At 44.8% G+C, this 143,687-nt stretch overlaps 3 protein-coding genes and 1 long non-coding RNA gene across 7 annotated transcripts; 3 read left to right on the top strand and 1 right to left on the bottom strand.

The window, feature by feature from the left end:
* The first annotated feature begins 1,536 nt into the window (after positions 1-1,536).
* On the top strand, positions 1,537-50,533 carry LOC308475115 (glutamate carboxypeptidase 2-like). 2 transcript variants are annotated; one of them, XM_081002037.1, is made up of 19 exons: positions 1,537-1,746; positions 3,407-3,515; positions 8,511-8,697; positions 10,383-10,484; positions 13,591-13,716; positions 16,002-16,188; positions 18,198-18,291; positions 25,039-25,137; positions 26,617-26,702; positions 27,871-27,990; positions 32,540-32,622; positions 33,626-33,689; positions 37,352-37,419; positions 40,424-40,515; positions 41,892-41,982; positions 44,567-44,831; positions 47,808-47,889; positions 48,168-48,260; positions 49,118-50,533. In XM_081002037.1, exons 1-19 carry the CDS (start codon positions 1,629-1,631, stop codon positions 49,305-49,307), a joined length of 2,256 nt encoding a protein of 751 aa, XP_080858163.1. In that variant the 5' UTR covers positions 1,537-1,628; the 3' UTR covers positions 49,308-50,533. The 2 variants fall into 2 exon arrangements, with proteins under 2 accessions (XP_080858163.1, XP_080858164.1); XM_081002038.1 differs by having other exon boundaries at positions 1,683-1,751.
* Positions 50,534-55,110: 4,577 nt separating this feature from the next.
* Positions 55,111-88,250, top strand: NAALAD2 (N-acetylated alpha-linked acidic dipeptidase 2). The gene is made up of 19 exons (XM_081002043.1): positions 55,111-55,295; positions 60,205-60,316; positions 63,694-63,880; positions 65,707-65,808; positions 68,035-68,160; positions 70,439-70,625; positions 71,129-71,222; positions 71,886-71,984; positions 73,084-73,169; positions 74,480-74,599; positions 75,956-76,038; positions 77,764-77,827; positions 79,071-79,138; positions 79,601-79,692; positions 81,482-81,572; positions 82,410-82,674; positions 84,109-84,190; positions 85,612-85,704; positions 87,133-88,250. The coding sequence occupies exons 1-19, from the start codon at positions 55,214-55,216 to the stop codon at positions 87,320-87,322; spliced, it is 2,223 nt and encodes a 740-aa protein (XP_080858169.1). The 5' UTR covers positions 55,111-55,213; the 3' UTR covers positions 87,323-88,250.
* Positions 88,251-88,454: 204 nt separating this feature from the next.
* Positions 88,455-103,929, bottom strand: CHORDC1 (cysteine and histidine rich domain containing 1). Its single transcript, XM_081002326.1, has 11 exons — positions 103,786-103,929; positions 97,719-97,768; positions 97,110-97,166; positions 95,698-95,858; positions 93,905-94,005; positions 93,563-93,621; positions 92,272-92,342; positions 92,048-92,153; positions 90,969-91,088; positions 90,505-90,567; positions 88,455-89,640 (listed from the first exon to the last, which is right to left on the bottom strand). The coding sequence occupies exons 1-11, from the start codon at positions 103,847-103,849 to the stop codon at positions 89,488-89,490; spliced, it is 1,005 nt and encodes a 334-aa protein (XP_080858452.1). The 5' UTR covers positions 103,850-103,929; the 3' UTR covers positions 88,455-89,487.
* Positions 103,930-104,133: 204 nt separating this feature from the next.
* LOC308475474 lies at positions 104,134-117,023 on the top strand. Of its 3 annotated transcripts, none has more exons than XR_013985237.1 (5): positions 104,134-104,286; positions 111,574-112,909; positions 113,328-113,516; positions 114,206-114,398; positions 116,739-117,023. It is a non-coding gene; the product is annotated as an uncharacterized lncRNA (long non-coding RNA). The 3 variants fall into 3 exon arrangements; XR_013985238.1 differs by having other exon boundaries at positions 111,574-111,904; positions 116,739-117,021; XR_013985239.1 differs by lacking the exon at positions 111,574-112,909 and having other exon boundaries at positions 104,179-104,286; positions 116,739-117,018.
* Positions 117,024-143,687: the final 26,664 nt, after the last annotated feature.

A 143,687-nucleotide genomic window follows, 5' to 3' on the forward strand; every position in this document is an offset into this window, starting at 1 on the left:
TTTCTGACTTGGAAAATGGGCTCTGCAAAACACCCATTATTATAATTACTTTATACCACATAATGCCAAAATAGGATTCTAAACAGCTCAGGACCACAGTGCCTCAAGGGCTGCCTCTCCCCATGTGAACCAATCCAGACTCTGAGATCATCTTCTGAGGCCCTTTTCCGTGTGTCTCCTCCATGAGAGGTCCAAAGGGTGGCAACACGAGAACGGGGCCTTTTCTGCAGTGGCTTCCCATTTGTGCAATGCTCTCCCTAGGGACAGATCCTGAAGCTGAAGCTCCAATACTTTGGCCACCTTATGAGAAGAGAAGACTCCCTGGAAAAGACCCTGAGGTTGGGAAAGATGGAGGGCACAAGGAGAAGCGGACGACAGAGGACGAGATGGTTGGACAGTGTTCTCGAAGCTATGAACATGAATTTGACCAAACTGTGGGAGGCAGAGGAAGACAGGAGTGCCTGGCATGCTCTGGTCCATGAGGTCACAAAGAGTCGGACACAACTAAACAACAACTCCCTAGGGAAAATACAAAACACAATTGTATAGAAAAGAAAAAGAGCAAAAGTAATAGAAAAAGTGTAACTTAAAAGACTCTCTGTCATATTTATATTTATATTGTATATATCTTATCATTTATCCACACATAGAAAGGCAGACTCCCTTCCTGTCTATGTCCTCTTTGATCCATCAGAAAGGAATACATCCCTCACTATTAGCCATAGGTAAAGGTAAAGGGACCCCTGACCATTAGGTCCAGTCGTGGCTGACTGTGGGGTTGTGGTGCTCATCTTGCTTTATTGGCCGAGGGAGCCAGCATACAGCTTCCGGGTCATGTGGCCAGCATGACTAAGCCGCTTCTGGCAAACTAGAGCAGTGCACAGAAACGCCGTTTACCTTCCCGCTGGAGCGGTACCTATTTATCTACTTGCACTTTGAGGTGCTTTCGAACTGCTAGGTGGGCAGGAGCAGGGACCGAGCAACGGGAGCTAACCCCGTCGCGGGGATTCGAACCACCGACCTTCTGATCGGCAAGTCCTAGGCTCTGTGGTTGAACCCACAGCGCCACCCGCATCCCTCTTAGCCATACTGGCTGGTAAAGATGAGAATTGGAGTCTGCCCACATCTGGGTTGCCACCGTTTCCCCATCCCTGTATTTATGACGGCCAACACCTTTGCCTGTTTGTGCGATTCATTTATTCATGAAGGGCGCCTCTCATTAATTGACAACGGATGCTGCCAAAACCGAGGCTGCCAAACCAGCCCAGCCCTTCCACAGCATCCCCAGTGGGACAGCGGTGGCCTCAGTCTGAGAAGACACCTGTTCCTGGCTTTGCTCTCCTCCTGAGCGAAGGAATGGCAGTGCCAGGCCGCAGACCTTGGCAGCGATACAACACTTGGAGCCTGGTTTGCAGAGGATCCTTCTCGCCTCTGCCTGCCCTCTTCGCAGCCTGCAGGAGGAGTCGAGATCTGTGCGCAGAAGAAAAGTGTGAGGACTTTGCCCCCTTGTACAGAGTCTCTCTCTCTCTCTCTCTCTCTCTCTCTCTCTCTCTATATATGTGGCAGGGGACTGGAAGAGGTCAGGCGCAATCCAGAGCCTGGGAAAGCTTTCTTTTGCAACAGGAAGGATGTGGAGCTCCCTGCATGCTGCCACCGAGCCCACCTACGCAAGGGGCAACAGGAGCCGTTCCTGGGTGCTGGCCGTGGGGGTGGCAGTTGGCGTGTTCCTCCTCGGATTCCTCATTGGTATGGTGCGGGCTGAGCCAAGAGTCTCGTTTTATCTGCAAAAGGGCTGGGAGAAGAGTTGCTGGAGGTCGAATTGCATGCGCTGCTGCTCTGTCACTCATTAGGGGAGGGAAATAATTGCCTTCGCATTCCAGGGAGCGAGTTCTCCTCCTGGAACTTGTTAGGAGGGGAAGAAGAAAGTTTAAGAGGGAAAAAAAGTTGTTTTAGTCTGCAAGCAAGAAGCTTTGTTTCTTTAGAGATTTGAACAGATGAGGGTTTTAAAGAAGGCATGGAAAGCTCTCGCCTTCCTCTCTTGCAGCTACTAAGAACAGACAAAGTGGATTTGCGGTATTCGCTCAGCAGCATAAGTCAGTGGCTTTTAAAAAACGGAAAGATTCACGGAGGGCAAAGTCAACAGTGACAAGTTGTGATCATTCAAGAGCAGCAAAATACCTTTGAGTGCTGGTTGCTAAGGACAGAGTGCTGTTTTTGTGTCTTGCTTGTGGGTTTGGCGGGGTTGGTTTGGTTGTGGTTGCACTTTACCTGCTGAGAGTAAGCCCCCTTGAATGCTGAAGGGACTTACTTCTGAGTAAACATGCAGGTGGACTGGACTGCAGGTGGATCTTTGATCTGATGTGCCAAGGCATTGCTTGTCTGTCTGTTCTCTTGCCCGTTAAAGGCACATTTGCTTTGCTTTAAACAGAACAGAACAAAAACAAAATTCAATTTCTGCGTGTTAAAATCATTTCAAACTTCTCTACTCCATCCCTTTGCGTCTTCAAGGGGAGACTCTCATTGCTTATGGAGCCTAATGGCCCCACATACATACACTCAGTATCATCAGGCTTTGGGGACAAAAAAACCCTGTGGGGCACCTCAGAAACAAACCCATGAGAACTGGACATGCTCAGTGGGTTCCTTGTGTTTTGGATTCCTGAATGGAAGCACTTCACACTGCAACGTTTTGTTGCAGGGTCCCGCTTGCTATTTATTTACACTAGAACCAATGCACATAAATAAACCCTTTACAAAGGCTGTATGCACACAATTTAAATCTCATGTCTTATCCCCCAAAATCCTGGGTATTGTGGCTTGTTAAGGGTGCTGGGAAATGTAGCTTCATGAGGGGTGAACTACAGCCCTTAGGGTTTTTTTGTGGGGGGGGGGTTGTGCTTTAACTGTGCTTCAAATGTCTGGTGGACATTAACCCTAGGTGAACAAACCAAAATGGTATGCCTTCGCCCCAAAGGAGCTTACAATTTATTTATTTATTTAAAAATAAAGACTATAGAAGGAGAGGACAAAGAAACAAATTAGTAGGGCAAAATGTTTCTCTCCCCAGCCTTCCCAGTTTTTGAAATTTTAGCAATCAGTAAAAATGAATGGATTTCCTCTGGCATTTTTTCATATTCCATGAAGGTGAATGCATGGTTAACATTATGAACCTCAACGGTTGTATGGATAAAACTCACTCTGTAACAAGCAAATGGCCTTTAAGCCATGTCTGTCTAGGATTTGGGTCTTCAGTCAATGAGTTGACACTGCCACCGCCATGTTGGATTCCATGTTTTTAAGCAGACGGGTGGACTAGAAGACCCTTGGGGTTTCTTGCAAACGTACAATTCTGTGATTCTGTGATGACAGGTGCAGTTGTTGCAGCTCTCTCTGGTCTATCTTGCAGGTTGGCTGAGCAAACCTGAAGGTCAATTGCCTGCAACAGGTTCTCACGAGAAGATGAAGAAGGCGTTTATGAAAGAAATGAAAGCTGCAAATATCAAGCAATTTTTATAGTAAGCAAAGTGCACTGCGTTGATTTGTGTGTGTGCCTTTAAATTGACCCAGAAACCACTTTTTGCGACTCTTTTGGAACAAGGTGGTTTTAGCAAATGACAATAAGCTCAGTCACCAGAGATCTATCAGTAATGGTAGATTTCTGATCTCTGATTCTGGTTGTACAGGATTATTTATTTGTTTGGAATCTTTACTTTTCCCATCCCAAGAAAAAAACAAAAGACAGGGCAAAAGAGAATTAGATCAATGCCTAAATTCACCCCCCAAGCTGGTGATATATAATAGCTTTTTTGAGAGTTAGAAGTGGCAAGATAAGGGGTTCATTGTCCGTGATGTGCACACTCATTTCTTTTGTCTGGCTATCATCCCTGATCAAACACTAGAAAAAAAAGAAAAAGACTGATGCACAGTCCTGAACTTGTGGCACTGAACTGAAAAATAACAACCCTGTATTTGAATAACAGAAACAAGAAGGCAGATATGGGTAACTGCTCTAGCCATGCATCTCTATGGTGCAAATATTCCTGGTATATGCTGCCATTTTTAGAGACTGCCTTAAATTAGATACCTCAAGCACATTGCAGCAAGGAGCCCTTAAGTCAGGGGTAGCTAACCTCCAGGAGGAAAAAAAGAAGAAAAATTAAAAGTAGATTGGGTGCCGAGACCATATAACACTGGTCTTGAAAGACCTACACTGGCTCCCAGTACATTTCTGAGCACAATTCAAAGTGTTGGTGCTGACCTTTAAATCCCTAAACAGCCTCGTTCCAGTATACCTGAAGGAGCATCTCCACCTCCATCGTTCTGTCCGGACACTGAGGTCCAGCGCCGAGGGCCTTCTGCCGGTTCCCTCACTGCGAGAAGCCAAGTTACAGGGAACCAGGCAGAGGGCCTTCTCAGTAGTGGCACCCGCCCTGTGGAATGCCCTCCCACCAGATGTCAAAGAGAAAAACAACTACCAAACTTTTAGAAGACATCTGAAGGTAGCCCTTTTAGGGAGGCTTTTAATGTTTAATAATTATTGTATTTTAGTGTTCTGTTGGAAGCCACCCAGAGTGGCTGGGGAAACCCAGCCAGATGGCCGGGGTATAAATAATAAATTAGTAGTAGTAGTAGTAGTAGTAGTAGTAGTAGTAGTAGTAGTGTTAGTATTAGCATTAGTATTAGAATTATAAGCCAACCAGACCCATGTAGCTTTCCTATGTAGAAGAAGCTGGTGTAAATTTACATCAGATGTAAACCCTGATCAGCAGCAGGGCTGTCGCTCTTCCTATGCCTGGTAGAGGGAAAGCAAGCCTTTAAAATAGTGTTCTTTGCCAAGCGGGCAGGTGAAATGTTCTGGCCTTGCCTCAGCCAGATTCAGCTCAGCTGGTTGAGCCACAGGTGAGCCAGGATGAACAAGCTACACTGAAGTACCTTTGATGGTGCCAGGACTGCAGGCTAAAATATATTTTTCAGTTTGGTGGCATTTCCTGAGATTAACTTAGCGGCATACATTTGTAATTACAGTGTTTTTAGTCCATGGCAAGCGTTTAGTAATCAAAAAGCTGGCACGCAGAGCACGTTTTCAAGTAGGAAAGAAAACTATCGCTCAGACTTATTTAGCAAATGAGTCAGTGTTCCAGTTATAAATGCTAATATGTTGACGTTTGTCCACCCAGCGCCAGCTCAGTGTGTTTTGTGATTGTTAAGCAGTGTTAAAGAGGAACATTTCCCTCCTTTTATTCATACTTGTTCATGAGGGTGTGTTAAACATTTTAGATGCCTACAAAATGGATGCAGGGTGAATGAATGAATGAATGAATGAATCTTTATTTGCGTCAGCCAGCGGCCATAGCAATAAACCAACAATACAATATACAATGCCACTTAAAGGCCAAAAGAATAAGCATGTAGGTTTGAATTGCTTAGTCAATCACAGCTTTTATTTAAGCACATAAGAACCTTAGACAAGCCTGTTGGATCAGGCCAATGGTCCATCTAAGTCCAGCATCATGTTCTCAAAGTGGCCAGGCCAGATGTCTGTGAGAAACCCGCATTGAGGATCCAAAAAAAAGAGCATTTTCCCTCCTGTGGTTTCCAGCAACTGGTGAATTCCTGCCTCCAACCGGAGCTTTACATCTCCAGAATTGCTTTTGGCCAAGTTGTAGATCTATCCTTAGAGATGCAGAGAGGTTCTCATTCACTTCTTGCCCATCGTGCAACAAATCCGAGTTAAACAGAAAGCATAGCTTGTATATAATAATAATTTATTATTCATACCCCACCCATCTGGCTGGGTTTCCCCAGCCACTCTGGGCGGCTTCCAGCAAAAAATTAAAATACAAGAATTCATCAAATACTAAAAGCTTCCCTTAACAGGGCTGCCTTCAGATGTCTTCTAAAAGTCAGATAGTTGTTTATTTCTTTGACATCTGGTGGGAGGACGTTCCACAGGGCAGGAGCCACCCCTGAGAAGACCCTCTGCCTGATTCCCTCCAACCTCACTTCTCGCAGTGAGGGAACCACCAGAAGCCCCTCAGAGCTGGACCTCAGTGTCCGGGCTGAACAATGGGGGTGGAGAAACTCCCTCGGGTATACTGGGCCGAGGCTGTTTAGGGCTTTAGCAAGCATGCCAACTGGCCAAACCAACCAACCAACACACTTGGGGTACATTTCAGAACATTCTCAAGACGAGGTAACCCCATGCCATCAAAGGCCCATGGGCAACACCTAAAAACGATCAAGGTGGAGCCCGCAAGGTGGAGACGGATTTAGTGCTGAGCCGGTAATAGTCTGGAAGCGCATCCTGTGTATTTTATCTTATCTTAAACTTCTTGTACACTGAGTTGCTAACTTTTTTTTTTTTGCCGCAAAGCAGTTGAGAAACCTGTGAGTGAAAAATAATTAACGATTTGTTTAATCAAATCTTTCCTCCGCCCCAGCCGGCATGGTAGCAGGGCTGACATAGATGGGAAATGTGCAGTAGTTCAAATCAGCCAGAGGGCACCAGGTTGCGGAAGGCTGCCTTAAACAAAGAAACAGAAATAGTGGTGGTGCGAGCTGAGTGACTGAAGAGGTAACAGGGCCCAGGGATTGAGGAGTGTCCAGAATCTGGGCAGAAGCTGATGAAGGAGAGGAAGGATGGTGAGAGGCAGAGATGGGTCAGGCTTGTGAAGAAGCCTTGTGAAGAAGAACCAGTGAAGGCGGTGAAGGTCCTGTGTGAGTGCCTGGAGGCAGTTGGAGGATGGATGGCAGCTAACAGATTGAGGTTGAATCCTGACAAGACAGAAGTACTGTTTTGGGGAACAGGGGGCGGGCAGGTGTGGGGGACTCCCTGGTCATTTTGGACTCACAGCTGTCCATGGAGGCTCAGGGGTCAATTCTGTGTCCAGGGCGGCTGTCCACCAGTTCCATCTGGTACGCAGGCTGAGACCCTTCCTGACCACAGACTATCTTGCCAGAGTGGTGCATGCTCTAGTTATCTCCCACTTAGACTACTGCAATGCACTTTACATGGGGCTACCTTTGAAGGTGACTTGGAAACTGCAATTAATCCAGAACGCAGCAGCCAGACTGGTGACTGGGAACGGCCGCCGAGACCACATAACACCGGTCCTCAAAGAACTTCATTGGCTCCCAATATGTTTCCGAGCACAATTTAAAGCCCTAAACGGCCTTGGTCCTGTACACCTGAAGGAGCGTCTCCACCCCCATCATCCAGCCCGGACACTGAGGTCCAGCGCCGAGGGCCCTCTGGCAGTTTCCTCGCTGCGAGAAGTGAGGTTACAGTGAACCAGGCAGAGAGCCTTCTCAGTAGTGGCCCCTGCCCTGTGGAATGCCCTCCCAGCAGATGTCAAGGCAATAAACAACTATTTTACTTTTAAAAGACAACTGAAGGCGGCCCTGTTTAGGGACGTTTTTAATGTCTGATGCTGTATTGTTTTTAATATTCAATTGGAAGCTGCCCAGAATGGCTGGGGAAATAATAAATTATTATTAATATTATTATGGTGTCTCCCCATCCTGATGTGATAAGCTGTCTTCCTGTTTGGTCTCCCAGAACCAGGAGAGGCATGTAGCGGGAGAAGCAAAGAGAGACACACCGGTGCAGTCTCTGATTGCTTGCGGGGGGGGGGGGAGCTGGAGAGGAGGAGACATACCTGGCTGTGGGAAGTTGTGGATCTTTAGTCTCAGCAATTTGATTCATGGGGGCAAGACAAGGGCATAGCCGGGGGGGGGCAAGGGGGCAACTCCCCCCCCCCCAAATCAAGTAAAACATTCTAAAGAAGAATGGCAACTTAAACTGATGGAATAAGCGCAGCTTGCGGACCTAACATATAGAATAAGAGAACAAGGAGAACATACGTTTAAAGAAGATTGGAAAATGTTTATTGAATATATAGGGGGAGATTGTGTACACTTGAAAACGTTGGCAGCATTAAGATAAATTCAACAGTGTAAATAAGTTTTGATGGATGTAATAATGGAATAGTGAATGGTTTCGCTTATGTAAAATATGCAGGGATTTATGATATGCAAAGTGAAGCATAGAAAGAGAAGAAGGGAAGTTATTGGTATCTTAAGGTTGTTTTATATTCTAAATTGCGAAACAGAATATGTATATGTATATGTATGTGTGTGTGTGTGTGTGTGTGTGTATAAATACTTAACTAACTGATGAGTCACATCAGTTTTGCCCCCCTAACAAAGTCCTGCCCCCCCCAAAAAAAATCCTGGCTACATCCATGGAGCAAAACCTCAGTTTCTGTGCACATTAGGCCTGACACTCTTTTAGACATCCTGTTTTGCTATTAAAGAGTTAACTCCTGCTGGATTGGTGTGATTTGCTGCTGGCTCGCTCCTGTCAGTGACCCACCTTTGGCCAAGATGGTCACCTGGCTGCGATTTGTGCAACTTGCACAGCGAGGACCGACGTCCAACAGCAGCAGCAAGCCCAATGAAAAAATAAATAAATGTGATTTCATTCATTATACCCTTCTCCTCTTTTGCAGTAATTTCACTCGGCTGCCTCACTTGGCAGGCACACCAGAGAACCTGCGCCTGGCCAAACAAATACAAGCCCAGTGGAAGGAATTTGGCCTGGATTCGGTTCAGCTGGCTGCCTACGACGTTCTGCTGTCCTACCCAAATGAAACAAATCCCAACTACATCTCAATTGTGGATGACCAAGGGCATGAGGTAAAGGGGAGAGGGAGAGAAAATGGATTTCCCCATCTGGCTTTAGCGTTTTTTTAAGTCAACCATCCCTGTCCCTTTCAGAACATTCAGTTTAACAGATAACGATGCAGTTATGAGAGGTAAATTCTGCTGAGCTTTGAAAAGAGCAAAACACCTGGAAGAGATCTTTTCTCCAGGTGAACCTGCCCACACTTTGAGGTGACGATTCCTTAAATGCCAGTGTGGTGTAGTGGTTAAGAGCGGTGGACTCGTAATCTGGTGAACCGGGTTCGATTCCCCGCTCCTCCACATGCAGCTGTTGGGTAACCTTAAGTTAGTCACACTTCTCTGAAGTCTCTCAGCCTCACTCATCTCACAGAGTGTTTGTTGTGGGGGAGGAAGGGAAAGGAGAATGTTAGCCACTTTGAGACTCCTTTGGGTAGTGATACAGTGGGAGATCAAATCCAAACTCTTCTTAAATGGCTTTCCCACCTTCCCCCAAAAGGAGTTCACACCAGCAGTGGAACAAAGCGAATAGAATAAAATGAAAACATATTTTATAGCTTTTAAAGTTACAGGGAACCAGGCAGAGGGCCTTCTCGGTAGTGGCGCCCTCCCTGTGGAACGCCCTCCCACCAGATGTCAAAGAGAACAACAACTACCAGACTTTTAGAATACATCTGAAGGCAGCCCTGTTTAGGGAAGCTTTTAATGTTTGATGTATCACAGTATTTTAATGTTCTTTTGGAAGCCGCCCAGAGTGGCTGGGGAAACCCAGCCAGATGGGCGGGGTATAAATAATAAATTATTATTATTATTATTATTATTATTATTATTATTATTATTATTTCAGTCACATACCCTCACAGGTAATAATTTCAAGGATGCCAGGGTAGTATCTTTCAGCCGTCAAATGCCTGGGTGAATAGTACTGTTTTTCCATTCCTTCTGAATGTTAATAATGAGGAAGACAGGCACATCTCTCCAGAGAGAGCCTTCTTTGTCACAGAATCCCAACCTTTCCTCAGATATATATGCCCAGTGCCTACTTTCTGTGTGCATTGTGGAGGGAGGGACTGACCACATTTTCTTTTCTCAAGCTTTTAGCAACATCTTCTCTCATTCTGCTAGGTTGTTTGCTTACAGTTGTGATACCCCAAGTTGATTTTGGGGCCTGGTCATAGATGCCACCTGCAGCCCTAACATGAATGCAATGCGGGACGTTAACTGCGATTCCTGCATTGCAGACAGTTGGACCAGAGGGAAACCCTTTGGATCCTTTCCAACTCCACAATTCTATGAAATTTAACAAATGGACTGACAATATGATAGCGCTCGCAACCTATGAACGGACTGCTTACAGACGTTGACTTGGATCAATATGGCAATATTTGGAATGAGCTTCTATGAAATGTAGTAGGCTATTAATATTTGCATATGTCTTAGGATAAGAGTATCAATTTCATATAAGAATGTATGGGCTAGGGTGTTTTCCATATATTGTATATATTCATATACTGCTTCTTTCTATGTGTGTTTGAGCCTTTTTATTTTTTATTTTATTTTTCCACATACATCACTTTATTTCTTTATATTCGAAACCTTTGCAATTAAAATATTAATACTGGGGAAAACAATTATATGAAATTAGTCTAAACCTGACCTTAATATTCTGCCTCCTCCTCTGCTCCCTCTTAACTGCCCAGATTTTCAACACCTCATTATCTGAGCCTCTCCCTCCGGGGTATACACACATTGAAGATGTTGTTCCACCCTACAGTGCTTTCTCTGCTCAGGGCATGCCAGAGGTAAGGACTGATGTGGGGTAACAGGCTGTGTGAATGTGCCCTTTGGTTATGCGAATGACCCTCTCTCTCTGGATCAGGAGTGGTGATCACTTTTCAGATCCAGTGTCTCTTTCCCTTGTGTGCAACCTTCTGGGGACCACGTACCAGAGGTGGGCGGGGCCAGAGGCAAGAGTAGGCGGAGCATCCGATGCAAATTTTTTACTTTAGTGCAGCAGTAAGCTAGTTTCCACACATACACACACTCTGCCCTCCACCCAGACAAGCAGGAGGCATGGTCAGATCTTAAGGACATATTCCAAGTAGGCAGATACTCTCAAGGGGTGTGTGCATCCAAGGCAGCAAGGGGTGTGGTCTCGGGAAGATTCAGGGGCCAGATAGAGAGACCTCGGGAGCCACATGGGGTCCTCCTAACCTGAGTGTCAGTGGCTGGTCTGAATTGGAAGATTGGGGAATGGAGTCACAGGGAGATCAGCTCCTAACAGAAGAGGAGGAAGACTATTTGCCTCCCCTGCTTCCAGCGTTTCCAGAAACAGAGAGACAGGTAGACACAGCAGCTGCTCAGTTGAGAGGAGCTACCCAGCTATGAGATAGTAGCTAAGCAACCAGAAGGGAGGGAGCAGCTGGGTGATACATCAATAGAGAGTGGGGGAACCCCCTCCCCCCCTGAACTCAGAGGTCCAAGCATGTCAAAGAACAGAGGAGACGCAGAGGGGGAGGAACTTCCCGTTGGCACGCTTCTTGCTGTGGAAGTGGGGAGGAGTCAGAGTAAGGCAGTATGGTGTAGTGGTTAAGAGCAGCAGACTTGTAATCTGGTGAACCGGGTTCGCTTCCCCGCTCCTCCACATGGAGCTGCTGGGTGATCTTGGGCCAGTCACACTTCTCTGAAGTCTCTCAGCCCCCCTCACCTCACAGAGTGTTTGTTGTGGGGGAGGAAGGGAAAGGAGATTGCTAGCCGCTTTGAGACTCCTTAGGGTAGTGATATAGCAGGATATCAAATCCAAACTCTTCTTCTATCCTTGCGGAGGGTTGCCTGCTTGTGCTTGCATCATAATGCTGTAATAAAAGGCCTATAAATCTACCAAATGCTCGTTAATTCTTATCATTGAGCTCCCAGAAGACAGAGGGGAACTTGAGTACCTGACACTGAGGTTCTCCACCCCTGCTCTAGGTTTTTATATCTCCCAAGTTTGTTGCTATACAATAGGATTGTGACTAAACTTGATGGCCAGCAAGAATTTCAAGCTACTAGGTTTCTGCCTCACCTCTCCTGCCTAGGTGGGAGCTAAAATAAGCCAGTTCCTAAATTTGGGTATCTGGGCTGGATCTACACTGACCTGTTTAACATTATTTTTCCCCATTAGACTAATAATAGATATATCATTCTGAAACATCATAGGCTATACTTGTTGATTAAAAGGTTTACTACCTTGGTTTGTTGGTTTGGCAAATGAAAGTTATACCCGGCCACACTGTTTTCCAAAACACTGTTTCTTTCCCTGCTGATGATTTCTGGTTGCTCTGCTCTGCCCTCCAGTATCACATTTTAATTCTCCCTCCCTCCATTTTTAAATAAAATTTATTTAATCATTTTTTCAGTACAAACAACAACGGCAAAAGGCACATACAACAAAAACCACAATAACACCAATAACACAATTTGACAATTCAGATTTGAATACACTGATATACCTATGACTACACCTTTTTAACAATATTTTCCCACCTCTCTCTCCTCCCCCTACTTCCCACCACTATCTGCCTTATTGCTTAAATATTCCTTCCAGATTTCTTCATATTTATCCATTCTTAATTTGCGTCGACATGCAATTCGTTCATATGTAGCTACTCTGTCCATATTATAAATCCATGTGCTCAATGGAATCTTTTTGCCACAAAATTCTCGCTCCCTCTGTGTCCTTTGTTATCTGCACATGCCACCACCCCTCAAATTCCACTGGAGGGCGGTCAGCGTTTGAATGCAGTGGAACATTACATAGGGACATATATAGAAGCATAAGACACAGGGACCAATATAGCAGCATAAAACTATTAAAAACTAAGCGATAAAAAAGGCAAGCTGATAAAGCATTATGAACATAAAAAGTAGGATGGCATGTGCCCATCTACATTATCAAAACCCTGCCTTAAACCTTCCTTAACGTTAAAAACCATGAGTGTAGATCTGTCCCTCATCAGAGAAATATATTTTTGAAAAAGATATGAGGGTTCTTTTGGCGCTCCCTAGGAAGAAGCAGCCCCCCAGAACTGCAAAGGCATACAGCTGATATTGGGGAAACTGCTGTTGGCTGAAAGACTCTGGGCACCACAAACTGATGTTTGCATTGCGTTAGCATTATACAGAGCAAACAGCAAACCCGACTGCTGTTTATCCGATTCAGTGCTAAACCACAGGTTTTCCCAGGGGAAGTGGCAGGGCAAACTGGCGTGGATGAACCCTTGATCTTGACACAAGAATAGCGCATTGTTGGTAGATTTATTCTGCTCTAGTTTGTATTCTGCTGCTTCTCCAATGCCATCATATTGGGTGCATTCACACAGAAGCATATTCTATTTTCCCTCCGTTGTTTTCTGCTATTCTCTGCATTTGAGCTTTCAGATGCCACAAAAACCACTTCTGGAAATATAGCAGAATATAACTTAGTGCAAGTTTAGCACTCATATCTGTGTTCTGTGCAAGTAAAGGTATGGTAAAGTAAAGGACCCCTGGACGGTTAAGTCCAGTCAAATGTGACTATGGGGCTGTCGCTTTTCAGGCTGAGCAAGCCGGCCTTTGTCCACAGACCGCTTTCCGGGTCATGTGGCCAGCAGAACTAAACCACTTCTGGCACAATGGGACACTGTGCCGAGTGCCAGAGCGCACAGAAACGCTGTTTACCTTCCTGCCACAGTGGTACCTATTTATCTACTTGCGCCGGTGTGCTTTCGAACTGCTAAGTGCAGAAGCTGGGACAGAGCAACAGGAGCTCACTCCGTTGCGGGGATTTGAACCACTGTCCTTCTGATCTGTGCAAGTAATACAGAATTCAGCACTAAACTTCTTCTATCGAGCAGGCTCTTCTTACATTCTGGTGTTCTTATACCCCAGGGAGATCTGGTTTACGTGAACTATGGAAGCATAGAAGATTTCCAAAGGTTAGAACGAGAGCTCGGAATTAATTGCTCTGGGAAAATTGTGATTGTCAGATATGGGAAAATCTTCAGAGGAAACAAGGTAATAATGATTCTATCCCATCTCAGTGTGTAGGGGATGCTTTGACACACAGACGGAATTTGCCCAAATGTGAGAGCTGCTTTTATATTGTTAAAACAACAACTACGAAGGCAGAAACTTACGGAGAGTAACTTAATACTGATGTGTGATATTTGGATATTTTTTCAGGTGAACATAACAACAGTGAAGGAGGGATCTGAGCATAGAGGAGGGCCTGGGGGCACTTTGATCATGCCCCCCCAACATACCCATTTCACAGAAGGAAAATGGGCAATTCTCAAAATGCACACACTTCAAAACCAGTAGAACAAGTACAGTGGTACCTTGCTTCTCAAACTCAATCCATTCCGGGAGTCTGTTTGACTTCTGAAACCATTTGAAAACCAAGGCACAGCTTCCCATTGGCTGCAGGAGCTTCCTGCACTCAAGCGGAAGCCGTGTCGGACATTTGGCTTCTGAAAAACATTCGCATACTGGAACAGCTACTTCCGGGTTTGCGGCATTTGGGAGCTGATTTGTTCTGCAGCTGAGCCGTTTGGGAACCAAGGTACCCCTGTACAACAAAAACCTTGCACCCCTTTGAACAGAACCAGAACCCACAAAGCATTCCCACAACAAGCAAACAAAAAACACCTCCCAAACATTAATGTGTAAGAGACAGCCAGGGAACCTTTGGAGGCAGCAAGGATGCTATGGTGCCCACCAGCACCACAATGGGGACTCCAGGTTTAGTGGGCAATCCTATGTCCTGACTCCCCATGATAAATAGTTTAGGATGCAGCCGATTTCCAGCTCAGGCAGCTGATTCCTGGCTCTGCCAGCATTAAGTCTCCAACCTCAGTTCAACCAATGACACGCCGGTGTAGCTTGCTGATCCCAGCTCAGCCAGGGCTCAGACAGCTAAGCCAAAGCTCGCTGAACAAAGGCCAGTGTCAGTCCCCAAAAAGAGGTGTTCTGGCGGAGCTATGTGGATGGGACCAGCGAGGGCAGGGGCTGAGGCTGTATCCTGGCAACTCAGCACAGAATACTAATTTAAAAGGCTTGTTTTCTGACTGCCAGGCTTTGGCAGAGCAGCAACCTGCTGCTGAACAGGGTTTGGACGTGCTGTAATTTTACAAGAGCCTAACTTATGCCGGCATCTCACACATAGAATTGCTTCTTTAGTGTTGGAGCTCATGATTTCCATTTGCACATAACAAAATATGTATTTTATCAAAGTAATTGTTGAACTGAAATTAATCTGGAATGGATTAATCTGTTTTGCATTACTTTCTATGGGAAAGTGCGGCTTGGTTTTGGAACGCTTTGGGTTTGGAACAGACTTCCAAAATGGATTAAGTCTGAGAACCAAGGTACCAGTGTATATAGAAATGAGCAAACCAGTGATATTTTAGGGAGCAGGCTAGCAGGCGGAGCTCATTACTTACATCATAGGAGTCTACACAACACAAAACACTGTTGCTGTATGTAGGTTTTATTTTATTTGTTTTTTATCTTATATTTTGGAAATGTACATCCAGGTTCTTTTCCTTTCAATTTTTTTTTTTTTTTTTTTGTGGCTCCCAAGAGAGTGCAGCCTTAAGCTATAGCTTGTTTAGGTTATGCATAAATCTGGCACTGCAAGTGGTTCAGCAGTGGAATCTTATTTGAGCACTGGGATCTGGTGGGGATGGGGTAGAAATCCCATTAGGTTAGGATTTCAATGCAAACCTACCTGCTTTGCACTGCCTAAAACTGTATGCAAAAATGAAACACAGTGGTCTGAATTTTGTGATGCAGTTCTCCAGCCAAATAATGTGTACAAAAATGTTATATTGGGGAGGGGGGATGTGTGCATAAAAACATATGAAAATATATTTTAAAAAATAGCATGAACTGCATAGTTTTACGGTAAATTGCTTGCAAAAAAAAGCCCTAACATGTTGATGAATTTTCATGAGCTTTTTTTAAAAAAAGAAACAAACTGATCCAGAACAGTAGAGAACTAACATAAGACTGGAAACTGGGATAAATTGGAAGCAATAGATTCATCCATCCCTAGAGACTGCTGACACCATCAAACTTTGAAGGCAGCATATTAGGGAATGTCGTACGCAAACTGGGGGGGGGGCAAACTGGGGGGGGGGGAATGTCCCCATTGGCTGCTATGGTGTCTGGCTGTGTCCACAGATAAAGACTTGGCCATCTCTGGCAACTACCAGGCTGTGCCATATGGAGGCAGCCTCTCACCTTTGCAAGAAGGAACAAACTAACAGCAGCATCAATGTGATTCCCACCCCCACCAGGTGAAGAATGCTGCTGCTGCTGGAGCCAAAGGGGTCATTTTATACTCCGACCCAGCTGACTCTTGTGCCCCTGGAGTAGAGCCTTACCCAGCAGGGTGGAATCTTCCCGAAGGTGGAGCTCAGCGTGGGAATGTCCTGATTCTGGATGGTGCTGGGGACCCCCTCACGCCAGGGTATCCCGCCAAAGGTGAATGAGACTGAAAATCACACTGCTTTATTTTGCATTCCCCCATTGCATTAGAGGGATACATTCTGAAATGTGGTTAACCGGGGATTGGGAAAAATGGCAAGACAATGCCATAAGGTGATATATGTTTGAAAGGATAGTGGAGATTGCGAATTATAATCGCAGTTCTGTATCCCAGATTTAGGGACACGGGTGGCGCTGTGGGTTAAACCACAGAGCCTAGGACTTGCCAATCAGAAGGCTGGTGGTTTGAATCCCCACAACGGGGTGAGCTCCCGTTGCTCAGTCGCTGCTCCTGCCCACCTAGCAGTTTGAAAGCACGTCAAAGTGCAAGTAGATAAATAGGTACCGCTCCGGTGGGAAGGTAAACGGCGTTTCCGTGCGCTGCTCTGGTTCGCCAGAAGCGGCTTAGTCATGCTGGCCACATGACCCAGAAGCTGTATGCCGGCTCCCTCGGCCAATAAAGCGAGATGAGCGCCACAACCCCAGAGTCAGTAACAACTGGACCTAGTGGTCAGGGGTCCCTTTACCTTTATCCCAGATTTAAACTGGATTTGCAGTGTTTCCTCTGCTCGGGAAAATCTGGGAATGTATTTTTTTTTTTTCATTCCTCAGAAAAGTTTATTTGTGTATGCCACTACTGCAGCCCATGTTTTGTTAGCCCCAAAATGGAAAATTAGCAAGGTCCTAACTAAAGAAGAATGGCAATTTAAGCTGACAGAATATGTGCAGCTTGCAGATTTGCCGTATAGAATAAAAGAACAAGAAGAATGCGCGTTTAGAGAAGGTTGGAAAACGTTTATTGACTATATGGAGGGAAATTGTTTACACTTGGAAACGTTGGCAGCATCAAGATGAATTCAGCAGTGTAAATAAGCTTTGATAGATGTAATAATGGAATGCTGAATGGTTTAGTTTATGCAAAATATGCAGGGGGTTATGATATACAAAATGAACCATGGAAAGAGAAGAAGGGAAGTCATTGATATTTTAACGATGTTTAAATGAGTATTCTAAATTGTAAAACAGAAAAATTAATAAAAATTAGAGAGAGAGAGAGAGAGAGAGAGAGAGAGAGAGGAAGCCAGGGCTCTCTAGAAGGATGGGGAAGAGGTAGCCCACCAGATACACCAGCAGTTGCCCCTCCTTTTCCTTTCCCATCAGGCACCAGCTTCAGTACGGAGATCTTTTCTTATGGGGCATTTTATGCAGATCAGGAAGCGCAAGGAACAGGCTAGACTGCAGAATGCTGGAGAAATATTTTTAGTGGGAACAAAAACGCATGCGCTCCCCATGACCACCTCACTTTGATAAGATAAGCCCAAGCCTGCACCCACTGAAACTCTAAAGGGCTCTGAGAAAGAGGCAGAAACAGTGGGAATGTCTTTCACAGGGGTAAAGGGGGTTTGAGAAGTTGGAGCACAGTAAGCAAACAATATTGACAGTACCAAACCATCTGCCAATGAGTGGTTCCTTTTATATGACAAACCTGCAGGCAAGGTTTCTTGCTTTTAACTTGGCTGGCAAGGAGTTTGAAGCCCTTCGTAATTAAGCAATATTGTAATTAAATACCTGGGGTGATACTCCAAAACATTTCTCTTCAAAGGAACTGCTAATGGTTTCTGGTAGCTGCCAGACTTTCTATTGCACACAAAAAATGGAAGAACTTAAATGATGTGCCTCTTGACCATTGTGGCATAAGAACTTATGAAACCTCGGAATTGCTGAAAAGATAACTCACGGGTTTCATGTGGTGGAAGGCAAAGAACCAGCAGAACAATTTTATGCAACTTGGTGGGACTTTTTCATCCTTACCTGCACCTAAAAAAAGAAATACGGTCCTCCAAAATTATGCTTTTGTTTAATGTATGTATGCTTACCGTTGTTGCATAAGCAACTTTCTGGTGACTTTCTGCATACTTGTGTTGGAAACTTAATTAATTTATTAATAAGCGAGCAATGTTGTAATTATTAATTTCAATATTTCCCCACCCCACCCCTTGACCCAGAGTACACCTACCGCTACGATGAAGCCCAGGCGACAGCCCGGTTGAACATTCCTGTCCACCCTATCGGTTACCATGATGCTGAGATGTTGCTAAGGTAAGCACACCTGGTGGTTAACATTTACAGGTTTAGTCGATTCCACAATCGGCTTGTGGGCCGGCATGGCGGGTTTCATTCACCTTGCTCCCACCCAGTCCGGGACCAACAGATGCGCAACACCACTGGTGTTTACTCCCAAAGCCTATATAAAAAATGGCAAAGGACTGTACAGTCTATTTACAATTGTTTCTCTCCCCCCCCCCCGCCCTAATATTGCTTTCAGGTAGGCAAGGTTATTGCCCTTCCACAGTGGTGAAACATATCTGATACATAAACCACTGAGCCTCTTGGGCTTGCCCATCGGAAGGTCGGCGGTTTGAATCCCGCAATGGAGTGAGCTTCCATTGCTCTGTCCCAGCTCCTGCCAACCTAGCAATTCGAAAGCACACCAGTGCAAGTAGATAAATAGGTACTGCTGTGGTGGGAAGGTAAATGGCGTTTCCATGCGCTCTGGTTTCTGTCACAGGGTTCCGTTGTGCCAGAGCAGTTTAGTCATGCTGGCCACATGACCCGGAAAGCTGTCTATGGGCAAACACCGGCTCCCTCGGCCTGAAAGCAAGATGAGCGCCGCAACCTCATAGTCACCTTTGACTGGACTTAACCGTCCAGGGGTCCTTTACCTTTACCTCCGTATCAAACTCCTTTCCTATGTGATGTTTGCCCTAATGCATGGCTGTGTTTTGTCTTGACTCAATCAACTGTGATTTCTGTACTTGCCTTGCCAATTATGGGATTGTTCGTCTGCTTGCAGAGCCTGATTTCTGTGTAAGGGTAAGATCTGCAGTGCTGTGAAAGCATAAATATGCAGGCTAGCAAAGCTTTCCATTTCTCAACAGACTGTCATTTTTCCCCAGCACTACAAAAAGGGTCAGGCTAGTCAGTTAAACAAACACCGCACCCTTGATTCACTGAGAAGCCCTGCATTCGTCACTGAACAAGGTAGAACCCACATATACCCAAGTGACTTGTTTATTTTTGAAAGGGCTCAGAGCAGAGCCATTGAGCGTTCCAGAGCATGGCTTAGCTCCAAGATGTCAATCTTGAGTAAGCTAATGCCAGTTCAAATCCTAAATGTCCAGTTTTGAGCAAAAGGTTACCTTGTGCGTCTACCCACAGTGACTGACAAAGCCAGCTGGGGTTACAGTTCCCAGGCCGAGACTTGTTCCTTGACGCTGGAGGAGTCCGTCTGAGGATATGTGGGGCAACAAATAATGACAAATTATAGGAAAATTAATAGGGGGGGAGGAGGATGGACAGAAAACAGGGAAATGGCTTTCAAAAAAACTATTTCACTTCAAGAATCAAGGAAGCTGATGGAAAAGAGACTTATCTGCACTATACTTAAAGAGTCCTTGTATTAGAACAATTAGTTATAAGAGAGATCATTCTTTTTCAAAAAAAACATTAAGAGAACACTCTGTGCTGGTACATGTTTTTCAGCCTTTCCCCACTTTTCCTTGTCTTACAAAGGCAGAAACCTTGAGCCAAAAAGAGAAAAGTCAAGGGGTGGGAGAGGAAACCAGGGCTTAATATAGCGAACAAAAAGGTCATAGAATCATAGAATTGTAGACCCCAAGAGTCATGATTTTAAGATTAAAGTCTCATGCTTTACCGACTGAGCTGTCCTAGCAGCTTGGGAGATGAAGTTCTCAAATATATTTTCAAAGAACACATTCCCCTCTTTTCCTAAATGGATCGTGAACTTTATTATCACTGTGGCAAGTCTGGGGTTCTTGAAGTATGTGGTTCATTGTGTAACTCCCAGTCCCTTTTCTGCAACTCCATCCTAGGCACTGCCCCCTGCCCCAGTTTAAGCTATAATGCTAAACCTGCTTATTAGGAAGCAAACCACATTGACCACAGTGGGATTTCTTTCTCACTTAGACATGCATTGGGTTATGTTATTATAATAATAATAATAATAATAATAGTAGTAGTAATAGTAATAGTAATAGTAATAGTAATAATAATAATATTTTATTTATACCCCGCCCTTCTCGGTTCAAAAACCAGGCTCAGGGCGGCTAGCAACAAATTTAAAACACTTAATTATAAAAGCAGCATAAAATACAGTATAAAAACATGAATAACAATAAAATTCAAAAATCAATTTAGGGGAAATAAGCATTAGATAATCCCCAGGGCTAGCTGGCTGAATTGGTCCTACTTGGGCCAGTGAGGAGGCCAGGGGAGAATTAGCTGTGGGGTCTCAGAGCGGGTGATCTTCATAAAAGGGGAGGGAAGAGAAGGGAAATAAATGATCAGGCTGAATTCAAATTAAAGGCCAGGTGGAATAGCTCTGTCTTAGAGACCTGACGGAAGGAGGTTAAATCCTGCAGGGCCCTAGTCTCATGGGACAGAGCATTCCACCAGGTTGGAGCCATCACTGAAAAGGCCCTGGCCCTGGTGGAGGATAGTCTAACTTCCTTAGGGCCCGGGACCTCTAAACTACGGTTATTCATGGACCTTAAGGTCCTCTGCAGGGCATACCAGGAGAGGCGGCCCCATAGATACGTTATGTTGCCATAGAATCCTAGTTGGAAGGAACCTGAAGATCATCTAGTTCAACCCCCTGGGATTCAGCAATCTTTCACCAAATGTGGGGCTTGAATCCACAACCCCCTAGGTTAAGAGTCTCATGCTCTACCAACTGAGCCATGAGTGATCTTGTCAATGTATGTCTACATGGTTCTCAGCCACATTATTGCACTAGGAAGATTTTTGCTTGCAGTCTTCCCACAGAGATTTGGTTGGCTGCTAGTGGGAAGTAAAAGACGAGCTTGTCAAAACCTCAATGACACACTGGGCAATAGATATAGGTCATGATATAGATTTTAACCTCTGGGAGGGGGGACTCTGGAAAAGCGATTTGAAGTTCACAGCATGTTACTCTTTGGAGGAGAACTACTTGAAAATGATTTACAGATGGTGTTGAACTCCGAGTAGGCTTGCTAATACGTATAAGGCTGAATCAGATAAGTGCTGGAGATGTAATGAGTTTGAGGGAACGAGAGCCAGTGTGGTGTAGTGGTTAAGAGCAGTAGACTCGTAATCTGGGGAACCGGGTTCGATTCCCTGCTCCTCCACATGCAGCTGCTGGGTGACCTTGGGCTAGTCACACTTCTCTGAAGTCTCTCAGCCCCACTCACCTCACAGACTGTTTGTTGTGGGGGAGGAAGGGAAAGGAAAATGTTAGCCACTTTGAGACTCCTTCAGGTAGTGATAAAGCGGGATATCAAATCCAAACTCTTCTTCTTCTTCTTCTTCTTCTTCTTCTTCTTCTTCTTCTTCTTCTTTCACATGTGGTAGACTTGTAAAAGGGTAAAAGAGTACAGTGGACGCTCGGGTTGCGAACGTGATCCAAACGGGATGCACGTTCACAACCCGCAGTGTTCACAACCCATGTCTGTGCGTCTGCGCAGGCGCGGGTTGCAATTTGGCGCTTCTGCGCATGCGCAACCACCGAAACCTGGAAGTAACCCGAAAAAACGCAAATTGAAGCGTCTGTAATCCAAGGTGTGACTGTACTGGGGAATGATCCATAATGAATTGAAAAAATGTTTAAAAGTACTCCCCCCCCCCTCCAAAAAAACAGAGTCCTTTCTTTTGGGGATAATTCAGACTGAAATCCCCAGGTGTCAAAAAACGTTATTTATGTATGCCACTACTGCAGCCCGTGTTTTGTTAGCCCCAAAATGGAAAATGAGCGAGGTCCCAACCAAAGAAGAATGGCAACTTAAGTTGACAGAATATGCGCAGCTTGCAGCCTTAACATATAGAATAAGAGAACAAGAAGAACATACGTTTAGAGAAGATTGGAAAACATTTATTGAATATATGGGAAATAACTGTATAACTTAATGCTGACAGATTAAGATAAGATCAACAGTGTAAATAAGGTATGATGGATGTAATAATGGAATGCTGAATGGTATAGTTTCTGTAAAATAGGCAATGATTTATGATATGTAAAATGAACCATGGAAAGAGAAGAAGGGGAGTCATTGATATTTTAAGGATGTAAAAATGAGTTCTTTAAATTGTAAAAAAGAAATTTTTTAAAAATATTATATACAAACATTTGGTTGGTTGCTGTGAAAACAGGATATTGGACTAGATGGGCAAAATACCTTATCCAGAAGGCTCTTTTTTATGTTCTGATGTTGCTTATGGCACAGAAGGGCATAAACAGGGAGGGCAATTTATCCCTTTTAGGGAGAACTCGACATCTGAGTGGCACCACAGCAGTAAAGGCCCTACTCTGTGCCTTAGCAGTTCTGACATTGGAACACTACTAAATTTGGATCAAGACCTTATTTGATGGTGTGAGGATATAGGGAGGTGAAAGAGAGAAGTTTCCCCCCTTAGATGTGAAGATCCCGAGCCATTAAAGAGAGGGGGAAGTTGCTTGGTCTGGGTGTTAATAGGGAAGGAGTGCAAATATTTTAAAACTGGTGAGACATGTTCTTTGTGAAGCCAACTCCATTCTGTGATGCGCCATTCTGTGCTAGCAGAATTTTCTTAAGGGAATGTATAAAATTATGGCATTATCAGAAGTATACACACAGCCCTTAATAAAATAAATGGAAGTGGGATTTTGGAGGGAGGATTTCTGATGAGACATGGAAATGAGTTTGGTGGCTGGTCCCTTCCAAAATTCCACGTCTTTATCATGAAAAAAGCTTCTACAAAGCTCTTGTTGAGTTGTTATCTTAAAGAATGAGCTACCTATTTCCAGAAGTTGAAGATAAATATTGGGTATATTGAGGCGTAAGAGCTGACTTTGTACTTATTTTGAGGAAGTGTGCTGGTATTTTTATTTTTATATTTTTAAAAAAGAAGCAAGGTCAAGAAAATGAAAGGATATTGATTAACTCCTGTTCTGATAGTTATCTTGTTTGGCAATCTTAAAAGTGAAGTATTGGATGGAGATGGATAAATGATTGCTGCGCTGGCCAACTGCTGTACATAGATAAGCAATCAGCCATAAGTGCAGACAAAAAGTACCCTCTATTAATCAGAGATCCATTGAGCAGGATATAGGCCGTGAAAGCAGGATTTATGTTGAAAATGACTGACAGTATTAAATATAGAGAAGGCAGGCAAAGGAAGTAAAAGTTTCATTGGGAAAATGGCCAGTGGTTATTATTGTACTGGAACAGATAAAGTGCAACCATATAGCTTATTTTGGTGTGCTGTAATCCTATGTTATTTTCTTCGTTTTCTCCTCCTCCTTTATATGGAAACTGTATATATACAGGAATCGTAAAGTTACTTTTTCATTTCAGGTTTCTTTCTTTCTTTTTCTTTTGCCTTGCTCGTTTCTGCATTACAGACTTTTGCATTCCAGATTTTCCTTCAAAAAGTAATAAGGGGAAAACGATGCACTGTTCTGCATTGGTATTCTATGGCTTGGGAACTATCTTCCAAGGGGAGATCCACAAGGAGTACATTGTAGTAATCTGTGTTGGAGGTTCCTAAGGTCTTGTTTCTCGGGTCATAACACAGAGGGCCTTCTCGGTAGTGGCACCTGCCCTGTGGAACGCCCTCCCTTCAGATGTGAAGGAAATAAGCAGCTATCTTATCTTTAAAAGGCATCTGAAGGCAGCCCTGTTTAGGGAAGTTTTTAATATTTAACGCTGTATTTTTAAACACTTGATTGGAAGCAGCCCAGAGTGGCTGGGTAAACTCAGCCAGATGGGTGGGGGTATAAATAATAAATTATTATTATTGTATGGTGTCCCTGTGCCAAAAACAATAGTGTCCAGTGGAACCATCCCATGCCTCCAAAACTGCCTCCTTTCACTCCTCCAAGAAGTACTGATGGTCACCAACTTAGGTGGTTTTGTAAGAGGGTTAGACAATTTCCTGTGGCTACTTCCCATGCTGACTGTGTTTCACATCCTCTGTTGGAAGCAGTAGGTCTCTGAATACCAGTTGCTGGAAACAGTGGCGGAGGAAGGATGAACCGCCCGGTGACGCATGCGCGGCAGCCTGTACGCAAGCGGCAGCCCATACGGACACTAAGTGGATACGCCCTGAATGGCACCCACACTGACTGTATGTGCACCCTCCACCGCTCTACAGCTGGGGGGAGGCAGCGGGCCATCTTGTCACCCCTCCCCAGCACGGTGCCCGGGGTGAACCACCCCCTCCGCCCCCCACTTCGTACACCCCTGGCTGGAAATCACAAATAGGGTGAATTTAGGTCCTGCTTGCAGACTCCCCATAGACATTTGGTCAGTCGCTGTGAGAACATGATTCTGGACTGGATAGGGATTTGTATTGATCCAGGAAGTCTCCTCTTAAGTTCTTGTGTTCCTTATGGTCGCTGGTAAGATTGGGTTTTCCTCTTCTCTCTTGATCCTTCTGCAGAAGATGGGTCTTCCTAGTGGATCACCCATCTCTAGCCGAAGGCATTCTAGGAAACAAGGTCTTCCACCCTGTGGCACTCAGCTGGCAAGTGATCTTCCAGACAAAACAACCCACAACCAAGTTTGAAAGCTTGGTTATGCCTGAAGTCTTTTCACCTTCCGGTTTTTATTTGCCAATCATCACCCTATGGGGTTTCGCAGCTACAAAATGGAAGCGCCAAAAGAGGGACCTGGGGGGGGGGGGGAATATTCTGGAAGCCTACATGCCAGAAGTTTCTTCAGTTTTGGAATTTTTGTAAGGAGGATCACACAATTGCTCCTACTTCTTTCTGGGATGGATGTCAACTGTAATGTTATCTTTTTCCAACAGGGACATGGGAGGACCACCCCCGCCAGATGACAGCTGGAAGGGAAACCTCTCTGTGCCTTACAACGTTGGGCCAGGCTTCATAGGAAGTTCTTCAAAAAGGTGGGAGGAGAATATAATCTTGTGATGTTGAGTAAATGGTCAATAGGAAAATGGAGCCACAGAACCTGCACTGAATAAGAAAGGTTTAGTTGGTTAGGGTAGTGTAGGCTGTCTGTCTGTCAATCCTCCTTGTTTGGGATCAAACAAAGATCCCACCTTATTGTACTTGTATGAGCCTACCTGAACTTTATTTATTTACTTATATGCCACCTTTTCCCTGACGGGACTCAAGGCAGCTTACATATAAACTCAAGAACCACTAAAAACATGGAAAAATCAATCATTAAAATACAATTACATATTGATGGGATTAAAATGATGTGCATATATAAAACTTGTTCAAAACATACCAATAATTACAATAAAAAAACAGCACGGCACCAGCCCTTTAATGGAAAGCATTCAGTTCCCAAAATCCTGTTGGAACAAAAAAATATTCACTTGCTGGAAGAACAATAAGGAGGGAGCAAATCAATAACTTCTCTAAGGAGGGAGTTTCAAAGTCTGGGAGCAGCCACTGAGAAGATCATTGTTTGTACTCCTGCTTTCTGGCTGACTGGTAGAAAGGTAAAGGTAAAGGACCCCTGGATGGTTAAGTCCAGTCAAAGGAGGCTGTGGGGTTGCGGTGCTCATCTCGCTTTCAGGCCGAGGGAGCCAGTGTCATGTGGGTCACATGGCCAGCAGGACTAAACTGCTTCTGGCAGAATGGAACGCCATGACGGAAGCCAGAGCACACAGAAACGCCGTTTACCTTCCCACCACAGTGGTACCTATTTATCTACTTGTACTGGCGTGCTTTTGAACTGCTAGGGTGGCAGGAGCTGGGACAGAGCAATGGGAGCTCACTCCATTGCGGGGATTCGAACCACTGACCTTCTGATCGGCAAGCCCAAGAGGCTCAGTGGTTTAGACCACAGCGGCACCCTTTACCTTTTTAACCCATAGAAGATGCTAGAGTAGCAGATGCATAAACAGGGTCTTCTCGGTGGTGGCCCCTCAACTTTGGAATTCCCTCACTAAGGAAATATATATGACCTCATTGCTGCTGGTTTTGCATATGACCTCATCATTGCTGGGACTTCCGCTTTCTTTCTTCCCTCTGCAGCCCACAGCACCCCCTTCCCCTCAGATCTGCTTCAAATGGTCGCCTCAAACCCTTCAAAGCACTTTGGGTGGGGCGGGATGGGGGGACTGCAGAGGGAAGGGGAATCCATTCTGCCAACAATTTCTGTTTCGCTGATGGATGCTTACATGTTGGACTCCATCTAGAAAGATGAGCACACAGGTTCAAAAAAAAAAAGTGGCTCTCATCTGGTGTTAAAACTAAGTCCACCTTCTGAAAATGATATTTTGTAATTTATACAGGACTATAACTGTGCAGAATTTCAGCCTTAATCCGTTCTGACCTTAAAGTCTAAAACATGCATTTATTTCTTAACCTGACACTTGATTTTTTTATATATATTGCACTTGCATTAGCAAAGTCAAAATGCATGTCCACAGCATCAAAGAAGTAAGAAGAATTTACAATGTGATCGGTACTCTCCAAGGTGCAATAGAGCCAGGTAAAGCCATTCCCTTGCTCACGTTCTTTGTGGGATCAAGCCAGCAGAAGGGTTGTAGTTCAGAGGTAGAATGCATGGTTTGTATGATAAATGCCCCTGGCATTCCTGTGTAGAGTTAAGAAAGGCTTTCACCTGAAATCTAGGAAGTCCTTTAAATTTAGACAGTCCTCCAGACCAGATGGACCAATGATCTGACTCCTGATTTAATAATAATGCTATATTTTCCTAATACAGTTGTACCTTGGTTCTTGAACGGAATCTGTTCCAGAAGCCCATTAGACTTCCGAAAACGTTCGGAAACCAAGGCACAGCTTCTGATTGGCTGCAGGAGCTTCCTGCACTCAATGCCATGCAATAACCTATAAAATAAATCCAGTGAAACAACAGTAAAAACTTCAGTGGCAAAAAAGTACTATCATAGACACCATAATTGTCATAATCCATCAGATGCTTGCTAGAAGATGCTGAAGGAAATTAATGATGGTGCCTGGTTGGTGCCTTTTTGGGGACAGCATTAGACATGCAGGGAGCCACAACTGAAAAGGCCCCCTCGCTTTAAACTTCCCTCAGAGGCGGAAGAGGGACCTCAGATTGAAGGGTCTAGGTAGGTATGTTCTGAAGATATGTTCTGAAAGATATCGAGGTCTTGAGTCATGCAAGGCTGTCTAGTCAAAATCACTTCTATTTTTTTGTTTTTATCCTGCTATTCCTCTTTTCATCATGGAACCAAAGTTTAGCCATCCTTCAAAATTCACACGTCTCCAAATTGAAGCGCACTTCTCCAGCTACAGAAAAATGTGCTACAGAAAAAAGGCACATACTGGCGTGAAGTGTGCATTTAAATACATTTAACATAGCCTATAAAAATGCAATTTATTAGGGGGAATGTCTCTGCAAAAATGTAGATCAGACAAAACGGCATATAAAAACGTACACTAGGGGAAAGTGAAACTAAAACGCTGGTGAATTTTCATGAGGACTTTTTAAATCAAATTGCAAACCGATGTGGGAACGGAACGAAAGATTGGAAGGATGAGAAAGGGAAACCAAAATGGTCAGATCCTCTCATCTCTAGCTCCAGATTTTCCTCAGAGGGGCCCTCAAGTAGAACTCTCGCTGTGATTTATTGCGCCCATTTAAAAATTAATCCTCATTTCCATTGATCCAGACAGGTACGTTATCCTAGGTGGTCACCGAGACTCTTGGGTATTTGGTGGGATTGACCCGCAGAGCGGAGCGGCTGTTGTTCATGAGATTGTCCGAAGCTTTGGAAAGCTGAAGCAGCAAGGTGAGACAAGAAGAATGCAGAACCTAAAAATCTGTCAGTTCGAGGATCCATCCATCCATCCAACATCTCGTCTTCCTGTGTGCTGTTCTACAGGTTCTTCTACCCCCTATTCTGAGGCATTTTTGAGGGGTGCACAGGGAGGAGGAGATGGAGGGGAAAGCCTAGGCTTCTACTAGCAGAACTTGGTACTTGAGTCCAGCCCAGTCATAGGTGCCAATTCCCTGGGGCACCCACACAATTCCCGAGCACCCACAAAATTCCCCATGAAGGGGCTGGGTTGTCGTGCATGAAGGGGGAGCAGGAAAAAACTTAAACACGTAGCAGGGTTTCCCTAAAAAATAGACCAGAGGCAATTGTACTTCATCCCACAGAGCTTTACTTGCTACTGAAGGTGAGTAGCTGTGCCAAAATGCCGGAGGAGCCTGGGCCCATAACCTGTCGTCCATGAAGGGGAAGCAGGAAAAAACTTAAACACATAGCATTTTCTGTACGTCCCCTGTACGGACGACACTGCAACACACATCCAGTGGAGCTGTGTGCATGCTTTAGCAGAGTTCTGCAAGTAGCCAGGTGGTGAAGAAATGTGGCATCACGATTTTATTATTTACAGCAAATTAAAACAACAAAACATGGCTGGTGTGAACAGCATCTCTCACACACGTCTTCTCTGTCGGAGAGCAGAGAACAAAAAGCAAAGACAAAAAGCACAAAGAATGGAACTTCTCTAGTCTGAGTTCCGTTCCCATACTTACAGCAGTATGGAATGTAAACATGGAATCATATGACCCAGCAATGGGAGAATGAATTACAGTCATGCCTCATGTTACATCCGCTTCATGTTACGTTCTTTCAGGTTACGGCCCACGGCGACCCAGTAGTACCGGAAAGGGTTACTTCTGGGTTTCGCCGCTCGCGCATGCGCAGAAGTGCAAAATGACGTCATGCGCATGCGCAGAAGTGGCGAATCGCAACCCACGCGTGCGCAGACACGGCGCTGCGGGTTGGTTTCTTTTCATGTTGCGAACGGGCCTCCAGAATGGATCCCGTTCGCAACCAGAGGTACCACTGTACTGACATCCATGGGCACCTATGGCACCCACAGCCCTGAGCACCCATGGTCGCGGGACCAAGCTGCCACTCCTGAGCCCCATTGTTTATGAGCCCAGCTTCTTCAAATAAACCATAGGTAACAGCTGACCATAGTTCCTGGTTTGGACATAACAAAAACCCACAGCTGAAAGTGGAAATGGTTGCTTCCACCTCCCGGAGCCAAGTGCGAAATACTGGCATGGGGGGGGATGCAAGACATTCAGCCATGCAGCCAATCACCTTTTGGACCCTATAATCCATACACTGGGATGTTCTGATATATGATTCTACATCTGGGATAGTAAAGATTGGGCGTCTAATGTAAGGTTGGGGAAAAGGTTCCTCTTTTTATTCTCGTATGATCTACATCTTCCCTGCCACCCCCTGGTGTAAACACTGTGTAACAAAATAGGTTTAACTGTTTAATTAGTTTATCACTTTGTAAAATGAGTTCTGTAGGACAGCTGTTCAAATTCTGCACGCGGGGGGGGGGGGGGGACGGACCTGAATTCTGCAACCTGAATAATTGATGACAATAGAACACATTAGGGCAATATCCCCCTATTTAGACATAATTTATTCTGGTTTGGGCTATCTTGGGGATGTGATTTTGGGTACAGATTTTTTATGTATTTTTTTACTTTATTGTGTGCGTCTTTCGATCTGTCTAATATGCAATGCAATGTAGCAACATGCAGAACCTTTGTAAGGAAAGGCCACAGCTCAGCAGCAGAGCAGAAGGTCCTGGGTTCAAATCACAGCATCTCTAGGTAGGGCTGGGAGATACTCCTGCCTGAAATCCCGCAGAGATGCTGCCAGTCAGTGCAGACAATGCTGGGGTAGATGGAGCAATGGTCTGCCTTGGTATAAGGCAGCTTCTTAAAATCCAAAACGAAACAAAAATTGAAGCAAAAATCCTTGCAGTCCAGAGGGTTCCAGACTTTTTTCATTATTTCCTGGAACAGCGGCAATCCTGCATGCACTGAGATTGCTCAGGTCTGATTGAAATCAATGGGATTTAAGCAGCCACAAGGACTGACAAGCAGAAAAGAACAGTGCATGTAAATGTCTTGCCTTTGAATTGTTTTATTGATGATGGAGAGGCTTTAAGGAACAATGGCTTGTTGTTGTTGTTGTTAAATGACCAAGTCAGAACTGCAAAGGACTTGCTCGGTTTGGTGTGAATAACATTTTGCAGAATAATACGGCATCTTAATGGGTAAAGAAGCACGATACAAACCACTCCAGTCGATAGCAAGCTCAAGGTGTGAGTGCTGATAGGAATGTAGCCAAAATGGGACACTGACAACATGGCCCTTTTATAATATGTTGGGGGGAGGTTATTGGGTTGTTGTTATTGTTGTTTCGATTATGTATTTTGTGGTTTTATATTCTGATTTTATCCCGTGAACTGCGCTGAAACCTACGGTTATATGACGGTATAATAATAATAATAATAGGAGGAGGAGGAGGAGGAGGAGGAGGAGGAGGAGGAGGAGGAGGAGGAATCAACATTCCTGAGGGACCCTGAGATTGGCAGTAGTACAAAAAATCTGCAAAAGGCACTTCAGAAAGGCAAAACTTCCCCTCCGAAAAAAATATGCCTTAGCCCACTGAAACTGAGCCTGTTCAGTAGCCACAAAACGCTGACTGTCAGTTGGAGAGGAAAACAAGCAAACCCAAAGAAGAAGAAGAAGAAGAGGAGGAGGAGGAGGAGGAGGAGGAGGAGGAGTTTGGATTTGATATCCCGCCTTTCACTCCCTTTAAGGAGTCTCAAAGCGGCTAACATTCTCCTTTCCCTTCCTCCCCCACAACAAACACTCTGTGAGGTGAGTGGGGCTGAGAGACTTCAGAGAAGTGTGACTGGCCCAAGGTCACCCAGCAGCTGCATGTGGAGGAGCGGAGACGCGAACCCGGTTCCCCAGATTAGGAGTCTACCACTCTTAACCACTACACCACACTGGCTTCACAGTGCCACTACCGCTCTTAACCACTACACCACACTGGCTCTTAACCACTACACCACCACAGGGGATGGGATGGTGGAAAGCTCTGCTTGAAGTCCTTGCAGCTTGTAGCATCCTGGATGAAGGCACGGTTGGTAGACACGCAACCCTGAATGGAATTCCCTCTTACAACAGATCAAGGAGTGTACATTGAAACATTCTCTTGCAGGTCCCTCTTGTTAAATTCTGGTCCTGATCCCACTCAGAAAAAGGCCTACCTCAAGGTTTTTTTCACCACTAGCTTCATCCTCTGATGAGCTGTGTGTGTGTGTGTGTGTGTGTGTGTGAGAGAGAGAGAGAGAGAGAGAGAGAGAGAGAGAGCGCTGGCACAGAATGCAGTGGCCAGACTGTTGTCTGAGACCATGGGTAGGCAAACTAAGGCATGGGGGCCGGATCTGGCCCAATCACCTTCTCAATCTGGCCCATGGACAGTCCAGGAATCAGCATGTTTTTACATGAGTAGAATTTGTCCTTTTATTTAAAATGCATCTCTGGGTTATTTGTGGGGCATAGGAATTCGTTCATTCCCCCCCCCCCAAAATATAGTCCATCCCCCCACAAGGTCTGAGGGACAGTGGACCAGCCCCTTGCTGAAAAAGTTTGCTGACCCCTGACCTAGACACACACATATTGCACCTGTGCCACGTTTTTCCTGGCTTTTGACCAGCTGTCAAGGTCTTCTAGTTGACATATAATTTCCTTAAGAACTCAAGACCAGGTGACTTGAAAGACCACTTGCCCCTGTATAGACCTGTGAGATCATTTCCGGGGAAATTATATTCATGGTGTCGCACCCTATAGAATCTCACACCGCAGTGAACCCCAAGAATGGCCATTTTTTTTGCTGTTGTCCCTATATATTGGTACCTCGGGTTAAGAACTTAATTCGTTCCGGAGGTCCGTTCTTAACCTGAAACTGTTCTTAACCTGAAGCATCACTTTAGCTAATGGGGCCTCCTGCTGCCACCGCACCGCTGGAGCCCGATTTCTGTTCTTATCCTGAAGCAAAGTTCTTAACCTGAAGCACTATTTCTGGGTTAGCAGAGTGTGTAACCTGAAGCGTATGTAACATGAAGTGTATGTAACCCGAGGTACCACTGTACTGTGGAATTCCCTTTCAGAATGTCTTCCCTCTGCCGTACACAACACAGCAACTGTTCATTGCTTCAAACGTCTTGTAAAGCCTTCTTCTTTTGTCTAGGCCATCTCTGACCCATAAGATGGGACCCTGTGTTTCATGTATGAATCCCCTGAATTTCTGTTTTAGGTGCTTTTTATTTTAGTTTTATCTTATTCGTTTCCGTTTGTATTTTTGTTTTCATCAATGGTGGCTTTTATATCTCACGTGGCATGCGCTGCTGAGGAAGTTTTTGAAATGCTAAGTGGTTTAGAAACAGTTTTTAATAAACAAATATATTGTGTTTGTAATGATGCTCTCAATATCTCAACTGCAGGATGGAGGCCTAGGAGAACGGTGATATTTGCCAGCTGGGATGCTGAGGAGTTTGGCTTGATAGGATCTACAGAGTGGGCTGAGGTAAATCAATAGGAAGGACATTTCCAGGTGGTCACTGTCTCTGAGTAGATTCCATTCACATACAGTGACACCTTGCTTCTCAAATGCCTTGGTACTCAAACAACTTGGAACCCAAACACTGCAAACCTGGAAGTAAGTGTTCTGGTTTGCGAACTTTTTCCAGAAGCCGAACATGCTCCATTTTTAGTGTTACGCTTCTGTTTTGAGTGCCACACTTCCGTATTGAGTGTTACGCTGAGGTCTGTCTGTTTTTGCTATTTATTTTGCTTTTTTGCGGCTCTTTTTGTTTTGTTTTTCTGACTGTGTGAAACTCAGTTCAGCTACTGATTGATTAATTGATTGTGTGGCTGAAGTACATTTTATGGATCAATGGTCTTGTTAGATAGAAAAATTCACGTTAAATTGCTGTTTTAGGGCTTGTTTTTAAAAGTCTGAAACGGGTTAATCCATTTTGCATTACTTTCTATGGGAAAGCGCACCTTGGTTTTGGAACGCTTTGGTTTTGGAACAGACTTGTGGAACGGATTAAGTTTGAGAACCAAGGTACCACTGTAGTGCCCAGTTCAGGCTGCATAGTTACAGCCGATTTGGAACTCTTGTACAACAAATGCACGTCCTAAAAAGATCAGATTTTTTTGTGGTAAGTAAAATGCTGAGGAAATTGGGCTAATACTATTCTTGCTGCAGTTGTCACATATAAAAAATTTTTTTAATCATGCTTGTGAATCTCTGTATCTACTATACCAAGTAAAAGGGTTTCTGGTTTTTTTACAAATGTATATTTCAACATTTTAAAAATCTCATTATAAATCATTTCCCAGAAGTCTTTTATTTTCTTACATTCCCACCACATATGATAAAAAGTACCTTCTTTTCCCTTACATTTCCAGCATTTATTATTTGTTTTGTACATTTTAGCTAATTTCATCTGTACTTCATTTTCACCATGGAGAAATATTTTAGGCATGAACATGAACAAACATTTTCTTCATTTCCATTGTAGGAAAATGTCAAAATACTGCAGGAGCGTGGCGTGGCCTATATCAATGCTGATTCCTCCATAGAAGGTAAAATATATGCAAGTTTTAATAGAGAATGAGAGGGGTGTGGTCACTGAGTTGTCTTTTGGGGTTAAACTTCATAAACATGTAATCCTTGGGTTGGGGAACAGGTTTTGTTTGCATTTGCTTGTTTGGGCAGAATTTGGGAAATGATAATAATAATAATAATAATAATAATAATAATAATAATATATTATTTATACCCCGCCCATCTGGCTGGGCTTCCCCAGCCACTCTGAGCGGCTTCCAACAAAACACTAAAATACAATAACCTATTAAACATTAAAAGCTTCCCTAAACAGGGCTGCCTTCAGATGTCTTCTAAAAGTTTGGTAGTTATTTTTCGCTTTGACATCTGGTGGGAGGGTGTTCCACAGGGCGGGTGCCACTACTGAGAAGGCCCTCTGCCTGCTTCCCTGTTACTTGGCTTCTCGCAGCGAGGTAACCGCCAGAAGGCCCTCGGCGCTGGATCTCAGTGTCCGGGCAGAACGATGGAGGTAGAGACGCTCCTTCAGGTATATTGGACCGAAGCCGTTTAGGGCTTTAAAGGTCAGCACCAACACTTTGAATTGTGCTCAGAAACGTACTGGAAGCCAGTGTTGGTCTTTCAAGACCGGTGTTATATGGTCTCGGCAGCCGCTCCCAGTCACCAGTCTAGCTGCCGCATTCTGGATTAGTTGTAGTTTCTGGGTCACCTTCAAAGGTAGCCCCACGTAGAGCGCATTGCAGTAGTCCAAGCGGGAGATAACCAGAGCATGCACCACTCTGGCGAGACAGTATGTGGGTAGGTAGGGTCTCAGCCTGCATACCAGATGAAGCTGATAAACAGCTGCCCTGGACACAGAATTGACCTGTGCCTTCGTGGACAGCTGTGAGTCCAGAACGACCCCAGGCTGTGCACCTGATCGTTCAGGGGCACAGTTACCCCATTCAGGACCAGGGAGTGCTTGACACCCGCCCGCCTCCTGTCCCCCAGAAACAGTACTTCTGTCTTGTCAGGATTCAACCTCAATCTGTTAGCCGCCATCCTCCAACCGCCTCCAGACACTCACACAGGACCTTCACCGCCTTCACTGGTTCTGATTTAAAAGAGAGGTAGAGCTGGGTATCATCCGCATACTGATGAACACCCAGCCCAAACCCCCTGATGATCTCTCCCAGCGTCTGTATGTAGATGTTGAAAAGCATGGGGGAGAGGACAGAACCCTGAGGCACCCCACAAGTGAGAGCCCAGGGGTCTGAACACTCATCCCCCCCACCACTTTCTGAACACGGCCCAGGAGAAAGGAGCGGAACCACTGTATGACAGTGCCCCCAGCTCCCAGCCCCTCTAGATGGTCCAGAAGGATGTTATGGTTGATGGTATCAAACGCCACTGAGAGATCCAGCAGAACTAGGAAACAGCTCTCACCTTTGTCCCTAGCCCGTCAGAGATCATCAACCAGTGCAACCAAGGCAGTTTCAGTCCCATGGTGAGGCCTGAATCCCAACTGGGGATCCTGACATAAAATGAGCTGTGCTGAATCTGGCACAATGTTGTGGTGTATTCAAACATGGGGATTACTGTCTCAGTTTTCCTGGTTGTAAAAAGCTAGTGCTTCTCTCCTGGTTTCTAATGTCCCTTTTACAATGCATTTTATGGAACTGTGGATTTTTTTAAAAAAAAATCAATATAACACCATGACATACTAAATTTCATTCCCACCAGTGGGTGTAATGTGATGCAACAGCGACCTCATTTGCACTTCTGTTCCTCCACTAAAATGAATATTCGGTCCATTAATTTCATGGCGGTAGATCTAGACACAGGGGGGAAACCGCTGTAAATAAGTCGGAAATTAGATGGTTATGACAAAAGAAAGAAATCTCTATGGAAAGCCGCGTTTTAAAATTTCCTGCTCTCTGGCGCCATCGGGTGTTCCGTATTCATAGTGCATTCAAATCGCTGTATCTTTGCTAATGTAGCTAAGCCCTGGGTTTGATCTGAATAAAACTTAGTTGAATACCACCCAATAAAGCATTCAGGCCAGCAAGCATCAGAAAATGCAACATCATGCAGTGAAACTCAAAAGAGAAAAAGATAGTAAATTGAAGAAGTTAATTTTATTAGAAAAATGAACTTGGAGAACTGTTACAATGTGATATAATGAAATTCAGTTAGGGAGGATTTGAGGAAGTCAGTAAACAATGAAAGTTAAATTAGGTCTTAGAAGTAATAAGTGTTTTTATTATTTTTTCTTCAGTATTGTAATATGTTTCTCTTATGTTTTGTATGTTATTTCTGTTATAAATGTGGAAAATTAATTGAAAAAAAAGAAAAAAAAGAAAGAAACTCAAACCAGAAATTTAAAAAGATGGGTTGTATCCTCTGCTCTTTGATCTAGTGGGGGATTCTGGGATTGGGAGAAAAGAGGTCTTAAATTTCTGTTGCCTCCCACAGTTCCAAATGGCTCCCAACCCTATAGAACAGTTTAAGGTGGTACAGGGATTGCAGATACATAGCTGTCAACGTTTCCCTTTTTTTAAGGGAAATTCCCTTATTCCGAATAGGATTCCTCACAAGAAAAGGGAAAAGTTGGCAGCTAGAATCCCCTCCTTTCCCTTCTGTTTATGGAAGCTGTCCCTTTGATTAAAGAGCCTTCCATTTGTTGAGTTTGGTGCATGCTCTGCCACTGGTTGCACACATACGCATGCTGTTGTTTAGTCGTTTAGTCGTGTCCGACTCTTCATGACCCCATGGACCAGAGCACACCAGGCACTCCTGTCTTCCACTGCCTCCCGCAGTTTGGTCAAACTCATGCTGGTAGCTTCGACAACACTGACCAACAATCTCGTCCTCTGTCGTCCCCTTCTCCTTGTGCCCTCCATCTTTCCCAACATCAGGGTCTTTTCCAGGGAGTCTTCTCTTCTCATGAGGTGGCCAAAGTATTGGAGCCTCAGATTCATGATCTGTCCTTCCAGTGAGCACTCAGGGCTAATTTCCTTAAGAATGGATACGTTTGAATCTTCTTGCAGTCCATGGGACTCTCAAGAGTCTCCTCCAGCACCATAATTCAAAAGCATCAATTCTTCGGCTTTTCAGCCTTCTTTATGGTCCAGCTCTCACTTCCACACATCACTACTGGACAAATGTGCATATGAATCTTCCAGCTCTATGATTCTATTCCATGACTATTAAATGGGGCCTGAATATGAAAATCATGAAGTTGTTTTAAAGGTCTATATACAAATGCGCATATAGACCTTTAAAACAACTTCATGATTTTCATATTCAGGCCCCATTTAATAGTCATGGAATAGAATCATAGAGTTGGAAGATTCTTCCAGCCCAACCTTCTGCAATACAGGACCCTCTTGCCCAACATGGGGCTCAAACCCATGACCCTAAGATTCAGTCTCGTGCTCTACCAACTGAGCTATCTAAAAGACAGTAGAGTGGCAACTAACCATGTGGCATAGTGGTTAGGGTGACGGACTATGATCCAGGAGACCAGGGTTCTAATTCCCACCCTGTTGTGAAGATTGCTGGGCAACTTTGATCGAGTCACTGCCTCTCCACCCAACCCACCTCACAGGGTTGTTGTGAGGATAAAGCGGGGAGGAGAGCTTGACCGTCCCAGAAAAAGGTGTGATACAAATGCAGTTAATTGATATTACTTCTCTTTCAGGCAACTACACCCTTCGAGTTGACTGCACCCCGCTGATGTATAGCCTGGTATACAATCTGACTAAAGAGGTAAAATAAAAGAAGCAGAGGGGGGGAAATGAACTTTAAGAAGAAACATAATAGATTTATTCATTTGTTATAGATCTATCCCACGCTTCCTTTTTGGGGAGCCTTGTCCGATAGATTTATTGCTTTATTGTTTGGCGCCCAGCCACACTTCCCCTGCGGGCCTCTGCAGCTTCTGTTTACGCAGTGTAGCTTGAGAGCGCTCGTAAAGCAATTAGCAGAATTACACAGCGTCTGTGTGTCGAAAGGGCAGTAAATAAGTCCAGACGTTTCTTCTATCCTAATATCTCTTTATTGGAAACAAAATAGCGTATTTACAGTCCATAACAGCCACCAGAGTGTAGCTGCATTTTCTGCCTCCTCTCTCTCTCCTTGCAGCGGCTGAACTGAATGCTTTCGATTTCCACTCAGTTCACAGCATACCAAGCTGTTTACATCACGTCCTGGCTTACTTCCCTTGTAAGCCCGTCCCCTCAAACACGAGACATAGAAGGCTTAACCCTTCACTACACCCAACGAGCCTCACCTGAGACCTTCAACCTCCTCCCATACATGCAGTGATCAGTATCCCATTGGGTTGGCTTCAATGACAATTTTTTAAAAAAATGGGTTTATTTGGTTTTTCAGATTAACATTTTATAGTCCAACATACAACATAAAAACAAGATTCCAAGGAATCTCTTGGTCTTCCCTCCTCCCCTTTGTGGGTCCTATTATTAATCATTTCCTCCTGTATCTTTTATAATAATCCAAATCTCTCCACTGTATCCAAAATTCACCATTAAACTGCAAGTCATATTCCAATCCTTCTAACAATTTTAACTGATACAATGGTCTGTAAGATAAGTTATAAATTTTCCCCATTCCTTATTAAAATTTTGGTCTTTGGTTTCTGGTTCTTCCGGTCATTTTAGCCATTTCAGCATAATCCAGCAACTTGATCTGCCCTTCTTCTCTGGTAGGGACTTTATCTTCTTTCCATCTCTGGGCCAATAACATCTGCGCAGTCGCGATTGCAAACATAAATAGTCCTTTCTGCTCTCTTCGGATTCCGGCACCTAGAGTTCCTAAAAGGAAAGCTTCAGGTTTTCTAGAAAAGGTTATTTAAAACATTTTTTTCAACTCATTATATATCATTTCCCGAAATTAGTCGACACATTAGTCTTAGAGAATCACATGCCACTTCTCTGCTTACTAAGAGCTCCTCCGCAATTCCACCTGGCAAGCATGGGTCTGAGCCGTTTTTGCCTTTGTCCCATCACTTTACCCTGGAAAATCCTCTCTTTAGCGCTCAACTGGAACAAACAGCAGTCCGAAGGAAACTCGACTGCCGTTTGGTATAAAGGTAAAGGTAAAGGTACCCCTGCCCGTACGGGCCAGTCGTGTCCGACTCTAGGGTTGTGCGCCCATCTCACTTAAGAGGTCGGGGGCCAGCGCTGTCCGGAGACACTTCCGGGTCACGTGGCCAGCGTGACGAAGCTGCTCTGGTGAGCCGGCACCAGCGCAGCACACGGAAACGCCGTTTACCTTCCCGCTATAAAGCGGTACCTATTTATCTACTTGAACTTAGGGGTGCTTTCGAACTGCTAGGTGGGCAGGAGCTGGGACCGAACAACGGGAGCTCACCCCGCCGCGGGGATTCGAACCGCCGACCATGCGATCGGCAAGCCCTAGGCGCTGAGGTTTTACTCACAGCGCCACCCGCGTCCCTAAGCTGTTTGGTATATAATGCCCTTAACACTTGGAACCAGTTGATCTACAAAATGGCCTGCAGCCACATGACCACTTCGACTGGTGGAAATGGCAGTGCTACAGGTGCGACATAATAACCTGCTCTGCATTTGTGAGAACGCTGTCGTTTTGTGTGGCAGAGCCTCCACGTTGGAACTCCCTGCCTATTGAAATCAAACAGTCCCCTTCTCGGTACTCTCTTCGGCGCCAGCTAAAAACATTCTCGTTTAGACCAGCCTATCCAGAGGTTTGGAAACTGGAGGTCATTTTAATCTGTTTTAGTGTTTTTAACTTTTGCATGTTTTAAAGCAGGGTTGTAAATCATAGGTAAAGGTAAAGGGACCCCTGACCATTAGGTCCAGTCGTGGCCGACTCTGGGGTTGTGGCGCTCATCTTGCTTTATTGGCCAAGGGAGCCGGCGTACAGCTTCCGGGTCATGTGGCCATCATGACTAAGCTGCTTCTGGCAAACCAGAGCAGCTCACAGAAACGCCGTTTACCTTCCCGCCGGAGTGGTACCTATTTATCTACTTGCACTTTGACGTGCTTTCGAACTGCTAGGTTGGCAGGAGCAGGGACCGAGCAATGGGAGCTCACCCCGTCATGGGGATTCGAACCACTGACCTTCTGATAGGCAAGTCCTAGACTCTGTGGTTTAACCCACAGCATCACCAGAATTGTAGAGCTGAAGGGACCACAAGGGTTGTCTACTCCAACCCCCTGCAATGCAGGAATCTTTTTGAGCAATGTGGGGCTCAGACCCACAGCCCTGAGATTAAGAGTCTCACGCGTTACCGATATTTCTTTATTTTACTGTTTTATCTTTCGTAAACCGCTTTGAGGTTACTTACAATCAAGCAGTGTAAAAATTTTAGGAAATGAATGAATGAATGAACACATTTATGGAACTCCCAGCTGGGCAAAAAAACCTCATCTGCCTCTAGCAGTGCAAACTGAAAACTTTTTTAATTGCTTTGAGATATAGCCATTGTTGTCTCTGACTTTGTTGCTGTTCTGTCTTTGATTGGCAGGTGCTAATGTGGTGGTTGTTTTTCAAATTACTGTTTTGTGATTGCATTCCTGTTCTTTTATATCACTACCTGCTCTGTGGTCCTTTGGGAATGGGGTGGGGGAAGGCAAGCAATAAAACTGATGGGGGGGGGAGGAGGTTCTTTCTGCCTCCTGCCTCTTGTTTCCCATGGAATAGGAAGAGGGCAGCTTGTTTGTTGCCCATCACTTTCGTTTTCATGTTTGCAAAACTTACTATGTTTTAATAGATACCAAGCCCCGATGAAGGTTTTGAAGGCAGATCTCTTTATGAAAGCTGGCATGAGAAAAACCCCTCAACGGAGCAGGAAGGTGTGCCCAGGTAAATTCCAGGGGGGTTGGGATGGAGAGGGGATGAAGGAGAAAACCACTGTGGTTCCTTCCAGAAGTAGGGTTTCTTAATTTAGTGTTGTGTCACAAAGACCAAAGTGCAAAACAAGCAGGGCAGAAGTGGGACAGCTGTGCCTCATTGACCTTCACTGGATCTCCCTAGAGAGACAGTGTGGTGTAGTGGTTAGAGTGTAGGACTAGGAACTGGGACACTAGAGTTCAAATCCCTGCCTGGCCATGAAACCTCACTAGTGTTGTTGGACCAGTCAGCCTACTGCACTAGGTTGTTGTGAGGATAAAATGAGAACAGAGATAGCCAAGTACACCACTGTGAGCTGTTTGGAAAAAAGATGGGTTATGCATTTGTTACTATTATTTCAATTTATTAGTCACTTACTATGTAAGACAAGGGACGCAGGTGGCGCTGTGGTCTAAACCACAGAGCATAGGGCTTGCTGATCAGAATGTCAGCCTTTCGAACCCCTGTGACGGGGTGAGCTCCCATTGCTCGGTCCCTGCTCGTGCTAACCTAGCAGTTCAAAAGCACATCAAAAATGCAAGTAGATAAATAGGTACCACTCTGGCGGGAAGGTAAACAGTGTTTCTGTGCGCTGCTCTGGTTCTCCAGAAGTGGCTTAGTCATGCTGGCCACATGACCCGGAAGCTGTCGCCAGCCTTACCGTCAGGGGTCCCTTTACCTTTACCTTTATGTAAAACAAAATAAAAAAATTCCTTCCAATAGCACCTTCAAGACCAACTAAGTTAGTTATTGGTATGAGCTTTCGTGTGCATGCACACTTTTCCAGATACTTTTAACTCTTTACTATGTAAAGAGTCTCTAAGTGACAACCCAGACAGATGGACGGAGTATTATTATTATTATTATTATTATTAGCAGTAATATTTATTACTACTACTAAATCACCCTCCCTTGTGGAGTGTTCCCTCAGCCTCCTCTCTTCTCCCCTCTCCTTGGGAGTCCTCTGGGCAGCCACAGCTGACACCTCTGGTCTCTGAGATGCCCCCCCTATCTACCCCAAAGAGAGGGTCCTCTTCACACTGCCCCACAGAAGCCTGGGAAGCACCCCCTGGCCAGCCCCAGAGGCACCATTCACCTGGGGAGCTTGTAGCCAGGACTGCTTCTGCAACAGACAGCCATGCAAGCCTTTGGGAGGCAGAGACAATAGCAGAATTTTAAAAGCATAACATAAAATTAGGAAAAAAAGAGCAATGTGTTACAATGAAAGCTAGACAATAACCCATAAAAAAGATCAGTGTGTACACTGAGTTGCTTTGAAAACAATAATTTTATGGCAACGTTTACCGAGTTTGCCCTCTGTCCTGTCTCTCTTTTTCATTTCACCAAAGGATTAACAAGCTGGGCTCCGGCAATGATTTTGAAGTCTTTTTCCAGAGGTTGGGCATCGCTTCCGGAAGAGCTCGATACACGAAAAACTGGGTAAGCATGTTCTGTTACTTCTACAGCATCTTGAAATAAGCATCCTGGGGGATTTGGATATAAATCCCTTTAAAAGCTCACTGTGGTTTATTGTTTTTGGCATATGTCTATCTGGGAAGACGATGGAGGAGTTCGCCATTTGGGGGTGAAGTCAAACTGTTGGAAGCTTGCAGCGCCTGCTGTGGCTGCCGAGACCGATATGGGAGAGACATGTTTTGTTGTAGCTGGGGCAGATGAAAGCGTCTGGTTTTGCTGCTGCAGATGCACCGTGACATTTCATCTCTCTGTACTCCTCCCTGCCGTCATTCCTTCTCTGGTCGGTACTGTGGATTCACAACCTGACTGTCTGTCTCCAGCATAGGAGACAATTCCTAGGGGCCGAGGTCCCTTCAGCCCCCCCCCCCCCGTAAAATATTTGAGGGGCTGGTGAGCACTGCCATTTGAATAGTGTGCATCTTGTGAGTGATTACGTGCCCCCTCCTTCAATATTTTATTCAATCTGGCACCCCTGGTTTCCAGGCACTGCGGATTTATTGTAGACACCAAGTTAATGTAACAAAATTCACTGGAAGCGAAAGGCTGTGGAGTTCTGTAAGACTAAAACCGACTCCAAAGATTATTTAAGACCAGTGGAGCCTGGCACTCATTCAGATTCACAGGGCGGAAGCCACTGACAGGTTGTTGTTGTTTTGTTGTTTAGTCGTTTAGTCGTGACCGACTCTTTGTGACCCCATGGACGCCAGGCACTTCTGTCTTCCACTGCCTCCTGCAGTTTGGTCAAACTCATGCTGGTAGCTTCGAGAACACTGTCCAACCATCTCGTCCTCTGTCGTCCCCTTCTCCTTGTGCCCTCCATCTTTCCCAACATCAGGGTCTTTTCCAGGGAGTCTTCTCTTCTCATGAGGTGGCCAAAGTATTGGAGCCTCAGCTTCACGATCTGTCCTTCCAGTGAGCACTCAGGGCTGATTTCCTTCAGAATGGAGAGGTTTGATCTTCTTGCAGTCCATGGAACTCTCAAGAGTCTCCTCCAGCACCATAATTCAAAAGCACTGACAGGTAGAGGAAAGCTATTCTGCTTTTGCCTCTGTCCTCCTCCCAAATCTATAAAGGCAACACTAAGGAGGAGATCCTATGACAAGATGCATCAGGATGAGCAATTTAGGATTCATTACATCTTTGGCTCAACCAGCCAATCCCTGGCTCAGCTCGGCTCAGCCAGAGAGTTAAGCTAGTTGCTGACCTTGGGGTCAAATCCTGCTTGTAGGTTTCTGGTTGGCCACTGTGAAAACAGGATGCTGGACTAGATGGGCCATTGACCTGACCCAGCAGGGATGTTCTTACATTCTTAAGAATGTAACCAACCCCAACTCGGCATAATTTCCTCACTGCAGCTCAGATGGGGCTCGGCCGGCTGAGCTGAGGCCAGTGAGGTTCCCCCAAAAGGGGTGTTCTGGAGGCATTGCACAGCAAGACCAAAGACAGGGAGACATAGCCTGGATCCTAACTATGTCCAGTTGGGTCATGCAACTTGGAAACCCTGAATTCCATACCTGAATGTGCAGGCAGGCAGGAAGTTGACCAGCAGAATATTTACCAGCAGAGCCCAAGCATGACATTCTAAGAGTGAGTGTCAGGCTTCAGGGAATCTGACCCCTCTCCCTCAAGGCAGGCTGCCAGTCATAGATAAACAAGAAGCTCTTACCAAAGTCTTTATTCAGTATTCAGCTCTTGGGGTAATGGCACTGCTCCGAGTAATCTCCTTCCCCCTTCCCTTCTCAGTCGTCAACAGTGCCACCCATTTTACGGTGTCTGCTTAAGGCCAATTGCCTCTTAGCCCTTTGTTCGCCTACTTTCACTGCTCACCGTGTTCTGGTAGAAGGTGGGTCTGGAATGCTCTTAAGTAGGTACCGGTGTTGGTCTGACGCAGTCGAAATATATAAAAAAATAAAAAATTGTCCAGTAGCACCTTAGAGACCAACTAAGTTTGTTCTTGGCATAAGTGTTCGTGTGCATGTATCTGAAGAAGTGTGCATGCACACGAAAGCTTATACCAAGAATGAACTTAGTTGGTCTCTAAGGTGCTACTGGACAATTTTTTAATATATAGTGATAATGTGTCATCCAGCTGTTCCTGCTCTGCTTCTCCCATTATTTCCCAGCTCTGCCCCTCTTCTATCTCTGAGCTATGACCCTCCTCAAACCACTGTTCTAAATCTATACTGTCCTCTTCTTGGGAAGGTTCAGGAAGAGGGGGAGGCGGTCTCCAACTTTCCTCCTCCGATGTCCAGTCCCTGACAGTGAGGCAAGGCTGAGCTGACCCATATCCACCGGATGCTGAGCTGATCTCACAGCCAGTGCTGGCCAGCATGGGGCCTGATCTATCTCCCACCACAGCACCTCCTGATCCTGCCATGAGTGACCAGGCAGCTGATGTGGCAGTGACTGCCAAGACTTTGCAAAGTCTGGGTGGCTGCACATTTCACCCAACCCAACTTGTAGGGTTGTTGTTGTTGTTTTTTGCAGTGCATAAAAACCCATGAGATGTGAAAACGCAATCTGAGTGTGCCCACTTCTTATTTTTCAGAGGGTGGACAAATACAGTAGCTACCCTGTTTATCACAGCGTCTATGAGACCTACGAGATCGTGGAGCAGTTTTATGACCCCACTTTTAAGAACCACCTTGCTGTGGCTCAGGTGCGTGGAGGAATGGTGTTTGAACTGGCCGATTCCGTCGTCCTTCCTTTTGACTGCCGGGATTACGCCAAGGCCCTCAGCGGTTACGCAAACGTCATTCACAACATGACCCTGAAACACCAGGAAGCCCTGGAGACGTACAACGTGTCGTTAGGTATGTGCTGTCAGGCATAAGACAAGAATCAGAGAACAGCAGAGTTGGAAGCAATCTTGGAGGTCATTTGTTCCAGGGATAGCTAACAACTAGATGTTTGGGACTACATATCCCATCAGTTCCGGCCAGCATGGACCAATGGATGGTCAGGGATGATGGAAGGTGGAGCCCAACAAAACCCTTAGCAAACCATATTATTATCATGTTAGCTATCCGTACTTTCCTCCTACCAGAACCCCAAGAGGCTAAAGACATTCCGTTAGAATTTTATTTTATTTTCTCATTTAACAACATTTGTATACTAACTTGATTGTAATAAGACCTCTAAGAGTGGCTGCCGAAACCCAGCCAGATGGGTGAAGTATTAATAATAATAATAATAATAATAATAATAATAATAATAATAATATCATCATCATCAAAGCAGGTTTGGGGGGGACCCACAAACAATTAAAATTATAAATAAAAGACATTTAAAACAGGCTGTTGAAAACATTCAGAAATAATTAAAATCAACACTGAGCAAAAAGGTTAAAACACCTGTCAGTAGTCTGCATGACTGGATAAAGGTAAAGGGACCCCTGACCATTAGGTCCAGTTGTGACCGACTCTGGGGTTGCGGCGCTCATCTTGCTTTATTGGCTGAGGGAGCCGGCGTACAGCTTCCAGGTCATGTGGCCAGCATGACTAAGCCACTTCTGGCGAACCAGATCAGCGCACGGAAATGCCGTTTACCTTCCCGCCGGAGCGGTACCTATTTATCTACTTGCACTTTGACATGCTTTCGAACTGTGAAGTGGGCAGGAGCAGGGACTGAGCAACGGGAGCTCACCCCGTCGCAGGGATTTGAACCGCCAAGCTTCTGATCGGCAAGCCTTATGCTCTGTGGTTTAACCCACAGCGCCACCCGTGTCCCTTACATGATTGGATAGGCTTGCCTAAATAAAACGTTTTTAAACAGGCATCCAAAAGTGTACAAGGAAACCCCCCTCATATATCAATAGGCAGGGAGTTCCAAAGTGTTGTCACAGAGGGATTTATTTCAAGTGCAGAACAGTGTATGGTGTGCATCTGTAACTGTGCCAGTTCCACAGATCAAAGGGGTTCAGAGAACATGGATGGGGTAAGGACATCCTGCCGTCAAAATGGTCCCAAGCTGTTATGGTCCTTACATGCTAATAGTAACATTTTGTACTTGTCCCGGAAACAAATCAGCACCCAGAATTAATGAACCGGGTGGCACTGAGCACACTCTGAGCCTAGGGATTTGTTTTCATTACCCTAACTGAACCGAACTTGCAGTCCTCTCACACGCCCTGGTTACTTTACTTTATTTCAGCAGCCTGATTTAGATGGGGAAAGTACTTTTGTTTATTGCCGTGGTCAAAATCCATTGCTGACCACTGCAAAATCACCCAAGGATCTACCAGGTAAACCTTCTGCCCACCTTTGCCTTGCTGCAATGCAGGAATCTTGCAGCAAAGACTCATAGAGGGACCTTGGAAAGTCTCAAGAGGAAGGTTGCAAAGTGGGACTCCTAAAAAAATGAACAGTTCCCCAGTGACTCTGTTAATCCTATGCAGATCCCACTGGTGTTAGATCAGTACCCTACCTGTGCATGAGTGCATCACGATCCCCTTTGTGGGCTCTTTTCCTTGCTACGCTGGTTGTGTCCAGGTCTTATGAACAAGCCCTGATTTTCCCCTGGTCAGCAACTAGGCTTCCCATTGCTTAGGAGAGAAACCACAAACCAGTGGCAGAGCACATCTTTCACGTGCAGAAGGTCTCTCTTTAGTTTTTTTAATTCATTTTCACTTTTACCATTTAACATCATATATAAATCATAATCATTTTACAAATAGGATTTTCAGAATCCCTGAACTTCCCTCCACCCCTCCTCGGTTTCACCAGATGTTCTTTTCAAACTGCATCGTATGATATTCTCCATATTTTCCTAAAGCTCCATTTTTATCATAATTCTCACTTCATTGCAAGTGTTTTTAAAATCCTGCCAATGTTTTCAGTTGTTTACAGTGTTCTTTCAAGTAACTTAAAAAATTTCCCCATTCTTTATTAAATTTATTGTCCTCTTGATCTCTGATTTTCCCAGCCATTTTCGCCAATTTGGCATGCTCCATCATCCTTATCAACCATTCTTCTTTCATAGGTGGATTGTCCTCCTTCCATCTTTGGGCAAGTAGCATCTGCTCAGCTGTTGTAGCATACATAGATAGTCTCTTCTGATCACATGCAGAAGGTTTCAGTTTGCCCAGACGTCTCCAGATAAAGCACTTTAGCTGATGCGGTTGAAAATTACCTCCCTTTGACATGCTGCAGAACCACTGCCCATCAGAGCAGTCGGTGTGGAGCTAGGCGAGACCTTGGGGCTATAGTGGATTTTTCAATGAAGTTGCTGACCCAGTTTGCAGAAGCAGTGAAAAAGGCAAATTCAATTATAGGGATCATTAGGAAACTTAAAACCAAATCACCAGCATACTAGGCATATACAATGTCTGTTTGTCTGCGTTGTTATATATAAATTGTTTTGGAATAAAGTTAAAATTAAAATAATAAATAAATAAATAAATAATAAAATTTATTTATACCCTGCCCTCCCCAGCCAAGACCGGGCTCAGGGCAGCTAACAGCCAATATAAAAGCAAATTGATTAAAATACAACATTAAAACATTAAAATACAGCCTCATTTCAGTGGAAACTCAAATCAAAAACTTTTTTGGGGATGGAAACGTCAAGTCTTCACCAAGGCTAACTATCCAGACTGGGCCAGAAAAAAGCCAGGGAAGTCCCCAAATAGGAGTTCCATCACAGGAGGAGAAAGGAAAAAAGATGAGGGGGATGGAATCAAATTGATTAATAAACATTTACTAGGAGTGTTCACACTATATCTCTGTGGATTCAGCAGACAAGATTCACGAAATCCAATGACGAGCTTTCCCCCCTCTTTGCTGTCCTAGGTTCTCTCCTGGATGCAGTGGGGAAGTTTTCAGAATCTGCCAGTGACTTTCACAAGAGATCACAACTACTGGACACCAATAAGTAAGTCGCCTAGATTATTGGACATCTGGCCTGTTCTGCCCAGGGGCAGAATTCTTCAGGCTGAGGTCTGTTGATAAATGCATGCTAAAGAGAGACGTCCCCTCAGTGGACTGGGAGGGTCTAGCTAGGAAAGTCCAGCGCTCAACTTCCAAGAAGCTGTTGAATAGACCTGTGTGCATTTGAGAATATCGGCTTTTGTGTTGGCTCCCAAAGGGAGCAGCTCTGTTGGAGCAGCTTTGATGCTTTTTTTTGTTTTGTTCCTGTGGTCTAATTTGCAGCCCTATTGCCGTGAGATCTTGGAACGATCAGCTGATGTTTCTGGAAAGAGCATTTATCGATCCCCTTGGATTACCTGGCAGGCCATTCTATAGGTAAGAAAACATATGCTCTTTGTAGCTCAGTTGGTAGAGCATGAGAGTCTAAATCTCCGGGTTCTAGGATCCACTTTCAGCAAAAGATTACTGCATTGCAGGATGTTGGACTAGATGACCCTTGGGATCCTTTCCAAGTCTACAATTCTATGATTTATCACCTCTACATTCCCTTCCCTTCCTTAAAAATCTTTAGATTCTCCACCCCTTTCATTACCAAAAAAAAACAACCTCTGAGTTGGATGCAGTTTGTCTCACATACAGAGACATTTATCTCGTGGTTTTAAAGTGTTTAACAAGTGCTGGGGAGCCTCAAACACCAACCTATGTTACAATGGACTGTAAATAACCCAAATGCCAAAAACAAATCATAATTGGGAAACGGCTCATTTGATTTCCAAGCATTTCTAAATGTGACCTGAGCTTCTGCCCCCAAACCCCTCAACTCCCTTCCTCCTACCTATCCTAATCCGTCCCCTTTTCCCTTCAAACCTCACTTACTGGGGCCAGCAATGGGAGTGATGGTTCTCCAACCACCTTGAGAAGGAAAAACAAGTGGTCTTTCCACCCTTCCTTCTTTGGCCGATGTTGGAGTCAGACCTAATATACACCACCTTCCTGTCTTCCTAAGTGTGACGTGCATCTATCAGAGACAAGAAAAACACTTTTGCCTCTGGTACATGGCAGAAAGAAATTCCCCGCTTCTGACAAAGAGGAGCAAAGGGATGGATGTTGAAAGATAGGACTTGAGTCCCTGAAAAATTTCAGTAGGGTTGGTTAAGGTTCCTCCCCAGGCACAACCTCCCCAGATGTTATCATGAGCTCTGCTTTTTAAATATGGTTGCTTGTGTTTCCAGACACATCATCTTTGCTCCGAACAGCCACAACAAGTATGCTGGAGTGTCCTTTCCTGGTATCTACGATGCCCTGTTTGACATTACCCATGCAGAGGACCACCACAAGGCCTGGGAGGAAGTCAAGAGACAGATCTCCATTGCAGCCTTCACAGTCACTGCCGCAGCTGGGACTCTGAAAGAAACAGCGTGAATCCCTAGAGGGTCCAAGGAGCTGGCTCTACTTGCCAAAGTCCTGCTGAGTTTGGAACCTGGTGGCCGGAGAAACTTTCCTTGGGGAGGCTTGTTCACATGTTGCACTGAACACAGCTACAAGTTGCCTTTACCCATGTACAAGTGATTGTACAAGTGCGCCCTTGTTGATTTGTTCACCTCAACCATTGTGCACACAGGCAACACAGGCATTGAACATTACTGTGCACATAGGTACACAGGTTGTACACTCATAAATCCCAGGGATTTCAGTGGGCACTTAATCATGGATATAGGTTTTCAGCTCAGAGGACTTAACACAGAAAGAGAAATCCAAGCTATTCACACCATCACAACCCAATCTTGACAGGCGTGTCTTTCATTGCCTTCCCTGCATTGAGGTTTTGAGGGCCATCAAAGCCAATTTATTGATGGAAAACCAAACAAACAAGTAGTTCAAATGGTGCGGACCTTGATGCAAAAGAATGCCCACCTTCCAGATCCCCAAGGATGTGATCTGATGGCACACCAATGTGTTGATGGATCTCAGTTCCCTTGAAGGCATGAGGGGTGTTCACACATTATATTCAATATGAGTCACTTTGCAAAGGATTTAAATTTGGGCTTTATTTTAAAACTTACTTTTAAATTCCATGGCTTTATTATCTACTTGCACCCCAAAGTTTTGGGTGCATCTTTACAAACTTGTACACAACCAAAAACAAAAACAAACGAAAGTTCTATGGAAAGGAGGGTGAATGAGCTACTGAACTTTTGGATATCTAAGTTTAGAACTTAGAAGCTGAAAAGTCCCATCACGGTTGGGATTCTCACTGGTGGTGAGCACATACTAGATGCCATTTTAAATTTCCCACAATGCCACAGAACAAGTCTACATTGGCTATTCTGGGGCACTGTGTGAAACCTAAATGCTGGAAATTTAAATAAAATTAAGTTCTGGTACTACCTGGAGTGCCGCCACCATAGATGTCCATGTGGGGAGAGGACCATTGGGCATAGGAGTGGCCCCACAGACAGATGTGGCCCTGGGGGGCCCTATTGGCTTTGAAAAGCAAATGATCCCAAGCTCAATACCTTCTGGAACATACACTGAAAAACCACAGATGAAGTTGCTGTACTCAGTTTCCCCATCAATAGAACCTCCCTTTAGAAATCGGTTTTGCTTTTGTGCCTTTAAAAATAAAACTAAAGTTCCCTCTAAAAAGACTGTTGAGTGTGGCATATTGTTCTCCCAGGATGTTGGTTTACAGAGCAAATGCTTTAAACTTAAACCTGACCTGTTACAGGATGAGAAGGTTGCTGATCCATTGATGAGAAAATAATTACTATTATTAATATGAAACACACCTTACCACCTTTGGGAAGAGCAATGAGATGACCTCTGCTAGCTACTGATGGGCAACTGCAAGGCCCTGGAGCTCTCCTTTGCAGTACTCTGTCTTTAATAATAATTATAGCACCAGTCTTGAAAGACCTACACTGGCTCCCAGTACGTTTCCGAGCACAATTCAAAGTGTTGGTGCTGACCTTTAAAGCCCTAAATGGCCTCAGTCCAGTATACCTGAAGGAGCGTCTCCACCTCCATCGTTCTGCCCGGACACCGAGGTCCAGTGCTGAGGGCCTTCTGGTGGTTCCCTCGCTACGAGAAGCCAAGTTACAGGGAACCAGGCAGAGGGCCTTCTCGGTAGTGGCACCCGCCCTGTGGAATGCCCTCCCACCAGATGTCAAAGAGAAAAATAACTACCAAACTTTTAGAAGACATCTGAAGGCAGCCCTCTTTAGGGAAGCTTTTAATGTTTAATAGGTTATTGTATTTTAGTGTTCTGTTGGAAGCTGCCCAGATGGGTGGGGTATAAATAATAAATTATTATTATTAGCCAGATGGGCGGGGTATAAATAATTTATTATTATTGTTGTTGTTGTTGTTGTTGTTGTTGTTAATACCCTGCCCATCTGGCTGGGTTTCCCCAGCCACTCTGGGCAGCTTCCAACAGAATATTAAAATACAATAGTCTATTAAACATTGAAAGCTTCAACCATACAAGACTTCAGATAGAGTTAGTTCATGCTGTGACTGACTCAAGGTCACCCAGTAAGAGTAGTGGATTTGAACCCTGGTCTCCCAAGTCCTGTTCTAATTCTCTAACCACTACACTCCACCAGCTGCAGAAACAGTCAAAGAGATGAACAAGGACAGACTGACCAAGGCACTTGCCAAAAAGCTTTCTGCTATCCTGTCATTTTCTCATCCCTCACCCTTGAAGTATGGATCCTGAGCCCCAACTCTGATATAACATTTATGGCTACGCATCTTCTGCTTTTCGTGGAGTGAAGCTTTCCTAACATCACCACCTAAAGGCTTACATAACACTGCTAATAATACATGTTGCTTTCACAGCTATGGTTTGTGGAGGTGGCATCCCCTCTGGTTAGACGTATCTTTGGCGAGATTTGTTGAAGCTGGGGCACCTCGGATTTGTCCGTGTTTTGACGAGAGCGTCACAAGAGGCCCTCAAAGGGCATAATGACAAACCTCAAGGACAGCTAGGTTTTGAGAAATCAGTAGGATAGCTGAAAGCAACTGATACAACAAGAACTGCAGCAGAATCACATCCAAGGAGCATCAAGCAAAGTCTCAGCTGCCTTATGTTGAGTCGGGCCATTAGCTGACTGGCAGTGGCTCTGTAGCAGGATTGAAAGCAAGCCTGGACATAGCCATCCCTATTCAATGGGGATGCTTAATGGAAAGGACATGTGGAGAAGTTCATCTGCAACATGACTTAAAGCTGTAACTGGGCATCCAAAATACCTGATTCAGCTAGTACAAAAAGTAACTAAAGGAAGCAGCAGAAGATATTTATTTGCTGTGGCTACAAAGAGGACAGCTTTTAAAACAAGAGCAGCAAATGGGACACCTACACAATTTGCCCCTGGGGGTGGGAGGAACATATGTTTTAGACATTTTGGAAGAGTATTATTCATATTTTCTTGATAGTATTTTCTTGGCATATGGGTGTTAGGAAAGAAATACACGCCACTTTCATGAGGCTTTTTCTTTCTGTTCTTTCTTGCACAGATTAATCTTTGTCTCCAGGCAAACTACATATGGCACAGGAAATCCGATTGGCTCTCCCAATCTCTCTTTTTAACTCTTATCTGCAGTCGTGGTGTTGGGAGGGGAAGGGTTTAATGTTTCTCCCCACGTACTCCCCACTGCAAAGCTCCTAGAAGAGGGGGAATGTTATGTACTGAGTTGAATAGGATCCAAAAGGCAACAGTCTGATTGGTCCTAGAACAATAGGATCCAGAATGCAGCAGTCTGATTGGTCCTAGAACAATAGGATTCAGAATGCAGCAGTCTGATTGGTCCTAGAACAATAGGATCCAGAATGCAGCAGTCTGATTGGTCTACAAGAGCCACCCAATCCAGCTCCAGGTGGAAGTGAATCCGCAACCTGATTGGCCTACAGGAGAATCCTGGAATTAGCCAATCATGTGGGGCCCATTGTATAAATAATGTATATAAAGCAGACATTCTGGGGGAACTTCCATTCCTCCTCACCACTATGAGCTGAATAAAGAGCATGAAATCCACTCTCAACTCCGAGTATATTTCAGGGAAACAGGTACAAGTGGCCGTTGCTTCTTGGTCCTGTCACAGCGACTGTTAAAGGCTAATAATATATCTCAAGAGATTTCATTTTCCACATCAGATGTGACTTGTCCAATGCCTGTCTTTGCCTGCCTCATACCTGATATTGTTTCCAACATCAGGTATAGGGCGGGTGGGCATAGCTTGGATAAAAAGACCTCACAGGTCAAACAGAGAAATGGTAGAACACAGAGATCAAGGCCCATCTGCACTATACATTTAAAGCGGTATCACCCCACTTTAAACAGCCATGGCTGCCCCCCACCCCAAAGAATCCTGAGAAAGTATAGCTTGCTAAAGCTGCCGAGAGTAGTTAGGAGACCCTTGCTCCCCTCGCAAAGTTACAATTCCCAGAGTACCTCAAGAAGAGAACTTGACTGTTAAACCACTATAGGAAGGGTATCTATGGGAAGGGAACAGAGCCTCCTTCAAAAACTAAAATTTGTACATGCTTGGCCTTGACAGGGATAGAACCTGGGACCACGGCTGGTCCAAAACATCTTGGAACCTGAGGCAGAACCTAAAGTGGTGTCAGGGAAGAAGGGACAAAGGAAGACCTAGTTCTTGTAACTCAAAGCCATGGGTTCAAGTCCTACCCTCCGGAGCAGGAGAAAACAAGCTTTCTCCATCTTCCACGTGACAGCCCTTAAGACAGGCTTCTCAAACTCGGCCCTCCAGATGTTTTTGGCCTACAACTCCCATGATCCCTAGCTAGCAGGACCAGTGGTCAAGGATGATGGGAATTGTAGTCTCAAAACACTTGGAGGGCCGAGTTTGAGGGAGCCTGCTGTGGGTTACTCAAGAGGGGAGGTCCAAGTCCGGTCTGTGGTCAAAGGTGCAATGTGGAGGCAGTCCGTAGTAGCTGGAGCTGGGTGCAGGGCAGGGAGTCGGGTGAAGTCAGCAACAGGCAAGCAAGCAGGGAGCTAGGGCGGGTCAGGAGCTCTGGCAGAAAAACAGGACAGGGTTCAGGCAGGAACTAGCAACCAACAATGTTGCTCCCGCAACTTGGGACTGGGGCTGGCTGGCTTTTATCTGCCCTGAGGCATAGGGTGGCCCCGATCCTCTGATGACTCACCTCTCCTGGCCTGGAGGCGAGCACTCCTCCTGTGGGAACTTAGTTCCCTCCACCTCTCTGCCCTGAGCCTCTGTAGCTCAGGAGAGGCTGGAGGGTTACTGGACCCAGACACAACCTCAGCTTCCTCTGACAGGGCTGAGAGTGGAGCACCTGCAGGCAATGGGTCCTCCATCACCTCAGGAGCCAGAGCGGATTCAGCTGGTGCCTGCACCTGAGGATCCAGCACAGGCGAGGACCCTTCAGGCTCATGCCCCAGCCCCGGCTCAGCTGGATCTGGAGGCGGGGAATCCTGTGCAGACTGGGATCCCTCAGGTTCAGCATCCGAGTCCGAATCCCAGGCCATCACACCTGCCTTAAGATTTTTGAAGATGGCCATCATTATCTCCCCTCCAGTCTCCTTTTTTCCAGGCCAAACATACCCAACTCCCTCAACTGTTCCTCATAAGGCTTTGTTTCCAGTTAATGGTGGTTTGCCCCTTGCAGGCCAGCTGTCCTCCATCTTGTATTTCTGCAGCTGGTTCTTCCTGCCTGAGTGCAGAACCTGACATTTGTCCCTGTTGGAAGTTTCCTTCCAAAGGGAGAGAGAGTTGCAGGAAGCCCCACACTCAAGCGGTGCAACGGAAAGGCACTTTGCACATGCTTGGGGACCCTCTCTCCCTGATTATCCGCCCCAGATGTCCCAGGCCCAGCCACTACAAAACAAACTCTAAACTCCCTCAAAACAAGCCCTGCTTTGCAAGTGCCGAGTCTGAGAGTAATCATTAAGGCAAACCACAACCCTCTAATTATTATTTATCTGATTCCTAAACTGCCCTTTATCCAAAGATCCCAGGGCAGTGTAATTAAGTACAGAGGGGGGGTGGAAAAGAGAAAAACATCTTGATCTTTCCTTGTTTTCTTTTTTAATGGCAGTTTTGCAAACTTCTGGAGGAGGGAACCTTTGCGTCTTGCCGGCAGGAGACGTCCAGTGCCCACACAGGGGCCCCCTCCTGGCCTGGAGCGCCCCTCCAGCAACCTCGGCTCAACTCTCCCCTGCCCCCTTTCTCTCGACGTGAGAAAGATCTCACAGTGGGAGGAGGGACGGCTCGGATCCTCTCCCAAGAGGGTTGCGAAAGCCCGTCCCGTCCTGAGCAAGCCTCCTTTCGTTCCGGGACGCGCCATGGCCAGGAGGAAGGTGGCTATCTGCAGCTGGCTGGGCTTCGTGGCTCTCCTGGCGATCTTCCTGCTGGGGCTCTTGGTGGGTGAGTCGAGTGAGGATCCTGGCTTGTGGGCTCCGGGAAAGGGGGCAGCCCCCTACTTGGAACAGGGCGCGCGAGGTGGGGTGGGCGAGGCGGAAATCAGAGCTGGGCTTCGCGCGCGTCAAAGCAGCCAGACAGGCTTCCCTGAGCGCACGGATAAGGGAGGTCTTCGGGGGAAGGGCTACGGCTCAGTGGTTAGAGCAAGAAGGTCGCGGGTTCGATCCCCGGCATCTCCAGGGAGGGTCGGGAGAGAAACCTGTCTGAAATCCTGATTTGCTGCTGCCACTCCTGAGCTGGGCGCAGCGCACAGTGAGAGGAGAGGTGGCGGTGGGGTGGTCAGGTAGCAACAGAAGAGGGAAATCTCTGCTGTCTGACACTTCGGGGGGGTGTGGGACAAATAGTTCCGACCTAGTTAAAGGCAGCTTCCTGTGCACCCACGCTGCATGGGACAAGCGCTTTGCACATGCTCCGAGGCGCTCTTGTTGCTCCTGCTTTGCGCATGCTCCAAGGTTGAGCGCAGGCATTCCAAACGTACTCTGCCATTCGCTGGAAGTCCCAGCGAACCCCAATAACGTTTTGTATTCCGTTTCTGATAAACCTTGTCACAGGCCCCTTTGGATTCGGAACCTCTCCCCACCAAGGCACAAGGTTTTTGGCAAACCTGCTGTTATTGAGGAAGCCCATCCCTTAAATCTTCCATGCCCATGGTGATGCTTGGATAATCAGATGCCCTTTATTCTTCCAAAGCGGCACAACCAATTACAAAGGAAGGACATCCATTTTATCATCTAGTACCTAGATAATAACAGAGTAATCAATATGTTTCTGGCACCACGTTCTCAAATTTCCCATTTCTAACGTATTTATAGGGCGTCAGAAAGCAAGCCTCATGTAAAGCCTCATGGCTTAAAAAAAAAAAAGGTTGACAGGTGACGAGTGTGACCTGCAACAGAGTGTTGCAGCGCATCTTCCCTCTGAAGAGGAGTGCTCCTGTTGAGAGCAGCCATTCATTCCAAACAGGTTATTCCAATCCTCCCAAATCCTGGTTTTCTGTTTGTTTGTTTTCCAACTGATAGTCAATAGTCTGTGGATATTGAGCATGCAGAGTAGTCTCCTCTTTTGTGTGTGACCCTTGAGGTTTTGCACTTCCGCAAGCTTCAGGAGATGCCTTGAATATGCTGGATAACTCTGTTTTGGCTCCAGTCCTGTCAGCACCTGAGTTCACTGTTAGAAGGACTAATGAGAAAGACCTGAGACCTTGGGGAACTGCTACCAGCCAGAGCAGACAATATTGGCCTAGATGAATTGGCCAGAATGATAAGCCGGGCTCCCTGTGTTCTGTAGCAGTGAGACTGTTTCGGCTCAATGCATCTTTATGCTTTTTTTTGACGCTCCTCTTTATGGGGGAGGATAGAGGTGAAGCTTTGAAACAGCCCAACTCTTAAGACAGGCAGGCCTTTTGCTGAGACTGAACACTTACATAACCCTTCCCGGTAAAGGAAGCAAGTCTGTCAAGGCAAGATTGTTGCAATTGTTGTTTTTTTCCCCTTCCGTCTGCTCACAAATACACAAAAGGAGTAATTTGGAAAGCTCTGTGTTATGTTTGATAAGCTGACAGTGGGGGCTTTTATTTCTTTAGCAAAGACATCATGTCATGCTGGTTCCTCACCCCCCAATCCACCCCATCACCCAAAACTTCTGTTTTTGCTGTAAGCTGCTGAGGGTTTTTCTAAAGGAGGCAGACATCTGTAGCTTTCTAGCAGTGGTGCTCTCTGAACAGGACTTTGTGGCAGATGCCCCAGGCTCCACTCAGCAGAAGGAGCAGCCCCAGCATTGGCTTATCACATTTTGAAACCAGTGCAAGTAATGTATGGGGTGTTAGTGGAGGCGTCGCATTTCTGGTGGGGACACATCATGCTCCTTCTGTGGTAATTTGTCTACCTTTGGGTCCCAACCTGCATTCAGCTCTCACCTGTGGTGACAGTACAGTGGTACCTCGGGTTAAGAACTTAATTCATTCCGGAGGTCCGTTCTTAACCTGAAACTGTTCTTAACCTGAAGCACCACTTTAGCTAATGGGGCCTCCCACTACTGCTGCGCCACCGGAGCACGATTTCTGTTCTCATCCTGAAGCAAAGTTCTTAACCCAAGGTACTATTTCTGGGTTAGAGGAGTCTGTAACCTGAAGCATCTGTAACCCCAGGTACCACTGTAGTCACAACCTGGGGAACAGCTTCCCCTGGCCAGCTAAACCAGGTAATGGTAGCTGGTGGGTTTCAAACTAGCCTACTGCACAGTGGTAAAATGTGCATTCATTGCCCCACCAATAATAATAAAATAATAATAATAATAACAACTTATTACTTACTCCCCAACCATTCTGGGCAGCTTCCAACAAGATATTAAAAACACAATAAAACATCAAACACGGAAAACTTCCCTAAACTGGGCTGCCTTCAGATGCTTTTTAAAAGTCAGGTACAGTAGTTGTTTATTTCCTTGACATCTGATGGGAGGATGTTCCACAAGGTGGGCACCACTACCAAGAAGGCCCTCTGCCTGGTTCCCTGTAACCTCACTTCTTGCAGGGAGGGAACTGCCAGGAGGCCCTCGGAGCTGGACCTCAGTGAACTATGGGGGTGGAGACGCTCCTTCAGGTATTCTGGGCCGAGGCTGTTTAGGGCTTTAAAGGTCAACACCGCTTTGAATTGTGCTCGGAAATGTACTGGGAGCCAATGTAGGTCTTTCAGGACTGGTGTTATATGGTCTCGGCAGCCACTCCCAGTCACTGGCTCTGCCCACTCCAGCATGTGGCCCCCAGAAAGTTGCCCCAAAGAGAATGTGGCCCTCAGACTGAAAAATATTTCCCACCCCTCACTCTAGAGTGGATTCATTTTCCTCCTGCAGCTCCTCTTGCTGACAACTCTCCTTTGCGATCCCTGAGCGAGGGAAGGCATCCGAGCAATGCCACCGAACCAGCCGAAGCTCTGCTCATCTCTTTATTAGGCAGCCCAAGGGAGCAGTGACTCAGATAGCTCTTGCTCAGCTCAAGGGCTTTCTAATTTTATTTTTAATAAACAGAACGAAACAGAAATGTGGGCTGCTTACCGGTTTAGCTCCAAACTTGCCTGAATATATATACAAGATTCTTTCCTGCGTCTTGGCAGCTTGTTTCGTTTAGCCTGGTGTTGCCAACTTTTGAAGTGGCTCCTATAGCTGTCTGTTTGCTCGCTAGAGTACATGGGGAGGAGTTAACCCTTCCATCCCCAGCTGCGAGCCTTCCCCAAAGATGTCCCATATAGCTGCTGGACTGAATACAATCTTCCATTGGCTCTAATCGGAGGCCAATTCCAAGCCTAACTGCCGCACCAGGTTACAGATAGGTAGCCGTGTTGGTCTGCCATAATCAAAATAAAAATAATAATAATAATAAAAAAATAAATAATAATAATAAAAAAAAAATTCCCACCACCCTTCTGAGTAATACCCCTCCCCACCTTCTCACTATATAGAAGGATCTGGCAACTTCTGTTTCAGTGTATCTGAAGAAGTGTGCTTGCACACGAAAGCTCATACCAAGAACTAACTTAGTTGGTCTTAAAGGTGCTACTGGAAGAATTTTTTTTATTTTGATTATGCCGCACCAGGGAAATCGTAGAATTGGAGAGCTGGAAAAGAACCCAAGGGCCATCTAGCCCAACGTCCTGCAGTGCAGGAATCGCAACACATGGTTCCCCATCCAGTTTGAAACCATCCCGGACCCTGCTTAGCTTTGCAAACGTGCTAGCAGATTTTCTGCTGCGCCACTCCTCACAGGGTTGTTGTGAGGATGAAATTGAGAGGAGGGTGGGGGGAGATCCATGTTGGCCACCTTGAGCTCCTTTGAGAAAACACAGGGTGATTTATAATGGAAGCTGTATACTTCATTATGAATCACCCTGTAATAAGACCTAAATATATCTACGCAGTATATACCGTACCTGAGGTGTGAGGACACATGGGGGGCAGGGAGAGAGGGAGGCTATTATAACCATTACATTACACTGCCTTGCATGACCTTGGGCCAGTATGGTGGTACCTCTGGTTGCGAATGGGATCCGTTCCGGAGGCCCGTTCACAACATGAAAAGAATGCAACCCACAGTGGCGCATCTGCGCACGTGCAGGTTGTGATTCGCCGCTTCTGCGCATGCGCTTGACGTCATTTTGCGCTTCTGCGCATGCATGAGCGGTGAAACCCGGAAGTAACCCTTTCCGGTACTTCCGGGTTGCTGTGGGACATAACCTGAAAGAACGTAACATGAAGAGGACGTAACATGAGGTATGACTGTAACTCCCTCTCAGCCTAGCCGACCTCATGGGGTTGTTTTGTGGGTGAAATCAAGGGGGGGGGACGACATCTGGGTAAGCCCCCATGAGCTCCTTGGGAAAAACAGAACACACACACAAAAAACTGGGGGATGAGGACAGAAGGAGAGGGAGGGAGGGAGGGAGCGAGGGAGGGAGAGAGAGAGAGAGAGAGAGAGAGTGCTCTAACTACTGTGCCCCACTCCCTTGCATGACCTTGGGCCAGTCACTGTCTCTCCCTCTCTCTCTCAGCCTGAAGCCAGAAGAGGAGGCCACTGCGGTTACATATGGCCCATGGAGCAAAGATTCATCACCCCTCCTTTAACAGATGCAGAACTTGCCAAGGATAGTGTTTTGTTCCATAGTATGAGAAGCCTACTGATTTCTCTGGTCACATCCACACGGCACATTTAAAGCACACATCTTCCCTGCAAATAATCCCATCACACTGGATGATGGGCAAGTGAAAGGAACCTTGATAGCTTGGCTGATGCAATCCCATAATAGTAGTGCTTGGAAGGACAAGGGGGACAGAACTGACGGTTGTCATTGCGATGGCATTGCAGGATGGTGTGTGAAATCGTCGAACAAGCCAGCTGGCACGACACACGTCTTTCGAAATGCAAGAAGGCAACTTTTTGCAGAACTGAAGGCGGAAAACATTCGGGAATTTCTGCGGTGAGTTCTGCTGCTTTCTTTGGTGACTAACTGTTTTAAAAGTTGTAAAAATGCAGAGCAAGCTCCAGACGCTTCTCCCCAGATGATATCAACAGACTGCCAGGTGAAAGGCAGTGGCAGCCAAAACAGGATCAGGCCCCTGCTTTGGTCTGTTATAGGAAAAAATGGGGTTGGCATATGCAGCCCAACTCCCCATCGAGGGACTCTGTGTCCTCTAAATCCATTATGAGTCAGAGAAGAATGGATGGAGGCAAAATCCAGTGAAATCAAGGCAGATATTTATTTCTCTGTTGCAAGAGAGTTCCCTCCCCACCCCACCCCCACTGCAAGGAGGTGAGGACCCAGAACAAAGGTGTGCAAGAACTTTTAAAGGCTTTAGAAATTGCCCGGTCCCTTAGCCAAAAAACACCCAAAAAGCATCACACGTAACATCACAGAAAGAGGCAGTCTACAACAGAAATTAGAGTGTATGGCTGAGGGCCATATTTCCTTCTGGGCAGTCTTCCAAGTATCCACACGTCAGTGGTGGGTGGGGCCCCAAGCAGAAGTGGGTAGAGCAATAAATGTGAATTTTACTTTTGTGCAGGAGGCTAGCTTCTGCACATGCTCACACACCCTTCTCTATGTGGTGGAACGCTCTGTCACAAGAGACTAGGGCCCTGCGGGACTTGACATCTTTCCGCAGGGCCTGCAAGACAGAGCTGTTCGTCCTGGCCTTTGGTTTGGACTCGGTCTGACCCTTATGTTTCCCTCCCCTCATGGTCTTGATTTATCAGCTGCTTTAAAATGAGGCTGCATTTTAAATTGCATTTTAACCTGCATTTTAATTTGGTCCCCCCCCCCTTTCCCCCCTATTATGTTTTTACTGTGATTTTATTGGTGTTAGCCGCCCTGAGCATGGCTCTGGCCGGGGAGGGCGGGGTATAAATAAATTTATGATGATGATGATGATGATATTGCATTCCCATGAGCAAAAGGTGCCATCAAAGGTCAGGCAGAAATGCTCCGGGTACAAGGCAGGGGGTGGGTGGGCAAGGGGGATTTCCAAGGCTCAGAGAGAGAAGCTTGGAGGGCCACATTTGACCCCCAGGCCTGAGGGTTCCCCCACCTCTGTCCTAGAGGGTGACAGGGGTGGTGCTTAGCATTCTTTCCCCCTGCTCTTGCTGCTCAAAAGTTGAACATCTGGGGAGAGATAAAGGAGGTACAGATTGGAAACCTTCTCAGATGCAGAGCATCACATGAAGAACACTCAGCTGACTAACCATCAGAGTTGCAGACGTTGATTAATCATTGAACCACAATGTCTGCCTTTGGAGAGGAGGCAGTCATGTGCCTCCATCCTATCTAACCTGGTTTTCTTTTATCCTTCACCACCCCCACACATATTCCGCATACCCTACTGACCACAACCCTGCAATTTCACATATAGACATAGCACTCATTTAAACTTTAACCCACTTGAGAATCCACTCTTGGAAAATACCCTGAAAAGGATGCATTTCAGTTGGAATTTTTCCAGTTTGCCACATATCTGCTCTGCTTAAGGCAGCAGTTAATCATTCTTGCCCCTTGCCAAATGATGACTACTTAATTTGTTTGCTTTTGGACACGGCAGTACAGACTTGCGGAACTGTAAGCATTATCTTACTATATATAAAGAAAAGTAAGGCTGTCGTCACGCTGCAGTTTTCATGGCCAGAAGCAGGCGGCCCAGGCAAGCTGTAGAATAAAGAATCATAGAGGGAGGAAGATACTTCACAGATGGTTTGGCTGGACTAGATAGGCTTCTGGTCTGATGCAGCAGGATCTTAGGTTCAGAGTCGTACAATAGTTCGCTAGATGGACTGATGAATTTTCTTAAATAAGGGGTCGGCAACTGCTTTTCTTAAATAAGGGGTCGGTATCTGCCCCTCAGAAGGGAAACCTTCTGAGGGGCAGATACCCAGGGCAGAAAGGATCAGAGGCAAAGTGGGCAGAGCAATTGTTGTAAATAAAAATATGCCCTTTTCCCTTATGGGGTATCCAAGAGCCCATATAGAGTCCTTACATAGGTTCCCTATTGGTAGGAGAAAATAACAGAGGCCAACCAGAGAATATTGAGAAGCAAAGCAGCTAGTAAGCTTGATCTTTATTGATCTGTTGCAACAGGGTACTCCCCTCACACGCAGGAGAGGAAGAGGACCCAGAACAATGGCCTGCAAGGCCTTATAAAGACTTTTGAAATTCCCATTCTCTAGATCAGGACCACCCCCAGAAACATTATGCATACATCACAGAAGGGGTGTAACCTAAGACCACCCCTCAGATACATCCCCCTACATCACAGAAATTTAAATATTGTTTTTCTCCTGTTGTTGTTTATCTCCTGTCTAGCAGGTTACTTGATTGGATTTCCTGGGGAGCCTGGCCATTCTTTTGTAGTGGTAAAATACTTATTTCCTGGGCCAGGTCACAGGCTCACACCTTATTCAAACAGACATATCCTTGAGACAGGATTTGTGAGGAAAGAGACAATGGGGAGGCTTTTTCAGGTTAACCTTGCAGAGAAAGGATTTGGTCAGTTTAGGAATCAAAATGGTTCCAGGTTGGCTTTCCTGTGCTGATCTATGTATGTGCAGTTATGAACATTACTATATATCTAAGACCATAAAATTCCTATCACACAATGCATGCAAATAGTGCCTTTACACAGCAGGCTAGTCACGCTCAAACACCCCATTCTATCTTTCATCCAGGAAAACAAGAAACATCCTAGAATCATAGAATTGTAGAGTTTGGAAGTGACCATGAGGGTCATCTAGTCCAACCCCCTGCAATGCAGGAATCTTCTACCGAATGTGGGGCTTGAACCCACAACTCTGAGATTGAGAGTCTTGTGCTCTACTGGCTGAGCTATCTCAGCAGAGTTCAGGCCAGAGCTCAGCCAGGCAAATAAACCCAAGGCCCAAAGTAAGGGCCAGTGAGAACAGTGGCCCCTGAGGAGAGTTTTGAGGGCCACATTCAGAGGGCCACATTCAAGCCCCTGGACCAGTCCCTCCCCAGCTGTTGTTGGACCACAGTTCCCATCACCCCTAGCTAGCAGGACCAGTGGTCAGGAATGATGGGAGTTGTAGTCTCACAACAGCTGGGGAACTACGCTTGAGAATAAAACTGCCCTGGACTGTCTTAAACCCCCACACCCATTTTTTAACACAAAGATGCATCCTTTGTGGGAGGGGCAGAGATGATATGGAATAGAATTATTTGGGAATCACCTACCTTGGCTATTCTAAACCATTTTGGAAAAGGTTTGCCTGCTTTGCCCTTTGGGGAACAGGAGATCCCAGCGCTTATCCTCTCTCTTTTTTTAAAAAACCAACCTCTGTGGTTCATTTCAGCTCTTTCACGAAGCTCCCTCATGTGGCAGGAACAGAACAAAATCTTCACCTGGCAAGACGGATACAAGCCCAGTGGAAGGAATTTGGCTTGGATACAGCCGAGCTGGTTCATTACGATGTCCTACTTTCCTACCCAAATCAAAACACCCCCAACTATGTTGCCATTACCGATGATCATGGAAACGAGGTAAAGAGGGCAGAATGTTCCCTCTGCTGCATGCGAGCTGAAAGAAAAGAAAGAATCGCATTCAGGAGGGCTAAACTGTGTCAGATCTCGGAATCAAATTTGAAAGCGGGTGGCTTTTGTATTCCAGGCGCTGCCAATCTTTCTTGGGGGGGAGGGGTTTCCACGGGGACATTTGGATTTTTGAGAGGGTGCCAAGAGTACCGCCTCTTCAGGTTGCTTCTCTCCCCTGCCCTGGAAGACACACAGAAAGAGAGGAACCACACACATGTGTGTGCAAACACAGAGAGTGTCTTTACTGGGTAAAAAATGGATCCGGTAGAATGAAGATGGATTCGCATTAGTTTGCATGATTTCATATGATGTCCTCTCCAAAAAACAAACAAACACCCCACTATCAAATCAAACCTTTGTAGGGCACTGCAAAGTAAGAAGAGCAGTGCGGGGTCAGGCCCAAGGTCCATCTTGTCCAGCACTCTGTTCTCACAGTGGCCAGTCTTATGGGAAGTCCATAAACAGAACCTGTGAAAAAATCACAGATCTAGTGTGTTTGCCAGAGCCAGAAAAACATTGGAATGCTTCTGCAAGGTCAAGGCACAACACTGGAACCAGTGCTGTGAAGAACTGGACCAGTGTAATAGTTAGTGTCAGACTAGGACCCGGGAGACCAGGGATCAAGTCCCCGCTTAGTCAGGGAGCTCCCTGAGTGACCTTAGGTCCGGCACAGCCTCTTACTATAACCTACCCCAATAATAATAATAATAATAATAATTTATTATTTATACCCCGCCCATCTGGCTGGGCTTCCCCAGCCACTCTGGGTGGCTTCCAACAAAATATTAAAATACATTAATGCATCAAACATTAAAAGCTTCCCTAAACAGGGCTGCCTTCAGATATCTTCTAAAAGTCAGGTAGTTGTTTTTCCTCTTTGACATCTGGTGGGAGGGCGTTCCACAGGGTGGGTGCCACTACCAAGAAGGCCCTCTGCCTGGTTCCCTGTAACTTGGCTTCTCGCAGTGAGGGAACCGCCAGAAGGCCTTCGGTGCTGGACCTCAGCATCCAGGCAGAACGATGGGGATGGAGACGCTCCTTCAGATATACTGGACCGGGGCCATTTATACTACCTCAGAGGGTTGTTGGGTGGATTCAATGAGGAGAGGGAGAACCATACCCACCACCTTGAACTAGCAAGTGAAAAAGGTGGTGTATAAACCAACAAACTTCCCTTCCCTCTCCTCTCCCTGAACAGATTTTTTTTGGGGGGGGGGGGTAACAGGAAAGGGAAGGGAAATTCTGTTGGACAGCCAAAATTCCCTGCATTAGTGGAAGCATATTGTTGGATGTTGCCTAATAACCGAAGGCACACGTCATCAAGTCTTCAATATTTTTTTAAACAGTGTGACCAACAAATTATGCCACACATCATGGGCCAAAATGTTTGGTGACCCCTGTTTTAGCTGCTCAGGTACCAACCTGAGCCCTGAGAAGAACACAGAGTTAGGAGAGGAGTTGGGAAAGGCAGTACTCTCCCAATTCCCTCCTTTAATTCTGTGTGTTTTTCAAGAGGGGTAGCCATGCTCACCACCTCGTCCTGAAGGGGCAGTGAGCAAGGTCGTTGAAGGACTTGGAGAGTTTGTGGACACCAGCGAGGTCCTCAAACCATGGGCACCTAGCTGGTAGCCCAGCTCTTTCCAGAAACAACAACAACAATAGAGGCTATTTGGTATTCAAAATATCAAATTCCAATTCTTAATGAGTACAAACTTTTTCTGAATGTATGTGACATGCTACTCCAGCTCTCTAATAGTGTCTCTTCTTCCGAACAGATTTTCAACACGTCACTCTTTGAGCTTCCTCCTCCAGGATATGAAAACGTCTCAGAGGTGCTGCCACCATATAACGCTTTTTCGGCGCAAGGCACACCAACGGTAAGGAGTGGGAAAACACAAATCCAGCCCTTGGAAGTCAGTGTGGGAAGGAGAGTGAAAAGTTCGCAAGCTAGGCAAGAAGACAATAATGGTATTGACATTGAGTATCTCCACGTTGTGCCTCTGAGCATGGGCGAAGTGTAAAGGGAGGGTTTGGGGTTGGCGAGCGATATAAGCAGGCACGCCAAGCCCTAGTAAGTCAATAGAGTTCTTTGGACTACAAAACCTCAGGGGCCCTCACCAATGATGGTACTTTTCTTACCTCAGTCCTGCAGATCATAAACCACAAGTTTCATAAACATTTAGTCTTGGTGCCTGGCTCTGGACACTCTTATTATGGGGTGCAGAGCTGACAAGAGAGTGAGTTAGGGTATTGTTGCCCCTTGCACATCTCTCTACATCTCCCATACGTCTTCCTGACATGTGTGGACTTACAGTCTTTCCAGCTTGCGCATCACTGGTTTTAGAGTCATTGAGCACCCCAAATGTGCTGTTCTTCTATCTTCTTTCTCCTTTCCTCCATATCGACAGGACCTTGAAAATAACACTTATCTCAGCCTCCTTGCTTCAGCTTCCTAAAACAAACCCATCCAGGCATTCTGTGACTTCATTGTGATAAGGTTCAAGTTGCTACAGCTAATAGTGTGGCAGAAAGCAGGTGTTAACTTCAACTGTAACCTAACTTCAAGGTTTTAAGGGTTTAACTGCAGGCTGCAATTTGATTTATTTATTTTTGTAGGGTAATTTTTTCTTAAAAGATTTCTGTTACATATATTCACCATTTATACAATAGCCAATAAAACAAAACATCAATCAGTTACGTATTGTTTGTGGAATGAAAGCAACAGCAGTAAATACCAAACATATTCGCTGATATGATTTCCATTCTGGACATGAGACGAACAAATGAAAGACAGTAATTTCTGCTTCTGTTTTTCCTGGGATATCCCAAAATCTCTAGCCAGTACCCTGTTAGCAACATTGGTATCTCTTCCTCTATAACAGGGGTCAGCAAGCTTTTTCAGCAGGGGGCCGGTCCACTGTCCCTCAGGCCTTGCGGGGGGCCAGACTATATTTCTTTCGGGGGGGGAGGGGGATGAACAAATTCCTATGCCCCACAAATAACCCAGAGATGCATTTTAAATAAAAGCACACGTTCTACTCATGTGAAAACACGCTGATTCCCGGACCATCCGCAGCCAGATTTAGAAGGCGATTGGGCCGAATCCAGCCCCCGGGCCTTAGTTTGCCTACCCATGCTCTATAATATTGAACTCAAGTAGTCAGTATCCACAGCTGTGGGGTCAAAATTGAGAAACAAGAGGGAGATATCAATATGTTCAAACTTACTGTGGAAGAAGGAACCCCTCCCCCCACCAAAGCAGGCAAAAAAACCATTGTTTCTTGAGTTTCAAATGGTAAAGAAAAAAGGAAAATTGGTTGTAGGACACAACGGAGTGTCCTGGAAGAAGGCATTGCTGGAATCCTGAACAAGGAATATTTTACCAGGAGCTAAGAGCACAATACAACATTTTGTAGCGGGTCTTACTTATTCATTTTCTGGCCCATCCCCAAGGGCAGCCCCCTAGATAATGTATCACAGTAGTCTAGATGCGAGTTGACCATTGCAAGGCTCCCCAAGTTCATGCGTTTTGATATAGGTGTTTTAAAGTGTACCACAAGTACAGTGGTACCTCGGGTTACATATGCTTCAGGTTACATACGCTTCAGGTTACAGACTCCGCTAACCCAGAAATAGTACCTCAGGTTAAGAACTTTGCTTCAGAATAAGAACAGAAATCGTGCTCCGGCGGCGTGGCAGCAGCAGGAGGCCCCATTAGCTAAAATGGTGCTTCAGGTTAAGAACAATTTCAGGTTAAGAACGGACCTCCAGAACGAATTAAGTACTTAACCCGAGGTACCACTGTACAGTGGAACCTCGGTTTTCAAACGTAATCCATTCCCGAAAACCGTTTGACTTTCGAAACGTTCAAAAACTGAGGCACAAAGGGCTGAGAAAATTGAAAAACATGCAGCGGGAGCCATTCGACTTCTGAGGCACGTTCAAAAACGGAAGCATTTCCTTCCGGGTTTTGGGCGTTCGGGTTCTGAAACGTTTGTCAACAGAGACGTTCAAGAACCGATGTTCCACTGTATAAGAGATTCCCAATGTAACCATGGACAGTGACATCAAATGTAATATTTTTTCCCCCACCCCACAAAAAGGCAGATCTGGTGTATGTGAATTACGGCCGCACTGAAGACTTTTTCAAACTAGAGCGTGAGATGGGAATCAACTGTACAGGAAAGATTGTCATTGCCCGATATGGGAAAATATTCCGAGGAAACAAAGTAAGTTGATGATATCTCTGCTGCTGCTGCTGCATTCTCTTTCCTTCTTCCCCCCATTCCCTTCCCTAATAATAAATCTTTTCCGAGGCTGCTTTTCAGGTTTCTGTGTAGAAATACATCAGGTGGGAATGAGGGAGCAAACTCCCCAGGTGAGGGGGGGTTAGGGTGGATCATACCACTTCAGTTTGCAGGTAGAGATCCCATTTTTTAGTTCTGCCTGCTATAAAAACACCTCCCCACAAGTAGAAACCTGCATAGCATAAAGCAAATTATGCCAGAAGCAATATTCCTAATATTACTGCGGTTTGTTTTTACCTGAAAAGCTTTGTTTCGTTGCTAATGCCAGGGAGTGTTTGAATATGTTATGTTCCCCTATAGTCTGCAGTGGTGTGTTCCATTTCATCATATAGTTGTATGACAGACTCTCCCATTAAAGGTGGCAGATGGGTAGCCAGTGTTCTGGGTGTTTAAAAGAGAACTCTCCCTCTTAGCTGTAATTGAGATGTCTGTTTTAACTGTTTGTTGTAAGGTTCCTTTATTAAAGAGCAGCCGGGTATTTTGTTCATGTGAAGAATGCCTTGTGTCCACTTATATCCCACCCAGAGGGCATAGCTGTCAACTTTTCCCTTTTCTTGTGAGGAATCCTATTCGGAATAAGGGAATTTCACTTAAAAAAAGGAAAAAGTTGACAGCTGTGCCAGAGGGTAACATTAAAGAGGAGGCACTTCTGAAACAAAACTATATATTTTTAATTTATTTACACTCAATGAGGGTTATGGTTTATTCATGTGAGGCGCAATCCTTAGCTTCAGGCAAATGCTCTTTACAGAGAACTTCAAAAGCTTATTCAGCTTATTTAAACATAGGGTGGATCTGCACACAGGGAAAAAACTGTTATAAATAAGTCAGAAATTAAATTGTTATAACGAAAGGAAAAATGTTATGGAAATTGCTTAATTTTTTATTATTTTTTAGCTCACTGGTGCCATCTGGTGTTGCATGTTTATAACGCATCCCAAACGTTGTTTCTCAGCTAATGTAGCTGAGTCCCTAGTCTCAGGATAGACTCTTTCCACCTATTAATATTACCACACCAGGAACACTCTCACTGTCCCTTCTAGGAATTTGACTTGGAATGAAACTGAGTTGTGCTGCCTAGCTAACCCCAGATCCCTATCCGGGCAGATCCTTCTGTTCCCCAGAGGCGAGGGGGTGTCAGGGGAGACAAAAACTTGGCCCCCACTGGAGAGGAGCCGCGGGATGCAGCCAGAGGGGCTCCCCCAATTTCAGCAGGGTGGGCAGCTCTTCTCTGCCTCCTCCTCCTCCCTGCTGCTCCAAAGCCACCTCAGAGTAGACCACTTTGAACTTCTCCTCCTGCAGGTCCCACTGCAGCAGGAGGCACAAATTTTGTCCTTGCTCCAGGCACCATATTACCAAAGTCCACCTCGATAGTAGCTGGGGGTTCAAGCACATCTAAAATGGCCACAGGTTCTCCAGTCACATAATAATAATAATAATAATAATAATAATAATAATAATAATAATTTTTATTTATACCCTGCCCTCCCCAGCCAAGACCTGGCTCAGGGAAGCCAACACCAGGTATAAAACAATTGATAAAATACAACTTAAAAACAAGATTAAAATACAACATTAAAATGCAGCCTCATTTCAGTAAAGGTAAAGGGACCCCTGACCATTAGGTCCAGTCGTGGCCGACTCTTATTGGCCGAGGGAGCCGGCGTACAGCTTCCGGGTCATGTGGCCAGCATGACTAAGCTGCTTCTGGCGAACCAGAGCAGCGCACAAAACCGCCGGAGCAGTACCTATTTATCTACTTGCACTTTGGCGTGCTTTTGAACTGCTAGGTTGGCAGGAGTAGGGACCAAGCAATGGGAGCTCACCCCGTCATGGGGATTCGAACCGCCGACCTTCTGATCAGCAAGTCCTAGGCTCTGTGGTTTAACCCACAGCGCCACCCGCACAGAAACTCAAATCAAAAACTTTTGGGGGGTGAAAACGTCAAATCTTCACCAAGGCCAACTATCCAGACTGGTCTTACGTGGGCCAGAAAAAAAGCCAAGGAAGTCCCCAAATAGGAGTTCCATCACAGAAGGAGAAAGGAAAAAGGATAGAGGGGAAGGGGATCAAGTTGATTCCAAGCCAAAGGCCAGCCTTAATCCAGTGGCAACAAGACAAGGAACAAATGCCACTGATTTCTTGGGCTATGGTGACGCACCTTTTGAAAACCACTTCTTAATGTTTGGCTGCTCTGTAGGTTAAAAATGCCATGTTAGCTGGAGCTAAAGGGATTATCCTTTACTCAGACTCTGCGGATTACTGTGCCCCTGGAATCAAGCCCTATCCGCATGGGTGGAATCTCCCTGGAGGAGGAGTGCAGCGCGGGAATGTCTTAAACCTCAACGGTGCAGGAGATCCCCTTACCCCGGGGTATCCAGCCAAAGGTTAGTGATGTACCCAGCACAGTCTTACACTTGGGAAGTAAGTTTAACTATTTGCTTCACGGGGTGAGTTTCAAGGTTTCCTGCCTGTTCAGGATTCACCCAGATTTGCTTGCACAAAGCTTAAAGGTAAAGGTAAAGGGACCCCTAAAGGGTTGCGGCGCTCATCTCGCTTTATTGGCCAAGGGAGCTGGTGTACAGCTTCCGGGTCATGTGGCCAGCATGACTAAGCCGCTTCTGGCAAACCAGAGCAGCGCACAGAAACGCCGTTGTCCTTCCCGCCGGAGCGGTACCTATTTATCTACTTGCACTTTGACATGCTTTCGAACTGCTAGGTGGGCAGGAGCAGGGACCGAGCAACGGGAGCTCACCCCGTCGCGGAGATTCGAACCGCCAACCTTCTGATCAGCAAGTCCTGGGCTCTGTGGTTTTACCCACAGCGCCACCTGCATCCCTTGCACAAAGCTTACACAGTGGTTATCTCGAAACTCTTCTTGGTTCCTCAGAATATACCTTCAGATACGGAGTTGACGATGGAGTAGGGATTCCCAGAATCCCAGTTCATCCCATTGGCTACCACGATGCTGAAATTTTATTACGGTATGTAGATTTCAGTCATCTTTGGTGTTTGCAGAAAGCAGGGTGAGCTCATACAGTTATTCTAGCAATATTAAAATATCGTTGTCCCCCCCCCCCCCCGTTTTTATTGATATGGAAAAAGAACTGGCATGACACCGTATTTATCTTGGAAATATGAGCTTGGCTCCTAATCTCACACTGCTTAAACTAAGATTTAGGCTCAAATCTCCATTTAGCCATGAAGGTCACTGGATGGGTCAGCCTAGTTTATTTTTAGCCTAACTAAATTTCAACGTATCTGTGAGGACAACATTGTGAGGTGGGCATGCTTTATATGCTCTCCTGAGCTCCTTGGAGGAAGGATTGGATTGAAAACATTATAAGTAAAGAAAATAAGTTAAAATGGATGTTTCCTCTGAAAGGGACAGTGAAACAGAATCATTTTGACATAGTAGGACCGCTACCTGCAATACAGCAATTCACAAGGGGCAGCTGCATGCATATCCAGAAGCCCTGACCCTAAAACAGAAAACATATCACCTATTAATCTGATGACAAGCCCTAAAGCCACTAAATGGTGGGCCCCCTTCATACTTGCCATTTGGGAATCACTGTGTTAAGGAGATGATGGCTGCTAATTCAACAACCTTGCCAAGATCTGTCTGTCTGCTTTCGCTCCTGCAGGTCCATGGGAGGTCCTCCACCTCCAGATGAGAGTTGGAAGGGAAATCTCAATGTGTCCTATAACATTGGGCCCGGATTTTCCGGCACCTACTCCAGAAGGTCAGTTTGAACACTTCTACCATCCAGCTGCCATTCCAAACCCTATGAAACAGCCTATGAAATATGAGAGTTGCTGCCATTTCCTGGAAGGTCTTCTGTGTCTTTCACGTAGCATATTGCCTACACAAATGGCATATCCCATTGGGACTGGCAAGGCAGAAGGTATGGAGGCCAACAGTAGGTGGCGCCAAAGCCAGGGACGGGCAGAGCCAACTCATTCTGTTTTTGTCCTTGTTCTCCCTGCAGAGTTCAACAAGGAGAAAACTTGAGACTAAGGAGAAATAGAAGAACATAGGAAGTGGACTTATATCAAGGCAAACCATCGGGTCTCTCTAGCTTTGCTACTAAGCTATGGCCCTTTCCCCCAATCAGGGCCAGCCCTATCATTAGGCAGAAGGACGTGACCATCTCAGGTGGTGGATGCTGGAGTGCTGGGAGTGGTGGTGAGGTGTTGTGGGACACATGACCTGTTTTGCACCTCCCTCAGCTACTGCAATGGAAGATGCCGTTCTGTCACCAGTGTCAATGTTTCTACTGCCAGTTGAGTCAACTTTGAGTGGTGGCGGCAGGTTCCATGTTGCCTTTTGCCTCAGTCGGCAAAATCTCTTGCGCTGACCCAGTTCATGAATTCACCCTTTGCTCCCAGAAAGAGGTTGCATGAGCCAGAGCAGGAGTACCTGAAGGCTTGATCCAGGGCAGCTTCTCGCAGTACCAAAGCCTTGTTTTCTTGTATAGTCGTACCTTGGAAGCCGAACACCTTGGCTCTTGAACAATCGAAACCCAGAAGTGCTTGTTCTGGTTTCCGAATGATTTTTGGAAACCGAACGTCCGGCGTGGCTTCCGATTGGCTGCAGGACGTTCCTGCAGCCAATCGGAAGCCAAGCTTTGGTTTTTGAATGGTTCCGGGAGTCGAACGGACTCCCGAAACGCATCCTGTTTGAGAACGAAGGTATGACTGTACAATCAAGAGATGAGCTTCGCTCTTTGGCACCAGGAGCAGACCCCCAATGCTAATTCATCCCCTCACTGTTGATCTGGCAAGTCTTAGTTTGGTTGACACTACTATGCTCTCACAGAATACTGTGTTTTTATTTTACAGGAAAGTCAGAATGCACGTTCACACAATCAATAAAATCACGCGAATATACAACGTTATTGGGACCATCAAAGGAGCCGTGGAACCTGGTGAGCTGTTTCTGGCCTAACAGCTATTGGTTTTAGAATGTTCCTAGAGTGAAAGGAAATTAAAAGACGCCTGCTCCTTGGGAGAAAGGCGAGGGCAAACCTAAGACAGCATCTTAAAAAGCAGAGACATCACTTTGCCAACAAAGGTCCGTTAGAGTTAAAGCCATGGTTTTCCCAGTAGTGATGTATAGAAGTGACAGCTGGACCATAAAGAAGGCTGATCGCCGAAGAATTGATGCTTTTGAATTATGGTGCTGGAGGAGACTCTTGAGAGTCCCATGGACTGCAAGAAGATCAAACGTATCCATTCTTAAGGAAATCAGCCCTGAGTGCTCACTGGAAGGACAGATCGTGAAGCTGAGGCTCCAATACTTTGGCCACCTCATGAGAAGAGAAGACTCCCTGGAAAAGACCCTGACGTTGTGAAAGATTGAGGGCACAAGGAGAAGGGGACGACAGAGAACGAGATGGTTGGACAGTGTTCTCGAAGCCACTAACACGAGTTTGACCAAACTGCTGGTGGCAGTGGAAGACAGGAGTGCCTGGCGTGCTCTGGTCCATGGGGTCAGGAAGAGTCGGACACGACTAAACAACAACAACAGAGTGAAAGGTCCACCCAGAGGCCCATTTTGCCATCTTGTCCCTCCTTGAGATGGAGTTGTTTTTTTTTTACATGGTAGCGCAAGCTCAGGCCCCATAAAGCGATTTGCAGATATTGGGGTTCCTTCTGTCCTGCTGATTTATACAGCCCCTTGGAAACCCGGCTTGGAAGAGTTTGTTGGGAGAGATGGTATAAGGGGCTGCTGTTAGAAAGGGGGGAGATCAGTAAATAAATGCCGCTCCTTCTTGGACTGCAGCAGGAGCCTCTGTCAGACCCCAGCTCCTTCTGCTTTATTCTGCTGAATGGGGCTCTAGGATTCTGCCCCCGAGCCTTAGCCCTGCCAACGCCACTGTGGGGAGCTGCAAACACAGCTAGCAAACCCAATCCTTCATAGATCACTTCGGCTCAACCCTGGTTTTGAGCCTGTTAGTGCTCTGCAGTCATTTCTTTTGCAGAAGCTTCAGAGGTAACCGGAATTTGAGAATCTGAAAGAGCACTTTTTGCAGCATCGCTGAATGGAATGAATTGGGTTTCCTCTTATTCTTCCTCTGAAAAATTCTATTCTTCTCCCACCCCACTAGCCCCTTTGCGGGGGGAAAGTCTGATCAGAATAAGGAAAGAAAAATCTGCCAAGTATATTTTGAGTTAGATCCAGTTCTTTGTAACATTTCTCTCATATTTTTGTTTTGTTTTTGCTCCCTCTCCCTAGATAGGTATGTAATTTTGGGAGGCCACAGAGATTCTTGGGTCTTTGGCGGCATCGATCCAACCACTGGGGCAGCTGTCCTTCAAGAGGTGGCTCGGAGTTTTGGCAAGTTGGTGAAGAAAGGTAATGAACTGCGCAAATAGAAAATAAAACATGAAGCATGCTGCCCAGGCTATCTGTTTCTAGACCCAATTCATCGTAATAGTGATTCACTTTACAGCTATATCCTGTTCTTAGAAATAAGTCTTGGCAAGTCTAGCGCCACTTTCATAAAGTTAAATGGGTACAGGATTGCAGACTTATATAAGCCTAAGGCAGCTTTTTAAAGTTGTTGGACTTTAGCTACCATCAGTCCCTCCCAGAATGGCCAGGGGACATGAATTATGGGAGTTGTAGTCCAACAATAATTTGGTTGGTTAATTTTGGTTGGTTTATAAATTGTAGTCCAACAATAATTTCCAACAATTTGGAAAAAGTGCATTTCTGAGGTTTGATGGCTCATAATACCATTTTATTTTGATAGTAATACCATCAAATTGCATATCAATGGAAAGATAATTTAATGAGGAATGTAATGCAACAAATTTTGTTCAGTTATCTGTATTCTATTAAAAGTTATAGCCAAATAACCAGAAAAAGGAAGCACAACTTGCTTAGGTTGATATGCAGTAAGTTTCCTTCATTTGAATGTAGCCAATGAGCAAGAGTGTTTAGAGAGCCAATCAGGTGTTATGAGCCATCAGACCTTGGAAATACACTTTTCCCAAAAGATTTCCATAATTTTGGCCACTAGTGTATGGAGGTCACCAGGTTGGGGAAGCTGGTTTAGACCCTCAAGTCCATTCTGAGCCCACAAAGTATTTCTTCCTAAGCCCTAAGATCTGGAGATGATTTGGGTCCCAACACTTAGGTTTCATGTACACTTCCATGGGGCATGAGAATTTCTTTGGTGGAACAGTTTCCCCAAAGATGCTTATTAGTCTTATCATCATCATCATCATCATGTTTCAAAGGCATTTCTAAAACCCGATTCCATTTTTGTAATGGCATTGCCTTTTCAATTTTGATTGCTCTCGTTGATCAGAGTTGAAATTTTAAATGATTTTTTTTTTAAGAGGCTGTAAGGCTGCTTGGTCCTTTGCTTAAGGAATATAATTGTTGGCGGATGGAATGAAAAGCAACGAATAAAACAAAATCCTGATCCCAAACTAAGGCAATCAGAAACAGATCCTTATTTTATAGAGGTTACTGAAGCATGGTTTTTAACTGCCCTGGGGGCTGTGTTTAAAAAGCAGGCATGGGAAAAGCTTTGGTCCTCCAGGTGTTGCTAGACTACAACTTCTATCCTCCCTGGCCATTGGCCATGCTAGCTGAGGCTGATGGGAGTTGTAGTCCAATCCAGCTGGAAACCCACAGATTCCTCAGCCTTGTTATAAGTTGAGCCACCCAGAGAGATGATTACCTTTTCAATGCCAACAGGTTGGAAGCCTAGGAGAACAATAATTTTTGCCAGCTGGGATGCGGAAGAATTTGGGCTGTTGGGTTCCACCGAATGGGCAGAGGTAGGTGGTGAGCCCGGTTCCAGAATATTTTGCTGATACTTGCAGGAACTCTCTATTTCTTTACTCAGAACAGACCCATGGAAGTTAAGGATCTAACCTAGTCCTGTTCATTGATTGCAATGTGCCCCTCCAGACAGCAAGAATACACTGGTCTGGAGGGGCCCTGAGTTTTCCCACAAACAGCACAAACATCTTTTAAACCATGGGTTATGAGCAGATTTGGGGGTCTGCCCCAGTAAATCCCATTAGCAGTGATGTGATGACCCCATGGAGGAGCCCCCCCTTCTATTGTCTTCATTTCACTCTGCCCCCAATCCTGCTCTACGTGGTGATTATCATTATCATTAATTAAAGGAGCGTCTCCACCCCCATCGTTCAGCCCAGACACTGAGATCCAGCGCCGAGGGCCTTCTGGCGGTTCCCTCATTGCGAGAAGTGAGGTTGCAGGGAACCAAACAGAGGGCCTTCTTGGTAGTGGCACCCGCCCTGTGGAACGCCCTCCCACCAGATGTCAAGGAAATAAGCAGCTATCATATCTTTAGAAGACATTTGAAGGCAGCCCTGTTTCGGGAAGTCTTTACTATTGTATGCTGTATTGTTTTTAACACTCGATTGGGAGCCGCCCAGAGTGGCTGGGGAAACTCAGCCAGATGGGCGGGGTATAAATAAATTATTATTAGTATTAGTATTAGTATTAGTATTAGTATTAGTATTGTTATATTTCTATATCACCCTTCATCCAAAGATCACAGGGCAGCTTATAATCAAACAACAACACAGAAATACATACAGTAAGAAAAGACTAAACATTTGGAAAAACCTTCTGGTGGTAAGAGCTGTTCCACAGTGGAACAGACTCCCTTGGACAGTGAGGGAGTCTCCTTCCTTGGAGGTTTTTAAACAGAGGTTGGGTGGCCATCTGTCCGGGATGCTTTAGCTGTGATTCCTGCATTGCAGGGGACTGGCTGGACTAGCTGACGCTTGGGGTGCCTTTGAACTCTAAAGTTCATTCATATATATATATATATATAATTTGACATATCATTTTCATCAATCATTTAACCTAATTTCATATCTTATACCATTTTTTTTTACTTCTATCAATCACATCTGAGAATTTTCCAATCTTTTTCACTTAATTTACATTTCTTAATTTCACTATTACTTTCAATTATCTTAACTAATAACTCTCTTCATAATCTTCTCTGCAATGTTTCGCAAAATCCTCCTTACAAAACTTCTTGTAGTCCTACTAGCGTGATCTGTTTATTACAGTTGCTTTTCAAATAGTTTGAATATTTGCTCCAGTCTTCTGTGCATCTCTGGTCCCGCAGGTTTCGAATCCTTCCTGTCATCTTATCTAATTCTGCATAGTCCATTAATTTCATCTGCCATTCGTCTTTCGTCGGTAGTTCTTCTTGTTTCCATTTCTGGGCCAACAATACTCTTGGCTGCTGTTATTGCATATAAAAACAGTTTGTTGTCCTGTCTGTCAATATCCTCACTTACAATACCAAGTAAAAATGCTTCTGGTTTTTTTACTCTAAAGTTCTATTGTTCTATCCCTGCGGCAACTGGAGAAATGTGCATAGCTATCACAGTTCATACATGTGATTGCACTTGCATGTCCATTTTATATGCAACTGCTGCTGTTGCTGTTGTGAAAAACAACCCAGTTAACTTTGTCATACACCTGGCGGTGCTTGTATCCTTTTGTAACTGCAGGAGAATACCAAAATTCTTCAAGCACGGGCTGTGGCTTACATCAACTCAGACTCTTCTATAGAAGGTGAGCATCGTTTGACCATCTTCAGTTCTGTGCCCTTTTACATTCAGAGAGATAAAGGTAAAAGTAAAGGGACCCCTGACCGTTAGGTCCAGTTGTGGCCGACTCTGGGGTTGCGGCGCTCATCTCGCTTTATTGGCCGAGGGAGCCGGCGTACAGCTTCCGGGTCATGTGGCCAGCATGACTAAGCCGCTTCTGGCGAACCAGAGCAACGCACAGAAATGCCGTTTACCTTCCCGCCAGAGCGGTACCTATTTATCTACTTGAACTTTGACGTGCTTTCGAACTGCTAGATTGGCAGGAGCAGGGACCGAGCAATGGGAGCTCACCCCATCGCGGGGATTCGAACCGCCAACCTTCTGATCGGCAAGTCCTAGGCTCTGTAGTTTAACAGAGATACTGGTGCTTAAATAGCCAAAACTGAAAGACGGCACTCGAATAGCCAATGCCGAGAGAGGTAGATTTAGATTTGATGAGGCCCTAAGCTACTGAAGGTAATGGGGCCCTTGATATGTCCAGCTGTCCTTTGTCAACAACAAATTGTTGCTGTTTTTCGTGTTGAATGTATGATGTATGGTAATTTATGGACCTAATAAGCAGTGGCATAGCGTGGGGGTGCAAGGGGGGCGGCCGCACTGGGCGCAACATCTGGGGGGGCGCGCTCGCATTCGGGGGGCGCGCTCGCTAAAATCCACGGGTTAGGGGGCGCAAATTACTTGCCTTGCCCCGGGTGCTGACAACCCACGCTACGCCACTGCTAATAAGTATCTAAAGCCATTTTATTTGTTTTTTATCTTATATTTTGGAAATGTACATCCAGGTGTTTTTTTACCTTTTATTTTTTGGGGAGCCCCAAGAGAGTGGGTCTCTAAGTTATAGCTTGTTTAGCTTATACAGTGGTACCTCTGGTTGCGAACGGGATCCCTTCCGGAGGCCTGTTCGCAACATGAAAAGCCCGCAACCTGAAGTGCTATATTTGCGCAGGTGCGCGGCACGATTTGGCGCTTGTGCGCATGCACAAGCGGCGAAACCCAGAAGTAACCCTTTCTGGTACTTCCGGGTCGCCACGGGACGCAACCTGAAAAAACGTAACATGAAGCAAACGTAACATGAGATATGACTGTACATAAATCTGGTACTGTCTGTTATGACGTAGCCTATTATAATTTTTTTAAGTCAAATTTTATTTTTTGAAGAGTGTCCCATTAGTATTAATACAAATGTCTATATATACTTTGGTTTTCAGGCAACTACACATTAAGAGTAGACTGTACTCCTCTTCTCAATCGATTGGTGTATGATCTGACAAAAGAGGTACAAATCATCTCATTTTTCTGGGTCCCCCCCCCCTTTCCTTCTCCTAGTTTCATCTGGCAGGGATCCTCGGTGCAGGGAATGCTTCTTAAGGAATCACAGTTTTTTTAAAATAAAAAAATTCAACTTTCTAGACCTCATGGTTCTGAGGACAGGTGCAAATGCAGGTCTTGCGTTTGTGCACCATTTCGTGCTGAATCAACATTCCAAAGGAGGCAGGGTTCCCACAGTTCCCTGGGAAGTGGGATTGACTGTTAAACCACTCAGAATTTTGGCTTTCCAGGGAGAATAGGGGTTTTCTGAGAACTCTCAGCACCCTTAAAAAAACTGCAGTTCCCAGAGTTCTTTGGGGAAACTGGCTGTTTAAAGTGAAAGGATACTGCTTTAAACATATAGGGCAGGTGGCGCCACTCTTATAATGCTGAAATCGTCATATTCAGACACATTGTTTTCCTTCCCTAGATAGCAAGCCCTGATGATGGATATGAAAGCAAAACCCTCTATGAAAGCTGGCTTGAGAAAGACCCATCCCCAGAAAGTAAGACTCTGCCAAGGTAAGAGAATCCCTTGCTTAATCCACACATGCAAGTCCATTACTTTTTATTTTTAATTAAAAGTTTATTGGCATAAACTAGGATTGCCCTTTTGGGGGGGGGGGGTTGTTGAGCTTTTTTTGCAAAGGGTCACAAAAAAAGAAGTTTTGAGCTATTTTTAAGGAAATTCACCAAAATCTACACTTCCAACGTGAACATGGATTGCCATGTGTCTGGATTTTCCCAGACAATTTCCGCCCTGACGCTGTTTGCGAGGGCCGAATCCCAGCTATGTCTGGGAAATTCCGGACGTATGGCAGCCCTAGCAGGAACATCCATTACTTAAATAATTGCAGGTACGAGTGTGCCATCAAAATTCCCACACAAAGGGCAGGTAGAGCTTTCATATCCCTGTTTCATTCATTTAGTGCAGGCATAGACAACCTCGGCCCTCCAGATGTTTTGGGACTACAACTCCCATGATCCCTAGCTAACAGGGCCAGTGGTCAGGGATGATGGGAGTTGTAGTCCCAAAACATCTAAAGGGCCGAGGTTGCCTATGCCTGATTTAGTGTCACCAGCCCTTTACTGCAGAACACTCTTCCAACAGGGATTTGGCAGGCACCCTCGCTTTCTATTTTCAGAAGTTCCGTGAACAACTATTCATGCCAGCAGACATTTCTGCGCTTTCATTTTCATCTTAATTAGCCAGTCACCTTAATAATTATTTGTGGAATGCCCTCCCCAGGGAGGCTTGCCTGGTGCCTTCATTACACCAGGCAAAAAAAACACGTTTCTCTTCAACCAGGAGTTCGTCTATGGCTTTTAAAATGCGTCTATGGGAAGTGGGTCATTGGTTTGCTTTGGTTTTATTATGTATCTTATTTTTGTATCTTTTGTATCTTATGTTTCACTTGTCAGCTGCCCTGAGATCTTTGGATGAAGGGTGGTATACAAATTTTAATAAATAATAATAATAAATGATGGTTGGACAGTGTTCTCGAAGCTACCAGCATGAGTTTGACCAAACTGGGGGAGGCAGTGGAAGACAGGAGTGCCAGGCGTGCTCTGGTCCATGGGCTCACGAGGAGGTCGGACACGACTAAACAAGCTGTAGTCCAAAAACAGCTGGAGGGCCGAGTTTGAATATGGCTGATATAACTAGTACTTTTTTTCTAAAAAAACTATGTTTAGGGGTACTCTCATTTTCCTTCTCATATTGAAACACTGCCCCTCAAGGCCAAACTTAGATTCACAAAATGTTTAGGGGTATGCGTCCCCCCAGAAAAAAAAGCACTGGATCTAACTACAGTGGTGCCTCGCAAGACGAAAAGAATCCGTTCCGCAAGTCTCTTCGTCTTGCGGATTTTTTCGTCTTGCGAAGCAAGCCCATAAGAGGTTTAGCGCTTAGCGCTACAGTATTAGCTGATAAGCGGCTTAGTATCAGCTGTTAAGCGGCTTAAAGATCAGCTGATAAGCGGCTTAGCATCAGCTGTTAAGCGGCTTAAAGATCAGCTGATAAGCGGCTTAGCATCAGCTGTTAAGCGGCTTAAAGATCAGCTGATAAGCGGCTTAGCCATCAGCTGATAAGCGGTTTAGCAGCTTGGGAAAAAGGGGGGGGGGGAAGGAAAAAACCCTGCAGGAACTCGCAAGACATTTTCGTCTTGCGAAGCAAGCACATAGGAAATTCGTTTTGCGAAGCACCTCCAAAACGGAAAACCCTTTCGTCTAGCGGGTTTTCCGTCTTGCGAGGCATTCGTCTTGCGGGGCACCACTGTATTGCAACGTCTTCCTCTCTCTCTCTGGGCAGGATCAGCAAGCTCGGATCAGGCAGCGATTTCGAAGCTTTCTTCCAGCGGTTGGGGATCGTGTCCGGCAGAGCCCGGTACACTAAGAATAGGGTAAGCCGGACAGCCTGTCCGAAAGATGACACCCTTCTGTTTATTTCTGGACAGCTGTGATCACATCACAACAGTTGGGTCTCCTTTTTTATTTTTGGGAAAGCTCCCACTGGGGAAAAAATGGACAGGGAAGCACCAATCCAGTTTTCTGCAAAAAAATGTAAAAGAATAAAGCAGCAGTCCATTGCACACTTACATGGGATAAGTCATAAGCCCCGCTGAGTGGCAGAGCTTTTGAAAAAGGTCTCAGTTTCCATCTCCCTGCTTGAAATACTGGGGTGCTGCTGACAGTCAGTGTAGACATTATGGAGGTAGATGTACCAATCAATCTGACTCTGTATAAGACAGCTCCCTATATCCCTGTGCCCAATTTGCCCCTTAGTGCTTGAACTTGCCTTCACCAAACTGACAGTGAGCCGAGTTGGACTGGGCCTGTGATGTGGGGAAACTTTAATACAGTGGTACCTTGGTTCTCAAACTTAATCCATTCTGGGAGTCCGTTCCAATCCCGAAACCGTTCGAAAACCAAGGCGCAGCTTCCGATTGGCTGTGGGAGCTTCCTAAACTCAGACAGAAGCCGCGTCAGACGTTCGGCTCCGGAAAACGTTCACAAACCAGAACACTTACTTCCGGGTTTGCAGTGTTTGGGAGCAGATTTGTTCGGCAACTAAGCCATTTGAGAACCAAGGTATGACTGTAATTGAGTTTCCACCTTTCTTAGGATCATAGAACTGTAGTTTGAAGGAACCCCGACGGTCACCCCCTTCAATGCAGGAATCTACACTAAAGGGTCCAGGACAGGCACATTTGACCCATTTTTTTGCTCTCCTTTCCCAGAAAGTAGACAAATTCAGTAACTACCCTCTCTACCACACCACGTACGAGACCTTTGAATTAGTCGAGCGGTTTTACGACCCCGCGTTCAGGAAGCAGCTTGCCGTTGCTCACCTCCGGGCAGGCTTGGTCTACGAACTGGCCGATTCCCAGGTCCTTCCTCTCCATTGCCTAGATTATGCAGAAGCGTTGAGGACCTACGCCGACGGAATCTACAATGTGGCCAAGGGTCACAAAGCGCAGCTGGGAACCTACCAAGTATCGTTTGGTGAGCCTGATGCAAAAGGGGTACAAAGTCCGTACAGATGTGCTTCCTGTTGCTACGGGCCTCTGTTAGCGACAGATATGGGTCACACCCATACGTTTAAAGCACATAGCTCCCCCCCCCCAGGAGCATCCTGGGAGCTGTAGTTTGTTATTTGAAAGACCGTATTCCCTCCTGTGAACTTGCCCGGGTTCTGAGATCTTCAGAAGATCTCTCGGTCCCACCACCCTCACTGGGACGCTTGGTGCAGGAGAAGGCCTTCTCGGTGGTTGCCCCCAAACAACTGTGAAACTCCTTCCCTGGAGGAGCCAGACTGGCTCCATTATTGTGGTCCTCCCACCAGCAGGTGAACACCTTCTTGTTCCAACAAACTTTGGGAAACTCACTGCTTTTAATGAAAGGGCTGGTACTGTGCTATTTTTATGGTAGTTATTAGTACGTTTATACATGTGTATCTATAATTACTTTAATTCTATTAATGTTTCATTATTTTTCTTTAATGGCATTTTCCCCAATGTTTTTAGTTGTTCCTATTTTATTTGTCCACCACTCCATTTGGAAGTTGTTCGGCTTTAGAACAGCTCTTACCTTCCAAGATTTCCCCCTAATGCTCAGCCAACAAACTACTCTTCTGTGATTTAATACAAGAATGTAAGACAAGCCTGTTGGATCAGACCAATGACCTATCTAGTCCAGAATCCTGTTTTCACAGTGGCTGAACAGATACCTGTGGGAAGCCTGAAAGTTGGGCATGAGCGCAAGAGCACTCTGGCCACCTGTGATTTCCCTGCAACTAGCATTTAGAAGTGTAATGCTTCTTTCAGTGGAGATGGAACATAGAACATAGTACTCACTGATAGCCCAATTCTCTATGGTAAAAAGGTAAAGGACCCCTGGATGGTTATGTCCAGTCAAAGGCAACTATGGGGTTGCGGCGCTCATCTCGCTTTCAGGCCAAGGGAGCCGGCGTTTGTCCACAGACAGCTTTCCAGGTCATGTGGCCAGCAGGACTAAACCGCCTCTAGTGCAATGGGACACTGTAATGGAAACCAGAGCACACAGAAATGCAGTTTACCTTCCTGCTGCAGTGGTACCTATTTATCTACTTGCACTGGTGTGCTTTTGAACTGCTAGGTTGGCAATAGCTGGGACAGAGCAATGGGAGCGCACTACATTGTGGGGTTTCGAACCGCTGACCAGCAAGCCCAAGAGGCTCTGTGGTTTAGACTACAGCGCCATCCTCTATGACCCATTTGAAACCACCACTCATCAGCATAGTCAATACTGAACTAGATCTGATCGGCCACCTTAAGGCAGCTTCCTGTTTGTTTGGAACTGGAGGTGACCAGGATTTAAGCCTGGGACCCCCTGACACTGAACTGTGAGCTTTGCTCTTTTCTAAATTAGGAAATTTACTTATTAACTCTGTATTTGCAGATCCTCTCTTTTCTGCTGTGGCTAATTTCACGGAGGCAGCTGCTGATTTTCACCATAGATTATCACAGCTTGATCAGGACGAGTGAGTATGTGTTTGCAAAACTGGTTTTTCTTTTTTTAAAAAAAAAAACAGACGGAATGCGCTGCTGTTCAGCATTTTTCAAATACTCTATTTTTAAGAAATTTATGTAACAGAGATGGAGATCAATGTTGAGTCGCATGACAAATGCAAGGCACATTTAAAAGCAATAAGCAACTAAAAAATAAAAATAAATGGTTTGGGGTTAATAAAGAGCCTGGCAAACTTCAGTCCATATCCCTGATTTGCAAACCACAGTTTACTTGGAACCAGCATTGCATTTTCATCGGACCCAAGATTCCTACACGGTTGCTGAAACGAGAATGCATTTATGCAACCTAAGTAAAGCTCCAGGTGCAGCTACCATCACTTGTATTCTTCTTCTCTTCTTTGGCGATCACTCATAGCCAAGTAAGATTGTCTTCCATAAACACGGTTTTAACAATGAGTCTGTAAGTGACCGTGGAGGCAAATTCTGGAACGACAAGTCCTTCCACAGTGGGGACATTGCTTTCCGGGCGGGAGTTCATCACGGTGTGGATTTGCCAAGCGTGCCTTCCTCTTAGTATGTTTTTCCCTTTTGTCCTGAGTTTGAATTCTTCAAAGCCCATGACACCTTTGGTAAAGGCTGTTCTCCAATTAGAGCACTCGCAGGCCAGTGTTTCCCAGTCGTCCGTGTTTACACTACATAATTTTTTTTTAGATTTGCCTTGAGACAGTCTTTGAACCTCTTTTGTTGACCACCAGCATTACGCTTTCCATTTTTAAGTTCAGAATAGAGTAGTTGCTTTGGAAGATGATAATCAGGCATCCGAACAACATGACCAGTCCAACGAAGCTGATGTTGAAGAATCATTGCTTCAACAGTAGTGCGGCTCGATAAATTTATATATGGAAACAAAGCCACAGAGACCGCTTCTGTATGTCACAGGCTCTGTTGACAACAGATGGAAAGCAGGTGAGCAGCTGAGTGGGTGAATGAAAAAGCAAGGAAAGGCAAAACAGCCTGGATCTTCTAAGCAACATGATTGCTAAAAATACATTAACTTCAAAGCTGGTTGGAATGTAGTATCACACACTTTAGGAGAGAGCCTATGGAAAGCAGAACATTAGGCTAAAGCGCCTTCCATCTGCCCATAATCATCCGATGTCATACAAACTTACAGATCTAAGAAAGGACCGGACAAACTCATCGAGGATAAGGCTAGCATTGGAGGTAGCATATAGCCTGGAGACTGTAATGGGCATAATTTTTGTCTTCTACCTCCAGGCTGTGTACTTCTGAAGACCCATCATTGGGTTATTGTCCTCTTGTTGTGCTTGTGGGCTTTCCCAGAGGCATGCTTGACCATTGGAAGAAACGGTCATTGGTGTGATCCAACAGGGCTTTCCTATGTTCTTATGATGTCTCTCTCACTTTATAGCCCCATTGCTGTGCGGATGGCGAATGATCAGCTGATGCTTCTGGAGAGAGCGTTCATTGATCCCCTTGGGTTGCCAGGCAGGCGGTTTTACAGGTAAGCCATCATAACACAGAGAGGGGTTGTTTGCAGGGCATAGGGCAGTAGACCTGTTTCCCTGCTCTCTCAGACAAATGGATTACAGCTGTGGTTCCCCGCTTCTGACACCCAACAGACCACTCAAAATTTGCTAATGGCCTTGAGGAAGGGAGGTGGGAACTTAATAGTCTTTTCTGCCTTTTGTAGCAATTGTAATGTTCTGGGAAAGACACTTCATCATTTTTAAATTTTATTTTTTGTTGCTTCTTTTATTTCAACGATGCTGTATTTCGTTGTATTACAACCTGAATTCCATGGAACTCAGTACAATAAATAGCAATGTAAGAAAAGAAGCGATAAAAGTGCTATAAAAAATCAGCATGTATATTTAATACAGTCATGCAGCAGAACATCTGAATGAAGCTCACGGACCATTGGTGGTCTGGGAAACCTTGATTGAAGGTACCCATTTTCCCTACACACTCAATGCCCATAGTTACCCCAATAGGAGGACAAGTTGGGTAGCTTCTAAAAGCAATGTTTTCTGTGATAACAGTTGAGCAGATGGATGTGGAACCATAATTAATGCCAGCAAGGAAAAAGAGGAAGCACCCATTCCAGAGACAGAATTTATTATTATTATTATTTATATACCACTCTTTATCAAAGGAAACTCAGGCTGGAAAGTAGGGAGTTGGGAATATGCATTCCTAGACCTGCAGATTTCCAAACCAAAAATTAAATGCCTTTGCATAGTCCAAGTGAGGTTGACCCCTCATATGAGCAATGGGCACCTTCACTGACCACAACCCAGGCGACTAAACACCTAGCATTGGGACAGGTCTTTGCCAACCTATCTTGCCAGTAATGTCTTGCACAATTTCTAAGCCAGGTGCTGCTTAACTCAACTCATAAAACCCTATATGGCTTTGGGCCCAAATGCCTGACAGGTTTGCTGCATTTACTGGGCTATACATTAAGGTCATCAGAAGTGGTCCATTCCAGGGATGGGAGGCAGTGCTGTAAGAGGAGAGGGAGTATTCTCAATTGTAGTGTCCTTGTTTGCACAGCTCATCCCCAAGAAGGTTCATATAGCAGCTATGCCATTATCATTTGTGTCAGGAAAGATGTATTTTAATTATTTCAGGCTTCTAAAATGCTCACACTTGCGCTGCTTTAGTGTAATGCTCTCCCTGAACTGTAGCTTCCAATGTTTTATTGCTTTGGAAAATGGCCCTGGGAACCCTATAAAGGTCCAGCAACAGAAATAAAGACTTTGGCGGGTTGTAGTCAGCTGTTTTACTCGAGTAGACCCACTGAAATTAATGAAACAAATTAGGTCCATTAATTTTAATAGGTCTACACTGACTTTTAGTCAGTTGGCTAACTTCCTGCCAGAGTTTGCTTGCTTTATTTTTTTAAAAAATGTGTTCCCTTGCCCCACAGACACATCATCTTTGCTCCAAGCAGCCGCAACAAGTATGCAGGTGTGTCGTTCCCTGGAATCTATGATGCCATGTTCGATATTGACAGCAGGACAGATCAACGCAAAGCTTGGGAGGAAGCCAAGAGGCAAATCTCTATTGCAACTTTCGCGGTTCAGGCTGCTGCAGGAACACTGAAAACTGCGTTGTAGGATAGTTGGGAGCAGCAGGAACGAGAACAGAAACAATCTATTTGCATTGCATGCCCAGAAAGCTGATTCTTCTCAACACAGACATAATATTCAAACTGCAGCACATAATATTCAAACGGCTACTTCCCTTGTCATGTTCAGTGCGCATGATCAGAAAGACCCATCAGAAAGTTTGACCGGAGGGGATGGAAAGTTAGACTGCCCCCCCCCAAGGACCTTGGAAGAAGGGGTGGGATAAACACCATTAAAAAATGGACTTAGCAAGAGATCTTCTTTGCTGCTCATCTACACTTTCAACCCAGACTGATGACAATAATACTTTTTAATCAGACAGTGCTACTTCTCACAGTTTTAAGCATTCACTCACATGCCATTTCTAAGCTGTCCTAAGCCAGCTCTAAAGCTCTCGTTTACAGCATGGGCCAATGGGCTAAGACTGAGCACATTTCCAGCAAAGTGTGTAGTTGCCAGTGATTTTGATAGCCACAGTGGAAGAATTATATGTTTTCAGCACCAGCCACCACTTAACCTTGCCTGGAACAGTATTTCACTCAGAAGCCCAGCTGAATCCATTTCACCTTGCATTCATTTTACTCTACTCACTAGTTCATATAATTCCACTCCTCCTTCCCTGTTTGCAGTTTCCACCTCTATTCTACAACAGTGATATATGGATTGCATGAAACACAAAAGACTGCAGCTGGGCTACCATAGAATAAATCCTCAACAATCGTAACTCAGATGCTACTGGAAAGAGGGTTTCCCTTCAAAGCTGAGTAGAAGAAGCACCTGGATGTAGAACAAAAATGAAGAGTGAAATGACTTTAAAATTCTATTAAATGTTCAGTGTCGTTGTGACTATACCCATTTAAAGAAGCACTATGTCTAACCGCTCTTAAAATAAAATAAAAAATATCAGTGTACCTTCTACATCGTTTTACCACCGTAAAGAAAGCCATTAAGTTGTGCAAGGAATGTTTTCTGACTGGGGTAGGCAGAACAGAAGGCAGGATGTTAGACCAAAAGAAATATTTACTGAATTTGTTTAATTGAACTCCTAATACATAACCAAAACTTGTTCAAACACTCATTCTGCTCACACTGTAGAAATCAGAAACTGAATGAAACCAGCTCCAGGTTAACTGTTTATTCCATAAATTTATAAAAAGGTCTGAAGGGATGAGACCTTTAACAAATGTTCTTCATCAACAAAAATTAAACACACATCCATGCAGAGAAAAAAACACTAGGAAAAGAAGTTGGTTTTTGTTTTTGTTTAAAAAAGAACCTTAATTATTTTTTTTAGGTGTTCCAGACACCTACTTTTTCCAGTTTCCCTATACAAATGAAATTAACGGCCACAATATGGAAAAACTCATTTAACTTAACCATTGTTGTATATATATCTTTTTAATCCTCATGCTATAATTTAAAGCGAGTAGTTGCATTATTACACAGAATCAATTCTTTTCAAGGCAAAACAATTAAAAAGCACAGGCCGCTGAAGTGGTGACTTGGCTGAGTAACATTTCAAGCACTGAGTAAATCTTAACACAGTGTGGACCACAATATGAACGTATGTTGATGCTGAACCAGGATGCACGTACAGCTTTGGAATTCTAAAATTAAAAGTCGTGGTCCAGGGTTGATTGCTGCAGCAGCTGCCAAAACTGACAGCTGTATTAGGTCATGAACATTGAGCCTGGCCCTACGCACTGCCAGTAAGCACCCCTGACAGAGTACATACAATATAACACAGCCTTAAGCAAATGAACGGTTGCATAACACTGCCCTACAATAGGGAGGAATAAACAAACAACTTCCTCAGCCCTTTTCTGGTGTTAAAAACAGGGACTTGCCAGGGGGAGAGAATCAGCGAGCAACGGCAGCGCTGAGAAGGTGGCAAAGGGCATCTTCCTCAGGTGCCTGTGGCTATTGGTTCCAACTGCTGCTGCTCACACCCACAACACTTCCATAAGCACCAGCCTTAACCGTCTGGGGAAGATCCAGTACAACAAACAAAACAAACATTGCGCTACTGAAAAGCCTAGAACTACACCCAATCTGGAATGCAACTTTTTTTGTGATTATGCAGAAAATTAAGTTACATTAAAACAGCAAAGTCACCACTTCACCAGGGGCAAAAACTGGCCTCTTCTCAGATTTCAAGCTTGCGCCGCAATTTCTTGCTGCTCTTTTGGTTTTACTTTGGATACTGGGAGTTCCAAGCCTGCCCATAGCATGGGCTCAGCTTTCCTCATTGTGAGCTCAATCTTTGTAGCCGTCATATTTACGTAACTCCTTTTCACATCAATCACCTGGAAGAAGACATGTACATTTCAGTTTACTACTTAACTGCATGCCTGATTAACACTACAGAATTGAGTTTTTTCAGCTTGCTGCTATAAAGTAACTGCTTTTAAAAACAAAGAAGCAAAACCCAGAAAAAATATTGTAACTATTCGTAAGAGAAAATTTAAACATTGCCCTGTGTAACGTAGGACTAGAAAAATTAGCCTAAGTGTAAGGTCTAATGAATACAGATAAACAAATAAGTGCTTCCCCGTTGACACATGTTCCAAGATACAAGTTGCCTCCTATGTTGAACACACACCCCTGACTGTTTTGCGCACAGATTATGCTGCTATCGAGGAAAGAGTGAATTGTTTAAGGGCTGGCATTTACTTAAGAGCATTTTGCTCTAAACCAGATACTTACTAATTCAGTCAAAACTGAAAAGCAGAAAGTTATGTTCAGGAAACTAAGCATAGAACTACAGCAAGACTGAGGAGCAGGAACAGCTTTAATATTACTCATCACAATGCCAGGATTTTTATTTTTACACAAAAGGAGACTATTTTAAATGCCTCAGGTTTGCAATAAATCAGAATACAAAAGGAACAAGGAAAGTGTAGATTTTATGATTTGTATCTTCAACTGCATTGAGATTAGTAGACTATTGAATGAGAGGTATTCTGTAGTTAGCATCTACTTATCCAACTAAGTTATACTCAGAAGTTAGTCATGTCCATTAATTTCAATGGATGAACTCTGAGCAGGACAAATGCAAGATATACATATCTTGTAGTACTTAATCTTGTCACTTAATCCTTCTACAAGTGCCTGGCCGTGATTTTGAACCTGCCTGAAGTTTACTTGAATGCAAATACATATGTACTTACACCCCATAGATTCAGATTCTGATTAAATTCCTTATCACCTTCGAAGACAATATGGATATTTAACTGGAAGAGAAGTAAAAGTTTATGCAGTAGCAGTAGCAGCTAAACATGCAGTATTCATTTCAGCTTGCAATGCTAGAAAGCAGAGAGTTTTCATTCATTCATTCACTCACTCATTCCATAAAATTTATACATTGCTTTATTGTGAAAAAGAAAGAAAAAACAGTAAAATCAAGAAATATTTACAACCCTGCTTTAAAACATACAAGTGGTAAAATGCTAAAACAGGTTAAAATTACCTAAACTTTCTAGGCAACTGAGTAGGCTCGTCTAAACAGGAATGTTTTTAGCAGGCACCGACAAGAGTACAGTGAAGTTTCAAAATGCAGGTGCCACCACACTAAACAATCAATTTGAATTTGGAGTTAAAACGGGAACAATACAGGCCTATTAGGGTAACTCACCACCGTGCTATTTGCTTCTACGTGACTAAGTTCAGGAATGGAATTCTTGGCATAAATAGAAATTGTTACTTCACCTCCAGTTTGATGCCAATCATGCCTGCATGGAACCACTTTTTTCTCCTGTAGGTGATTAAGAGTTAAAGACACAAATCATGGTTTCAACCCATTTGCAAATACTTTCCTTGCTACTTATCTTTTTCCAAAGTACACTGGGCTCTATGGAGGCATAGCCTAAGACTCTTTCCATACCGATTCTTAACAATTCCTTCAATGTCATTGTTATTGCACACCCCCCCCCCCAATGTTCTATGGCTGAAGCCAGAAGCTCACTTTAACAGGATGGAAAGCGAGTCAATGTTTCAGCATTTGTCATCATTGTACAGTATATAGCCTAGGTAAAAGAAAACAAAAACAGAGAAACTGACAGAACCACGTTTCTGAAGAGATCTTTAATTAACTGAGGCACAACTTCTATGTTATAGTTCTATCTGGTTAGTTGCTCCACTAAACTTTGTGCCCTCTGTTTTATTCTGCAAAGTCCAAATACAGTGGTGCCCCGCAAGACGAAATTAATTCGTTCCGCGAGTTTTGTCATCTTGCGATTTTTTTCGTCTTGCGAAGCACGGTGTCGGGAAAGTTTTGGAAAAGCTTCAAAAATCACCAAAGTCTTTAAAAACCTCAAAAAAGGCTACCACACCGCGTTCTATGAGTTGCTCCTCGAAGTCAAGTCGCAACTGTATTAACGGTGTTAAGAAAAAGGAAACAAACTTGCAAGACGTTTCCGTCTTGCGAAGCAAGCCCATAGGGAAAATCGTCTTGCGAAGCAGCTCAAAAAACAAAAAACCCTTTCGTCTAGCGAGTTTTTTTGTCTTGCGAGGCATTCGTCTTGCGAGGTACCACTGTATTGTCATCTCACTGCATTCAAGTCGTTGTTGTAAAGTACAAGTTGATTGACCAATGATGGAAAAAGAAATATTCAAAGTTTCATACACAAGTCAGTCTATCCAAGCAGGTGTATTAATGTTTAGCAACACAGGTAAGAATAGTAAGCTATTAATAACACAGCCCTTGCTACTTACAGCATCCTTCTTAATCCATGCATGTATTCCTGTTGCACAACCCTCTTGAGACAAGAAAGTATTGAAGTCTGATGTTTTCCTCTTGCAGCAACTCCAGTATTTCATCCTGTGTATTAAGATTTAAAGACTCATATAAACAACTGCAACAAAACTAATCTCAAGTTTCATTGTGCCTAGCTAGCGGATGGTTAACAGAGAAGTCGAGGAAGACACATACTACTAACCCTTCATGGAATATAGGGACACCTGCGTGGTATGTACATGTTTCTTCCATGCTGTGTGGTCCTTCAAATGTCTAAGGGAAATAATAATAACAGACAAATAACGTTTTACTAGTCATTGCATTAGATTATCGCTTTACAGCTTCCACCCAACAGCTGAGGTAGCCGCTTACAGTGCAATCCCAAGCACATCTGCTCAAAAAGTCTATAGAATTCAATGGAGCTTACTCCCAGGTAGGTAAATTTAGGACTGCGGTTGTATCAAGTAGAAGCTCGGTTTCCTCCGGTTGACTGGTCCAATCAGTGCCAAAGCATTCATTTGGGGATCTAAGTAGAAACTTGTAACAATGCCCCCCACCTCCCACGTGACCCATAACATGACCCATCCCATCCATGCAACCTTTTGAGTCATGAAAGAGATTTCTCCTTTAATTCTAAAATTACGCTTTTAACATTTCTGAAACTACACCATGGCACCATAGCCCACAATGGGACTCTTCTGCCATGCTCTCAACTCCCTCTATTTTTGTGCTATTTTTGTTTTAACATCTAAGCCTGAAGAATATAGTCTTACAACGCTTGCTGACTATTTCGTAACTTTTTAATTGGACCTAGGAAAATCTCTAATATTAATATGCCTGGGGTTTCCTTTCCTATCCTAAAAGGTTGTACTGTGTTATGATTGTTTTTAAATTGATTAAATTTTTTTTGCATGCTGTTAATTTTGTTGAAAGTTGCCAGGAGGCTGACTGATGTTACATGACTAAACTAAATTAATAATAAATGATTTTCTGAACAGTCTCTGAAAGCCATAAATGTTTACATGTGCCAGTGCTGACCAAACACATCACAAAATTCTGATGGAAGTGTAACGCAGAAGCTTACACAATACTTTATAACTGTAAAAGAAATGAGTAACAGCTCACATTCTTGGCAGTGCAAAAACACGTGCCCATACAAATATCCCTCACCTGTATTCAAGAACTATATGCTACAATAATTACTGGTGCGTGCCAAGAGACATCATGCAATATTGGGTGATGTGATCTGTACAGAAGTGACAGCTTACTGATTGGTTTTATTTGTAAAGATATTTTTATACCGCTATACATAAAATAAATCAAAGGAACTAACAACATACATACATACATATATACAATAAATCTAAAATCCAAGACCACCTAATTCCCTGCATAAGCTTGGCAGCAAAGAAAAGTTCTCAGAAACTTACAAAAGGATGGGGAACTAAGGGGGTTTGAAGTGTGGCACATTTCCATAACATTGAGAAATTTACCTTTTTACAGCCTGCATTTTTACATGGAGTCCCAATCTTTATCTCATCACTATCATCCTCTGTAAAACAGGAATAGTTTGCTTTATAAGTCTGAAGAATTCACTTTTCTTCTAAAGAAATGAGCAGAACTCAAGCATATAGGAGAATACAAATGACATTTTCTACCCAAGATGTTTATCTTTCAGGAACCGTCTGCTATACAGACAGGATACTTCCATGTTCAGTGCTCTGAACTCCAAGGAGGGGTTCAATAATAATAGCAATAGATTCACTGAACCTATCTAGCACTGAGCTACAACACACTCAATTAGGTAAAAACATGAACCCTATCAAGCTATATACCTTTTTTTATTTCATTTCCCGATGACAGCTTTAGCTTCTCTAATGCTTGCTTCAAGGAAGCAGATACTTTCAGCTCCAAGCAACTCATCGGCTCATCTGGGCTAAAGAAAGCAGAGGCAATAAGTTGGGTTACTTTTTAACGTGACAAAAGCAATTCGTTTCAAAATACTTATGAAGTCTTCTAGAACACTGGTATTTTACAGGTGCATTAGGACAGATAAATAGGCTGCAGCCTGACCCAAGGTAGTTTGCACCAGCATGCGCACATAAGTGGTGTATAAATACAGTGGTACCTTGACTAAAGTCCAGTCTATTCTAAGTCCGTTTTGGACTAAGTCCAATTGCAACCCAGAAATGAGTACTCCGGGTTCAGTCATTTTTTTGATATAAGTCGGGCCCGGCTGCTGTTTAAGGGGTCGCTTTTCAATGTCTGGTTCCTGTTGAGTGTGTTTCGTTTGTTAATTGAGTCCCTCGCTGCTAATCAGAGGCTTCCTCTTGAGTCGGCCAGCTGTTGAGTCTTGAGCATCCACGCAACACAGAGATGATACTTGGAGGTTTAGTTTTTCCTTTTTCCTTTTTTGCATTTTGGTTTGTGCGGCTTTTTCGGTTTTTTGACTGCGACTTCGTTTTATGGGACTGACCTGTGACTGTGGCTTGTGATTTCGTTTTTGTGACTTGTTTTTGTGACTGTGGGGAACCCAGTTCAGCTACTGGCTGATTGTGTGACTGCAGAAATGGATAAAAGTCCCCCATTCAAACAATGACTATCGTCAGTGCACGTAAGGAAAAAAATTAATGTTAATTTTTTTCCATCTACAATACTGTGTTATTTATTTTACAGTACAGTACATTATTATTGCCTTTTATGGATCAATGGTCCAGTTAGACAGTAAAATTTGTGTTAAATTGCTGGGTTGTTGGGGTTTTTTTGGGGGGGGGGGTTCATTGTCTAGAACAGATCAATCCATTTTCAATTACTTTCTATGGGAAAGCACACCTTGTTTTAAGTCCGCTTTGTTTTAAGACCGGACTTCCGGAACTGATTACGGTCTTAAATCAAGTTACCACTGTAAATGAAAAAACAGGAATTATAATTTGGATCTGACTAAAGGTGTACCCAGGGTCTGAAAAGGTTGAAAAGTACTTTTCTGGAATTTTCATTGAGAACTTTCATATGAACACAGTAAGCTACCTTATAGCAGCTTGTATGACTGGCCCCTCAAGCCCAATACTGTCTAGCCTGACAAGGAGTGGCTCTCCAGTACCTTTCGCACTCTTGCCTCCAGGTCCTTTAACTGGAGGTGCCTGGGATAGAATGGGAACTTCCATTATGAAAAGCTTATGCTTATTCGGTAAGCTATAGTTGTTCTCTTTCCATTTCCCATGACTTTCATCCGTGCAAAATCTAAAAACAGCAAACCAATTTCAGTCCCAGAGAAGAGGAATAAGCCCCAAGACCCAGCAGGGATGCTCAGGCTCTGGAGGAAGAGAAATGGCTCTGCTGTCCTATACATTGTTTAAAGAAGCTCTGCCATCTGACCCAAGAGTTTCATCACTACTGGATGCATACTATTCCCCCCAGAGACAAGAAGCGCTTTTTCCCTTTGCCTGATATTTGGTCACAGAAACAAGGCACCTTCTGACTGCATCCTGAAGCTGCTCAACTGCAAAATATACACATAAAGCAGGTTTTAACATTATATATCCACTCCCAAAACGCTGGAAAATGGGGCATATATATGTAAGATAGATAGATAGTAATTTGGCACAAATGCCCGCTCTCAGGACAATACCTTGGCCTCTGTATTGCTTCCACAGGCTTTGGTGCCTGAATTATGTGTTCTTGAAATTTAGGCTTCAGGTCAGCTAACTCCTTTCGCTCAGAGGTAGTTTTGACTTCAGGTTTGACAGGTTCAGGGGGCTTCTCACTATTATGGAAGCCCTTTGTACAGCCCTGATAACAACAACAACAACAACAACAACGTTATTATTTATACCCCGCCCATCTGGCTGGGTTTCCCAAGCCACTCTGGGCAGCTTATAGCACATAAAAACATGTATGTATACTAGTACAGTACCTAATGTTGACTGCATATTCAGCTCTAACAATGCAATTTTCTTAAGCTAATTCTGCCACTTCAGCGCTTAATATTTAGAAGTAAATACTAGGGTTAAGTACAAACATTCAGATCAACTTCCTCCCATCAGTTTCTCAAATGCAGCAACCTACCGTCTTTTACGTTATTACATGCAGGTCTGTGCAGGGGGCAGTGCAGAGAGGTACACTCGCCCCAAGCCTCAGAGGGCTAAGCTGGCCGGAGGACCTGTCTGATTTACACCAGGAACAAGACTCCTGCCCCGTGCCTCAGACAAGCTCAGCACAGCCCTGCACACACACTTGGTTTTATGGGTCTTCCATACTTATTGGAATCATAAAAAGTAATAGCAGATTCAATTATTCCACTGTCAATCATTATCTAGCCCAAACAGTAGCATTCATGTGTAAGAGGGAAGCAGCAGGTTCAGGGAAGCACAACAAAATATTTAGGGAAAAACCCAAAGAGCCTAGTGAGGACTAAGAATGTACGGTGACCTTGGAACAGAATGTTAGGGAGAGAAATGAAATGGAGTAACCTGGAAAATGGCATGGCTGGCACACACACTGCACACACTACAACTTTTGATTCGGGCCTCACTTTTATAATCAAAATGTCAAGAAATAATTGAAACACCTGCAGAGAAGACACACACTTTCTTCACTTGAAGGCAGCTGATTTGAACACTCCATGTCAGTGGCAAACAGTTGTACAACATCTACAGGTGAAGCTACAAGCAAATGCAGGTTTTTAGAACCTGATTTTTCTAAGTGTGTCTAGGGCAACCTGTGGCCCTAATGTTGTTGACTACAGTCTAAGCCAGGCATAGGCAAACTCGGCCCTCCAGATGTTTTTGGCCTACAACTCCCATCATCCCTAGCTAACAGGACCAGTGGTCAGGGATGGTGGGAGTTGTAGTCCCAAAAACATCTGGAGGGCCGAGTTTGCCTATGCCTGGTCTAAGCTAAAATGTGAGCCAGAGTCTAGCAACAACTGGAAGGCCACATGTTGCCCATTCCTGTTCTAAGGGATTCCCACCCCCTCAAATGAGCAACTTTCAATTTTCCATTTGTAGTAAAATACAACCATTACAAATTATTAATACATACCGCAATGCTTAAGAAGTCAGAAAAGTCTGTGGTCCTTCTTTTACAGCATGACCAGCCCTGCAAGATACAAGCCATGAATTTACCATCTTAATATCAAAAGGAGAAATTTCACCTAAGGAGAAAAAAGTGAATGTTTCCCCAATGTGAGATAACAAAGCTACACGAAAAGACCATAAATTATTCAACAGCTGGTACAGCAATGTAGGGCCCAATCTTTCAAAATCCCAAGACATTTTATTTTTAGATAAAGTGATAATCATCACTTTGTTAAAAAGCAATCAAAACTTACTAAACATTCCAATCCAGCAATACGCAATAACAAGTGTCACCAACATACTTTGGGAGAGATGTACTGTAGCATAAGGTTCAATAGAGACCTGGAACGTGTTTAACACAATGCATTCAAGTGATCACTGCTGCCTGGAACAGCATATGTTTCTATAATAACTAAACAGGGTAAATCTTTTATTTCAAGAAAAAAAGTGGGCATTCCACCAAACTCAAGCAGATTGATACATCAAAGGTCACGAAGGGAATTGAAATATTGCCATGAGCATGATTTAGTTGAAGTTTTGGAAAGCTTTTAAACAATTATGTTTGTACACCTACTTTAAGAGCATCGTGAAAGACTGGCACTCCTGGGTGATAGGTACAGGACTCTAAAAGAAGGAGAAAAAAGAAGGATTAGCAGAGGACAGCAGAGATACCACCCCTAAAGCTACAGGTTATATTTAGCAAAGTAAGTTAATCAGTCTTGTGATTGCTGTCAATATTTTCATATTCATTAAGGCTCAATATCATGTAGCAGCACACTGAACACTTTTTCAGTTGGAAACAGAACACAGAATTCAGGAAACACAAGCGGTTGTTACAAAATACTCCCTTTGGACGTTTGTGTGCTTTCTTCGATGACATGTTATCTATAAAATCCAGAAATGAATTGAGGCATAAAATTAAATATACATTTTAATAAGTAGAAATACGCAGCCTAAACTATTAGGTGGATTTGTAGTTGGGTTGAATGACCAAATCCAAAGAGTGCTCATTAATGGTTCCTCACCATCCTTGAAAAAAGGGACAAGTGGAGTGCCACAGGATTCTGCCCTGGGCCTGCTGTTGTTCAGCATCTTTATGAATTAATTGGATGAAGGAATTGAGGAGATGCTCAATTCTGCCGATGACACCAAACTGGGGGTAGGGGATGGGTGGACAGGTAGCCAATACTGCTGAATACTGAACTGGTTTCAATATGACCTTAACAGATTGGAGAACTGGGCCCAAACTAACAAAATGAATTTCATGGGACAAATACAAGGTTTTAAACTTAGGCCGAAAGAACCAGCAGCACAAATAGCAGACCACAATATGAACATGAATCAACAATGTGAAGCTACAGGGGGGAATGCTAACGCTACTCTAGGCTGCAACAACAGAAGTATAGTGTCAAGGGAAGTAATTGTACCACTCTATTCTGCCTTGGTCAGACCACACCTGGAATACTGTGTCCAGTTCTGGACTCCACAATTTAAGGAGGATACTGACAATCTGGAATGTGTATAGAAGAGGGCAACCAAGATGATCAAGGGTCTGGAAACCAAGTTTTATGAGGAATGGTTGAGGGAATTAGGTATGATTACCCTATTAAGAAGGAGATAGGATAGCTTCAAATATCTAAAGGGCTGTCACATGGAAGATGGAGCAACTTCTCCTACTCTGGAAGGTAGGACCTGAACAAATGGCTTCAAGTTATAAGAATGGAGATTCCAACTAAACATCAGGAAGAACTTTCTGAAGGTAAGAGCTGTTAGATAGTGGAAGGACTCTTCCAGGATGTGGTGGACACTCCATCACTAGAGGTTTTAAGGAGAGGTTAAATTACCATCTGCCATGGATGCTTCAGTTGAGATCCCTGCATTGAAGGGGGCTGGACTAGATGAGACCCCCAGGATCCCTTCCAACTCTATAATTATATGATTCTATGACCCAGTTCCACTGGCACTGCCTATATCACATACAATTGAAACATGAATACCATACAAGAAAGAGGTCACGGCTAGGATTCAAGTAGAGTGTTTTGGACTTGTATTTCTTTAAGCACTCTACTTGTAACTGATGGGGATTTCAAAGGAGAAGGGCATTTAAAAGATGAGATCCTACCAGGTGTGCCCAAATCATTTGACATGCCTAAAGTAGGTCTTTGGATTCCAGCTTAAGTGTTTGCAATGGACTCATGTACCACTTCCTAAGCGTGCAAGCAAGTTTCAAGGAGCTACATAACACTTTTCCAGAACAAGTAACCAAATAAACATAGGGCAGTTTTGAAACCCACAATTTATATATAAAGTTCCACAATCCAACACCAAAATACTTGCCTGAAATGTCTAGGCAAAGCATACTTTGTGGAGTGAGGAGAAAGAGGAAATGGACTGTCTCTCTCTTTCTTACCTGTTAGTCATTTCTTACCCCACCCCCTTGCAGGATTTGCATCCTGAAAAGTGGGATGTAAGTAATTATAAATAAGAACTTGTGCCCACTATCCAGGCAGTAGTAGTTCAGGTACAGTTCAGGTGATGCACGGCAAGCACTTATTCCTCAACAGGAAACACAATACAGCATCTCAACTTCACATGAAAGTAAGGCACCTTAAACATTAAGTTTCTATTCCAGCGAAACACCTGACATATCCAGACCTTTCCCCATCCAAGAAGTAGACTACTTCAGAAGCAGTCTGCTGATACAATTAAAAATCTTCCACAGTCTAACTTCAACATATCGTTCTTCCTAAGCTTGCCAGTCAAACAAAAGTAATAACAGAATCTTTTACTAATGACAATATATTCATATGATGCCTTTCTCACCATCCAGACCACAATGTAATACCAGCTTAGTGGATACAGATCTGCTGTCTTAGCAGCAGGACCAGATGAGTTACTAAATGCCAGAATACTAGTGAAAAACGGGCATTATTTGCTTTCTGGAACTCATATAAATTGTGAAGCCATTCTGACAGCAGAATCCCCATGCTTAGCATAATATATACCGGTAAATTCAGAAGAAGTCGAAATGCCAGTTCTATTATATACTTGTTCCAAATAAGAATCATTAACTTGCTTACAGTTCTATCATACGTAGCACAGACCCAGTTGCTTCCAAGTTCAAGACGTCTTATCCTGTTATGATAAACAGTATGCGCAGTGCAATCAAACCTCAAAACATTAAATATAATATAAAATAAATTAAGCAGCATTTTTTTTTACAATACTGAACATGCTACTGACATTCTTAGTCCTAACACTGAGCTCTTTGAAGTGAAAAAGTTGTTACTGATCAGTATCTACAGTAGAACATCTGAATTACTATGGGTGTACCAGTCTAGATGGAAAAAATAAGCAAATTGCAGGTGCCACACATGTAATTATTCTAATGACTAACAGGAGTCTCAAAGGTGCTGAGAATTGCAAAGATGAAATGTTTGGATTTCTTCACAGTGGGACCACATTCATATCCACACTCAACTCTTCCTTCTTCTGCTCTTTTCAGTAATGCCAGATCACTTATGTCAGGCGTGGTTACCTTTCACCCACCAGTAGTTGCAATAACTCCCATTGGCCCCAGCAAGCATGGCCAATGGCCAGGGATAATGGGAGTTGTAGTGCAGCAACATCTAGAGCAGGGATCAACAAACTTTTTCAGCCGGGGGCTGGTCCACTGTCCCTCAGACCTTGTGGGGGGCCAGACTGTACTTTTTCTTGGGGGGGGGGACGAATTCCTATGCCCCACAAATAACCCAGAGATGCATTTTCAATAAAAGCACACATTGTACTCATGTAAAAACACCAGGCAGGCCCCACAAATAACCCAGAGATGCATTTTCAATAAAAGGACACATTCTACTCATGTAAAAACACGCTGATTTCTGGATCGTCCGTGGGCTGGATTTAGAAGGCAATTGGGCCGGATCCGGCCCCCGGGCCTTAGTTTGCCTACCCATGATCCAGAGGGCCAAAGATTCCCTACACCTGATTTACACAGCTCCACCCTGCTTCAAAACCACTCCTTACATGAAGTCACTAGTTTCAACTTCTCAGTCCTCATTCCCCACTAAAGGAGCCCATATGTGTAACTGCATTTACTTGCAGTCACCCTGTCATTCGTCCATTCCTCCCTCTCCACTAGTTTATTATGGTTGCCCCCTCTTACTTCATTGTTCCCACCCGCTAGACCAAATTTACAGTTTAAGCTTGTCATGGTAAGATCATAGAATCAGATTTGGAGGCTAGGTGGGTTGTAAGCCCTCTGGCCCACCCACCTCCCTGCTCAATTCAGGAAGTATGGAGTACTGTATGTGTTTCGCTATGTTAGTATAATGCCATATTGTGATACCACCTCTCAGGGTTGTATGCTGTAAGTTTCCAGGGTGAAATCATAGATCTGTTATTTTTAAAACACCACTTGAACGGCACTCCCCCGCTTGCACCCCAGGACTCTGCATTCTGCATGGGCATTTGTATCACATGTGCTACTAAGGCTCATCTCCCAAGATAACTTAATGTTGCTTTGTAACTCAAGACCAGTATCAGTGCATGGCAACAAAACATGATGTTCCCAAAACAAGCACAAAACATTATCCATGCCAGGAGAGGACAAAACAACTGATGCAGGGTCTTCTCTATTGTTGACTTAAAGCCCTCAGAAACTATCCTGTTCCCACGGAAGTATTTGAACAATGTTGCTGATAAGCAGCACAGAGCACCTGCTGTATCTTAGTTCAACCTATGTGATATGGGAGAGGAGGAACACATTATTCTAATACAATTTAGTGTCAAACAAGTATTTCTTCTATAGGTCTTTTACACATACATTTGTTACATTTATAACCACGATGCTATGGGGAAAGAAGAGTGTGCAAGTTGTACATAAACAAACACACTTTCCAAGTAGCCCTATCACTATACAGTATTAGGAAAAAATCCAAAAGAGATACAATACAGTGGTACCTCTGGTTACAAATTTAATTCGTTTCAGAGGTCCGTTCTTAACCTGAGGTACCACTTTAGCTAATGGGGCCTCCCGCTGCTGCCGCGCCACCGCCGCACGATTTCTGTTCTCATCCTGGGGTAAAGTTCTTAACCCAAGGTACTACTTCCGGGTTAGCGGAGTCTGTAACCCGAAGTGTTTGTAAGCAGTCAGTGCAGATGATACTGAGCTAAATGGCCCAATCGTCTGTTCCAATTTAAGGCAGCTTCCTATGCTCCATGGTCACCCAATGAGCTTCATAATAATAATAATAATAATAATAATAATTTATTATTTATATGCCGCCCATCTGACTGGGTTGCCCCAGGCACTCTGGGAGGTGATGACGAGGGGAGAAGCTGACCCTGGATCGGCCTGGTCCTAACAGGACACTCAATTTCCCCTCATTCCTGGGCTGCCGCTCATGCTGGCCAGGACTAACAGGAGCTGGGATTCCAGCCTGGCCATGGAGGGTGAGGACTCATCAGGTTGTGGGTTGGGGGGGGGGAGAGAGACAAAGACTCCTCTAAACACTTGTTTTGATGGTAGAATCAAGGGAAGGGAAGGAATGCATGTAGGCCACCTTGAGCTCCTTGGAGAAAAGCTAGGATATGAACAAAACACATATCTATAAAGTATAGAATAGGGGGTGAGGACATGCATAGGTGCATGAGGCTGCAACACTCCCTTGCATGGCCTCAGGCCTGTCACTCCTCTCTCCCTCTCTCTTAGCCTGGCCCACCTCACGGGGTTGTTGTGAGTATGAAATCAAGGGGGGGGGGGAGATCTGTGTAGCCCCCAACCTTGAGCTCCTTAAAGATAATATGTAACAGAATACAACACACACACATATATACAGTATATGGGATGAAGACACACGTGTGTAGGGAAAGAGAGCGAGACTGCTCTAACCACCACACCACACTCCCCTGAATGACCTTAGGCCAGTCAAGAGGGGGGAGCTCTGCATAGCCCCCCCCAGCTCCTTAGAGAATAATATATAATACAATATAAACACACTCACACAGAGTATATGCAACGGGATGAGGATGTGTGTAGGGAGAGAGCGCGAGACTGCTCTAACCACTAGGCCACACTCCCTCGCATGGCCTCAGGCCAGTCACTCCTCTCTCTCTCTCTCTCTCAGGCTGGCCCACCTCACGGGGTTGTTGTGAGTATGAAATCAAGGGGGGGGGGGAGATCTGTGTAGCCCCCAACCTTGAGCTCTTTAGAGAAAAGATAATATATAACAGAATACAACACACACACACATACATATACACACAACGGGATGAAGACACACGTTGTGTGTAGGGAGAGAGAGAGCAAGACTGCTCTAACCACCACACCACACTCCCCTGAATGAACTTAGGCCAGTCAAGAGGGGGGAGCTCTGCATAGCCCCCCCCAGCTCCTTAGAGAATAATATATAATACAATATAAACACACACACACAGTATATGCAACGGGATGAGGACGTGTGTAGGGAGATAGAGCGAGACTGCTCTAACCACTAGGCCACACTCCCTCGCATGGCAACTCTCTCTCTCCACCCCCCTCTCTCAGCCTGGCCTACCTCACGGGGGGGTTGTGAGGGCGGAGTGGAGAGCAGAAAAGCGAATATACCATTGTAATAGAATAATATCCTATTATTCCTCACCGTCCACGTTGGCCTCGGGGTCGAAGCGCTGCCCGCAGCCCCGGTTGTAGCACAGCAGAGCCATGGCCGAGAAGCGACGAGGAAGGAGCCGGCGGTTGCGAGCGGCGAGGGAGCCGAGGAGAAGCCGCCGCTGAGCTGACGGGAAAGGAAGAGGCTCTCGCGCGCTCTTTCCGGAAAAAGCCGGGCGGAAGCTTCGGCGCGGGAGGCGGGGACCCTTCGCGAAACTTCGGAGGAGGGAATGCTCAGGGCGCACGCGCAGGGCGCTACGGCCGGCGCGAGGAAAGGTAGACTGTGGGGGCGGGGGGAGGCGGAACGGCGGCGCGGGAAATGCACATGCGCAGTGCGGGGTGAGGTAGGTGGTGTGTGAGAGAGCGGGGACAGTATGGGGGCGGGGCTTAAGTATTGCGTGAACGTCGGAGGGCAGAGTCGTTGGAACGGCAATGATTGGATGGCGGGACTTTTTTTAAAAAAAAAAAGAGGCGCAGGTTCGATGGAAATACGGTAACTGGCGCTGCAGATATTTATATGCATTTGTTCTGTCCGGATCAGTTTATTTGGAATGGTGCATGTTAAGTTGTGGTTAAACATATCAGACGACACAGCGATTCTTCAAACAGCTGTTGTTTATTCACAGGCAAGAACAGAACTGAACTGAAGGGTTCAGCCAGCCTGCTTATATTGTTGTTTAGTCGTTTAGTCGTGTCCGACTCTTCGTGACCCCTGGACCAGAGCATGCCAGGCACTCCTGTCTTCCACTGCCTCCCGCAGTTTGGTCAAACTCATGCTGGTAGCTTCGAGAACACTGCCCAACCATCTCGTCCTCTGTCGTCCCCTTCTCCTTGTGCCCTCAATCTTTCCCAGCATCAGGGTCTTTTCCAGGGAGTCTTCTCTTCTCGTAAGGTGGCCAAAGTATTGGAGCCTCAGCTTCACGATCTGTCCTTCCAGTGAGCACTCAGGGCTGATTTCCTGAAGAATGGATACGTTTGATCTTCTTGCAGTCCATGGGACTCTCAAGAGTCTCCTCCAGCACCATAATTCAAAAGCATCAATTCTTCGGAGATCAGCCTTCTTTATGGTCCAGCTTTCACTTCCATACATCACTACTGCGAAAACCATAGCTTTAACTATACGGACCTTTGTTGGCAAAGTGATGCCTGCTTTTTAAGATGCTGTCTAGGTTTGTCATTGCTTTTCTCCCAAGAAGCAGGCGTCTTTTAATTCTGTGGCTGCTGTCACCATCTGCAGTAATCATGGAGCCCAAGAAAGTAAAATCTCTCATTGCCTCCATTTCTTCCCCTTCTATTTGCCAGGAAGTGATGGGACCAGTGGCCATAATCTTTGTTTTTTTGATGTTGAGCTTCAGACCATATTTTGCGCTCTCCTCTTTCACCCTCATTAAAAGGTTCTTTAATTCCTCCTCACTTTCTGCCATCAAGGTTGTGTCATCTGCATATCTGAGGTTGTTGATATTTCTTCAGGCGATCTTAATTCCGGCTTGGGATTCATCCAGCCCAGCCTTTCGCATGATGAGTTCTGCATAAGTTAAATAAGCAGGGAGACAATATACAGCCTTGCCATACTCCTTTCCCAGTTTTGAACCAATCAGTTGGTCCATATCCAGTTCTAACTGTAGTTCTAACATGCCAGGTTAGGGAAGGCTGTTACAAGGGATAACACTAAGGCTTCTCTACCTTTAAAAATTGTACAGTCAATAGGAATTTGGGTGTGTTCCAGCTGTCAGTCATGCAGGAGTGACAAAAGCTGCCTTTGCTTAAATTCTTTCTCTCAAAAGAGACCTTTGTCCTCCTTTGTTTTTCCTTCATTCTCTGTCTGTCTCTTTAAAAAAAGGGGGTGGGGAGGGGAGGGAGCTCTAAGCAAAGAAGGAAAATGGGGTTGACAGTACCTTTTGCAGTCTATCTTTGAGTCAAGGTGTCAAAGACCAACAATACAAAAAATCAAAGTCAATTCTCTCCACCTCGAATCTTCAAAAACCCCATTGGACTATCCTGCATCTTAAGTTTTCAAAACTCGATGGACAAAGAAAATACCCTTAGATCTCCCCATAAACAGAATGCTTTAAATCCACAGCTGTGAAGTGATCACAGAAATCCATAAAGGCTTATATTTTTGTGAATTCTTACTTAACACACAAAATATCTGTGTTGGAGTCTCCTGTAGAGAGAACCATCTGTGATGTTAAACTGTCTTAAGCTTCCAACCCCCTCCCCCCTTTTTCTAAGCAAAAAAAAAAAAAAAATTGCTTCTTTGATACCGCACAAGTATGCGCACGCAAAAAGGCCTTGGCTTTTCTTTTCTTAAAAAGGCATATTTTATTTTGCTCGCGACATGATGTCTTCCCAGCAAAGCGGTAGGTTTGGGATAATTAGCTCAGCGAAGCCTTTGCGGATTCAAATGTCTGGGCCAAGAGCTCTCTGGTGAAGCCAGATGTCGCCCTGTTGAAAATTTCCTAGCTCCTTGGTGGAGCTAGAAGCAGAAAGATATGTTTCGATGAGTGACATTCGTCGAAGTTTTCAAGGAAGCCTGGGTTTCTTTGGATGCATGAGAGGACGACGACAATAGACAGTAAGTTTCCTTGAGAGAGGGACATGGGTGGCACTGTGGGTTAAACCACAGAGCCTAGGACTTGCCGATCAGAAGGTTGGCGGTTCGAATCCCCACAACGGGGTGAGCTCCCATTGCTCGGTCCCTGCTCCTGCCAACCTAGCAGTTTGAAAGCATGTCAAAGTGCAAGTAGATAAATAGGTACCGCTCCGGCGGGAAGGTAAACGGCGTTTCCGTGCACTGCTCTGGTTCTCCAGAAGTGGCTTAGTCATGCTGGCCACATAACCCGGAAGCTGTATGCCGGCTCCCTCAGCCAATAAAGCGAGATGAGCGCCACAACCCCAGAGTCAGCCACAACTGGACCTAACAGTCAGTGGTCCCTTTACCTTTTTCCTTGAGAGAAAGCATGGCCTCCAAGGTCCATTTTCCCTTGCTCTTTGCAGCCTCAGGAGAGTGCTGGTATGTTCTAGGTTGTGATCCCAGTTCATGTGGATCACTGGACCGCTTTTGCGCTCTTGAAAAAAGGAAGGGGTACAATTTTATTCGCTGCATTTATACCCCACCTTTTCCTCTAAGGAACTCAAGGTGTATGTCGTTCTCCCACATTTCATCCCACAATAACCCTGCGAGATCGTTTAGGCTGAGAATTGGCGACTGGCCTAGATTTCAAGAAGTAAAATTCCTGACGCCCTCAAAGTTGGTGGACAGGGCGAGAGGCAAAAGTGGTCAGAGCGACAATTGTGATTGTTACCTTTATACAGTAGATTAGCAGTATTGGAGCTCAAGGGCACATTCCAGTCAGGCAAAAACCACTGAGGTGGGTACTAAGCAAGTTGGGTGTGGGGTTTTGCTTAGGGAGAGAGACCTGGAGTAGCCCATTCATCCTCCTGGACTGAGGTTCCACATCTTTGCTCTAGAAGGTGAGAATGTGGAGAGCTTCCTTAGCATTTTATAGCACCTGCAAATAAAGATGAGCTCGCTGTGAGACCGTAGGCAAGTCTCACAGGAGCGTGTTGGTCAGTAATCTCACAGTTCAAAAAACACAATCGCTACAGACTTAGTTTGAGTGTCAGGCCTAATCATAGCTGTCAACCGTCCCTTATTTGGCAGGAAAGTCCCTTATCCCAGCGCTGTGTCCCGCTGCTGTCCCTTATTGATGATGTCCCGTAAATTTCCCGGGTTTCAAAGGAAGCAGCTCCTCTCCCTCCCTTCCTGCTGGCCAGGGAGGCTCCAACTGTGTTGCTTGGCTGCGTTGCTCACGAACGACTGGGGGGTGGAGCTTGCATGCCTTGTGCCGATCAAATCGGCCGCGTTGCCTGGGGACTCGCCTTTGCTCAGCGCTTCCCAGCTGAGAGATGACAGAGGTTTCCCTTTCTGCATCCCCTTTGCCGGGTTGCTGTGCTGTGGGAACCACTGCTTGAGGTTTCGTTTGACTGCTGGCTGGGCTTTCTGCCTTTGGCTCGGAGGGGCTCCGAAGTTGAACATACCTGTGCTGATCCCTTATTTTTGAGGCTGCTGGTCCCTTATTTTCAAATCTGTAAGTTGACAGCTATGGGCCTAATGAAGAAAGCAGCTCATTCGCGGGGGTCTTCCTCCATGAGAATCAGTTGCCAACACTGAAAGTCTCCGCCTTGTCACCAGGGCTTTCCCCAAGCAATCGGAGACTGTGCCTGCATGCAGACAACTTCTGCTCCGCCCTTTCCATGCCTCTTCTGGTTATGGGAGAGCAGCAAGGGAAGGGAGCTTGTCGTAGCACCATTCCTCTGCATCCAGCCCGTCTGTGACACAGAAACATGCACCCTCCACATTGCGATATGAAGAGAATAGTTCTGAACTACCTTACGAGGCTGCTGTAAAAATTGCACAGGGGTTGCCAACATGGCAATCATGGATTCACACGTGCTCTCAGAGCCCTTTTCTGGCAGCCACAGGTCACCTCTCCTTGCTTAAATCAGCCTTGAAAGAAGCAGAATCAGTCCTGGATTCCAGCACGGTAATAATGTGCATGAAGCCCTTTGAACCCCAAAGCACTGTAGAGTATTGTTCTTGTCTGGCGTTTTTTCCTGGCATATATGAAAAAGGACTTGTGAACAAAAGCACCCCCTGTGTTCCAGATTAATGGATGCTCACATTCCCCATATGTCGTATTGCTTTGCAATTTTTATCCGGTATGAAGTCTTACGAGGTCGGCTGTCAGATACTAAGTGCCACCGCGTGCCGCCAACTATCAAGCTCAGCGTTACATGCCAAGCCTTGTCAAATACCGACTGTCAAATATCAAGCCATGGAATGAAACGGAACTGGCTGCCAAATACGGGCAATATTTGGCAAATATTGAAATAGGCAGAGCATCCAGTGAGTATTCGAACCTTGAAATCAGATGTTATCAGACGCCAAATGCAAACAACGTTTGGCAAATCTTGAAATATGCAAAACATCTCGTGACTATTCAACTTTGGGAGAGGAGTATTCTAGACTTGTGCACGGTCTCGGGGGTGCCAAGACCTCTTCAGTTTTCCTTGTCATTTTATGCAATAATCTTGCACGTTCCTTGTAATATGAGTTATTAGTCCGCATCAGAAAAACGTTCCAATTGGTCGGAGCCCATTAGATGTTCCTGTTCCCACCAGGATGTTAAAGTCACCCTACTTAGAAGGGATGATTGCTCATTAACCCCACTTTTACTGCTCTTTCCGACTACACTGATGACACGCTTAATGACTGCGGCAGCCTGATAAATTGGACAACGACCATTTACGATGTCAGTGTGACATTCAAGAGCGTGTATACATGACTTCAAAGGACATGATGCGGGCTGTAATTTGCAGTTCCATTCACGTTGGCTGTAGCCCATTGGCAATAAGTCACTGAGACAGTGACACTAAATCAAGGAGACAGTGTGGTGTGGTGGTTGGAGTCTGAGACTAGAACCTGGGACACCAGGGTTCAAAACTGTTGATGAAGGGCAATATCATCATCTCGTCAGCTTCCTGCCAGTCCTGACAAATGTCCCAAAATGTCTTGGGCTGGCTCTGCAATTCAGTAGGTCTGAACAATGTCTGGCTTTCAATATAATGATATATCACCAAGTAAACATCGTGATACACCAATATATCACAATGTCTGAAAAAAGGATGTAACAATGGAGAGGCAAACAGGGCAATGTCCTGGAAATGGCTACTGCTTAGGGGTCTAAAACTAATTTATTTTTATTTACCTTTAACATAGTGTTACAACTGTTATTTTTTAGTACAGATCAACAGGGGCAACAGAAATCCTGAGAGAAGCAGTGACTGGCTTCACGGTTTCCCCCACCTCATGATTTTTTCACATAGCGCACACACACACATTGCGATTTGCAATATATCACCATGTTGAATATTATGAAACTGTTACCACGATGTGGACTTGAAACCGATTTTTGGTGATGTATTGATAGATTGTCCAGCCCTACCAGTCAGCATGGTTGATGGTGAGGGACAAGGCTGGTCATGACATTTTGGCACCTGAGGCGAATCACAAAATGGCGCCCCACTCCCCACTAGGGAATAAGGGGTGAGAGGAGATCTACATTAGGAACAAGGGGGTAATAAAGATCTTTGTCGGAATCTGCTGTCTCTCTGGCTCCTCTCACCTTGGTTTACCTCATGGGTGGGCCACCCCGGGTGAGGGATTAGTCCAGCTGGAGGCCACCACAATAGTGGTGAGCTAGCTTATGAAGGAAGGTGCTTTTCACTCAGCTAGCATTATCTTCTCTGGTTGACATTGGCTTTCCAGACTCTTGAGCTGAGGCCCATCTCATCCTGCTTCCCGAAATATTTTTTCTAGAGATCCCAGTAATTGATCCCAGGCCCTCTCTCATACAAAGAGGTGACAACCTCAAATAAGTGCATAGACCCCCATTTTCAATGTGCTCGAACGTTTTGTTTTGCCAAAGTAATGAGCACAGCTTCTGCATGTACCAGTAGATGGCACTCCTGGGCTAAACTCTGAAAACTCTTGTAAATTAAAAACCCAAGCGATTATGACATATTATGGCAAGGCCTTTACTGAGGTGATGTAAAAACTGCCAATGATCAAATATATGGTTTGGCATTCTCCCCTCGTATCCCAGTCACAGTATTTAAAATAGCAAAGGCCTGGGATGCCTTAGTTCTTGCATTCAGGTCCTGTCACCTCAAGTCGGACAATCCCATGCAAGCCCCCCAATAAAGACAACCAATAATCATTTATTTTATTTTAAAAATAATTTTGAATTAGTTTTACATAAAAGTTATACACCACTAACATAACATTTTCACACATTGAAGAAAATGGTTCTTTTGAACCTTGAGTCCTCCTTCCTTCGCTCCATGGGTTCCAATTATAAATTTTATTCCTGCACCTTCTACTGTAATCTATCTGTTATATAATAATCTATAATTGTAATCTATACATAAGCATTCTTTTATTTTATTTTGGTAGTTCTGCACCTATAACCAATCAGCGTTATTAGTAGCAGACAAAATGGACTAGTGGCCATTTTGTCCTGCGGGACAATATTGCTTCCTGGACCTCCCATCACCTCCATCGCTGTAGCTTAACAGGAGGAGGTATCAAGGAGGTCAGCATGGTGCAAACACACCCATGGGAGCACTGTATTGGCTCTGCCAGAGTGTTTGCACCATGCCATCACCTTGCCAACAAAGACCCGTATAGTTAAAATTATGGTTTTCCCAGTAGTGATGTATGGAAGTGAGAGCTGGACCATAAAGAAGGCTGATCGCCAAATAATTGATGCATTTGAATTATGGTGCTGGAGGAGACTCTTGAGAGTCCCATGGACTGCAAGAAGATTCTTTTTTTAAAAAAAAGATATTTATTAGAATTTTTAAGATATTACAAAATGAAAAAAGAAAAAAGAAAAATACAAAATAAAAGTAGTTAAAAACAACTCAATCTTTCCGTTACTTATCTTTCATTAGCTTGTTTCCCGGACCTCCTCACGCCTCCCTTTTTTGTATTCCAGTTCAATTTGTTAGTTCAGCAAATCCTTCCCCTCTTTGTTTATCCTAGTCCTTAATCTTAAAATATTGTAACATTAAATTTTTACCTGTTAGTAATCCATTTTTCGTATTTCCTTATAGTATTACAGCTAAAAACCACTTAATTTCTATCCAACATCATTCTAACATTCATTAATTTTACAATATTTCTGTAAATAGTCTTTAAACTTTTTCCAAGAAGATTCAACCTCTCCATTCTGAAGGAAATCAGCCCTGAGTGCTCACTGGAAGGACAGATCCTGAAGCTGAGGACCCTGATGGTGGAAAAGATGGGGGGCACAAGGAGAAGGGGACGACAGAGGACGAGATGGTTGGACAGTGTTCTCGAAGCTACCAGCATGAGTTTGACTAAACTGCGGGAGGCAGTGGAAGACAGGAGTGCCTGGCGTGCTCTGGTCCATGGGGTCACGAAGAGTCGGACACGACTAAATGACTAAACAACAACAACAACAAACTCACTGGCCCCTTGACCCTCCCTATAAGCCGCAGCAATGCCAGTGACGGGAGGTCAGGTAAGTGCTGCCACCCTGTCCTGCTGAATGCTGTTGCCACCCTGTCCTGCTGAAACTGTATCATGAGGCGGCTTGTCTCTCCTGGATCCGGGAATGGCTGACATTAAAAAATACTGACTTGCTGGATCTAGAAGGATTCAATCATACATATGGCTGGCATGCCTACCTAGGATATGAGAAGGTCGAAGTCCACAAAGGCTTCTTGAACCATGTGGTTAGGAAATTGTTTTATATGGTTTAGGATAAGTATAAGGACTTACTAGAACCAAAAACTCCATGGTGACTTTCCCCGACAGAAGCATTTTCCATTAAAACAAACAAACATGCGAGGTAATTGAGCAACTTATAAAGATCTATTGGAGGAAAAAGAAAACAGGCTAATTTTTTAAGAAATTAAAGAAAGAAATTTAGACCTATTTGACTGATTGGTTGCAATATTTCCAACTACATGAAACATTTCAGAAGGACAAACAGAAAGACTTTTCCACAGAAATTTCAAGACTTGAGAAAGATCTAATTCAAACACACACAAAACCGCTCTCTAAAATGTACAGACTTCTTGACTGGGAGGTCGAGGAGGAAGAAGTAAAATCTGTTATGATACAAAGGGCCAGAGATTTTGATTATAACATCCAAATGGAATCATGGGAAAGATGGAGGGAGGACCTGAAATTCACTGCATGCTATGATTTGAAAGAGAATTTCATGAAAATGCTCTACAGATGGTACTTAATACCTGTAAAATTGGTCAAAATTTACAAATCCAGGTCGAGCGTCTTTTGGAGGTGCAGGAAGACGGAAGGCACTATGATCCACATGTGGTGGAATTGCAAAAAAAGGGGAATTTTGGGGAACACTATATAACGAGCTTAAAAAATGTTTAAATGTTCTTTCCCTAAGAAGCCTGAAGCCTTGCTGCTGGGCATGATGAGTAAAGAAATTCCAAAAAGTGCAAGGAAAATTTTTATGCATGTGGTAGCAGCAGAAGAAATTCTAATTGCCAAGGTATGGACAGGAGATTCTATTGCCTCTTAATTAAATTGGCAGAACAAAATGTTAGAATATGCAGAGTTAGCAAGATTCTGGGACCATACAGACCAAATATTCAATAGAGAGTGGAATATTTACAGAGAATACCTAAAAGAACGTTGTAGAAATCTGAATTCTTTGGCAGGCCTGGATTGACCTCTGCATGAAATAAGAGAACTTTACAAAACTAACACAACTGAATAACCTAGGAGAGATAAAGTTAAGTGCTCAATCAAAAAATGTAATTTAGAATCACAGTGGGGGGATTGGAAGTCATGTTGGAATTAGTTATGTGTGAACTTAAATCCTTTTTTTTTTTAATGAGTGTTGATTTTGGATTGTCTTTTGTTGATTGTTTTGTATTTGTATTGTTTTGTTTTTAAAACCAATAAAGCATATAAAAAAAGAATGCTGCTGCCGGCCATACCTCAAGGGAACGTACCCTCTAGTGGTCAAGAGACTGAGCTATGAACTATTCAGGTAGATATTCTTCTTGGACCCAAAATACTTTTTTAGAAGCAAAGTGAATTCCGACCTGCTTGCATATGATATAGGATGAACACAGACTGCAGCATCTGTGTTGGTAAGAGTCAACCTTTCGTGTTTTGGCTGAATTCTTTGGCACCCTCCTACTAGAATTCATTTGACTGCATCTTGTATTCCTTTGTAGTGTCTACAGGAACTTGACAATGCCTACGGCTGTCTGTTGTTTTTTTGCCCTCCTTTCGTGAACATGTATTTCCTTTCTTCCCTCTGTGCACAGGGCTCACATTGGCCCACCTAAGTGACTGCTTTATGTATCGGGCAATGTGGATTTTGGCCCGCGAAAGCTTTCACCATAATAAATAAATTAGTCTTCAGGGCTGCAAGATTCTCCTTTGTTTTTGCTGCGAGAAGAAAGGGATTGAACCATAAACTAAAGGCAGATCAAAGGGAAAATAAACACCAGCAATTTATTTCATTTAAGGGTGGAATTCAGAGTTGAAATAAGCTTCAATTTTTTTTTTTTGGGGGGGGGGGTTGTTTAAAAACGAGGGGATTATAATGATATGTAAATAAAAGCAGGAACAACAGAAGGCGAGGGCTCCGAAAGCTTCATGAATAACATTTCCATAACTCTGAACAGGGAATAAAAATCGTTCTGCTAAAATTAAGATGCATACATCTTTTGAAATAACTAATTGTAGCTCTGGAGCTAGATCATTACATGTGCTGCAGTTTGTATTATCTGCAGCCCCCCCCCCCTCCTGTTTGTCTTTTCAATCAATACAGTTAGTGGGAGAAAAACTTCAGTAACTAACTGGCCGGAACCAATCAGTTGTTCGAAATCTGCAACTCTGCAATGCCTAGGACTGTGGCTGTCAAATGTTCTACCTTCAAAATCCCCTTTCCGTATCAGCTTGTCTGTGGAAGGACCCCTGCACAACGGATACAGAAACCCTGATACGCTACAGAGGATTCTGAAGTATGTTCAAGGTTGTATGTGTCACAAGTTGCATTTCTTGGGGACGGGCCATAGGTCAGAGAGAGAGCATCTGTGTGCTGAAGGTCCAAAGTTCAGCATCTACTTCATTTCCTTATTGCGTTTCTATCCCACATTTTCCTCTAAGGAGCTTAAGGTAGTATAAATGGTTCTTTCTCGCTGCTCATATAACAACAACAACATCAACAACAGTTTATTCTTTATATGCCACCCATATGACTGGGTTGCTCCAGCCGCTCTGGGTGGCTTCCAGCAAATTAAACCTCAAACAAAGTAAAACATTGAGCATTAAAAACTTCCCAATACAGGGCTGCCTCCAGATGTCTTCTAAAAGTCAGATACAGTGGCACCTTGGTTCTTAAACGCCTTGGAACCCAAACACTGCAAACCCAGAAATAAGTGTTCTGGTTTGCGAACTTTGTTCAGAAGCTGAACGTGCTCCATTTTGAGTGTTATGCTTCCGATTTGAGTGTTACACTTCTGTTTTGAGTGCCACACTTTCGTTTTGAGTGTTAAGCTGAGATCTGTCTGTTTTTGCTATTTATTTTGCATTTTTGTTTTTTGCGGCTCTTTTTGCTTTGTTTTTGTGACTGTGTGGAACAAAGTTCAGCTACTGACTGATTGACTGTCTGACTGCAGTACATTGTTTTTTGCTTTCATTTTATGGATCAGTGGTCTCATTAGATAGTAAAATTCATGTTAAATTGCTGTTTTGGGGGTTGTTTTTAAAAGTCTGGAATAGATTAATCAATTTTACATTACTTTCTATGGGAAGGCATGCCTTGGTTTTGGAACGCTTTGGTTTTGGAACCAACTTCCGGAATGGATTAAGTCTGAGAACCCAGGTACCACTGTAGTTGTTTATTTCCTTGATACCTGACTGGAGGGCATTCCACAGGACGGGCACCACTACCGAGAAGGCCCTCTGCATGGTTCCCTGTAACCTCACTTCTTGCAGTGAGGGAACCACCAGAAGGCCCTTGGAGCTGGACCTCAGTGTCCAGGTTGGACGATGGAGGTGGAAATGTTCCTTCCAGTATACAGGCCCAAGGCCTTTTAGGGCTTTAAAGGTCAGCACCAGGACCTGGAATTGTGCTCGGAATGTACATTGAGCAAATGTAGATATTTTAGGACTAGTGTTATGTGGTCCTGATAGCCGTTCCGAGTCACCAATCTGGCAGCCGCATTCTGGATTTGTTTAGTTTCCGTGTCATCTTCAAAAGTAGCCCCACAAAGAGCACATTGCAGTAGTCCAAGCGGGAGATAACAAGAGCATGCACCACTCTGGCAAGACAGGACATGGGCAGGTAGGGTATCAGCTATCATACCAGATGGAGTTGGTAGACAGCTACCCTGTGAGGTATTTTAGGCTGAGAGGCAGTGACTGGGCCAGGGTCACCCTGGCCTCCCTCTAACTGCCACACCACACCACTAGGCCAGTCAAGGGTCCGTAACCCCAACACAGACCCACTGACGAGTTATCTGCACTTGCTGGAGTGAGGAGGTAGACTCACTGAAGAAGGGGATGTTGTGGAGGGCGTCTCACCCAAGGACCCTCCAAAACCTAGAGCTAAACCTGGTGATCACCACTGGTTCCTCCCTGGAGAACTTTGTATAGGAAGTCTGACCATTGGTCCAGCTAGCCCAGTGTTGCTCTACACCAGGGGTGAGAGGCCCGCCCCTCGCAGGCCAAGCCTGGCAGGCAAGTGAAGCTCCCCACCTGTCAATCACCTGGTGTTGTAATGGGATTGGGTGACCTTTCCTGCTCTTTTCCTCAGCATTTTGAACTGAGTGTCTGACGATCCAACAACTGGATTAGAAAATAGTGATTCCAGGCACCTTCAGAAGCCAATTTCAGAGCAGTGTGTTGCCCTGTACTTTGAAAGGGGCTTTGTGGGCACCATTGATCAACCGATTTGTGGGTTCTTTAACGCTCATTTCTTCATCATGCTGCCTAATGATAGGGCCGGTTTTGGGGTCTGCAGAGAATCTACAGGCCGTGGGATCAGGTGCATAACACCTGGGGAACCAAGCTGTGAAAATAACTTCCCAGTCTACGGGATTGCTTGATACTTTGATACTGTCTTTGAGCAAAGGGAAACACAACAACCCCACAGCCTTGGAAATTGGTTTCTGTCTATTAAATAAGTCCATCTCTCACAGACATTCTGTGCCATTTGTGTATTAAAATAAGATTGTTATATTTGTGTGTGTGTTTGCGTGTGTGTCCATAAAGCCCCTGCAAAATTGCACTTGTCCCTGGAAATGCTCTTCAGTAACCAAGAGGTGGCACTGCAGATATGTTTCACTTTTGCTTTTCAGGAGGTGGGGAGTTTAACAAGAAGAAAGAGTAACATACACCAGACGACAGATTTCCCTCCTTCTTCAAACACATTTCCCTTGCTCTTATGTAGCTGCGTTTGAACACTAAATGATGCGAAGGCCCCGGGAGTGAGGCCGTATCTTAAAATAATAATAAAAATAAATAAATGAGAAAGCCACATGTGAGGCCAGCACAAATTGCCTGATGCTGACCTGTCAGATTTAATCCGGCCTGAACATCTTTGTCGGAGATGATAGAGGACATGCTAGCTTGGAAATTGAGATTAGCCAAACGATAGCTGGATACTGCGGTTTCAAAGCGCTGGATGAGATTAGTGACCGCTGTTTGGAAAATGGCAGGTTCCTTAGGAGAAATAAATTGAGGCTTGTTGTTCTTTTCTTCTTTTTTCCAAAAAAAATCTAATAGTGAAATTTTGAGATACTGGGGGTTGTATTGAATGTAGCACAATGGCAAATGTTCTGTCAGCATAAGGAAGTCTCCTTCGACAACTGAACATTTCCCACCCTCTGTGTCTCCCCTTAATTCTGTTCAAGGGTTTTCCCCAACCCTCTGGAGCAGATCTGGTGATGGGGAGAGAGGTTGCTCAGGGGTGGGGTATGGGAAGGCGCCCCCTCTCCCCTCGGATGGCTCACTTACTGGAGCTGCCAAGATCTCAGAAGATCTTGTGAGATCTCATAGAACTCTCATGAGATCTCGGCAGCGGCCACCGCCACTTCTCCTTGCTTCTATGGCAGTGGCAGGCAAGGGCAGTGTCTCGTGAAATTCTGCCGCCTGAGGCGACTGCCTTAGATTGCCTCATGTGTGGGCTGGTCCTGCTAATAATGGACCGGTCACCATGAAATGTGATCCAGCATGCTTGCCCTACCTTATTTTCCCAGGAAACCTCAATTCTCCTTGCTACTTGGTAAGATGATACGGACAACCGATAGCCAGTGTGGTGTAGCGGTTTGAGAGTTGGACTAGGGTCTGTGAGACGAGGGTTCGAATCCCCACTCAGCCATGAAGTGGAGTGGGTGACCTACCTCATAGGGTTGTTTTTGTGGATTAAATAAGGAGAGGAGTACACCATCTTGAGCTCCTTGGAGAAAAAGGTGGGTGTCAGGGAACTGACATCGGGGCTAGAGGCGGAGGGGAGGCTCTCAAATGATGCTGGAGAAGGGCCCAGCAGGGAGAGAGGCAGCTCAGCAGATGGGGAAGCAAATCAGCGCAACACCAGAGATAAAGGGGGGCAGATGGGGGAATCGGCGAGGGGGCTCCAGGACTCTTCACCGGACACCAGCGGGGAGAGCACGGGTCCTCCGCTACCCATGCCCTCCCTGCGCAGAAGGCTTCCGCGCAGGGAGAGTAGGAGGAGACTTGGCGTCAAACAACTTTTATGTTGGAAAAGGTTTAAGAAACACCCACTGACGGATTCTGCTAGGGACTGAGGCAGCCACGAAGTGAAGGGCTGTCCAGACAGAAAGGTTTAAACAAGGCAACATAGCCAGGAGAGGCGGCAACTTACGCACGAGCAACCCATACTCATTACAGTGGGATATGAACGCAGTAAATACAGTGGCACCTCAGGTTACATACGCTTCAGGTTACAGACTCCGCTAACCCAGAAATAGTGCTTCAGGTTAAGAACTTTGCTTCAGGATGAGAACAGAAATTGGGCTCCGGCGGCACGGCGGCAGCAGGAGGCCCCATTAGCTAAAGTGGTGCTTCAGGTTAAGAACAGTTTCAGGTTAAGAACGGACCTCCGGAACGAATTAAGTACTTAACCCGAGGTACCACTGTAAATAAAATGAAAACAAGCTTTATGTGTGAAAATGCATGCCCCGCTAGCGGTTCCTTCGTAGGGGAAGCTTTTTCCCATGACTGTACCTCAGTCCTGGAGAAACCCTTTCCCCTTGAACCTGTGCCTATCACAAGGATGCTTAGAAGAAGAAGAAGAAGAGTTTGGATTTGATATCCCACCTTTCACTCCCTTTAAGGAGTGTCAAAGTGGCTAACATTCTCCTTTCCCTTCCTCCCTCACAACAAACACTGTGAGGTGAGTGGGGCTGAGAGACTTCAAAGAAGTGTGACTAGCCCAAGGTCACCCAGCAGCTGCATATGGAGGAGCGGAGACGCGAACCCGGTTCCCCAGATTATGAGACTACCACTCTTAACCACTACACCACACTGGCGGCACAGTCACACAGGTTGGAGAAGGAAGCTGGCAGTCCTTTTCTCTATCAGCCTTATAAATCTCACAGAGGTCTTCTTTTTAGCTTAGTCCGTCGCTGCTCCCAAAGGCTATTCTGAAAGAAATGACGGCCTTAAACACAAGAGAGCCAGTTTTCCACACGATTCGCTGTAGCCCATAATTTATTCTGTCCTCCTTTCCTCCAACCACGGCAATATATACCGAGCCTGTAAATAGTCTTTAATCTACAGCCATTGTTAACTAAAGAATGCAGGTAGCCTCAGAAGCAAATTGCCACTGTCTGCTTGGAATGCCATGAAAGTGAAGATTTCTCGTGCAATCTTTCTCCCCTTCTAAAAATAATGCATAATATATATGGCACAGTTATCTGTTTTCAGTCGCAATCAGTTTTGCATTTTCTCCTTCCCTTCCCCCCCCCCCCCCAGCCTGAGCCTCCGCCCTTGTGTCTCTTGTTAGGCATATGATGAATAAAACAGAGAGGGGGAGATGACTGAGCTGATAGGACTTATGCAGAGAAAGCGTAAAGCCAGAGACTCAGTATGACCCGGTGTCTTTCAGTCTTCTGGGTTTAGACACACCATCCACCCTCAGAGAAAGATGTGCAGCAGCATGCAGGCATGAGGATCAAGTCATTCCTCCTTAAGGACACACGAAGAGCCTGCAGGATCAGGCCAGGTGCCCATCCAGTCCAGCTAATAATAATAATAATAATAATATATATATATATATATATATATATATATATATATAAAATTTATACCCCACCCATCTGGCTGGGCTTCCCCAGCCACTCTGGGTGGCTTCCAACAAAATATTAAAATACAGTAATGCATCAAACATTAAAAGCTATTCTACTTTTAAAAGACATCTGAAGGCAGTCCTGTTTAGGGAAGTTTTTAATGTTTAATGCTGTATTGTGTTTTTAATATTCGACTGGGTGCCGCCCAGAGGGGCTGGGGAAACCCCGCAAGCTGGGTGGGGTAAAAATAATAAATTATTTTTATTATCCCAGTTAGTGGCCATCACTTTTTCTTGTGGCAGTGAGTTCCATAGTTTAACCATGCACTACATGGTCCTTTCTTTTACCAGCCCTCATTGATCCTGCAGCTGGAATGGGGAACCTGCGGCCTTCCAGATGTTGCTAAATGCCAACTTCCAGCTGCCCAATCCAGTACAGCCAATGGCCAGGAACGGTGGGGTGCTGCAGTCCAGCAAAACATCTGCAAGTCCACAGGCTCCCCCACTCCTGCTCCATGGGATTGAATAGTGAGTCCCTGCACCAGGCAGGTTGCTATTTTTGAATGCAAAGCAAGCCGATATTTCGCAGGAAAGCGCATCAGTTATGACAGCCAAGGCGGCGGCGGGGGGGGGGTTAATTCCCTTTACTCAGTTTACAAGACTTTTTAGTTAAATGAGGTTGAGGGTAAAGATTAAAAAGCATTCGTCGGAATGACAGAACTTTCATCTGAAGGAAGTGAGGCCACATAATTCTCAGCCAATACTAAGTGACCTCCTCAAGGTTTTCAACTTAAGCCCTGCTACCAGTTCCTTTCATCTCTGACCTGGAGGATTGATTATCTGTTTCCAAAGCATTAATAAATTTGCTGAGCATCTTTGCCGCACTAAACGGCAGCACTAAATTGTTCCCTTTTCCTCCAAGAGCTTACCATGGGAAGCGGGCAATTTTAAATTATTATTTTTTAAAGTCCCCGGTTTAATCACCCATGCAAGTTGTGGGTTATTTGCTTGTGAAAGTTATCTTCCTTTTGGGAAGATTACAGGGGCAGAACTACCCAAACTGTATAGAAATTTATTCATGTACCTGACCAAAGCGACAAGAATGTTATTTGCCCAAAAATGGAAAGAAGGAGAAAGTACGGCGAAAGAAGAATGGATACAAAAACTGATAGAATATGCAAAAATGGCAAAACTTACTGGAAAAATAAGAAATCAAGATAACAAACTTTTTTTATAAAAGAATGGAAATGGTTTATAGAATATTTACAAACAAGTTGTAAACAGACAAGAACACTGGCAGGATTATTGTAATAACCTGCAGTTTTATAAGAGTATATATTTAAAGTAGATGAATAAATTTGGAACATGCAGGAAGTTCAAAGAATAAATTTAAGGAACCACAGAATGAGGGGAAAGGGAGTTTCAAAATGTTAAAATGAGTGTAAAACTATTGAAATGTATATAACTGAAAATTATAAATAAAAATTTTAAAAAAGAAAAGAAAGTTATCTTGCACTACATGCTGAGGGGTGCGTGCAAGAAGATAAGGGAAGTTGTTGTTGTTTAGTCGTTTAGTCGTGTCCGACTCTTCGTGACCCCATGGACCAGAGCACGCCAGGCACTCCTGTCTTCATAAGGGAAGTATTACCTTAATAACATAAAACGTGTTCTCTCTGGGGTGCAGGAAGTGAGACAGCCAAGCCTTGCTGGCTATTGGAAACAAGGATTGGCTACAACATCCAGCCAAGATTTGTGGAACCCAGTTATAGTTTTCCTAAACTCTTTCACACTGGAGTTGTTGTTGTTTAGTCATTTAGTTGTGTCCGACTCCTCGTGACCCCATGGACCAGAGCACGCCAGGCACTCCTGTCTTCCACTGCCTCCCGCAGTTTGGTCAAACTCATGCTGGTAGCTTCGAGAACACTGTCCAACCATCTCGTCCTCTGTCGTCCCCTTCTCCTTGTGCCCTCCATCTTTCCCAACATCAGGGTCTTTTCCAGGGAGTCTTCTCTTCTCATGAGGTGGCCAAAGTATTGGAGCCTCAGCTTCAGGATCTGTCCTTCCAGTGAGCACTCAGGGCTGATTTCCTTAAGAATGGAGAGGTTTGATCTTCTTGCAGTCCGTGGGACTCTCAAGAGTCTCCTCCAGCGCCATAATTCAAAAGCATCAGGTCTTCAGCGATCAGCCTTCTTTATGATCCAGCTCTCACTTCCATACATCACTACTGGGAAAACCATAGCTTTAACTATACGGACCTTTGTTGGCAAGGTGATGTCTCTGCTTTTTAAGATGCTGTCTAGGTTTGTCATTGCTTTTCTCCCAAGAAGCAGGCGCCTTTTAATTTCATGACTGGAGTAGTGGGAGGTTGTTGTTATGAGTCAGGCTAATGGTACATCCAGCTCAGTATTGTCTACTTGGAGATTCTGGGGATTAAACCTGGGACCTTCTGCATAGGCTCTGCCATTGAGCTGTGGCCCTTGCGCCCAATTCAGGAGGAATGATTCAAGGCACAATTAATAACACAAGAACAAAATGTCAGCTCTATTGCATCAGGCCAGTTTGGTCCATTATCCTGTTTCCCATTAGATGCCTATTGAAAGTCCCCAAGGAGGACATGAGGGTCATAGCCCTCTCCTCCTGTTCTAGTGTCTGAATCATACAATGACACCCAGGAACAGGGTATTCAGAGGCATCATGCTCCTCTACAGTCATCCTGGCCATTGAGAACATTGTCCACAGTCAACATGTCTATTTTTAAAGTGATCTAAGTTGGCGGCCATCACCGTAACTTGCAGAAGGAAATCCCGTCATTTATGCATGGTGTGAACTTTGAAGATGCACTTCCTGGGATCTCCTCCCATTCGGTTACATCGGTCAACCCTGGGTTCTGGTATTAAGCAATTTTGCAAATCTCTGTCACCTCGAATCCCCCCTGGCACAGGGCAATGGCTCAGTGGTGGAGCATCTGCTTTGCATGCAGAAAGCCCCAGATTCATTCTCCTGACACCTCCTAGTAGAGATGTCTGAAATTGTGGAGAGCTGTGTAGATAATTGTCAGGAGTGAGCCAGCTCCAAGCGAAGGTTTGCAGCCAACAGCAGAAAGCAGCCAGGAACAGAGAGGCTTAGTCAGACAGGGAGAGCCAGCAGCTGCAGACTCCAGCTTTTCCTGACCTTGACAGACAGGCTGATAAGGGAGTAGCTGAGAGCAGGCTAGAACACAGCCAAAGCTCGCAGGACTCACAAAAAGGCACGAACAGTCTCAGAGGCAGACTCTCAGACCAGGAAGAAGGTGGAGCTGATCCACTAAGTCCAAGGATTTGGCGAATGCGAGGGCTGTTAGATAGGAAGCAAAACAAGAGACGTAAAGGTCGTAAGTTGAATATCTTCTGTAGACACTGGAAGCAGTCTTCAGAAGGGTCATCTTGAGTGATGATGCCGGAGGCTTTGTCAGAGCCGTTCGGAGCTATCTGTTTGTTTTTGCAATAAATCCTCCTTTTTAATTACCTACGCTTACTGTGTTAGCAAGCTGAGAACCGGGACTCCTGAAAATAATCCAGAGATGGCTGGGCCAAGGGTCTAACTTAGAATAAGACAGGCTTCTATGTTCCCCATATTCACCAGTTTGCTAAGCTAAAATTCCCCACGTGTTCTAGCATTTCCTCAAAGGGGAGTTGCTCCCATCCCATGACCGTTAAGCTGCCCTTTCCTGAACCTTTTCAAAGAACTTTGAGTTGTGCTTGGAGGACAGGATCACACCAGAAGATGCCTGCTGGATCAGGCCAAAGAAGGTCCAGCAAGGTCCCACATACTGTTCTCATGGTGGCCAACCAGCTGCTTCAGATGCAAAAGAGGACAGCACTCCCAAATTTGGAAGAGTTGTGTGAGAATTTGTAGCTATGCAAGGCGTAGCTTCCCATGGTGGCCAAGATGTGCTGAAGCCCACACTGAAAGCACCATTAGAGATGCAGGAGTTTTGTCAAATGGCCAATGCATGGTTCCGCAGTCATAAGAACATAAGGAATGCCTGTTGGATTGGGCCCAAGGCCCATACTGTTCTCACAGTGGCCAGTCAGCTGCTTCTGGGAAGCCTCCTATAGTTTTGGCTCCCGAAACAATACGCAGAGTGTAGGACTGTGCAGAAGGAGGAACGAAGGGGATCGATACACCTCCTTGACTTTCCTTCCTCATGCTCTTCTTGGTAGCCTTTGAAGATACCCGGTTGTGAATAACACTTGGAGATTTATTTCATGTTAATCATCAGTGGGTTTTTAATTTTATTTTCCTTAATGAACACATTACGCTTAATGTTTTCGGTGCTAAATGTACCAGCGCTCCACAAAACAACCAGGGCATGCTACGCAGTTGAGTTCATGATAATCGGCTAAAATTTCCACCCATTCCTATAATGAACTTAATGGTGGGTGAACAATTACTCTTGGTTATTTGTGGGGGACCTGTTTGGATTTGTTCTTCTGACAAATGAGTTGATCTGGGATAGTTTGACAAGCAATGTTTCTGCTCCAGATGCAGGGACACATGCTGTGAAAATACCCCCATTGGGGCCAGCGACAGTGAAAAAATGTTGCATCTAGGTATCTAGGTATTACTGGAAGGACAGAGCCTGAAGCTGAGGCTCCAATACTTTGGCCACCTCATGAGAAGAGAAGACTCCCTGGAAAAGACCCTGATGCTGGGAAAGATAGAGGGCACAAGGAGAAGGGGACGACAGAGAACGAGTTGGTTGGACAGTGTTCTCGAAGCTACCAGCACGAGTTTGACCAAACTGAGGGAGGCAGTGGAAGACAGGAGTGCCTGGCGTGCTCTGGTCCATGGGGTCATGAAGAGTCAGACACGACTAAACGACTAAACATATCATTTATATTTATTGGTTGCCTCATTTAAAAAATCCAGGCAATGTAGAAATAGCTTGGTTATTTAATATTCCTCACTTCTGTCCATAGGACCATCTCCACTCCTGTTCTTCAGCCCGGACACTGAGATCCACCTTTGAGGGCCTTCTGGCGGTTCCTTCATTGGCTCCCAGTATGTTTCCAAGCACAATTCAAAGTGTTGGTGTGACCTTGAAAGCCCTAAATGCCCTCGGACCAGTATACCTGAAGGAGTGTCTTCACCCCCATCACTCTGCCCAGACACTGAGGTCCAGCTCCGAGGGCCTTCTGGCAGTTCCCTCACTGCAAGAAATGAGGTTGCAGGGAACCAGACAGAGGGCCTTCTCGGTGGTGGCACCCGCCCTGTGGAACACCCTTCCATCAGATGTCAAGGAGATGAGTAACTATACAACCTTTAGAAGACATCTGAAGGCAGCCCTGTATTGGGAAGTTTGTTAATGTTTGATGTTTTATTATGTTTTTGTATATGTTGGAAGCTGCCCAGAGTGGCTGGGGCAACCCAGTCAGATGGGTGGGGTATAAACAATAAAAAATATGATGATGATGATGATGATGATGTCCCTATTTTCATCGGAGAGATGTTGGAGGGTGTGGATCAGGAAATTGTTCTCCTACGTATTTGCCATGTTAAACCTCTCCTTTTGTTTGCAAAAATCATTCCTTTATCTTTTTCAAGTTGCCCGACCGTCTGAGGCCCTGACAAACTTCACCATTCTTGTGTTTATCGCTGCAGCACAGAGACCGTCTTGTCTGGATCAGCGCTGCCTTTGCTTCTCACACTGGCATTTATTAAATTGTCAGCGAAAGGAGAGGGGGGACACCGCCTTTGTGCTTCAGTGGCATTGTTAGGGATAGGGAATGTCGGCACGCTGAAATGGCAAGCGATGGCTCAGGGCCAACCTCCCATGATCCTCGCTTTAGAGTATCTCCATTGCCTTGTGCAATATATATCCTGGCTGGATATTTACCTAAGCATCTCTTCATACAACCCACTCCAGGTGTTCCCATATAATTGGCTTATGCATTCGAAACAGCCTGTGCGGTACATATCTAAATAAAGCACAATGCTTGTCTTCTCCTCGGTTTTTCTCTGCTGTCAGGCCCTTTAAAAGGAAAACAGAAAAGAAACAGAATGCAGATGTCAAGCTGCAAATTGCTTTTTGCACCTGAAGCAATCTCTCCTTTTCTTTCCTTTTCTTGGATGCTACCACTCTGCAAACCTTTGGTTCCTTATCAGTGAGCCTAAAGGGGACGTAGTCCTGGGTGTCTATCCTTCAGGTTTTCTAGTTTCAATTTGCTTGGTACCTCTGGTTACGTACTTAATTCGTTCTGGAGGTCCGTTTTTAACCTGAAACTGTTCTTAAGCTGAAGCACCACTTTAGCTAATGGGGCCTCCTGCTGCCATGCGATTTCTGTTCTCATCCTGAAGCAAAGTTCTTAACCCAAGGTACTATTTCTGGGTTAGCGGAGTCTGTAACCTGAAGCATATGTAACCCGAGGTACCACTGTATTGACTCTGATCCCGCCCCCCTTATTTTCAAGCCTGTCTACTTCTCTCTTTAAAGCAGGGATGGGTGACCTGTGACCCTCCCGTGTGTTGTTGTACTCCCATCATCCCAGACCACATTGGCTGGTGCTGATGGGAGTTGGAGTCTAACAACCTCTTGAGGGCTGCAACTTCTCAGCCCTGCATTAATGCCTGCAGAGTCAGCTAGCAGTAGTGTAAGCCAGCCTAGCATAATGGTTAGAGTGTCAGGCTAGGACCTGGGAGACCAGAGTTCAAATCCCGGCTCGCCATGAAACTCAGTGAGTGATTTTGAGCCAGCCACTGTGTATCTGTGTTGTGGTGAGGATAGGATTGGGGTAGGGGAACCATGTAGACCAGCTCGAGTACAGGATCAGGTTTAAGGTGCTGGTTTTAACCTTTAAAGCCCTATACGGCCTAGGACCCTTGTACCTACGGGACCGCCTCTCCTGGTATGTCCCATGGAGGACCTTATGGTCTTTAAACAAAAACATCTTGGAGGTCCCGGGCCACAGAGAGTTTAGGCTGGCCTCAACCAGAGCCAGGGCTTTTTCGGCCGTGGCCCCGATCTGGTGGAACGCTCTGTCACAGGAGACTAGGGCCCTGTGGGACTTGACATCTTTCCGCAGGGCCTGCAAGACAGAGCTGTTCCACCAGGCCTTTGGCCAAGGCACAGTTTGACCCCCTCCTTTGGTAATCCTCATAGAACTCTAGCCCAATGGTTGCCATTAATTTGATTCTGAGCTGATTTTAGAATGAATTGATTTTCGAATGTATTTTAATTAATTGATTGTGATTTTATGTAAACTGTTTTACTTTTATTGTTGTTAACTGCTGTGAGCCCGGCTTCGGCTGGGGAGGGTGGGATATAAATAAAATTTTATTAGTAGTAGTAGTAGTAGTATTATATTATTATTAGAATAGAGGTGAAATATGAATGTAATGAAGAGAAAGCTAGTGTTGAGTGTTGGACCATGACCTGGGAGACCAGGGTTCAAATCCCCACTTAGCCATAAAGCTCGTTGAGTGACTTTAGGCCAGTCACTACCTCTCAGCCTAACCTACCCCACAGGGTTGTTTTGGGGATTAAATGAGGATGGGGAGAACCATGTCTGCCAACTTGGAGAAAAAGGAAGGATAGAAACAGTGGTGTAATGTGGGGGCACAGGGGCAGTTGTCCCAGGTGCAAAATTGTCAGGGGTGCAAAATTTCAACACCTGGTGCTGCCTCAATACGGCTGTGCGCTTCTGTCACTGGGTTTCATTGAAAAGGGCTTCTGAATGTGAACCAGGAAGTGACCTCTCCAGACGATGGAACACCTCTTCTTTTTTTTTAATGTCTGTGGCTGCCAACTCCTGGGTGATGAGGATGCTGTTAGGCTGTTGAATGCACATGCATACTCCAGCTGTTTCCCTTCCTCCCACCCACCCCTCCACATGGCCCTGGGCACTGGCAACCCACGCTATGCCACTGGATAGCAATGCAATGCAATGCAATGCAATGCAATGCAATGCAATGCAAGAAAAGAAAAGAAAAGAAAAGAAAAGAAAAGAAAAGAAAAGAAAAGAAAAGAAAAGAAAAGATAAAGAAAACCAGTAACTAAGTCTTAAGTGGCTTTAGGGTAAGGGAAGTGAATGTGATGCTCTCAGATGTCACTGGACTACAATTTCCATCTGTCACTGGCTACCCTGCCTGGGGCTAATTTGGAGGGTGGTAGCAATATGTTAAGGGATGTGGGTGGCGCTGTGGGTTAAACCACAGAGCCTAGGACTTGCTGATCAGAAGGTTGACGGTTCGAATCCCCATGACGGGGTGAGCTCCCGTTGCTCGGTCCCTGCTCCTGCCAACCTAGCAGTTCGAAAGCATGTCAAAGTGCAAGTAGATAAATAGGTACCGCTCCAGCGGGAAGGTAAACGGCATTTCCTTGCGCTGCTCTGGTTTGCCAGAAGCAGCTTAGTCATGCTGGCCACATGACCCGGAAGCTGTACGCCGGCTCCCTCGGCCAATAAAGCGAGATGAGCGCCGCAACCCCAGAGTCGGTCATGAGTGAACCTAACGGTCAGGGATCCCTTTACCTTTTAGCAATATGTTATCACACCTGGACCAGTGTGAGCAGCAAAGTATGCACAGCTCTGGCAAAGTAGTCCAGCCGAACATCAGGGTCTTCTTCCCCTGCAGTTGGTAGCTTTTCCAGCGTTGACGATTAAGAAAACTCCTTGCCCCCACAGTTCAACGTAAAGTGTTTATTTCCTCAAAGCACCTGACAAGTCCAACACACTGTCTGAACTTAAAAGATGTTGGTGCCTCACGAACTATTCTACTAAGTACAGCTCTCTGGTCTTAGAGGCAGAGGTTCAACGACACAGAGAGATCCAGCTCAATCCTTCCACAGTTGTGCATACAGCACAGCTCAGTAATGCAAGAGTGATGCTAAGTTTTGTTGTTGTTGTTTAGTCGTTTAGTCGTGTCCGACTCTTCGTGACCCCATGGACCAGAGCACGCCAGGCACTCCTGTCTTCTACCGCCTCCCGCAGTTCAGTCAGTTTGATGCTAAGTTTGCAGTTTGATACTAAGTTTGGGCTTCCTGTAATCACAGCTGAACTGCAGCCTTGGCTTTCTAACTGCTAATATACATACACATATTCCTTAGAGGAAGGGAGGGTGGATGAGTAATACCAGAAGCCTTTAACCTTGAGCTGTTTCTAACAACCCAGCTGGCGTGCTAACCCTGAACAGAATTCAGACATGAGAGATGGGCAACTCCAGACGCCTACCAAGAAATTTGTGCAATTTCACCCATATCACCAAATTGCACCAACAGAGGGCACCATGTTCGCTGCCCTCTACCTTAGCCTGTGCCTTCTCCTCCCTAGCACCCTATAAATTGAGATTAGTTAAAGTGATATGGTTTCTGTTGTCTCTGCCATCTTAGACACTGCTTAAACCAGGCATAGGCAAACTCAGCCTTCCAGATGTTTTGGGACTACAACTCCCATGATCCCTAGCTAACAGAACTAGTGGTCAGGGATGATGGGAGTTGTAGACCCAAAACATCTGGAGGGCCGAGTTTGCCTATGCCTGGCTGGTTAATGCCTGCAAGGAAGAACTGCCCCATCTCACCAAGGAAATGGTAAATTCCTACTTGAGAGAGGAAATCACAACCCCCTCTCAAATATTCCAGAGATGTTCCCCCCCCCAGCCAAATCTTGCAATAATGTTTTGTTGTGGTCCACCCACTGCACCCAACAATTGACCAAAAGAGACTTTTTTTCCAAAAAATTTAGACGTGTCCAGTGATTAAAGGGAATGTATGTTGTCACCTATTTGAATCATGAACGTGGGAATTCTTCCCATAGCAAACCACATACTTGAAATTCTTTATTTCCATGTGGCATTAAAAAGAAAATCAATTTCCTTATTGTCATTAGACCGAGTTGCCACCTATATCCTTGAATCCCTGTGGCCATTTCCAGCAGCATAAACTGGCATATTAGTTAAACTGAAAGAAGACCTCATATAAAATTTCATTAGCTGAGGAATTCTCACTATCCTCCTGGATGAGCCAAGTCTCTCTGACACGTGAATTATGAATTCACTCCGGGGGTCTTTTTCGGTTCTGAGTGTGTCGAATTTGCTAAGGGATTTTGGAGAGACAGCTCCAGTTAATTGAAATCATGGAGAATATATATATAGAGAGAGAGAGAGAGAGAGAGAGAGAACTGTGTGCTGGGTTCCCCTCCATCTGAAAGGAAGGAATTGTACTTTACGATTTGTTTTTGCCACTTAGTTATTACTTATAGCTGCGTCGTCTGCTCCTGGTGCAAATTCTCAGGTGGTACACAGAAAATGAGCATGAAGCGAGATTCAAAACATGTCGGCTACATGGTAAAGTTTCACACTAAAATCCCAAACCAGCAGAAACAGACAAAGCTGACACCAACCACAAAGAAACCGTTCAACTCATAAGGAAAGATGTTAAAATTATAAAACCTCCCAGTGACCGTGAATTACTATTTGGACTTAGGACTCAGCTATACAGCTGCAAATGTAACATTTTAGGTGCATCTTAAGTGCATTATACAAAGTCGACACTAGGTGGCGATGGTGAGCTTATGGCAAATTCAATATATATCATAGAATCATAGAATCATAGAGTTGGAAGAGACCACAAGGGCCATCAAGTCCAACCCCCTGCCAAGCAGGAAACATCATCAGAGCACTCCTGACATATGGTTGTCAAGCCTCTGCTTAAAGACCTCCAAAGAAGGAGACTCCACCACACTCCTTGGCAGCAAATTCCACTGTCGAACAGCTCTTACTGTCAGGAAGTTCTTCCTAATGTTTAGGTGGAATCTTCTTTCTTGTAGTTTGGATCCATTGCTCCGTGTCCGCTTCTCTGGAGCAGCAGAAAACAACCTTTCTCCCTCCTCTATGTGACATCCTTTTATATATTTGAACATGGCTATCATATCACCCCTTAACCTCCTCTTCTCCAGGCTAAACATGCCCAGCTCCCTTAGCCGTTCCTCATAAGGCATCGTTTCCAGGCCTTTGACCATTTTGGTTGCCCTCCTCTGGACACGTTCCAGTTTGTCAGTGTCCTTCTTGAACTGTGGTGCCCAGAACTGGACACAGTACTCCAGGTGAGGTCTGACCAGAGCAGAATACAGTGGCACTATTACTTCCCTTGATCTAGATGCTATACTCCTATTGATGCAGCCCAGAATTGCATTGGCTTTTTTAGCTGCCGCGTCACACTGTTGGCTCATGTCAAGTTTGTGGTCAACCAAGACTCCTAGATCCTTTTCACATGTACTGCTCTCAAGCCAGGTGTCACCCATCTTGTATTTGTGCCTCTCATTTTTTTTGGCCAAGTGCAATACTTTACATTTCTCCCTGTTAAAATTCATCTTGTTTGTTTTGGCCCAGTTCTCTAATCTGTCAAGGTCGTTTTGAAGTGTGATCCTGTCCTCTGGGGTGTTAGCCACCCCTCCCAGTTTGGTGTCATCTGCAAATTTGATCAGGATGCCCTTGAGTCCATCATCCAAGTCGTTGATAAAGATGTTGAATAAGACCGGGCCCAAGAGAGAACCCTGTGGCACCCCACTAGTCACTCTTCTCCAGGATGAAGAGGAACCATTGATGAGCACCCTTTGGGTTCGGTCAGTCAGCCAATTACAAATCCACTGAGTGGTAGCATAGTCAAGATCGCATTTTACCAGCTTCTTTACAAGAATATCATGGGGCACCTTGTCAAATGCCTTGCTGAAATCAAGGTAGGCTACATCCACTGCGTTCCCTTCATCTGCCAGGCTTGTAATTCTGTCAAAAAATGAGATCAGGTTAGTCTGACATGACTTATTTTTCAGAAATCCATGCTGACTATTGGTGATCACAGCATTCCTTTCTAGGTGCTCACAGACTGTTTGCTTAATGATCTGCTCCAGAATCTTCCCTGGTATTGATGTCAGACTGACTGGGCGGTAATTATTTGGGTCCTCTCTTTTCCCCTTTTTGAAAATAGGGACAACATTTGCCCTCCTCCAGTCTGCCGGGACTTCACCTGTTCTCCAGGAATTCTCAAAGATGACTGCCAGTGGTTCTGAGATCACATCTGCCAGTTCTCTTGGATGCAGTTCATCTGGCCCTGGAGACTTGAATACATCTAAACTAGCCAAGTATTCTTGTACTATCTCCTTAGTTATTCTGGGCTGTGTTTCCTCTGCTGAATCATTTGCTCCAAATTCTTCAGGTCGGGCATTGTTTTCTTTATCGGAGAAGACTGAGGCAAAGAAGGCATTGAGGAGTTCAGCCCTTTCTGTGTCCCCTGTTTGCATTTCACCATCTTCTCCTCTGAGTGACCCCACTGTTTCTTTGTTCTTCCTTTTGCTACGAACATACCCATAAAAACCTTTTTTGTTGCTTTTAACCTCTCTAGGTTAAAAGCATTCTGTGCTTTAGCTTTTCTGACTTTGTGTCTACACATGCTGGCTATTTGTATGAATTCCTCTTTGGTGGTTTCCCCCCTTTTCCATTTTTTGTACACATTCTTTTTAAATCTTAAGTCAGTTAAAAGTTCTTTAGATAGTCACCCTGGCTTCTTTAGGCACCTTCCATGTTTCCGTCTCATTGGTATTGCCTGACGTTGTGCTTTTACTATCTCCCTCTTAACAAACTCCCAGCCATCATGAACTCCCTTTCCTTTTAGTATTACTGTCCATGGGATCTCACCCAGCACTTCCCTAAATTTTATGAAGTCGGCTTTCTTAAAGTCAAGAAATTGAGTCCTAGTATGCTTGGCTGCTCCTTTCCGCTGTATAGTAAACTTCAGAAGAGCATGATCACTCGCGCCTAATGATCCTTCCACTTCTACCCCACTAACCAGGTCATCAACATTGGTTAGGACCAGATCTAAAATGGCTGTTCCTCTTGTTGCTTCTCCCACTTTCTGGACAATGAAGTTGTCTGCAAGGCCAGTGAGGAATCTGTTTGACCTTATGCTCTTGGCTGAGTTTGACATCCAACAAATATCCGGGTAATTGAAGTCCCCCATTACTACTATCTCCCTTCCTTTTGCATGCTTGGCCATCTGTTCCATATATTTAAAAAAAAAAATAAAGCATTTTCACAGCATTTTTAATAGGTTTCTAGATTGTATCTTAGGGTGGGGTTGGGAGGGGGACCTCCAGACCCTGAGGCAAATGACTGGCTAGGGATTCGAACCCTGATCTCCCAGACCCTTATTCTAAGACTCCAACCACTACACCGCGCTGTCTCTCTATGCAGGGCCGGATTTAGGTTTGATGAGGCCCTAAGCTACTGAAGGTAATGGGGCCCTTTAGATGCCCAGCTGTCCTTTGTCAACAACAAATTGCTGCTGTTTTTTGTGTTGAGTATATGCTGTATGGTAATTTATGAACCTAATAGGTATCAAGCCATTTGCACATGTTGTCATGTGACTAGCCCATGCACAATGTAGGCACCCTATATATAGAAATGAGCAAACCAGTGATATTTTAGGGAGCAGGCTAGCAGGCGGGCACATTACTTACATCATAGGAGCCTACACAGCACAAAACACTGTTGCTGTATGTTTTATTTAATTTGTTTTTTATCTTACATTTTGGAAATGTACACCCAGGGTTTTTTTCCCCTTTAAATTTTTTTGCCCCCCCCCCCAAGAGAGTGGGGCCCTAAGCTATAGCTTGTTTAGCTTATACGTAAATCTGGCACTGTCTCTCTGTGCTATGCACCCAGCTGTGCTTTTGTACCCCCAAACTCCGTCCTCCAGATGTTTTGGGACTACAACTCCCATCATCCCTAGCTAACAGGACCAGTGGTCAGGGATGATGGGAATTGTAGTCCCAAAACATCTGGAGGGCCGAGTTTGCGAGTGCCTGCTTTACATGGACGTGTGCATGTGGAGGAGATACAAGTGAGCTCTGCAAGGCAAAGTGTAGCAGCATGAAGATCTGCTGTTTACAATTGCAGCCTCTTCACTCCCCCCCTCCCACTGCTCCATTTCCCTGAACAGTCAGTCAGCATCCTGTGGACACTGAGCACACTTGGGTCCTCATTAGATTGTCCCCCCCCCCACTTAATTATTTTTCCCACTAATGATTTTTTTAGCCACTTCTGCAAATATCAGGGTTGTTGGGCGCCCGCAGTTTCATCTTCTGCCTATCTGTTGCCCATTTGACCTCATAAGGACCGGCGTTCAGAGAACTGAACCACATTTAGAATACAGGGTGACTCTTTTGCCTGCAAGCCACGCAGTTCCATCCTTAACACATTTCTGCCTGACTTTCTTTTTTAAAACCGAGCCTCCAAAAATTCTGAAGGGCAGTTTTCCCCCCTCTAGGTCACCCACAGCCTCATTAAAATGTACAGGTAACAGTGCCAGGCTGGAAGTGTAACAGCCAGCACTTGCCCTTTGCAATTACCAGAGGATTCCAAATCAAAGAGATTTATTCTTTTCTTGTTTGCGCGCATATATATATATATATATATATATAGCAGTTCCCCAGGGAACAAGCAAGAAAACAGTGCAAGGTAATGAAGGGATTAATGTTAGCACAAAAGAAAGTTTGCTCCTTACATCCTTCCTGGCAAAACCTATCTCATCATAAATTAGATCCAGGATAGCAATTTGCAAAATAATAATAGTAATGTGTATCCAGGCTGTCTGGGAAACAGAGTTATCATCATAAGAATAGAAGTTTTTAATATATATTTCCCCCCTTAAGAATGTGTTCTTCATTACAGCTCCCTTCCTATGTGGTTCTCATTTATTTAATATATTTGGGCGCAATTTAAGCCCCGATGAAATTTCTGATTTCGTACGCGTCTGGATGACGAAGAGCAGTTCATCGTTCGTGAATTCGTTTTTTAGAGAGGGGTGTGAATGCTGATAAGAGACAATGGTTTTATGAAAAGCATGAAGAGCTATTGCTTTGGACGGTGGTGCCTTCGGGGATGGACTTTGGGGGCAGATGTCAAGAGCCCCGATTCAGCAGAATGAGCTGAAGTGGCCCCAAATGGTTGGCCACCTACATTTTGAAAGAAGTGCAATAAGGGCTTAGCCATTCTTTCTCTTGTCCTGCTGTTTCCCCCCAGGGAAAACTGCTCTTTAGCACTCAATCGGAGCAAACAGCAATTTGGGGTTTCTCTAGATTGCTGTTTGCTCTGATTTAGAGCTAAAGAAGAGAGTTTTCCCTGGGAAAGGAATAATAATAATAATAATTTATTATTTATATCCCGCCCATCTGGCTGGGCTTCCCCAGCCACTCTGGGCAGCTTCCAAAAAAATATTAAAATACTGTAATACACCAAACATTAAAAGCTTCCCTAAACAGAACTGCCTTCAGATGTCTTCTAAAAGTCTGGTAGTTGTTGTTCTCTTTGACATCTGGTGGGAGGGCGTTCCACAGGGAGGGCGCCACGACAGAGGCCCTCTGCCTGGTTCCCTGTAACTTGGCTTCTCGCAGTGAGGGAACTGCCAGAATGCACTCGGCGCTGGACCTCAGTGTCCGGGTAGAATGATGGGGGTGGAGACGCTCCTTCAGATATACAGTGGTGCCCCGCAAGACGAATGCCTCGCAAGACGGAAAACCCGCTAGACGAAAGGGTTTTCCGTTTTCAATGCGCTTCGCAGGACGAATTTCCCTATGGGCTTGCTTCGCAAGACGAAAATGTCTTGCGAGTCTTGAGATTTTTTTTCCGCTCCCCCCCCTTTTTCTAAGCCGCTAAGCCTTTAATAGCCTTTTAGCAGCTAATCCGCTAAGCCGCTAAGCCTTTAATAGCCGCTAAACCGCTAATAGCGCTAATCCGCTAAGCCGCTAATAGGGTTGCTTCGCAAGACAAAAAAACCGCTAGACGAAGATACTCGCGGAACGGATTAATTTCGTCTTGCGAGGCACCACTGTACTGGACCGAGGCTGTTTAGGGCTTTAAAGGTCAGCACCAACACTTTGGATTGTGCTCGGAAACATACTGGGAGCCAATGTAGGTCTTTCAAGACCAGCGTTATATGGTCTCGGCGGCTGCTCCCAGTCACCAGTCTGGCTGCCGTGTTCTGGATTAGTTATAGTTTCTGGGTCACCTTCAAAGGTAGCCCCACGTAGAGCGCATTGCAGTAGTCCAAGCAGGAGATAACCAGAGCATGCACCACTCTGGTGAGACAGTCTGCGAGCAGGTAGGGTCTCAGCCTGCATACCAGATGGAGCTGGTAAACAGCTGCCCTGGACACAGATTTGACCTAGAATCATAGAATCATAGAATCATAGAGTTGGAAGAGACCACAAGGGCCATCGAGTCCAACCCCCTGCCAAGCAAGAAACACCATCAGAGCACTCCTGACATATGGTTGTCAAGCATCTGCTTAAAGACCTCCAAAGAAGGAGACTCCACCACACTCCTTGGCAGCAAATTCCACTGTCGAACAGCACTTACTGTCAGGAAGTTCTTCCTAATGTTTAGGTGGAATCTTCTATCTTGTAGTTTGGATCCATTGCTCCGTGTCCGCTTCTCTGGAGCAGCAGAAAACAACCTTTCTCCCTCCTCTATGTGACATCCTTTTATATATTTGAACATGGCTATCATATCACCCCTTAACCTCCTCTTCTCCAGGCTAAACATGCCCAGCTCCCTTAGCCGTTCCTCATAAGGCATCATAAGACCTGTGCCTCCATGGACAGCTGTGAGTCCAAAATGACTCCCAGGCTGCACACCTTCAGGGGCACAGTTACCCCATTCAGGAGCAGGGAATTCTCCACACCTGCCCGCCTCCTGTCCCCCAAAAACAGTACTTCTGTGTTGTCAGGATTCAATCTCAATCTGTTAGCCGCCATCCATCCTCAAGCCGCCTCCAGACACTGGAAGGAGCCAAGGGGAAAACCACTAGGATCCGTGCTTTCTGGGCATGGAACAAGTGTGACCAAGGCTTTATTCACAGTGCTACCCAAAGAGGTGGAGCACAAGACCTTTAAATCCTGAGCTTAAACTTCCCGAACTGCACCGTTGATTTCATACAGCCCTTCTGCAAGTCTTCATCTAAGGTCCTGTCCGGCTAGACATCAGAAACATCATCAGAACTTCCTGCATGTGTCTCATATCCTCCAACATTTCCCCAATAAAAATAGGGACATCCTATTCCATCCCCTCCAATACTTCACGGGTGAAAATAGGGACATCCTATTGCATCCCCAGCAATATTTCTGCAATGAAACAGGGACACCCTAAAAGGACAAGTGGGACATTCTGGGATCAAATCAGAAACCGGGACGGCTTCTGTAATTCCAGGACTGTCCCTGGAAAATCAGGACACTTGGAGGGTATGACATCTTTCAGTTAGCATCTTCAAATACAAGGTTCTTTAGGGGCAGAATGTGTAATACTGCTTTCTGTATAATATGCTAGGCAACACTGCTCGGGAATTCCAAAAAACCAGGAAAAAAAAGAACCAGTTGAGTTTTTCAATCGATGGCTAAAATCAGTATGGTTTTGAAAGGTTGTCTGCCATCTTTAATCAATTTTAAAAACTTTTTAATGTTTACCACGTCCTTCATCCGACAATCCCAGGGCGTTTTACAACATAGAAATACAAAATGAAAACACATAAATGCTCTTTAAAATGCTTTATATATAACTGTTGTAAACTGCCCCAATATTTTTTATGCAGAGGGATATATTATTATTATTATTATTATTATTATTATTATTATTATTATTAAAAGGCATAAATCCAAACAGAGACTCAAACTTTCTCCTTGATCTCAGGAAGCAACACGCCAAATTTGCTCACCATATCGTAAGAGTTGTCGAAATATAGGGAGCTGCCTTGCGCTAAGGCAGAACACTGCTCCATCTATCTTAGTACTGGCAGCACTGACTGGCAGCAGCTCTCTGTGGTTTAAGGCAGAACGCCAGAATGACAGGGATTGAACCCAGGGCCTTCCGCAGATGGAGCACATGCTCTATAACTGAGCCACAGTAAAGGTCAAGGTAAAGGGACCCCTGACCATTAGGTCCAGTCGTGACCGACTCTGGGGTTGCGGCGCTCATCTCGCTTTATTGGCCGAGGGAGCCGGTGTACAGCTTCCGGGTCATGTGGCCAGCATGACTAAGCTGCTTCTGGTGAACCAGAGCAGCACACAGAAACGCCCTTTACCTTCCTGCCGGAGCGGTACCTATTTATCTACTTGCACATTGAGGTGCTTTCGAACTGCTAGGTTGGCAGGAGCACGGACCGAGCAACGGGAGCTCGAACCGCTGACCTTCTGATCGGCAAGTCCTAGGCTCTGTGGTTTAACCCACAGCGCCACCCGCGTCCCACAAGCCACAAGCCTACCGCAAATCCTCTCATTTCAGCATCCATCTTTCTCGGAAGAAGCCATTCCAATATACAGACAAGGCGCACCCAAGGAGAGATCCTCTTTAGGATTATTAAAGAACAATTAAGACTTCCCCTTTTGGAGAAAGCCATAGTCATATCCGCCAGCCCTTTGTTATGTGGCTTTGCTTGAGCATATAAACAACGACCTGTGCATTATTTTCCATTAAGCGTGGCACGCTCATTTCTCCAGAGACGGACTTCCCAGGGCTCTTATTTGTCACTCCAGTGAAGCAAAATGGAATGAGCTATTTAAGCCATATAATAAAGTAACCAGGAAGGAGGCAAGAAAGCCTCTGCATCGGTGCCATTATTCTACCAAACCCCCTTTTTGTTGCAATTGCCTTTTTCATCATGAACAGCTCCGTGCCATTATTTCACCTTTGTGAAACTGTGAGTGTAATTACTTTGATTCAGGGCAGTGGGAGCTTACAGGTAACAAATTCCATTGGCCACCCGTGAGTAATAATTCAATTATTCAGTGGTCTTGTAACAGCTCTGAAATAGCCTCTTCCCATTTCGCAAACATCATATTTACCGCTGGAAATAAACCCTTTCTTCAGAGTGATATACGAGGTCCATCTGTCTCGGCCCATGTAAGCGTACAATAGGATCGACACATAACTACTTTCCTCTGGTATTTTCAATATTATAAGAGAAGCTGCCAACTTGCAGGAAACCTGTGGTGGTCCACCTTGTTTTGTCCATGTAGCACGGGGTAGGTAGTATGTGGCCCTCCAGATACTGTGGGGTCTTCCATCGGCTCTGGTTAGGGATGATGGGTGTCCAGAACACAGGAGCTCAGCTGCTGACACACATGGACCACATCATGGATTGCCAAGCTTTTGTTGAGAAAGGCCGTGGGTGCCAGTCACAAAATGGCGGCTGCAGGAAGTGACATCACAAAATGGCTTGAGGGGGGAGGCGTGGAATTATGGCATCAATGTAGGGGAGGCCGAGCCCATGCAAAAAGGAACTGAAAAGGAAAAGCAAAGCACCTCTAATGTATTGTGGATTTTTTTTTTGAAATATTATTTATTTAAACATTTCACAGGCATTGTACTGTCAGCCTCTGGATTATATAGCTCAAATCATGCCAGCCTTGAAACACTTTCAAATGGTTTTCTATGTATCTCAAAGCACAATTCAAGGTTCTGTAAAGTCTTAGACAGTTTGGGAATACCACAGGGACCAACTCTGCCCATATGAAGCTGCCCCGTTCTCTAAGATCACCCAGATGAGGAGATCCTCCAGGTTTCCTACTTGCTGAAAGGTCAGATGAGATGAACAGAGAATGGCTATGTCCTACCTCCGAGGTTGGGAGCAGTGATGCTTCTGAATACCAGTAGTTGGTATGGGAAATTGCAGCCAAACATAACTATGTAGAAGTGCTAGTTAGTGCATGAAGGGGTTAAGACCAGAGAGGTCTGTTCCTAGACTCAGGTAAGCCACACCCCTTGACCTCGGTGACGGAAGAAGTGAAGCAGCTTCTCTTCCTTTCTCTCACTCTCTTCTTGCTATGTAATCCATGAGGATGGATGTGTCTGAACTTGCTGCAAGTTCAGACCACATGTTGGAAAGTATATTGTGTATTTTGCACCCAAGAGTAATCTACCTGTGTTCTCCATGCTGATGCATGGAGCAATGCATAAATCTGACCTTTGGATTTAGTGAGTAAAGCTTTTAAACTTACTTAAGAGTGTGCGGTCCGCTCAATGCTAGAAGGATGGAGAGAGGGGGCAATCATTTAAGGCAGACTAAATGCAAAAGGATTTAACAACCTATGTACCACACTATGCTGCTGATTAACTCTGAGAGTGTTTTTAAGCTGCTGTTTTTAAGCTCTCCTGTGGGAGTGTGTGCAAAGCCCTGTGTTTTTAAGCCAGGCGCCCAGCTGATTCTTTTTGTTAATTACACACATGTGGGTCAGATCTATTTCCTTCCCACTGCTGAAACCAGAGGAGGGAAGAGGGTTCTTGGGCTCGAGTCCTGGTTATGGGTTTCCCCCAGGTATCGCATTGGGCATAGTGAGAACAGGATGCCAGACTAGATGGGCCTTTGTAACCAAACAATTAAGCCCCCATGTTGTAAACAATTATCAGTAATATCCAAGGCAACACGATGACCAAGTACAACAATGCAATGTCAATATAAACTCTTTATATAATCTATATGGAACATTGAACAATATGAAAAACCAAATAAACAGAATCTCATAAATCTCTGAAAGTCACAACATGTGCACTCTTGATGGATTCTCTTGAAAACATAGAACCAAATCAACCTAAGTCTTATAAGTCTCTGAAAGTCTTTGTAGGCTATGCAAGTCTCTGAAAGAAGCAATGGGTCAGATTCCTATCTGGTGAAAACAAGCTGTAAAGCTTTGTTTTATGACGTCCAATGCTGTCAAAGTGGTCCTCAAACAAACGTAGTGAACAGTGATTCTGGATATACTCACTGTTTCGTAGAATTCTTCTTCAGCACAGCAGAAGGATACATAAACTTTATGACCACTGCTCCATATATATTGTTGTTATACAATTCCATTCACCATATAGATGGGTTTATGAAGCATTTCTGTATTCTTTTCATCAGATAAGAATATGACCCATTGCTTCTTTCAAGACTTGCATAGTCTACAAAGGATTTCAGAGAATTATAAGCCTTATGTTGATTTGGTTCTATGTTTTCAAGAGAATCCATCAAGAGTGCACATGTTGTGGCTTTCAGAGATTTATGAGATTCTGTTTATTTGGTTTTTCACATTGTTCAGTGTTCTGTATAGATTATATAAAGAGTTTATATTGATATTGCATTGTTGTACCTGGTCATCATGTTGCCTTAGATGGGTCTTTGGACTGATTAAGCTAAGTAGAAATGCAATGATGCAATCCTACATGCAACTACTCAGAAGTACGGTTCAATGGGGCTTACTCCCAGGGAAGTGGGTCTAATATGGAATCAATGGAAGGCAGCACCTGCGTTATAATGCTTGCAGATTGCCGTGGCATATCTGCAGGCTTCGCCAGGGTGATAAAACGATATCTGACAGCTATTCTTATCAGCTTTTTCCTCATGATCAAAGACAATAACCTAATAACTGGTTGATGGGGATGACCTACATTTTCCCGTTCCTCTCATATCTGAGGGATCTCGGGAAATGGATCTGGGATTCCATATGTGTTTGTGTTTGTGTGTGCTCCACCTGACAGCTCGATGCACACACCCCTGTTTCTGTTTCTTTCAAATCTATCGACTGAACGTTTTCTTCTCAGTGCAAGGAGCAGCCTTTTGATCTCTGGGCTCAAAGACCTCCGGAGCATGTGTACGGAAATCAACATGAAGCAAAAACAAGCCCTATTTTTTTTGCATGAAAAACTGCAAATACAAATATTCTGTGGGGAACTGTATCAATAAATGGTGTCTTGGGTCTTTTAGCCACAAATTTCTTGACAGAATGCCATATCTACTAAGAAGTAAGTCCCACTGAGGTCTTTGAGGCTTGCTCCCAGGTAAGTGAGCATAATGGGTAGGCATTTTTAGACATACTTTACCCTTGCATACAAGGGATGCGGGTGGCGCTGTGGGTTAAACCACAGAGCCTAGGACTTGCCGATCAGAAGGTCGGCGGTTCGAATCCCCGCGATGGGGTGAGCTCCCGTTGCTCGGTTCCTGCTCCTGCCAAACTAGCAGTTCGAAAGCACGTCAAAGTGCAAGTAGATAAATAGGTACTGCTCCGGCAGGAAGATAAACGGTGTTTCTGTGCGCTGCTCTGGTTCACCAGAAGCGGCTTAGTCATGCTGGCCACATGACCCGGAAGCTGTATGCCGGCTCCCTCGGCCAATAAAGCGAGATGAGCACTCGAGATGAGCACCTACTGTATAAACGTATCATTTGCATTAATCGCCCCACCCACTTTTGCCTCTGGCCATGCCCACCACTGCCTTGTGGCCCCCCATGTGGTTGCTTAGTACAGAATGTGGCCCTCAGTTTGAAAAAGCCTTGGTCTAGGGAGACAAAATAGACTAACTTGGTACAATGCAGTTCCCTACATTCTGAAGACTCGTAATTGTCATTTCACCAGAGGCTCAACGGGAACCATATGTGAGACTCTTATTGCATATTATGACCCAAATTATCTGAACTGGCGATTCCTCAAAGGCATGTTTTGGGGTGAGCAGCGCAGGCCCCACAGCAGAAGGCAGACCTCCCTGCTTCAGCGCAACGTGGTAAATAATGTAATTCCTCATACTGAGCTGGGTTCCAGGTCATTTGCTTCAAATATCGTATGGATTTCAGTTTACTGGTAGCCTGCAGCTCTTGCTGTATTGTTAGCTGTGATTTATCCCACTAATATACGTACTGAAATATTCCTTATATTTCGCTCTCCCCCCCCCTTCAAAGGTAGATTTAGCAGTGTTCTCTTTAATAATTCAAATCCGTTTCCGACCTACACTTTGCAAAGTGTTGCCATCTTGAATGGCGCTAGGAGAAATGGCCTGGCAGTTCATCATCTTGCCGTTTCTCTTCTGGCTGAGTTAAAGCGGGTGATGCATAAACAGAGGAGTAAACTGCATGTACCAAACATGTACGAAGTATTAGGGCATGCTCCTTCATCATTTTTCGCAAGCCTAATTGGACCTGATGCCACGACGTCACAAGGATTTGTCGATTTACAGCTTTTATGCTCCATCCATTGGCCAAAGAAGGCGCTCCAATAAGATGGTCCCTGCTCTTAGGCTCATCATCTGAAAAGACATGGCCTCTGAGGAAAAAGGAAGCGCAGGGAAGAGGGAAATGGAAGCTCAAACACACGTTCCTAAGGCTACAGTCAGTATCAGTGGTGGTTCTAACTTTCTTGCCCTTTGGACATAGGATAGGACTGGCCTCACCATAGAGTTCTGGTTGATCCAGCTAATGATGATGATGATGATGATATGCTGCCTATCAGACTGACTGGGTGGCTTGCAGCAAATTAAAACATTAAAAAAAAATAATGCTTTGATGTTAGCTCCTTTGGCTTGTTCTTTTTATGATGTTAGCTCTGTTGTTCATTCTTATTTACAATGTGAGGCTGGATCTTTATGTGTGTGTGTGTGTGTGTGTGTGTGTGTGTGTGTGTGTGAAAATAAATAAACCATCCACAATAAGTGGGAATGTTGTCAATATTCAGAATGCACCTTTCAATCACAGCAGGTGAGGATTACTGAGTCAGGATTTCCCTATCCCTGACAGAAAATTAATTTCAGTAAGTATAATTGCGCCTCTCCGATGTCACCCGTGCGGAGCTGCTTCAGTGCTCAGTGCAAGAATCAGAATGGCAGAGGGCACATTTTACTGCAATATTTTGGTTTGTGGGGATGTAGTTCAGTACAATTAGCCTTCTGCTTCTGCAGGGAGCTCTTTCGTATGAGAAAGGAAGAAGGCTATAACATCTCAGGTTGAATTGAGATGGTCAGAGCCAAAACAGAGAGGAGGAAGAGATTAAGATGATGAAGAGGAGAAGGAGAGGCTAAATTTACCGATGCTCATACAATGTGCCATTTTGTACCCTCGCTGCTCAGGTGTAGCCTCCTTGAAAGCGGGGGAAGGAAGGTGTAGTTGTAAGAGTAAAATGTACAAAAGGACAAGAGAACGTCAAGGGAGCCCCACCAGATCAGAGCATCGACTTTT

The sequence above is a fragment of the Podarcis pityusensis genome (assembly GCF_964106645.2).
Source record: "Podarcis pityusensis genome assembly, chromosome: 4".
NCBI classification, from domain to species: Eukaryota; Metazoa; Chordata; class Lepidosauria; order Squamata; family Lacertidae; genus Podarcis; species Podarcis pityusensis.

Coding starts and splice junctions, on each gene's coding strand:
- LOC308475115 (XM_081002037.1), top strand. CDS start 1,629: ATGTGGAGCTCCCTGCATGCTGCCACCGAGCCCACCTACGCAAGGGGC. Junction 16,189..18,197: donor GCCAGGGTATCCCGCCAAAG/GTGAATGAGACT, acceptor CCCTTGACCCAG/AGTACACCTACCGCTACGAT. Junction 48,261..49,117: donor CCTGGCAGGCCATTCTATAG/GTAAGAAAACAT, acceptor TTGTGTTTCCAG/ACACATCATCTTTGCTCCGA.
- CHORDC1 (XM_081002326.1), bottom strand. CDS start 103,849: ATGGCTCTGCTGTGCTACAACCGGGGCTGCGGGCAGCGCTTCGACCCC. Junction 92,343..93,562: donor AAAATGCAGGCTGTAAAAAG/GTAAATTTCTCA, acceptor TATTTCCCTTAG/ACATTTGAAGGACCACACAG. Junction 92,154..92,271: donor GTCCCTATATTCCATGAAGG/GTTAGTAGTATG, acceptor CTTAATACACAG/GATGAAATACTGGAGTTGCT.
- NAALAD2 (XM_081002043.1), top strand. CDS start 55,214: ATGGCCAGGAGGAAGGTGGCTATCTGCAGCTGGCTGGGCTTCGTGGCT. Junction 71,223..71,885: donor GATGCTGAAATTTTATTACG/GTATGTAGATTT, acceptor TCGCTCCTGCAG/GTCCATGGGAGGTCCTCCAC. Junction 77,828..79,070: donor CTCAGACTCTTCTATAGAAG/GTGAGCATCGTT, acceptor TTTGGTTTTCAG/GCAACTACACATTAAGAGTA.